Here is a 144179-nt window from a genome sequence, read left to right as displayed (position 1 = left end):
AGGAAGCACCGTGGTCTAGGGCCGTAGTACTTGGCGTACATAATTGGCCGGCGGCTATTCTGAAGCGCAAATTGTGAGTGCTAGTATTCGTTTGAAAAGGTATCGCAGATTTTCACGGATTCACGTATCACGATGGCGAAACTGTTCGAATGGGGAGTTGCGTGTTGCAGAAGCAGTAGCTCATTTTCGAGGCCTTGGGGTAGAAACGTATCTGTGTTTGCCATTACTTGTTACGGCGGCGCTATGTTATGATGCTCGCTTCCACGCGGACTTGGCGTCACACATCTTTCTACGGCAGTTACGGTGCGTGCTTTGAGGCATGTGATTTGCTGCTGTCCGGATGTTTGACACACCTGAAAATTTCCCCGCTGCTGTTTTATTACAAACTTCATGAAGTCGTTTACGTTTCGTTATGTTGCGTGAATGTTGCATTGACTCATATACACCGATGGGCGTACCTTTCGCAAGCAAACGAAGTAAACTCGCCTTAGCATCACCTCACATAGTCTTTGTCATGATGACTCGCCGACTGCACCCCTTCGTTTAGTTCCATGTCTCATACTGAAGTTTGTGTATCCGTTCGTGCAGATTCACAAGAATCGTGCGTTATGTCTGACTCCTCATTCGCCTTACCGAATCGCGGAGCTCGAATCGTTACTGTTGCGTGAATTTTGTGAAATGTATATTTCATATCTTCAGATCGCGAAAGGTAAGATACTCGCTGTTCGCGCTGTGCTGTTGTCATCGATCGTCATTTACCCTTACGCTTGTGAATTTGCCTGCCCACGTTGAAATTGGGACCTGGGCTCCCACATTTTGCTTTTTTCATTCTGCCCGTTCACGGTCGCACAACAGCTAGTTATGGAGGCGAAATTGCTTCTGTTGCTTTATTTTCGTATTTAGTACTGCGGTCAGCCCAAACACTGTAGTCCCCGTCATGCTTGCGGCGCTGATTCGCTGAAAAGGGCTTCGCAGTCTAGTGTTTCTCATATTTTGTGCCCTGTATGTAGATCGTCGTCCGCGTGCGGATGGCGTGCAGACTAGTGTTCTCGGCAGTCGGATAGCGTAATTTGCGGGTGGGTGAGTGAGTGAATGAGTGCGTGCGTGTGCGTGTTCACGTGAGTGCGTCTGCGTGCGTGCGTCGTACGTGCGTGCGAATTCTTATGAGTGTGGGTGCGTGCGCGTGTTCAAGTGCGTTGGTGTGTGTGTGCGTGCATGTGCGTTTGTGTGCGTGCGCGCGTGTATGTGTTTGTGTGTGTTGCGTGCGTGTTCGTGCTTGCGTGCATGCGTGCGTGCGTGCGCGTACCTGTGCGTGTGTGTGTCCGATGACTTATTCTCCAAGTTATTTCGTATAAACTTTAGACGTGAACTTGTCTCGGTGCCCGGTGCGGCCCATGACGGGGTAGTTTAGGATCAAGCTGCGGTTTTGCTCTGTGGCAGGTTCGGTGCCGTTTAGAAAGGGGCACGGGGAGGGAGGCGGGCGCCAGGCAACTCGTTTTCATGAGGACGCCTGCGCTAAAGTCAGGCGGGGCAGATTTGGCGCGACCACGCGGCGCTGCCTGTCTCCCTCGCCTTGTCTCTGCCAAGCGCTCAAGGCCAAGCGCTCCAGCAGCCTTCCTACACCTTTCTTGCCGTTTTCAATGATTTCGTGGGGGTGTTTTGCTAGACACTCTCGCTCTGCACCCTTTTCACCTGGGATTACTTTTGAAATAAACCGTTTGGAGGGTTGTCCAGAGCGAATTGACTGCGCAATTTTAGTGGCTCGGATAGCGCGCTAGCCAGTATTTTGACAGATGGCAACAGCTTTTCTTCCGAACTGTACTGTTTCTTTTATGTTTGCCACTGCTGTCAAAATTGTTTATTTTGTTTTGTAGAATCTGAGCGAAATAGCATAGACAATAAAATTACGCCCATCTTCCCGCGAGGGAACCCTGGTGTGATGCGACGCATCGGGAGTTCAATTGGTGTTTTCATTTGGTTGATTCTCTAAACCGGGTGAAACGTGTTGTGAACGCGTATGATGCATTCCATCACATGCGGGTGTTCTCATACGCGGGAAGATGGGCGTAATTTTACTTTTCATGAAGGGACCGTCGCTTCCATCACGTCTTCATCGGAAGAATCAAGTCAAGCACGCAGTCGTCAAGCACAGTGACGCGGAGTCGAACGAGAGCGAGCGCTGACTGAACCGCCGATGCGCGACACCCGCTTTATATTCACAGCGCCTCAAGGAGAGGAGACAACGGAAAAGAGTCGCGCATGCGCACACTTGCGCGACGGAAGCGGAGCGAAGCGCGCGCACACAGCTGTTGTTTATGATAATAGGCGGAGTGAGAGCGTTGCGCCGCACAGCTGTCGGGGAGAAGACGGGAGGAGAGTCGGGCATGCGCAGCTGGCGTGCGGACGCCGGACTACGCCGACGCAGGAGGGACATGCCTCAGAGCAAGAGATGCGTCGCATCTAATAAAAGGTTATGATGAATGGCTTCAGGCAAATTTGCGAGAATAACTTCATTTTGTAAAAGAGTCCAGCGATGATTACCGCTTTGAAAGTGACATATCAAGACATGTGCTTATAATGACCGAATACATATTTAGGAAAAAGTGAGACCCCATTCATGAGAAAGGTAAATTTTAGATCAAATCAGTAAGTATTTCATGCCGAAAAAATTTCTACTGCCGACATCGAAAACGGTGAAAGCCGCTCATAACAAAATCGACGCGTTAGTACTTCTAAAAATCAAACCTACTTTAACGTCGACACAATCAAAGTACAGAAAAATAAAATCACGGCCTATTGATGACCATGCAGATAGGACGTGACAGATAGGACGTGACGCATCTTTTGTTGACCAAATATCTACACAACCTATATAAGCTGCTAAACAGGCTAGATCAATGAAGGCTGTCTTACCCTCTTTGAATGTATTTAATATCTTTATTTCTGACGGCTAAAGTTTCATCGAACGGTGGGCATTTCAGAGAAAAGAGGTAAAAACGTATACAAAACATGAGCACACACATATAGATAATCCAATATCCAAGTGCCAAGGAGATTCCATCGTTATAACCGACAATTGTTATAAGCGGGTTGCGTAATAAAAAGACGAAACAGAGCTCAAAACATTTTATTCGTTTGCCAGCAAGGTGGTACTACTACTAATTTGCGGAAAAGAAGCCACAGTCGATCACCTTTCTTTTCCGCGTGTGAAGCTAGCGCAAATCTTTTCCAAGAGCATCTGCAGGTGCTTCACCTAGCTGATGTCCTTGGCGGAGACTAAGTCCCCGAGGGACTGTGTCACGCATTGGGCCTCCTACGAAGACACTACCTGAGTAGGCTGCGCAACCGCGTCATTAGAGTCGTCACTGTTGCACTTTTGGTGCACAATATCACCGGATGCAATCGTTATATCCGATATCGCGGCACTGGAGCATTGTAATAAGCGGTTTATTTTACCATAGAAAGAATACAATAGTTGATGGTGCCATAGCTGTTCATCGTTATATCCGATATATTGTTATAAACGGTATCGTTATAAGTGGACTTGACTGTACACACGAAACGTAATCCGGAACGCAAAGTTATTGCCCTCAAAACTCAACACGTTCATTTACTGATTTATTTATTTATTTACACTGTCCCTAAATGCCCTCGTGAAAGCGTATTTTGCATAATGGGGTCACATGTGAAACAACGCTCAAGCTACGCTAACAGCCTAATGCAGAAAGATAAACAAATTGGGACAGCTTCGCACTAGTGGCGCGAAGGCTTGGAAAGCAGAGAAGCTTGCGGCCCCATCTAGCTTATTCTTGGTTTGGCTAAGTATATGCCTGGTTATGAAGTCTCGGCCAAGTTTTTTGCGTGGTTATGCTTCTAGATAAGGTCAACAGCAATGAACCCTCGGTCTATAATGTACCGACAATTCACGTCCTAACTTCGGATCTTCTGCAACTCGCTGACGTTTCGCCGCCACTTCACCGGCGCGATATTCGGGATTGGACCAAAGTCGTCGCCTACGTTTTCAAGTAGCGGCGCAAGCGGCTTTCGCGCCGCGCTTCCTCTAATTCGGGAATGACACTCCTATTCTGTCGTCCCATCTTTTCCTTCGCTGGAGACCAGGCTTTTTAAACTTCGCATGGATTTCCGAACTTGCCGCTGAAAGTTCTCCATGACTGGCACGCGCGGACAGAGAGTTCTCCAAGGTCGAACGGTGTCGGCGGGAGCGATAACGTTATTGCTCGGCGAAGTTTTTCTACGCACGTTCGCCGGCTAGACCGCCGTCGGCTCGTCGGCGCGCCCAGATAATCTGCCCACTTCTCTGGAACGCTCTGCAGTCGGCGGCGAAAGCAGCGGCCGGAAACTCCCGCTATTCACAGCATATTGAAGAACCACATGCCAAATTTTTTCCACTGCTCCACTGTCTTTTCTTCACCTTTTTTTTGTACCATTTTCCAATCAGTGCACACACTATCATGTGTCAGGTCATGATTGCCCAAGTTATCTTTTCTTTTTGAGCTCAGCTTTCAAAGCTGCATACACACTAAAGCAATGATATTCATATTCAAACATAATTTATTCTATTTGCAGTTAGTTTTTCTATTTGTATGTGATTTGCAGTACCAGATTTTATTATTGTACACTTCTAAAAAAAGAATATTGCCGTAGTGCATCTAATTTCTCTGGAAGAGATAAAAGTTTTTTTTCCCAATGTGATGCAGCATGCACAGTCGGTGCTTCGTTTTCATTGTTTTCTGTAAGCTACATATCCTTCATTATAAAAAAGAGTTTGGAAGTCATTTGACTAAAGGAACTGCAAGTGGTAGCTTAAGTGGAAGAAAGCTTGGCTATCGTTATGATTTATTTTTTGTTTAGTACGGCGAGTGTGTGTGAAGCTTTGATATCAGTTGAAATAGTTGGCGCGTTCATTCGTCAGTCTATTTACCCCGTGGAGCCAATACACTGCACAAACGTGAGGCAATAAAGCCAAAAGGCCAAAAACCGGGATAAAGATACTGTAAGAAAATTTCGCCTGTCTAACAAAGCCACGTTCATTCTGGGTGTCATCTTTGCGGTAGTAGTAAATGGACCACCACTGGCCGTGCTGACATCTTTTTTCCCCAAAGCTTCACACCGCTACAAGTTATACAGTAGACTCCTGTTAAGACAACCTCCATGTGTCTTGATTAAGAGGAACCCTCGCTTTTAACGTCCACAACGCAAAAACCTCCGCTTAAGACGAATTTCTGGCAATACAAATTTTCACTATCCCCTCAGGTTTGTCCTAATGTGTATGTATGCATATATATATACAAGAGAAGAAAAAACTTCGAACAAGGTAAAAGCACGAATGTAAAAGCAATTGGGCGAGCCAACCAATTAGACCGTAACGAAATCTGTAAGAAAAAAGCCCAGAACGGTAACCTGCAAACTGACTTAGTTTTAACCCACTCATCCTCCCCTCCAAGAGTGTCAACCGTACTAAAAAAACAGCACAATATCCTAATGCAAAGTGACCGCTTAAAAAGCATATTCCCCGAACCACCACGCGTTGTCTGCCGGCGTAGTAAGAATTTAGGCGACTTTCTTACTAACTCTCGTATCAGCCGACCGGGAACTACTGGCTGCACGCCCTGTAATAAACCCCGATGTAAAGTATGCCCACACATGACCACTACACAGCGCGCCACCAGCACGGCTTCAGACTACTACGTAAATATAAAGGGTAACTTTAACTGTGACTCCGCTAATGTCGTAACCTTCTAGAGTGCACTGTCTGTAGGCAACAATATATCGGCCAAACTGAAACGCCCTTCCGAATACGGTTCAATAATCACCGCTCTCATGCAAAAAGCTACCCTTATTTGCCCCTGTCAAGACATGTGAACAGTCCCGCGCATGCATTTGAACATCTTAAAGCAACGATTTTAGAATCCGCCTTCAAAATGCACCATGACCGCGAGGTTCGGGAATCTTATCTCATTTAAATAACTTTTTATAGGGTATCTATTGCAACAACATGCAAGAATGTAAATCGGATGAAAGGTTGTGCCGATTATTTACTGTATAAATTTTGGATTCTCTTTTTTGCTTCTGTTCTCGTTTTTTTTTTTTTCCATTGTGTAATGTTTGTGTAATATTTGTTGCCATTGTTTAATGTTTTCCATTGTGTAATGTTTGTTTCCATTGTGTAATGTTGTTTCCATTGTGTAATTGTTTCCATTGTGTAATGATGTATCGCTGTCTCCGCTGCTGCACAGTCAACTTTGGTTGACTTTATAGGACTGTCAGCTTCCTGAGGGGGTGCGGACCCAGTCAAGCCGATCCTGCAAAGGCTTTTTGTCCGTGCTCCCAACATCTTGGTGAAAGATGTTGAGTAAATATGATTTGATTTGATTTGATTTGATTTATAAGTTTGGGTCAGCCACACTTGGGATTAATGAAAGTTACGGAAAACTAACGTGCTTATCCCTCGATTAAAATTGGCAGCCTCATAATTTTTATAACTACGTTCATTAATCCTACCCTTGAGTTTCCAATCAGAATTCGCAGAAACTCTCCAAATACAACAGCTTTATTAGCCTAATAAGGCTCAACAATGCCATTTGTCCTGGGGAAGGAGGCCTCGTTCCCACCACCACTTAAAAATGTTTAACCCTTTTTGATCTATAGACCCTACCTATTTCCTGTTCAGTTGCTAGCTTCTGTGAAATGCTCTTTTGTGCCCCGTATCTACTCTCTTCATCCGCGGGGGGCACACCCATCTTCGCTTTCGCACCAAACAGTCTCCCCAGCCACTGAATACCTTACTGTATACTCTTTCCTTTCTTTTGAAACCGCGATTGTCCAGTTTCCCGCATTTTCTGAACTTGCAGCCCACGCCGCATACGTTGCCCCGTCATGGTGCAACCTTGAACGCTGCTTTGTTAACACGACCCCTTTCTCTCTCTCGCTCCCCCCCCCCCCTTTTTTTTTTGGTTGTTGTTGTTGTAACATAGGCGTAGCCCGACTGCATGCGTACTCTCCGTTTCCGAAACATCTTCCGCTCCTTCTCACAGTTTTCTGCAAAGCTATATAAGAAATGTGTTCCAAATGTTTGTGAAAGCAAAATCATGTAACTGTACTCTGATGAAGGCAAGTCCCGTTGCCGCTACGTAAGTAAACCTTGTTTGTTATTGTTCTTGCTGTGTATCCGACTCTTCACTTATACTATATATATATATATATATATATATATATATATATATATATATATATATATATATAGCGATTCAGAATAGGAAATGAGGGGCTCGTTGAAAATAAGACAGAAATAAGAATTGGCAGTCAAGAAGACCTCGGAAAGCAAAGGGGAGGATGTAGTAGCTCAAGATAAAGAATGTGGAAAATAAGAAAGTGGAGAAAAAAATGCCCGCCAGGTGGGATCCGAACCCACGACCTCCAGAATACCGGTCTGGTGCGATAACCACTACGCTACCGGCGGGGCTACTTTATCCTCCACTTTCTGGGGTATTTATGTTCAGCTGTTTTTGTTTCCTGCGCTTGGGGGTGGTAGCCAGCGCCACTCGGACTACTCGGGGTGAAGGGGACCTTCTTTTTAACCCCCGGGCCGTGACTCGAGCGTCTACGACATGTCGAGAGTGGTCGACCAGCGTTGAACCCTCTCAAGCTCCCTATGGCACCAAGACTGCCAGAACAGAGGCCCTCGCTATGCATGTAGCGAATTTGTATCGTCGAAACCGAGGTGATATTATCTTTCTTTATAAACGTCTTCATGGTAACATTTTGTGTGACGATTTGCTTACATTCATCAGTGTCAACTTGCCGCACAAACTTTTCAGAAAATTTTCAGCTTTCAGACCAGTTGCTTTAAATAGCCGACGCTCGTCCATCTGCAGAATAAAATGTGCATATAATAATATTCTGCTCGTGTTGATATATTCCAGAGCTATTTTACTTTGTTCTCTAATGAGTTGAAAACTGTTGTAGCTTAAGTCCTTTATGTGATTCCAAATTTATGTACGGTATTTATTATATGCAAACAGTGTCCTTCCTTGTTTTTCACTTTTCCTTGTTTTGTATTGCTTGAATATCTGTACGTTTTAGTGTCAGTGGTGGTAATGCTGGAGCTTTCTTTTTTTCATTTTGGAACTTCCTAACATTTTGCTAGAAAACCTTGATTTTATACGTATACTTATGTCATGTTCATTCAATATTTGCTTGTATAGTTCCTATTTTTCACGTCTCTTGAACGTTTCGCTGGCCGAGTGTCATGGCTTGCAACACAAGGCCTGTCTTTTCTTATTTGACATTGTGTTCTTTTTTTCTTTTTTTGCTTTGTAAGATTTCTGTAACTATTTTTTACTTTATTGTTTCTGTCATACATATTGTTTTTGTGTGTTGTCTCGTCTCAATATTAGTGTTTTTTTGTTTTGTATGGTGCACCAACACCAAGACCCTAGGATTGTTCCTGGGCACAGAAAATAAAGGTTGATTGATTGATTGATTGATTATTATTATTATTGTTAATATTATTACTATTATTACCGTCGTCAGCTCTGTCCAGAAAAGGCCATCTGGCTGTCTTGGGAAAGCGAATGAGTGATTTCTTTATTGATTGTTCGCTGCAGTGTACTGTAGCCGTCTTAGCACATGCATGCATCGTACCATATGCCAGAAGTCCACCAGGTTCGAAAGAAAAGTGAAAGAGGAAATGGACCTTGCCTAACACCGCTTCTCGTCTCGCTTGACACGAAATAGGCAAGAGAGAGAGAAATTTTATTGAAATGAAATAAACACAGAAAGGTCGGCCTGACGGTAGTATATCTGGCCAGCTATTCTGTGTGTGGGAAGGGAAAGTGGAGGAAAGATTGTGGATAGAGGACGAGAGAGATGAAGATGGCGGAGAAATAAATGAAGGGCTATGTATAGAAGATGCCTATACCGATACGGTGTATGTGTTAAAGTTAAGTCGGACGGGCCTCAACTACAATATCTCTGAGAGGCCGCTGCTGCGCAGAAATGTCTGCACAGCTTTAAATGCACTGTAGGAATGCTTCGCGTCTGGCCAAGGTCCCAGCAGCACTTCCTCCGACACCACACGACAGTCCAAACGGGCCAATGTTCTCACTAATTGTTCTCGAGGTTGCGCATAGCGTGGACAGTGGCAGAGAACATGCGAAATAGTCTCTGGTACATGGCATGTCTCACAGTCGGGGTCACTCGTAAAGCCAATGAAGTGCTTGTAGCGACGGGTAAAGGCTACGCCAAGCCGTAGTCGGTGAAACAGCGTGGCGTAGTTTCGCTGAATACCAGGAGGTAACCGAAACTTGCAGTCGGGGTCCAGGCGGTGTAATCTTCTATGACGATTGTCAGGGTGGGACCAGTGATTCGCCGAGGCGTGGTGGAGAATGGTAAACAGAAGGGCGGTCGTGTCCGTCCTTGCGAAGGGCAGACGTACAACATCTGCATTTGCAGAAACCTTCTTCGCCTCCTGGTCAGCCCAGTCGTTACCAGCTAGCCCGCAGTGGCCTGGTACCCACTGAATGGTGAGGACATGTCCTTGTTGCAGTGCCAATGAGCATAATTCGAGTACTTCCGCAGCAAGGGCATAATAAGGTCCTTGCCTCATAACTCCGTTGAGGACCTGGAGTGCTGGCTTGGAATCACAAAACAGGGTCCAAGCTTGAGGTGATTCACGGGAGACTAAACGAATCGCCTCCCGTATGGCAACCAACTCAGTGGCAGTAGAAGTTGTCTTGTGGTCTAGTGTGAATCCTCGGGTAACGCATAAGCTTGGAATTACCACAGCCGCGGTGGACCGGGATGCAGTCACAGAGCCATCAGTATATACATGTACAGTTCCAGCGTACTTTTCTGTCAAGAACGCTAGAGTCAACTGTTTGAGGGCTATTGATGGCAAAGAGGACTTCTTCCCAATTCCCGGGATGGAAAGGTAAATTGATGGTTTTGATAGTACCCACAGAGGATTCTGGGAAACCACCATTGGGGCGAAACCTGATGGGATCTTATGTTGGTGTTGCAAAATGGCTGCCGCAAAACTACTTCTCGAACACGTAGTAGGAAGAGCCGATAATGGATGGTGTTCATGCCTTGTGAAGCATCTAAGGTAGACTCGAAGGGGTTCGCCCAAAAGAAGTGCATCCATTGGAAAAACACGTGCCTCGGCAATTGTGCCCACAGTAGAGGTACATCGTGGTAGCCCCAAGCATATTCTGAGGGCTTGTGCTTGCAAACCCTCCAATGTGCGCCGGGAAGAAGTTCGCAGGTTCGAAATGGCTGGCAGGCTGTAACGAAGATGCCCCAAAAACAGGCTCCGGTACAACTGGAGAAGAGCGCTCTCAGATGGACCCCATCTCATCCCCGCCACGAAGCGAAGAACATGTACTAGGCTTGCAAGTTTAGTCTTCAACGAGGCTATGTGTTTCGTCCACGACAGACCGCGGTCTACAGTCACTCCCAAAAATCTGTGGTGCGTGACGTAAGGTATCAGTGTCCCCTCAATAATGATAGGATACCGGAGCATCGACTTTCTGGTGAATGCAAGAACGGCGCATTTTTCTGGCGCTAAACTCAGGCCTTGACGGCACAAGTACCGAGACGTCGTTGTTGCGGCTCGCTGTAAACGGGCTCGCAGCTGCGGTCGAGTTACACCAGAAGTCCAGATGCAGATATCGTCAGCGTACATAGTGACTCTGACGACTTCAGGCATTTCGTCCACGAGACCGATTAGGGCAATATTAAAGAGGGTGGGGCTCAGTACTCCTCCTTGTGGAACACCACGATTAACCTGGTGGAGTCCTGTGTCGCCGGCAGACGTGGACATGAAGATTGTCCGACCAGTAAGGTAACTGGAAATCCACTCATAGAGTCGGCCGCCTACTCCCACAATCTCTAGAGCATCCATAATCGCACTGTGGAGCACGTTGTCATAGGCGCCTTTGATGTCGAAAAACAATGCGCCCGCGATTCGGCGACGGTTTCTTTCTTGCTCCACTGAAGACACCAGATCGATGACACTGTCTATAGAGGATCGTCCTCTTCGGAATCCTGTCATGACATCCGGGTAAATGTTGTTTTTCTCAAGGAACCATTCGAGTCGGGCCAGCACCATTCTCTCCATAACCTTTCCGATGCAGCTTGCCAGTGCGATGGGTCTGTATGAGGACAGCTCCAAGGGGGATTTTCCTGGCTTCAGTAGAGCAACCACACGACTGCATTTCCAGTGGTTGGGGACAGAGCTGGAGATCCACGTTGCATTGAACCATGATAAGAGAGCTTTCCGACCTTCGCTGCCAAGGTTTCGCAGTACGCAGTACCGTACACCATCAGGTCCTGGAGCAGATGAACGGCAGGAGGCTGAAAGAGCGGCATCCAGCTCTTGCATCGAGAACGGAACGTTGAGGCGGTCGTCTGTGGTCTGCGGTGTACGCCTTTGTGTACGGGGAAGCAGGGCGTGGGATCCATCAACAAGCATTTTGCAATATGCTTCAGCTACCTCTACTTCGCTTTTTCCTGTGCTTAGAGCCAAAGCACGAAAAGGGTACAGTTGCTTCGGGTGGTACTGGAGACTTCGCACCACTTGCCAAATTCTTGAAAGGGGCTTGCGCGGATCTAATGAAGAGCAAAATCGCCTCCACTGCTCTCTTCCAAGCTTCTCTAAATGGCGTCGTATTTTCCGTTGCACGCGGCGACATTCTGTTAGATCTGCTGCAGCCTGGGTTCTTCTATACCTCCTCTCTGCGCGGCGTCTTATGGCACGGAGTTCTTCGTACATGGCATCTATGGGTGTTCGATGTTTGGGAGTGCTAACGTACTTCGTGGTGCACTCCATAGCAGACAGTATGGCGCTTTCTACATCGGACTCCGACGTAATAGTTGCGCATGACTCCTCAACCATCAACGTAAACTTTCGCCAATCAGTACAACGGATCCTAGGGATGTCAGACGTGTGGAACCAGCGCAGTTGTACGTAGGTCGGAATGTGATCACTCCCATGTGACTCAACATCACAACACCAAGTTGCAGATGTTGACAGAGTCTGATACGATTGCAAGGTCCAAGCAACTACTGTACGAGAGCCCACGAAGAAAGGTAGGGGAACCGTCGTTAATAACCACAAAGCTTTTGTCGTGAATAAAGTCTGCCAGGTCATTTCCTTTCTTGTTAGTAGCCGCACTGCCCCACAGGGGGTGGTGGGCATTAAAATCACCGACGATGATGTGTGGACCGGAACAAGCGTGCACCACAGAGCTCAGGTACGTGAAGTCAAGGTCCGCGCGTGGAGGTATGTAAGCCCCGATGACCGAAATGACTCGACGCTTATGTGTTAACGTCACGCAAATATATTCATTTGAAGCATGAGCAGAAATCGCATGTCTGACGTAAGGTATGTCCTTTCGTACGCATAATAATACCTTGCTGGGTATTCCTTCCTTCTGTGACAACAGGAGAACGTAACCGGAGAGACGAAACGGGGCAGATATGTTTGGCTCACATATAACCACGACTGGGAACTTGTATTTAAACATGCGCTGCCGAAAATCTGACATCCGCCCTCGCAGTCCTCTTGCGTTCCATTGCATCACGAAAGAATTGTGAAGTCTCTCTTCTAGTAAAGTTATGCCGGTTTTTTGCGCCATAATAAATCACTGGAGTGCCTCAATGAGCGGCTCCAATGCATCTAGAACCTGCACCACAGTTTTCGCAGATTGACTTTTCAGACCTGCGATGAGTTTTCGCATAGTGTTTAGCAGCTGTTTAAGCATGCGTAACACCTTCTCATCGGCGATCCTCTCTTCATTGCTGTGCTTTTCATGTGGGCCTTTCACTACAATGGCTGACTTGTTTGCAGCAGAAACCGTTTGCGACAAGAGAGGCCAGTCGTCGGCGGATACAGTTCCAGACGCAATATTTGCTCGACGAGGAGGAACCGGAGGAGGTCGTGGTTCTTCCTGTGTCAACACCTGTGGGAGTGGCGCCAACGGTGGCGCCGCTGTGGTTTGCAAATCCCTTGGGCGAGATGTACTGCGTGACTGTCGACGTCTGCGACGGGAGCTTCGACGACGTCTCCGAACGGACGCTGCAGCCTCTCTGTGCGTAGAGTTATCTCTGACCATCGTGCGCAGAACTCGACGCTCATGCATCATTTTTGGGCATTCATTAGAGGTTGCCTCGTGAGGACCCGAACAATTTGCACATTTCAGCGTGCCTTTGCAGTTAACATGGTCATGAGCATCACCACACCGCTTGCATGCTACGGCATTCTTACAAGCAGCACTGACATGACCTAGCTTCTGACACTTATAGCATTGAAGGGGCCGTGGCACATACGGACGCACACGATGTCGCACGTAGCCTACTTTCACAGACGTTGGAAGCGAATCGCACTGAAATACTACCTTCACGCACCGCGAGCGACCGATGCGATGAATGTCCAGGATGCGGACCGTTGACGAAAGGAGCTGCACTAGGTCACTGTCGTTGATCTCCGGGTCTACATCAGAGATGACACCAGTCGTTGTTTCCTTTCCGTGAGCCAAGAACGAACGCACCTGGATGTTTCCTAACCCTGTGATGGCCTTCAAAGTGTCTATGATGCCGTCGGTGGTCACATCAACCATTAGCACGTTCAATCGGACTCGGACAGCGAATTCACCGTCGTCACAGGGCGTCGTTTGAAGAGGAAACTCCGCCGCACCTCAACGACAAGTGAGACGATGGCCGGAATGCCCACTGGTCCGAAGGTCTTCACGGTTGGTTATGTGCCCGTCAAGAAGACCGATAACCTAAATACGTTGAACCGTCAGAAACTAACAGAGTACTTTCGCCGGGTTGCGGTTAACCAGGTCAAGGAAATCCGAAATAGGCAAAGCTCATAAATTACTTACAACCACGCCGAAGAAAACAACCAAGTAGGCATGAAACAGTTCTTATCACTTTTTGCTGCGTTACCACGAAATGTATTCCTGAAAATTATTTATTGCAAACTTGCAAACCCTACTGCAAACCCAGAGTTTTTTATTAATGCTAATGATGCGTTAAAAAACTCGTTTTGGCAATCCCCCTTGCCTCCTTGTCGCATATCACAGAATCTTGTGACGCCAGTGTTGATTCTCATCGCCAGCAAATTGTCGAGAAAAACTCGTTCTTTATGCTTAAAATGCGTTATTTACATCATTTTCTATGTAACACCACAAATATGAAAATACATTACACTGGGTCACTCCGTAAAAACTTTAGCAGCACTTTTCGTGCTTTCGATGAAGCAAACTGTTCTATAATGTAATCAAAGCTATTTTTTTAGGTTGTCCTCTTTCCTCGCCCAGCAGAGAGAGTTTGAGAGTCCGCCCTGATCCATTGTGGCCCATAAATAGGGAAATTTCAGTTTCAGCTAGCTGAAGGACCTTTAGCAGCCAGCGATGGAAAATGCTGTTCTATATCTGAATGAAGATGGGAAATGCGCTTCATACTGAACGAAAATTGCAGAAGTTCTTCGGGTCTTAACACTTTCTGTGTCAACCCCACGGTCAGTGATCTAAAATCTGTTTATACAGGTACTGCGCGTCAACGTCAGTACGGTAAAACTAGTCAGAGTTGCAGCTATTTCTTTTTGGTTCATTCTTGTCGTCGCCGTAGCACAGCTGGTTGATGTCCAGGAGAAAGCCAAACTTGGCATCGGTGTCGTGCAGCCGAGTAAACTTATCGTCCATTTCAGATTGAAGACGGTCGAGTGTGGATTTTGTGACCCTTTGTATTTTTTGCTTAGCCGTGCTTATCCGGCATTTCGGCTTTTCACGAGGCATCTGACTATTTTTTTGTCTCGAACGCCTTTCAACATGGACACCCCACGCCCCACAGAGACCAAGCCCTCCACTGAGTGACTCACTAACCGGCGTTTCCCTTTCATCATGACAGTGATCTCTGAGCGCTTTTATGTTTATGCCAGCTTCGTGAAAGTTCATTCTTGAATGTTCATTCGTGAATGTTCATTATTTTCTGAAGAAGATCAATGCAAACCGGTATCTTGTTCTTAAAGCCGAGCAAAAAATCCTAACTGTACATCTGCTTGTGCGCATGGGCGTGCGCAGGGTTCTCGATTAGGGGGGTCGAAGTCTTACCGCAGCGCCCCCCCCTCCCCGCTAACTACCGACCTCTTCCCTCTGAAGACCTAATGGTCAGAATGTCAGAGCTAAAACGAGGAATGTTTATAACATTTTTATTTCAGTGATGGAATTGCAACCCATTGTTCTGAGCAGAAGCTTTTGCTTTCGTGTGTGAGCGGGTCCCACTGCAGATATAATTGTATATTCTAGACACTATAGTGCGGATGCGGCATCGATTTTACAACGCGCTGTCGAAAGAACTTCCATCCTCCCTAAATCACAGAAACATATGACACATCTGTCTTTTATAAATTTAAATTGTCTATTCTGAACCTCTCTTTACGCAGCTGTTTTGCTGGGTGCTACGCACGTTATTTACGAGGAAAAGTAGAAAGAGGACAAACCCCGGAATAGATGCAACAAAATTAAGTGATGACGTGTTTCTCACGATGGCCTGCTTTTGGTCCCCGCCTTTCAGCGGCGGAAAATAAACAGCTTTTGTAAGGTAACATATGATGGCTCTTCGGCTGCCATTGTCGTGAAAACACACGTGTGGTCATAACCCTACGGGACAGGTTCGATTCGGTAAAGGTACGGGGCAAATTTGGCGCCCCCCTAAGATGATTTGGGGGGGCGGCCGCCCCCCCCCCCCCTGCCCCCCCTGTGCGCACGCCTATGCTTGTGCGGCATAACTTCTCGTTTCGCTCGTTTTGTTCGCCGCTATTTGCTGTTCCTTGGAGAATTTCAAGTATCTCCTCAAGAGTGGCTTCATCGCTTCGACCCTCGCACTCCATCTTGTCTGCGACTCTGACCTGACAAAAACAGGCACAGTATCCTTTAGTTTCTCCTAATTTGCGGCCACAACGTACAGCTGCTAAGTTGTCGTTTTTTGTTCAATAGATTCCGGTATCAGCTCTACGGCGGCGTATTCAACTGCGTGGGCCGCATCGCACCTCATCCGCTTGGCTGCCTCGTGCCGCGAAGAGAGGGTGCGCGGACCTGACGTCACAAGTTGCGGCGCCACCGGAGCCTACTTAAGGCATCATCGCTGCTGTCAAGACGGGATTTGCGGCCACAACGTACAGCTGCTAAGTTGTCGTTTTTTGTTCAATAGATTCCGCTATCAGCTCTACGGCGGCGTATTCAACTGCGTGGGCCGCATCGCACCTCATCCGCTTGGCTGCCTCGTGCCGCGAAGAGAGGGTGCGCGGACCTGACGTCACAAGTTGCGGAGCCACCGGAGCCTACTTAAGGCATCATCGCTGCTGTCAAGACGGGATTTGCGGCCACAACGTACAGCTGCTAAGTTGTCGTTTTTTGTTCAATAGATTCCGGTATCAGCTCTACGGCGGCGTATTCAACTGCGTGGGCCGCATCGCACCTCATCCGCTTGGCTGCCTCGTGCCGCGAAGAGAGGGTGCGCGGACCTAACGTCACAAGTTGCGGCGCCACCGGAGCCTACTTAGGGCATCATCGCTGCTGTCAAGACCGGATTTGCGGCCACAACGTACAGCTGCTAAGTTGTCGTTTTTTGTTCAATAGGTAGGCATAGTTTTTAGCACTGTTTTTCGGCTCTGCTTATTTCTTGTGGCTGCTGATCCCAATTTCGTTTATTTTGAACCGATGTCTCAGGACTAAATGGGTGTAGACGTGTGTACATACCGAGCGCGCATCGGCTCGTTTCTAGCATTCCGTGTACTCGTGCATGGTGGTACCGAACGTTTTGTCGCCAGTGCCGGCCTTGTTCGCGGTCTGTGCCCTAGGGTCACCTCGGTGCTTTCCGCGTGCCTCGTGCTTCTTCTGCTATGTGCAGGAGATGTAGAGTCTAACCCTGGTCCTAAGATTGAAGACGTTCTTGTGCTTCTGAGAGAGTGTCACGCCGAAACCTCGGCCACTTTGTGCGAACTCAAACTAGAAGTTACTAAAATCATTGCTAAAGTCAACTCGATCGAAAAAGCAATCAGTGGTGTTCCCCAGTATCATGGCCAGTTTACTGCTGTCAATAATTCTGTTCAGCAGGTCAAACAAACCGTAGCAAAAACTAACGACGAGCTAGCCGAGGTTGTTGATGATATGAACAACAGGATGCGACGAAACAACTTAATCGTGAAGGGTTTAGACGAAGTAGAACGCGAGGGCTATAAGGAATCGGAAGAGATCGTGCGAGAGTTCTTCTCTACTCACCTCCAGCTCGAGGTCGGTGACATTGAACGCGCTCACCGAATAGGCCAGCGTCGACCAGACTCCCAGCGTCCTATCATAGTCAAATTTTTGAACTTTAAGGCTAAATCTGAAGTTTTACTTAGTGCGCCGAAACTCAAAAACCTCGAATGGCCCAAGGTTTGGCTGGAAGAGGATTTTTCGCCTAAAATTTAGTTAGCACGCAAAAATCTCCGTGATTTCGTGAAGTCAACCCGCACGGAAAATGAGAAATATATTCGCTTCAATAGCCCCCACTTTCGTGACAGTGTCTTTCGGTACAACCCTACTTCAGATTCTGTCATCAAAGTATCCCCACTGCACAATGACATTCCGATTCAATTCCTTCTCCAGTAGCCGTATCAGAAAAACTCTCGATAATACTAGCAAATTTCCGCAGCTTGCTCCCTAAAATAGATTTTTTGAAAACCTACATGCATACTTGCTCATCGGACATAATCATTGGAACAGAAACCTGGCTTTCTGATGCCATCACAGATAGTGAATTAAGATTTCCTCGCCCGTTTGTAGTTTTCCGCAAAGATAGAACTGTCTCTCGGGGAGGAGGTGTTATTGTCGTAATCAAACAGGACTACCAGCCATCACTAATAACAATCGACTCCCCTCTCGAACTAGTCTGGATTTCTGCCACCATTGGATCTATCAAATGTGTTATTGGGGCATGTTACCGCCCCCCGGATTGTCAGAATGACTTTGTTGAACTCCTAAATGAAACGCTTGAGGAAGTGTCTGCCAAGTTCTCGAATCGTATTATAATTTTAGCTGGTGACTTTAACTACCCCGATATTGAGTGGTCGAACTTGCATCTTAACAACCCTTACAACCGTGCAGAATATCTCCGTTTTCTTCATTTCACTCAAATTCACAACCTCAGTCAGCTTGTGCAAGAGCCCACGCGTGGAAACCACATCTTAGATTTAATTTTAACAAACCACCCCATCAACGCCTGCGTTCGTGTTTTGGAAGATATTAGTGACCATAAACTCGTTCATTGCTTGCTATCGCTGCCACGTCCAGATAAAACTATAAAAGAAAAACGCTTGCGGAGACGTCGATAAAATGAACAGCATGCTTGCTGTTCATTACGAAAAACTACGAGTGCGCAGACGTCGATAAAATGAACAGCATGCTTGCGGATTTCACCCTTCACTTTCACAGAAACTTCGAAAATAGATCTACTAACCAAAACTGGTGCTTGTTCCGCAACAAACTAAAAGAAATAGAAAATGCCTGCATTCCCACAATGACCGTTAAAACACAAAGCAATGATCCTTGGTTTACACGGGATGTTAAGCTATGCTTAAATAAGAAAAAAAAGAGCATACAGGAAGGCTTCGCGAACCAATGCAGTTGCTGACTGGCTACAGCACAAACAGCTCGCTAAACTGGCACAGACGGCGGTTGTTGAGGCCAAGGATAAATACTTTAACTCAACTTTACCTACTCTATTAAAAACCGATCCAAAGAAGTTCTAGCGCACGGTAAACCCTAAGCAAACTAACTCATTCCCTGCATTAAAAAGTGCTGATGGCAGCGCACTTTCACTCAGTGAGTGCGCTGAGACTCTAAATAACCACTTTAGTGAAGTATTTACTGAAGAACTACCAATAAATGAGTCATTAAACCTTGCTGAAATACCAATAAGTCATCCATTTCCTGAAATAGCCATCACCGCAAATGGTGTAGCCTGCGCTATCAATCGCCTTTCCCCTAGCACCAGTCCTGGACCCGATGGCATCATTGATTGATTGATTGTAGGATTTAACGCGCCGACGCAGCGCAGGCGATGAGGCGCGCCGTAGTGGAGGGCTCCGGATTAATTTTGACCACCTGGGGATCTTTAACGTGCGCCGAAATCTCGTACACACGGGCGTTTTTGCTTTTCGCCTCCATCAGAAAAGCGGCCGCCGCGGCCGAGAATCGAACCCGCGACCTTGTGCTCAGCAGCGCAACGCCTTAGCCACTGAGCCACCGCGGCGGGTACCCGATGGCATCACTACAAAACTACTGAAACTAACGATGGTTAAATCATCTTTTCTTCTAGCTCTAATTTTTCAGCAATCAATTAACTCAGGCTGTATCCCAGACGACTGGAGAATAGCAGAAGTAACTTCAATTTTCAAATCAGGTGATAGCTCTAGTCCTTGTAATTACAGGCCAATTTCTAATTCATCAGTTTGTTGTAAGATATTAGAACACATACTGTATTCCCAAATAATGACCCACTTGAACCTAAATAATCTTCTCCTGGAAACGCAGCATGGTTTCAGGCGCAATAAGTCCTGCCAGACACAACTATTTGAACTAATAACTGATCTCCACACTTCTTTGCATTCTTCTTCTTACATCGATGCCATTTTTATAGATATGTCTAAAGCTTTTGACCGCGTGCCCCCTAAGCGATTACTGCTTAAAATTCGCAATCTCCAGTTGGACCTAAACACTACTCGTTGGATTGAGGCATTCCTAAATAACCGCACTTAGTCAGTAAAAATAAATAATTTCTTATCTAAAAGCGTGCGCGTTAAATCTGGGGTACCACAAGGCTCTGTTTTGGGCCCCTTACTGTTCCTAATACATATAAACGATATAGCTAACAACATAGACTCCAACATACGCCTTTTCGCTGACGACTGTGTGGTTTACAGAACAATAGTTAATCTGGATGATGTTGTTACTTTACAATCTGATCTAACAAAGTTAACAAATTGGTGTCGTACATGGCAAATGAAAATGAATACGGATAAGACAAAATATGTAAAATTTTCTACAAGTACCGATCAATCCCCTAATAGTTACACAATTAATCATACGCAAGTTGAACCAGCTTCGTCATTTAAATATTTAGGAGTTATTCTTAATGCAAACCTGACTTGGAACTCTCACGTCGAATTTATCGTTACCAAAGCGCTGAAAAAACTTGGCCTCCTAAAGCATCGATTACGGCAGGCTAACTCTGACACCAGGCTTCACGCTACCTTTCGCTAATTAGACCTTCATTAGAGTACGCGTCAATAATATGGCACCCCCACCATCTTTATCTTACGAACTTACTAGAATCCGTTCAAAATAAAGCTGCAAGGTTCATTTTATCATCATACTCCCGACAGCAAAGTGTATCTTCCACGAAAAAAATCCCTTGCCCTTCCACCCCTTGCCACGCGCAGAAAATTTTCCAGGCTGTCATACTCCCACTCTCTGTATCACAGCGCCCACCCGTTTGCACGCACTCACATTCGTCCAGCCCCGCACGTTTCATCTCGCCTTGATCATGCGCATAAAGTCCACCCTATATTCGCCAGAACAAACGCTTATCAAAATTCCCCGCTTCTACTCAGCATCGCCGAATGGAATTCATTGCCATCCCACATAGCCATCTTGACGCAGACTTCATCGTTTCAATCTGCACTCTTAGCCTTCCTTGAAAATGAATATTTATGATGTTTTTTTTACGGCTTCACATCTGTATTTCCGCTGTACGGCGCTTCTTGTGCCTAAAATGTTTTTTTTTTCTTTTTAGTGTAGTAGTTCCTATTGTTCATGTGGTTTATTTATTGAACTGGGTTGCCAAGAACTGATTTTTATCTGTGTATAATTTAGTCCCCCCCCTATGTAATGCCCACGGGCCCTTAGGGTATGTATGTATGTATGTATGTATGTATGTATGTATGTATATATGTATGTATGTATGTATGTATGTATGTATGTATGTATGTATGTATGTATGTATGTATGTATGTATGTATGTAACAGCGAGACAAAAACACGTCAAGTGTGGTGGTCCCAAAAAAGGTCATCATTATGGTGCCTTGCTCTTGCTTTGCAGCATGTACTTCAACCAAGAAAATGCCTAGCGCGCGTGTGTGCGTGCCTCGCGACGACCGGCCAGCGTCCCCTGCGGACGTTTGTCAAGCCAAGCATGCCCACTTAGGGAGACTGGCTAAGATTGCGGCGACCACCCGGCAGTTGAGAAAACCAAAAAATGCAAAGCGCTCGTTTGTGCGTGCATCGCGGCGACCGCCCAACGTCATCGGCGCACGTCTGCAAGCTTAGCATACACCACTTGTAAGACCGGCCTACATTCGCAAAAAAAAAAAAATGGCCGCGTATCTGCTCCGTTCGTTGCAAATGCCGTCAAAAGACGATGTCTTTATCGGCTTTTGCGAAGTAAATGCCTCCCTTCGTTTTCCCGCTCACCTCTCATGTTGTTTCTCTTGCGTCGCGCTCCTCCCAATGTAAAGACGCCAAAGGTTTGCTTAAATCATTTTTAATTTCCCGCGTTCCACTGCTCCAAACCGGGTATCTCGATGCGAACGCTGCCGTACGGCGAAGACGCGCGTTAATCGAGGCGCCCTACTTCAACGTTTATAGAACCGCGTTTCCCTACTCCACGTGCGTTGCAAGCAGAACGTGGAACCTATCTAGTGGAACCTTGCGTAACTGTTGCCGGTTGATTTCTTAAAATGGCGCCAGAAGCTATAGTGGCGCGGGCGACAGCAGGCGACCGCGGAGTGAATTCTTTTTCTGCAGTTGATAAAGTATTTAATTTCACAAAAGTCAAGCATGTTTGATTTTTTTATAAAGGAACACTGCAAATATCACTTCTGTACTGATTCGTCTTGTTCTTCTTCAACAATGTTGACAAGTATGAACATTACACCGGACAACGACGGGTAGATTTAGCTGTGCACATGACTATATAAGACTATTGCGCAGACATTGTTTTGCTTTGGCCGGGTGGCTGTTTTGCACAGACAGACAGACGGACAGACAGACATACAGACAGACCAAAATTTCTGGGTTTAAGTAGCCCAAGAAAGACTATCGTCTTTAAAAAAAAAGTCCAGCGTTCGCCGTTTTTATAGTACCCTCTTGCTCGCAACGAGAAAGAGAGGTCGCAGCGCACGCCCCTCCGAGGGGATGTCCAATGATTATCCCTCCCAAAGAAATGAAGGAAGTTCACACTTACAGCAACAATGATGGAGTAAAAGTCGCTGCGGCAGCAGCGAAGAAGCAAATCGGCTGCAATCGTAGACTTAATCATCGTGATGGTCGTGAAGGTTGCGTGCAGCTTCGCTGCCTTCAAGTTTTACCAGTTATTGTCAGCTTCCTTCATTTTTTTCGCTATTCTTGGGCTGACACCACTTTTTTGTCCAGCCATCACGGCAGCGTTGTCGTAGCACTGCGACCGACACGTACCCCTGAAGGTCCATTTTGTCCTCTACTAGCTTGCGTAACATCACCTCGACAAAGCTCTCAGCATATTTCTTCCTGACCATATATAAAACCGAGGAAGGACTACTGAACATTAACTGATAAACCTTTGACATTTGTTCACGATGCGCCTGGTAGGGAGTCACGTCGAACCTAATGCCATAATACTTGTCTTTACTGATTGTTTGCAGCAAGGACTCGCGAACTGCGGCAGCCGTCATGTGGGTGAATTTGTTTTGGACAAGACGTGATAGGTACGATGTGGACACGAGATCACATTGAACGTATGCGAGTGTTGCTTCATGTCGGGGTCAAAAACAGCAACTAACTTGAAAAGACCAAAGAAACTTCCGGCATTGCTTCCGTGGCTGTTTGAAGACTATCGGTGCCCTCGCATTGCTGTTCTTAGAGCAAATAATTTCACCCAGTGGAGGATTCTCGTCAAACTTTCACGCCATTTGTGCTTCTCTTTCTCCATCTGCGATTGAAGGTCAGCACCAATTATTCCTGGGGTACCGATTAAATTTATTTTCGCTATGTAAAACACATTCGGTGATTCCTTGCATTTTCTTGAAGTGCAATCCTCTCGGATGCCTTCGACTTATTATATCCCTCTTTTTTCTTCAAAGATTATAGTTAATGTGAGCGGGAAAAAACGAGGCAAAAAATGCGAAAATCAAAATGCTGCCTGTTTGGAAGAAGATGGGCTAGCACAAGCGGGTCACTTCTTCACCACGACCGTCGCCTAAATTCTTAAAGCGGTCGTTGGTCATTGACCAGTTGTTTGTTTGGTGTTTCAGTGTTTCACCTTCATCAAAAAAATAACCGCTGCTGCTAGAATATGACGCAACCGCGAGCTCAGGCACGCAACGCCTTCCACTGAGCATTCGCGGCGGGTAGTTTTTGATGCTACATGGCCATAGTTGCTTCGCAGTGTCTAGAGTTACGTCCGACGGAACCCAGAATGGAAAACCCGACGGAACTTTAAGCAACCCAGAATTCAAAACTAAAGTTCCGTCCGACGGAGCTTTAAGCCAGTGATTAGAGTTACGTCCGGCTTAACCTGTAAATGATATTGAAGTTACGTCCGGGGGAAATGAAAATTAAAGGTACGCCGGACGTATCTCTACCCCAGCGGTTAAAGATACGTCGGACGTACGCCGACCCAGAAAATATTACGGTACGTCAATATGAAGTCCCTCCTCCGCTGTAGGGACTTTACGTCGGACATACTCAATGCCCAGAGGCTAAAGAAAGGTACGGCGGGCTGACAGTGCAAGCCCGTCCGACACACCCGCAGGTGTATTCTGAGGTTAACTTGCCTGTTCGTCGCGCGATCGCGCCTGGCTTCGTGGCGGCGAGGAACCGCCTCGCGCTCGTGGCAACAAGTCCCGGGGTCGAATCTCCCTGGTTTCCTTTCTTTTTAGATGCGACGCTCAGAGCATCTCTTGTCGGCGGCCCTGTCCTTCCTGCGTGCGTCCGTTGTCCGCAGCCACTCTCCCCCTCTCCTCCCGATAGCGAACACTCTCGCGAGGGGCATTGGATTGGATTCGCTTGAATTGGATTGGCTTGGCTTGGATTGGATTGGATTAAAGTGGATTGTGTTGGATTGTGTTGCGTGGTAGCCGCGGCAGACGCACTGGCGCCGGCGCGTGCCCAGGTGAGAGCGTGTGCGGCCCAGCGCGCTCTCACTACGCCGGTGGGCGGCGCTGCGCGCGGTGCTGCGCATGTGCAGTACTCTCCCTCTCTCCGCGGTCTCCTGTCCTTCGGGCGCGCTGCGCATATAACCGGTGTGCCCCTCTCCGGTGGCCTTTCGGTCGACGGTTGCTCTCCGCTTGCGCTTGAACCGCCCTCAGCGTCGCATCACACCAGGGTTCCCGCAAGGGGAGGTGGGCGTAATTTTTTTGAGACAATTGCCATTGCTATGCATTTTCCTGTCATTTTTATAAGATGAACCTTTCCTAGGTGCCACCCGCCACTCGTAAGTTCCCCCCCCCCCCCCACGCGGCGCGAAAAAAAGAGGAACCATCTGTAGCTTGTGATCTATGTTTGTCTTGCTTTAATCAAGTCTGTCCTTCCCTGACCAGCCGAAACAGTGTTTCATCAACAACCCATAACTGTGAAACATTCACTCTGCGCGCACTGTAACAAATTTAACTTGCGTTCCTCTTTTGTAACGAGTTTATGGTGAGCCTGTCCTAAGTTCCCGAAATTTAAACTGTGTTTTTTTACGCTGTGTGGACCGTAAGCTAGATGACACCGCTCCACATCAACTCCTAAAAATCGAGTGATCGGTGCAGTGCTTCGTGTAATGAAAGCAGTGCAATACGTACCACTGCCGTCCATCTTCTCAACATGATGCAAATTTGCATAGCAATGGTCATTGTCTCAAAAAATGAGAATAAATAAAGTACTGGGGCTGGGGGGATTCTGTTCTAGGACTTCTGTTCACGAGCGCGAGGTGGTACCTTGTCGCCACGAAACCAGACTGGATCGCATCTTGAACGGATGCTTAACAGGGCTAACACTTGAGCGACCAATATCCCAGCGGTAATCTCGTCCGATGTAAATCGTACGAGATCACCCGGAAAACTTTCCTCCGTGACACCGGATTTGAATTTCCCGAGGGAACCACACAGCACAACCTCAGGAAACACCTGCCGGCGCATCTTACGGACCTGTACAGTCCTCCACCGGTTAAGTCCGCCGTGTTTTTCTTTAGCCACTGGGCATCGGGCACGAACTTCAATCATTTACAGGTTAATCCGGGCGTAACTTAAGACACTGGCTTAAACTAGCTTAAAAGTCCGTCGGGCGCAACTTTAGTTTTCAACTTTGGGTTACGTCGGTCGTAACTGGCTTAAAGTTCCGTCGGACGTAACTTTAGTTTTCGATTTTGGGTTACGTCGGACGTAACTCTAGACACTGCGATAATGCTTTGGTGTGAAAATAAAATAGGATCCTTACAATCCACTGCACGTGGTTCACGTCGCTTTGTAAGAATACCTGCAAAGGGTTAATCGAAACGTGAGGGTGCAAAGAGCGCCCCCACACCCCACCGCCCGCTTTTGGAACACAAACGAAAAAAGATGAAACCACATGCGTGCGTGAAACACGCATGCACACTGGGTATTATCTGGGGTTGCCTCCTAGACCCCGTACCTAAGTATTCACGCACAGGTGGCGCCGCTTAGCGATAAAGACAGCGGTTTAACTGCTTGAACAGCGCTATTATAACAAAAGAAGAGCGCTGAGAAGGACAGGGACGAAGAGAGGGGCACATATACGGGGCGTTATGCCGGGGGATGGACAGGGCGTTAGCGCCCTGTCTGTGTTCCCCGACATTGCGCCCCATGTGTCAAACCCCCCCCCCCCCCCGCCCCCCTCGTCGTCCTTGTCTACCTCAGCACTCTTCTTTTTCTACGATGTCGTGCCAACAAGCCCAAACTAGCGCTCTCTTCAACACTTTGCCGCCGCGCTGCGGTGACATACGCAAACCCGCTGCCGCTTTTTTTCCTTCGGGCACATGTTGGGAGGACTCGGCTCTGCGCCCCCTCCCAAATAGCGCCTGGGGCACTTGTACCTCCGGCCCCCCCGCTCCCCCCTAGTTGTGCCACTGGCTGTGCATATTGGGCGACCCATTTTGTTTTAGTCTTGCGATTAAAGCTTTCAGAGTTATTTTTTCTCCAATACTAATTCCAGCATTTTTTAAATCTTCACTAACTCTGTTTGGCTCTCAGTTTCGCTGATGGTATGTTGTGTGGAGCATTGGGAGACGGCGCTTGCCCAGCTCACCTTGTTTTGGTGGTTGTCTTCGTCCCTACGGTCGTCTCCGTGAGATGCCACGTTGGTCTCGTTCCGTGCTTGGGACTTGGACTCATCTGGACCTGGATTCATCTCGGAGTCGTGAAGTCGATCTTGAGGTTCGTTTGGCGGATGATGGGGTGTCCGGGGCGCGGTTGCTCGTTTCTCTTTGTTTCTCTTCTTCCTTTGTTTTGTCGCTTACAACTTCTAGTTGAGTTAGGCGGGGGAGGGAGCCTGATCTGTATCTTTGTATTGTGAGAATGCCCGTTCTGTTTTTTTTTTTTTTCAAGGTTGTGTTGCCCTTGGTTCTGTATGCCGTTGCCGTTCGTTTGAAGTTCCTGTGCTCTTTTCCTTTTCAATCGACGTTTCTTCAGAAGATATGGCACATCGTATCGCTGACGACATTTCTTGTCTCCTGTTGGATGATCTCTGCTACATAGGGCACACTTGGGATCACATGTGTGATCTTCTGGCGGTTTCTTTGTGGCACAGCCTTCGTATGCTTTGACTTCTGGTGTAGGGCAGACATCAGTCTGCCCTACACGCACGTTTGACATATTTCATGGCGTTTTTCCTGCATGTAGGCGCGATATTCAACTCCTCTGCATAGAAGAAGTCACCCTCGAAAACTATGACGGATGAATTTGTTTTCCCCAACCGTCTTGCTTGCAGGATCCTTGGGTTCCTTCTGTAAGCTAGGCTGTGGGTGATGTCATCATTCCTGTTTTCTACCGGAAAATTGTGTATCACACCCTTAGTGCTGTCCTCAGGCGGCGTTGCATAGGCCGTGATCTCGTGCATTTGTCCGCCAATGGACAGTTCTGTGATCCTATTATACTTCGCTGAGCGTTCCATGATGGCGGTGCTCGCGACGATGCTGCTTTTAAAGTTGTTGGTGCGAAAAGTATCTTCCGTCGTCTCTTCGGCTTTCAATGCTGCACCCCGCAAAATCCCGTCCTTCAGGGGCGCTTGGATGATCCTGGAGACGTTGAGCCGGTCTCTCGGTCGTAATACTATTTTGATATCTTCCTTCGGAAGATTCGGCTGGCGCGGTACCCCCACCTTCTTGCGACCCCTGAAGTGCCCATCTAGACTTCCTTGCGCAGCACCGGAGCCGCCGCCATCATTGCTGTTCTGTATTCGCATTAGGCTTAGCTCGTTCAGGGCTTTTGCGCCCCGCTGGTGGTGGCTCGTCATTCATTCCGCCATTCCAGTGATTTCGTCCAATGTAATTGGCTGACCTTCAACGTCCACGACTTCCATTTCGCTGTCGGAGCACCTGGGGCGAGCTCCGAGAAAGGTCGGGGCCGACGTCACTCAGGGCGAGTCTCGGCTCGCCTAGGTAGGATATCTCGCCGTAAATTGATGACCGTTGGTACAATCTTCACAAGATTGATGTCTGCGGGTAGCGCTCACCTTCGGACACACGAAACAGGTATGTTTTACATGTTGTTACGTGGCGGCAGGACAATGATGAGGCGAACCATGGGCGATGGTGAAGTGATGTATCTACAAGATGTTGCCGCAGAGCGAAGCGATCTGTTTACGAGCGCCCATGACCGCTCGACCAACGAGCCCGGGCTTGTGCTGTTTCGTCGTCGTCAGCGATGGGTCCCACTTGCGCTTCCCGTAACCATACAACACCACGAATTTCGCCACCGATGGTCGAAAATCACGGAGCCTGCGTAGACTGCTGCCACTCCGCGCGGCTTCCCTGCGGCGACCTTTCGGGCGAAGATGCCGAAGAAAGCTCTCACCAAAGCCTCCCTGACGTCCATTTGACTTCTGCTTACGCTCATATCGCTGGACATAGCCATGGTTCTCCCGTACTCTTTTCAGTGACATGGTGAAGCCAAAAAGGGGAGCCCAATTCGTAGTGACAACGAAAAATAAACAGAGCATTTGTAATGACGAAGACTGTTTTTCAAAGATTAAAGAGTTGTACGTGATGTGCGTGCAACTCCATGCCTGCGTGCGTAGTTGCGTCCACGCAGTTCTCTATGTTAGCAAAAATAATTTTTCGCAACAAACTCGAGCCATTGACACTCGTTCCCGTGAACCCGACTAATCCTGACACCGAAGATTATTTGGGGAACTACAAATATCTGCAAGATGCTAGTCGCTGTGTTGTTTTGTTGGATACACAGGCCTTTTATTTTGCAGCGGCCGCAAGCCAAATAGAATGCACGCACAAAAATGCACCTGTAGTTCTGGGCTTTTTATCTCTTTTCGGGGCGGTATGTGCTTTTTTGCACGGCGGCGTCACGAGCCATGGTTCGTGTACTGTCACTGGCTTTTATTAGCGAACTTCAGGTAGAGCGAGATGGCTAAAAAGGCGTTGTTGTAATAATACAATAAAACACGCATTCGCGCATGTAAGCTCAGTTTCGATGCCTTTGCAATGGAGTCTTATTGGAAATTTCAGCACATTTTTTTATTTGCATCAGGGTGATAATGTCGCCGCCACTGATGGGTGGCGCCGCGTGTCACCTCCAATCTGCAGTTCACGAGGCCACACAAAAAGCTTCTCTTAAAAAGCGGAAGGTTCAAGACGCCGGAAGCACAATCGGCATAGCCTGCTGATTATTGAATACAACCATTTGATGAGCATAAAAACGGATGACCTTCTGGCACCCAGAAAGTCGCGAATCACAGCGGCGGCCCTGCACGAGCGATGAGGAGTCCCGGACCCACGCAAAGTGAGCTCAGCTGCTGTTGCCACTGTTGAGTAGTTGTAGCAGTGGCCCTTTTTTGTAGGAGGGAGGCCACAGACTGATCGGGTCAAGGTTGGCAGAGGCAAGGAACTTTGCACTGTTCCGTCTTCGTATGATATTTGGGATTAATGTCGATCTCCATTACACTGCTAGTGCGAGGCCCCTCTTGATATAATAAATATTTCTTATGAAATGCAGAAAGTTTTTGTGTCTAATTAGGGGCAACTAGTTGTGCATGAATTAGGTCGTTGCGCGGTGGCTAGATCCAATGTTCGTGATTAGTTTAAACTCGAGCAGCTCCAAAAGATATGGTGGAAGTCTGAATTTATTTCCGGGTTTATTCCCGGACTAGCGGGTGCGTGGTATTCGAGAGTGAAACAGGGGCAGTTGTGTGGGTTAATGAATCATGGGGGAGATATCGTGGAGTATCGTGGTGTCCTGGTAGCGATATTCCGTGTCCAGATGGGTGCAAGACCAGCATTTCCGGTTATATGCAGAACGGAATTCAAACGCGTTGGTATGAGCGACCTGTCCCTAAACCAGCGTAACGATTCCAAACCACCCTTATTTGCGGAAAGAATACGTAGAACTGAGCTAATAGAACAGTTAAGAGAATTACGGGTCGTGATAAAGTTCGGTACCGCTGGGGCTCGACTTGAGCCCGTTTGCGTCGAAACCCACGATTCTATCCCTAATCCACTGAGAGCGAAGTTAGTTAGCAGTGAAAACCATAGAAAAGTTCCTAGTTAACGAGTACATGGCGCCGGGGGCGTCCAGCAAGTGCCGGGCGGAATGTCGAGTCATAGTAAGCAGGGGTCAGCAATCGGAGCAGCCAAAAGCAGCTGAGTGGCGGTTGAAGAGGAGGACATTACTCGGGTTGGCGATGCTGACACAGCCTGCGTGCCGATTGTACTCCGTAGCTCAAAGCTCAAGGACTTCCACTCTAGTCCCCATGTATGTTCAACAAGCGTAAAATATCCAGGTGTATACTTTCATAGCGACGTGACATTTCACTTCCATTTGTAACGATTTCTAGGGAGTATCTTGTGTTATAATGCACATTTCTTTACGCCCGTTTCAACAAGCAAAGGAATTGTGCACTCACTTTGGGACACCATTCTAAACGATGGGATTCCTTTGTTTTACCATTTCTGCTTCACCGGACGTTCGCAAGAAGACTGCATTTGAAACACACACTGTTCTCAACGATACATTGTAAAGATCCCCGCTAATGTTAATTCGTTTACGCACTTAAAGGAGCCATGAAGACAAAATACAAGTTGGGTTTATTAGAAAGAGTGCTTAGTCCCGATAACAATTATACCAATATCATCGCAATCTTCGAACAAATAACGGAGATATTAAACGTGTGAAGCAGTCGCGACCCCCTAGCCAATTTCCCGCAACTTTTCTATGACGTCACAGAACCTTGTTTGTGCGATTGGCGGCCGCCTAACTGACGTGTCGCGACGACACATGACTGGACGTCTGTAATGGGGCCTCTAGTTCCATTTGACCGCATCACTTGGATGCTCACGTGCAGTTAACGCACTGAAAATTATGTTTTATTGTTGGCCCGTATGACGTCATTCTTGCTCATCACACGTCACTGTGGCGTAAAATTTGAAAGTTTTTAAATACTTCTTGCTTTTTTTTTCGTTAAAAAACATCTTTTGTGGCTGTAATGGAGCTGAGTGAGATACTGAATCCTAGTTCTTTCAAATTAAACGAAGTTGTATTTTCTCTTCATGGCTCCTTTAAATGTGCTTGCGTCTGATCCCCCCTTTCGTCAGACGGTGGCGTTGAAAACACTGTGGAGCACCTTTTTCTTGCCTTTTGAGTGCGAGTATTCTGACACAAACCAAGCGCAGTTGTACCACGTAGCTACACACATCACCAGGTTCACACAATTTGCACCCCGATGCCCGACGAGACATTTTCTGTTTTCTCAATACGTGGCCGAAGAAATTACTCGCGGAAGAACCTTTCTGTTTTATGTACCTCTCACTCACTTGTAGACAATTTTATTTTATTGGTCCTGGAAGCTTCCATTCTATCAGTGGGCTGTGCTAGCAGCCCTACCATTGGCCCAATCGACAGGAAGATGTAACTGCGCATGCGCAACACAGCCGAGAACATGGTCTGATCTCTTTAAATATTAACGGACGAAACGGTTTATAATATTTAATGCGTCTGCCGACCTCGTCGGGCTTGGACTGGCCCGATGCTGACATTTATATCTCAGAAAATTAAATAAAGCATATTGCCAACAATGTAAACAATTAAATTGCCGACGAATAAAAAAAGCCCGCGCCCGGCACAGCGAAATGGCTGCTGAACCCACGTGACTGCGAGGCGCTCCATTGCGCGCTCCTCGCATCAATATCACCGAAATCAGCGCGCGCAGTTGCTACACGCACGTGCGCGACGGCGCGTGCGTGTAGTGTGTACTAGTCCGTATCGTACCCCACGGAGTCCGAAGCATCCACAGGGTCGGCGGCTGCAACCTAGGCAGCAGCGAAAATCACACCACCACGCAGAAGATACATTGCTGCAAAACTCGAAAACACACGAGCACACAGCGGAGTTCAATTGGACGATCAATAATTTCGCATTCACAACACATCGGAGGTTGTCAGGTGTCCTTGGCAGCAGTCTTTGGCGACACAGTTCCCGTCGTCACTGGGGTCCACCACCCGATGAGGTTCACTTTGGACCGCTCGAGAGGCCGGCAGGATCCCGCCACGGAGCACCGGACGAGTCGGTGCTCCTCTTGGGCCGCTCCCTGCAAAACGAACAAGCCGGCCATTTGTGCGCGTGCAGGAGGTGATGCGGCAGCGCGGGGCATGTGCCCGCGTAGCATTTATTTTTCATGCATGCCTTTCTGTCCGAACACCTGCCGACGTTCAGGACAAAAACGTTGCGCTGGAATAAGAGGCATTGAGAAGGATGCAGTAGCGCACAACTCACTGCATACTCTTCAGCAGCAGTGAGCCATTGCGCCTACTTAAAGGGACACTGAAGTGAATTTGCCAAGGTCCCGTTTTTGCTTGCACTGCGTAGACTGGCTCAAATTAGCACACTTTTCACCGTTTATCCGGTTGACAAGACGGTAAATATTTTTCAAAGTCCGAAAGAAGCATAGGTCGGCCAAACAGAAAGAACTCACTCGAACTCAATCACAATTTTTTTCATTCACGCTGTACTCTATCAAACTCAGACTAAAAAAGCTCGTCTGTTCACAAAATCACTCGTACTCACTCATGAAATACTCATTTGTAATTATACTGACTTGTACTCAAACTCATTTGTCCTCACGAGTATTCGTACTCAATCTGTACTCATTTGTACTCAATCTTCTGTACTCATGAGTACTACTCATTCTGCAATCATGAGTACTACTCATTCTACAATCACGAGTACTACTCATCCTGCACTCATGAGTACTCAATTTGCATTACTCACGAATAATCAACTTATCTGCACTGTTAGCTAGGTCGTATCTCGAATGAAAGACTAAATAGAAAAAATAAAATGTTTAATTGATTAGAAAAACACAGGTTACATATAGATAAGGAAAGAGGAAGAAAACGTCTGACGCAGTGCACTGTCGTAGGGCGACTTACTGCGCGAAGGCACGTACATGTGAGAGAGCGAAACTGAATGTAAGCACTCGCTATGCGTCTGGCGTCGTTCTCAGGATTAAAAGAACGAAGTCTGGGCCGGGTCGGGCTCAGGGGAGCTCGGGGCTTCTCGGTGCGGCCGTGGCCGTAAACTGCGGTTTTCTGCGTGTCTTCGGCTAGCAGCTTTTGTCGTCCCTTTTCGTTTCCGGGCGCGCTGATACTTTCGTAATCGTGCTCCAAATCCGAATTGTGCCTGACCCCAGGCACAATGAAGCGTTTCCGTAGATTGACGTCCGTTCGTATCCAGATCACTGTCCGCTTATTCACAGATTCTCGATGCTGGCGTTTGTTTTTTGTTGTTCCGGATACTCGAAACTTCGTTAAGTTAGGAGGGTGTTCGTCTCGTTGAGTTTCGGTGAATTTCAAATCTGCTTTATTTTATTGTGTGTGTGCCGTGGCATTCACTTCGTCAGACCTGAACTCGAATGTGTTCACGGCGTTGCGTTAGTCGCGCCGCTTCCGTCGGCGATTGTGTTCCTGTAGCTCGTCGCCTGCTTGATGCATGTGGGGGCGTAGACGTCCGGTTTGTCCGGTGGCGAGCTGCGCTGTGTAGGGATGGCATAGTTCGCCGCGTTTAGGACGTTGCTTGAATTGACGTGTGCGTTGCGTATGGTGCGGGAGCCGTTTGGCTTTTCCTTTAGTGTGCGGTAGCGTGGCGTTTTCGTGGGGTGGCATGGCTGATCGGTCAAAGTCGTTGCGGCTCCGTGCTCGCTTCCGCCGTGGTTGCTTCGGAAGTGAAATCGTTGTGGTGGGGGAGCGGGCGTAGTTGGTCTCGTCCGTTCGGCCCACATTCCTTGGCGTCGTAAGCGTCACTTCATCGGTAGGGCGTTCGATGCCTCCGTCTGGATCGGGCTCATTCATTGCCGTTCTTGCCGTGCCCGTGCAGTCGCTCAAGCTCTCGTCTTTTGCCCGTTGTTTCGAAAATGCTCTCTCCCGTAAAAGCAGGCTCGAAAGCGTTCCGTTCGTCCCGAGCCCGCTTGCTCGCGGTTTGTCGTGTGAGTCTCGGTCGGAGCGCGGGTGCCGGGGATCTTGTTCGTTCTGGCTCGGACATGCCGGATGCACTGGCCGTGTCGTTGCTCGTTGACGCACCTACCTTCAAGAGTTTTATGTCGTTCGTCCGCTGGACTCGGGCTGGAGCACCGGGTGTCGGAGAGCTCGTACGTTCCGGTAGGGTTGAACCGTGTGCGCTGGGTCTTTTGTTGCTTGTGGCCAGGTGATTTCTGCGGTTGTAACATTCGCTGGCCAAGTCCGGATAGCAACAGCGGGGGCGGAGGATGTCGCGAATAGCAGTTTCCTCCGTGTGTGCTGGCTTAGCGGCGTTCCGTGCGCTGTGCATTTCGTTCGCCGTGGTCAGCTCCACTGGTTCAAGTTGGATGTCGTTCGTCACCTCTGGTGCGTTTCGTGCGCTGTGCATCTCGTTTTATTTAGGAAACTCCCCTATAATTGGTGTGCGGTCGCTCGCCACGTATGGTGCATTTCGGGCGCCGTGCGTCTTGCTCGCTTGTCGTGGCCATATCCACCAATCCGGATGCGATGTCGTTGGCTGCGTGGACCGGCGCCGGGAGTGCACGTGCGGGAAATGTACGTACTGGCTCCGTTGCGTTCCGTGCTCTCAGCGTTCCGTTCGCGTACGTCTGTACCGGAACAGCGGGTGCCAGGAATGTGGTGCCTTCTGGCTCGTGGGCACTGCGTACGTTGCGCGTCTCGTTGCTCGTTGCTAGAATGGCCTGCGCGTGGGCGATGTAGCTCGTGGGCGATGTAGCAGAGCAACGTGTGTTCGTGATCTCGCCAGAAATGCACTGACGTTCGATGCGTTTCTGTAATCATCGCGATTACCTGGGAGAGGTCCGGTGAGCACGCAGTCACAATTTTGCATGCGTCGTCTCGTTCGTGTGCGTGCCGTCGTGCATTCTGCCTGTGTCCGGATCTCGTGAGTCCAGGCACAGTGGGAAACGAGCGGCCGACTCTCGCCAGTTGTCTCTGAAAACTTTCTCGTTCATCACGCAGCCTCCTGCTCTCAAACAGCGCCGCTTGCAGGGTACACATTAGAAGTACACATATATAGAAGCGCACATTTAGAAGTATGTATAGAAGTATATAGAAGTACACATTTCTGCAGGCAGCGGGCGTGTGATTTGGTGATTGTTTTGCGTCCTTTAATAGCGCTTAATTTGTTTATTTGACGCCATTGCCCCACCTACTCGCTAGAATACATAACCCTGCCGTTCGTAAATCGTGCGGCGTAAAATGCTACGCAGGGATCATTTAGTTTGCGAAAATACAAAACAAAATTTCCACTGGTTTTCGTGGCGGTGCCAGGCCAGCAGTGTCAGCTGAGTCGGCTGCGCAATTCTTGGGTTCGCTTGCATGCTCCCGCTGAAGCAACCTTTTGCAATTACCTCAGAATATAGGATGAGCAGCGGTTCGTGTTTTTGTGCTGCTTGTGAACTTTCCTTTGTCGACCGCACGCAAGAAGAAAGAACGGTAATATTCGTCAGGAAGTTAGACCACCCGACCTCGCGATACTGTCCCACGCCGCGACGACCTCGACAGCTCGCTCAAAAGAAAGCCGATAAAGCGGCTTGCTTGAGCGGATATTATTTTGTTTAGCCTCTAAAACTACTTTAAGGACTATTTCATACAGTATGCAGTCATTTAAACGCGCCACAAAGCGATTAAACTAAGTACAGTCGCTTGCGCTTTGCAGGCAATCGCGCGAGCGTCGACCGACCACGACGATAACGCCCCCGCGCGGCTTCTATTACTGCCCCTGGTTCCGTGTTTAAGGATTCTCCTCTCCCTCGGTCGCTGTTTATTCAAGCGGCCATCACTCCCGTGGCAAAACCAGTAACCCCTTCCTCTTTCTTTTATCGCGCTCCCGGCGACGACATGCCACTTGTCGTACCTTACAGCAGTTGTCGAAAAGGTGCGCACAAACACATTTTCGGCAAGTACCGGACATTTATAGTATGGGTACTATCACTGCTCACGATAATTAGGAAGAAAGCCCACGCGTGATTCCAACCACACAAACAAACCACAAAGTGAAAAGGGTGGTTTACTAGCCGCAGGAGTGATGACTGCTTGAAGGAACAGCGACCAAGGGAGAGGAGGATGCATAAATTAGGTCCCAGGTGCACCGGAAAATGCCGCGCGGGGGTGTTATTGTCTTTATTGGCCTCGAGGACATACCGTGGCGCCACCTAGGAGTGACGTCACTTGTAGGACGCCGAATCGTGTTGTCGTCTGCTACAACACATTTCCCGTGCGTATGCGGAAGCGTGTTTCTTTGTTGTGGCCACCGTCTCGCCCTCCTTGTGGATTTGATGCAAATTACCAAAAAAGTTGTCTGTAAACCAAATAATTCGAGCAAGCAATCAGCAACTCGCTTGTTCCCGGCGACACCGCCGCGTTTAGGTACCATCGCGACCCACAGCTACGCAGCCAGCTAACGCCAAGGACGATGCAACTGATGCCGAGAAAAGTACGCTGTAAATTCATTATGAAATACTTGTGTCGGTACATGTGTGTGCAAGGAAACACCTTGTAACAGTGACGGAAACGCGTCGCTCAATTATGATCTCGCCACGCGAACTTCTCGTATTGCCTGGTAAATGAATGACTACGCGAGAACGGTGATCGGATTGCTTCGCCGCACATGCTTAAAAGTATTGTTATGGTATGTAGTTTGGCTTAATTAGTGCCTATTTCCCCTACGATGTTTTTATAGTCATGCCCGGATTTGATTAACGATTACTGCCGTAGCGTGTACTCTGCACGGCTGATGTTTACTTTCGCGACTTGTCCGCAATGTATGAACGGTATGAACTCGAGTTTTTAACGCCTTCGCGCGGGTCTGAACAAGGCTATATTTAGTTTTCGTTAGGTGTTCGGCGTGGTAATTTATAATTGCAGCGTGTTTTGTATGTTTAAACTGAGCCGGCCTTTCTCAAGCATAAATTTCGAAACTCACGACTGCTCACAGAAGGCGCGCCTGCGTACGAGGCGAAACACGTCGTTCATGATTTCGGGTAATTGGGGAGATTTAGAATGGAGAACCGAGCGTTGGGGGCCCCCAAGAAGTTAGAGGAACCCAAACGCAACACGCGCGTGCGCGACGGGAGGGCCTTCTCCAACAGCTCGCAGCCGGCTTCGGATGCACGTAATCGGATGTTGAGAACTTTAGAGCTGCGAGTGACAGCCCCTAACAAAACGTTTCACCGCGCTGGAAACTCTGTAAGCGCGGGGATTTCCGTTGAAGCGATCGACGATCAAGATACCTGCACGTCCTCGGCCGATTCTTGCGCGCAAGCATAGCCATCCTTCGGCCGCTCGCCTCACCGGCGTGAACGGGCCGGCGCTGCCGGGACCGACCTCCGCGGCCGGTCGGCGTAAATCGCGGCAGATATTTGAGCATCGCTTTGAAAACCACAGCTGATGACACTACCTATCAGAATTTTTCATCACACTAACATCCACTTTCACCAATCTGTAACTTCTTTGTTGCTGTTGCTGCCGCGAGCTGCGTCGGTTCGAGCCGCACCGTCGGCCGTGCGGGCAGGCACGGCGGGAGCGTGTGCTTCTGCGAGCAGTTAACGCTTCACGATTTCCTGCTTTATACATTTCTTGCAAAGAAGAGAAATCTAGAAACTTCACTCGGCGATCGCCGTAGTCCACATTGTTGATCGGGGAAACAAGCCGCTGCTTACGCTTCGGTCGCATACGTAGTACACCACCACGCTCATGGTGGTTGCGGATAATCTACCACAGTTGATGCGGTTATAAAGTCCCCATGAGGTCGAACTGCGCTTGACGCACTGAGAATTAACTTCAAACGAAGGAAATTAACACGAAAATACTTTTAGAACGCGCTTCCTAAGCGAAGTGGCGAAGTGTCTCGCGCTGCAAGCCAAGTACGCAGCAAGATAGGAACGGTGATCCCGGTGATCCTACAAGTGACGTCAAAACGATCGCAGCGCCGGCCTCTCCAGTGGTGGGCCTCGCGGCCAATAGGTCGAAGCTCGAGCGATTACCTTCAAATCGCACGCGACTATACAACCAACATCATCAGAGTGGTTTCTTGGGCGAGTTGGTCATTCATCGTGTAAGTAAGCGCAAAATGAACAAGGACGAACGAAGTGAACAGGACACGGCGCTGTGGGCACCGTGTGGGCACGCTCTTTGCCTTTTAGTGCCGACCGGAGTTCACTCGAGAGCCAGAAAGGATACTTCGAAGATTTAAATTTCTTTAGTGGTTTAGCGAAGATTTAAATTTCTTTAGCGCCGTGTCCCGTTCATTTCGTTCGTCCTTGTTCATTTTGCGCTTACTTACACGATATACAACCAAGTTACCCTCTGCCTAGTAATTGAAAACGCATGGAGAGCGGCGAGGGTCGTCTGCTTTCGTACTATCCAGAGGCGTCGGCCACTAGGGGCACTGCATGTCGCCAAAACTCCAGCGCAGGAGGCCTATTGGACCGCGTACTGGGTCCGTCGTGTGTATCGGGGCGCAGGGAAAGGCGTCAGGGTGGCGCGCCGCTTCTTTCTCTCAAAAAAGCGGATTTTTCGCCGCCTTGTGCCGTTGGTTGCACACCCTTTCTTTTTACTTTCAGGTTCGCGCTCCCGGTGCCGGCGCGCCAGCGAGGACACTCAGCGAAGAGGGAAAAAAATCGCCCTTCTGATGCATTTCTGACGCTGCACTCTGGTGTTTTTTTTTTGTTACTTTCATGACGTACGATTCCCGTAATAGCTCGAAAGCGCGGCAACGTTTTAATCGTTGTGTGCTCCACTGTACATATAAATAATGCACTGTCGACGCCGGTAGCGTCAGAACGCGCACGGCTGTTAGCCAAGCTTGTATGGCTACGGTTCCGTGTATAATTCACGTCTGTAAATAAGAACTCCCGAGACTCCATGTGCCTTCGAAGCGCACGGGGTTCTGTAGCCTGAGACTTTCACTTTCATATAACTTTCGTTTTTATGTTTGGGTTCAAATATCCCTAATGTTTTATTTTTGTTGAACGACGCTCATAAATAGGAAGCATGGTACCAGCTTCAGTAGCGAGGGAATATTTTGCCAATATGAAGCTCTCGATCAAGGATTATTTTAACTTTTGGCCAAGCGGCTGAATCGTGGGGGAGTTGGCCAGTTGTAGAGAGGGCACATTATGTACATAAAGCTACTTAATGGTGACTCAGTAGCTCCCATGTATACAGCGGGGCGTGATATTAAGTTGCAATAATAAATTATCTTTATGACGGACACAGACAGACAGACTGACAGGCCAACATTGTCGCGCTCAAGTGGCCAAAGAAAGGCTATCGTCTATAAAACCATCTGGAAAGGGACGCTGCCACCTCGGTGACTTTAACTCGCCGGGAATAGAATGGGGTGACCTTAGTATTTCTCATTACAATAACTACGTTCTTCAACAGGCCTCAGCCTTACTGGACTTCATTTCATTTACTGGTCCTGAACAGTACACCCAAGTTGGGAACTCTGCTGGGAGCTTACCGTAAAAACCCGCGTATAATACGAACCCGCGTATAATACGAGGTGTAATTCGGGGACATCAAAATCAGAAAAAAAGTTTTCATCCGCATATAATGCGAGGTAAAGAGCACATAAAACATTTATTTGCACTGCAGTTACCGTTCAGTCTTTGTCAGTTTTCGCTGGCACCGTCTCCCGACGTCCGTTTAGTCATCGTCAGGGTCGCTGCCGCTGTCTGCTGAAGTCCCCTTGTCGGAAATGTCTTCCCACAGAAAGTGGTCCTCAGTGCTATCAAGGGCGTTCGAGATGCCGCATTTCTTAAAAGAGCGACTGACGAGCTCCTCTGGAATGCTGGCCCACGCATCCGCGATCCAGCCACAAAGCTCCGCTGGAGAAACCCGCGTCAGCCATTCGGTAGCTGTCACTTACGGGTATCCTGTCCTCATCCACTCTTGGTAGCAGGACCCGATGCAGTCTTTGAGAGGCTTGTTGATGCAAATGTCTAGCGGTTGCAGCTGCTGGGATGTCATTCCTCCTGGCATGACAATGAGTTCGGTGCGGGGTTCGTGCAACAACTTCTTCACGGAATCGGCCAGGTGGCAGCGAAAGGCGTCCAACACGAGCACTGACGGGGATCCCCAACAGTGCTCCAGGCCGCCGACACCACACAAACTTTATCCAGTCAAGCACCAGTTGCTTTCTCCACCCACGAATGCTGCCTTCGGTAACGCCGAACTGCCGTCCTGCAGCGCAATTTCTGATGGTCTCGGCACATAAAATAACTTTTCTTTTAATTACAGCCGAATACTGTTTTAGTGCACCCGACATCTTGATAGACTTGCGGTGAACGTGCCGAGATCCTTCGCGTAGTCAAAACAATCAAAATGGCGCCGGCTGAGAGAAGCAGCAGCCAGCTAATGCCACAGCAAGATGGCGCTCCCTCCGCTGAAACCGAAAGTGCAAATTCTCGGGGGAAAACTTTGGGATCCACATATAATACGAGGCACAAATTTAACAGAGTAAAATTTGGAAAAAAACCTCGTATTATACGCGGGTTTTTACGGTATTTGACCTTTGTTTTTCAAACATCGAAAACTTCAGTGTCAACCTAAGCCCTACTGGTTTGGTTTTGCGCTGCTGAGCACGAGGTCGCGGGTTCGATTCCCGGCTGCGGCGGCCGCTTTTCTGATGGAGGCGAAAAGCAAAAACGCCCGTGTGTACGAGATTTCGGCGCACGATAAAGGTCCCCAGGTGGTCAAAATTAATCCGGAGCCCTCCACTACGGCGCGCCTCATCGCCTGCGTTGCGTCGGCGCGTTAAACCCCACAATCAATCAATCAACTGGTTTGGTTGCCCCGGACAATTACCATCCACCCTTATCCATAGTACGTACTTCCTATTCAAAGTGATGTGCAAAAGGACAAGCCACGTGTTTCCGAATTCCCCCGCTATAATTTTGCTGCAGGTGACTACATCAGTTTTTACCATTACTTGTCGAATTTTGATTGGTCGGCAATCCTCGCGTCAAATGGCCAAAATTTTCAGGCCAGCGAATTAACCAAAGTACTTCAAGAATGTATGCGCAGATATATACCACTAAAGAAATTTAAATCTTAGAAGTATCCTTTCTGGTTCTCGAGTGAACTCCGGTCGGCACTAAAATGCAAAGAGCGTGCCCACAGGAGCTCAAAAGAGTGGGGAGACAAAATGGAAGTTAGAGTTTAAAGAATACCGGTCACTCTGTAAAAAACTGTATGATCGTGATCAGGCTGCATACATTACGTCCATAGAAAGCAATCTTAAAAGGAGCCCCAAAGATTTATGGAAATATATCCGCAGTAGGTCACCCCAGCATAACACTGAATGCATTGATCTTCTTAACTCCGATGGAGTAATCATTGATGACGTCCCTGCCGCGTTCGCTCAGCTGTTTAAAATGGTGTATAGAGATACCTGCGACGTTCCGTCAGCTCCGATGTCCAATTGTCGCGGTATACGGCACCGAGCACGGCATTTGTAGGGGAGGAAATTGTGATGAAAAGCCTACGGGACGCGAAGCCCTCGCTAGCCTGTGGCCCAGATGGCATTCCCATGGCTCTACTCAAGGCTTTCAGTCCTATCCTTGCTCCAGTGCTTGCATGTGTGTTTAACAACTGTATTAGTACTGGCACGTTTCCTAACTGTTGGAAAATGGCTAAAGTTGTACCTGTGCACAAATGCGGGTCAAAAACAGATGCAAAAAATTATAGACCGATTTCCCTCCTGTGCAGTGCCTCTAAAATTTTTGAATCTATAATTCATTCCCTCAAATTATTCCAAATCAACATGGTTTTATACGTGGCCGCTCGACCACTACAAACTTAGTTTCTTTTATGGAACATGCGTCAAAGGCAGTGAAAGACCGAGGCCAACTTGACGTGGTATACTGTGACCTTAGCAAGGCGTTCGATGTGGTTTCCCATTCCTTGTTGTGTAAAAAACTTTCCCACCTTGACATTCCTCATCCGTTGCTAGATCTGCTGCGTGACTACCTTACCAGTCGTCACTGCTACGTTCACTGTAACGGGCTACACTCCAGAACGTACTGAGCCACCAGCGGGGTGCCTCAAGGCTGTCCTTGGACCTCTTTTGTTTTCCCTCTTTGTCAACGATGTTTCGACAGCAATTCAGTACTCATCCTTCTTGCTATACGCAGACAATATTAAAATATTCAAAGTTATTGGCAACATGTCAGACTGTGCACAACTGCAATGTGATATCGCCGCGTTTTCGGACTGGTGCAACCGAAATAACTTTATACTGAACAGTGCAAAAACCAAAGTGGTGTCGTATACCCGTAAAACAGATGATATCAATTTCACCTATCGTATAGGTGAAGAAGATCTGAATCGGGTATGTCAAATCAGAGACTTGGGAGTTTTGTTTGACTCTAAGCTCACATTTTCAGCCCATACTAATGAGATTACCCATCGTGCTTTGCGAACACTAGGTGCAATATGTCGTGTCTCCAGAGAATTCAACTATCCAGACACATTTCTTCAGCTCTATACCTCAATGTGTCGCCCTCTATTGGAATACGCATCGGTGGTCTGGGATGCAACGTGTCGGTCCAACGCGGCGACCACTGAGAGAGTGCAAACTAAATTTCTCTCAATACTAAAACATAGGTTCGCTACTGTGAAGGCTGAAGATTATCCTGGTGTTGATGCCGCCAGCTTGCTCGTAATGGACCCACTACACAGCCCGAGGGCCAAGGCTGACCTTTTATTCTTGTACAAACTGGTCCACAGCCTCATTGATTGTACAGAGTTGTTGGGTGCCATAAATTTGAGAACCCCGACAGGCAACACCAGGGCACCTAGACCGTTTCATGTCCCCGCCCGTGTCAAGAGTCCTGTGGGACGCATTCAGCACCTATACAATATGCACGCAGAAAGTTTGGACGTATTCCATCGTCCCTTTCCAGCTTTTTGTAAGGAACTGCGTAGCTGGGCAAACCAAGAGTAGTTTGCTTGCCCTAGTATGTAACTTCAACTCACACACTTTACGCTGCCGGGGTTAGGTTTATCTATGTATGTATGCTAATTGTTTCGATGATTCACTTGTGTATGTAAGTTTTATGCCTTCATTGTGGCGTGATTTTTAGCTAATATCTTTTTTCCGGTTTACATGTTTCAGAGTACAGAGTTTTAATCATGCCTTGTTGTCTTACAATTGCCTTGTTTGCATATGTGCACGGGTCATGTGCGTGTGTCGGCGTGTGTGTATCTCAAAGTGTCTCATTCTCGTTCAGACTAAACAATGCTATTTTCTATATTTTTCTGAGATATGCACTTTTCTTTCCGCACCAGCACATCGTTCCTGACAATTAAACAAATAACTGGTTGATTCATTCGTCATTTTTATTAACTCTACGATTTGTTGGTCTGATCATTAATGTCTATACTCCTACCATTGTTTTTTCGCTATTTTTCTGTCAAACGTATTGGTATGTTTGTTGTGTGTCTCGACAAGATGGGACATTGCAAAGGCATCGCTCGTTTTACGCTAATATTTTATTGCAGTGTAACTTTTCAGAAATCGAAACTCTCGTTTTATATGTACACTCTGTCTCTATCATATGCACTGTGTATTTTGTTGTATATTTCCTTTTCTCAAGTGCCTTGAACGTTTCGCTGGCCGAGGGCCATAGCTTGAAACACTGTTTTTTTTTTGCTTTTTTTCTGAATTTCTGTAAGTATTTTTACTTTATTTTTTCTGTCATATCGAGGATTTTGTGTGTTGTGCCAAGCTGTTCTACGTTTCTTTTATTAATGTTTTGTATATGGTGTGCCAGCACCAAGTCTTTACGGTTGTTCCTGGGCACCGAAAATAAAGGTTGATTGATTGATTGATTGATTGATTGATTGATTGATTGATTGATTGATTGATTGATTGATTGATTGATTGATTGATTGATTGATTGATTGATTGATTGATTGATCGATCGATCGATCGATTGATTGGTTGATTATTTTATTGTTCGCCACTCACCCACCTTTTTACTAGCTGTTTATGTGCCGCTGGTGTATTTCAATGCGGCCTTTTCCCCCCTCTCAGTGCGCCAGCACGAAGGCTTCGGTTGTTCCTAGGCACTTTAATAAAGGTCGATTGATTGATTGAGTGAATGATCGATTAATTGATTGTTTGTTTGATTATTATTCTTACTATTATTGTTTCTGTCATTTTCACTACTTCAATTTGTGTGTGTCTTGTCGCTTGTTTGTTTCTTGCTATATGTTTCTTGTATTTTGTTTTCATGCAACTACCTGTGCGCCAGCACTCAGGCCTCTGGCTGTTCCTGGGCACGTAAATAAACATGATTGATTGATTGATTGATTGTTACTTTTATTATTATTATTATTAGGGTAATAAAATAATAATATAAGAATATTAATACTTTTGTCTTCATCCAGTATGGTGATGTGTCGATCCTAGCTTCCCACCACTACCAGTAGTGTCGCTATTTAGAAGCCTCACTCAAACATCCGCGCTTGGTATTTCGTAGCGGGCACTATCTTTGCATTCGCAGCTGAAACAGTTTTTTGCCGTTCATTGAAATGATGAGTCCCACTGTCGCAGTTAAAGACAAACTTGCGCGAACTGAAGACACTGAAGACGAACAGTCGCCACTTCATTCTGCAGCCAGTCAGCTAAACGAGCCCGACGTCATTGCTAGGGAAGCCGCCATGACCAGCCTAGAGCGTCCGTTTTACGAACTGCGCAAGGATAATAATGCGCATGTTTAGAGGCGCCTAGTGTGGTTTTATACGTCGCCGCCAGCATGCGATTGCCAACACGGCGATGAGGCCGCTGGTCGGTCGCGTTCCGGTTGGATCGCGGGTGCATCGCGAGCTGTCTTGTGCCCTCCGGACGACCTGTGTGTTGCGGCACAATCATCAAAGTTACCAGCCAGCGTGATACCTAGCTAAGCGATAAAACACACCTGCAAGAACTCCGGGGAACAAGCTGATGCACACGAAAACGGTCTGCCGAAAGAGTTGACCGGCACTCTGTACCCGTAGATGGCACCGGCGCACGTACCGCTGCTGCGTGGAAAGCGGCCCGGCCCGTGTGCCTCTAGGCGTCGATTGCACCCACAACGGCCGAGGACACGACTCGGAGAATGCTGCATGCACGCGCAGAGGGCGGAATTGCACGTATAAATATGGCAACACCCGCATTTCCATAGTGCAGCAATAGATAGGCCACTTGCGCTGGGGTATACTAATAGACAATGTACGTATACAGATGTCGCGGAACATAACAAGTCATAAAGAATAAGGAAAGGCTAGGTTGACACATTAGGTAGAAGATTCCATTGCGAAGATTTTATTCCGATAGCCGAAGATGTGGGCGTTTCGAAACATGGAAAGAAGCCGGCCGGCGTCTTCATCCAAAGCAATTCGGTCCCCTGCGGCCACAGTTCCTACCGCTAAGCGAAAAGAAGCTGAACAAGTGTTGTCTTCTTTTGTGGTCTTTCTGGGACACGGCGATGGACAAAATCAGCTGACGCCTAAGAAATTTCTCTTCAGTGAAACAACTTCCCTCAATTAGTGGACAATCGCGAATAAACGACCTCAATAGCCTGTATTTTAAATGCGGAGCATTTCTTAGTCACACGATGTCGCGCTTCGGCGTCGGCGCCGTCCACACGCTCACTGCGCATGCGCGTCGCTTCGAGGCGCAGGTGCGCGTCTCTCCCCCGTACCCTCCTCGCTCTCAACAACAGGTGCGGCGGTGCGGGAGGAGCGCGTGTACCCCGTGCGCTCCGTCGCTCTCAACAACAGCTGCGGCGGTGCGGGGGGAGCGCGTCTGTGCGCGCATGCGTCGTAGCTACCCGTGTCGTAGCGTCGTAGCTACAAGGCATTGACTTCTCAGAATGACGCACTCAAAAAACAAGTCGCTGAGATGGAACTATACTCTAGAATAAACAATGTAGAGCTGAAGGGAATTCTGTGTACCCAAGGAGAGGACTGCACGGTAATTAAGGCCATTGGAACAAAGGTAAAATTTCAGACACTGACATAGACGTCATTCACCGCGTGCCTACGAAGGCTGGAACAAGCCAAAACATGGCCCGTTTATGTTCCCGCTCCAAAAAAACAGTAAATCGTAAGTAAAGCACGGAAAGTACTTAATACGAAAGACCTTCGTTTCCCTGGACCAGATAACTACCCCGTATGACCCCGTCTAACGACCGTCAGACCCCTGATAACAGGAGGTTGTTCGCAAAGGCTCTGGCAATCAAAGAAGAGAAAGGGTGGCTTCAGCTGTGGACCGACAATGGCCAAATTAAGGTAAGATAGACCCATGACAGCCGCGTGTTTCGAATCGCATCCGAGGCAGATTTCTCGGCGTTTCGCTAGCTGTGATTACCGTGTAGACAAGGTGATAACACTATCAATTTCCTTTCATCATGGCCAGATACTAGTCACCAGATACACCTAAAGTAACCCTTCTTTATCTGCAATACACTTTAATGCCCGAAGTTTAAACAAGCATTCTGACGAACTTTACGCTTTGCTGTGAACAATAGAGCACAATTTTTGTTTTATTTGCATGACAGAAACCTGGATTTCACCTGATGATACAAATTTACGCAGCCCTCTATCGCATTCATAAGAATACTACTATCGCTCGAACAGCAATCACGGGGCGCGGCTGTTTTCGCTTCACCATCCATAAAATACAAAAGACGACTTGATCTGGAACTTCCCGTGATAAATTGCGAATCGCTGTGGATAGAACTCGAAGATTGGCTTTTACAATTTCATGCTGGCAAAATTATCCTAGGTTGCATATATCGTTTACCATCATAATCGGTGTCGGACTTCTGTACCACCCTTAACGACCTTCTTAGCGCCATTTCATCTGAAAAGCATAAGGTTGTTATAATGGGTGATATTACCTTAGACGACGAAAGTTCTACATGCATTGATTACACCAACTGCTTTTTTTTGTATTTGGCTGCGAATCCTTAACCGCTCTACCCACTAGATGTGTCGCTGGCCATGCGGGCACTTTAATTGATTATATTGTTACGAAGTAAATCTGAATAAGCGATCTATTTACAGATAATTACAGCTCAATTCCAAGAGTCCAAAGCAAAGGCATCTAATGCAGCTCGCGCCAGTCTGGTTCTGGACGATCTCTTCCTCGTCACACCAGAGGGACTGCACCAATTTAAGGTCATGCCGTTTGGTCTCTGCAATGCGCCAGCCACATTCGAAAGAACAATGTACTCGCTTCTCCATGGATTTAAATGGACATGCTTATGCTATCTGGATGACGTTATCTTCTTTTCTCCCACGTTTGAGGCCCACCTACATCGTCTCTCTGACATCCTGGCAGTTTTTCGCAGAGCTAGACTTCATCTCAATTCGTCAAAATGCCACTTCGGCTTGCCGTGCGCGCCCACTTACGAGGCACGCACCCATAGATGAAGTGTACGATGAATTGACTACCAGGTGATCCAGTCCTATGCTATTTGAAATGTTCCGGGAATTACGTGGCAATATATTTTCAAACTTCATATCACCTCAACACTGAAGAGTCGTAGATGTTTGAATCGCTGATCATTATCTAATTGTCTTCGGTTATCCGTGTCACCTACCCACCTCTAATCGATTTAACAGAGGGATAACATAAAGATCAGTTCCTTACCCACGTAAGTAATGTAAATTGGTCTAATATTTAAACATCGAATGACGCTAATCAGGCTTACGATCAGTTTGCATTGATTATAAATGCCTAAACGAGTCTTCTGTGGCTACAAAGTGCCGAAAAAGTTCCCTGCTCCTCATAACCCATGGTTAACGACTAGTTTACTTACAAGCATGCACAAAAAGATCATTTGCATACAAATACTAAAAAGCAACTGTATAAAATCAAACTCAGAGCCCCGCTACAACAAATATTGCAATGTACTAAACAAACTTGAAAGAAGCAACACGAAAACATTATGAAGCGAAAATTGAGAAAGCCGGTTCGGATGTAAGGAAACAATGGAAAGTGATTAACTCATTTCTGAATCATAACCATGAGGCACCTATCTCTGAGCTTCAGTCATCAGGGTCTGTATTCAATCACCCCTTAGATATCGCCAACGTGCTTAATGAATTTTTTTGTTCTAATACGTCATGCTTGCCAGTAATTGGATGGGCGACTTAGCGCAAAAAATACGAGAACGGTGGCAGACGAGACAGGCGCTTCTCGTCTGCCGCCGTTCTCGTCTGCGACGAGCACGGCGGCAGACGTGGACCAGGACGGCGTGACGAGGACGATGTGACGAGAACGGCGGCAGACGGCGGCGGAGGCCGTTTTATTGAAGCGCCAGTAATTCTTAAGCAGCGCCACCAACGTTCCTTACAGTCATTTATTCTGTTTCCAGCTAGCCCGGATAAAGTCATCAATACCATAAAAGAGACTAAAATTACAAGTGCAGGCCTCGGCCAAATCAACCCTTGCAACATTGAATTGATAGTTCACCAGATAGGTGAACTTGCTCACATTATTAATCTTTTTTTCAAAACAGGCGTATTTCCTACCCAAATAAAAAGAGCCAAAGCAACAGCAGTATTTAAAAAGGAGACCGAACTTTATACTCGAATTATAAACCAATTTCCATTTTTCCGTTTTTGAGCAAAATTATCGAAAAAGGCATTGTTCGGCGTTTAAAAAAGTATTTATCAAAGTTCAACACCCTATCTAACCACCAGTTCGGCTTCCTCGCCGGTCACTCCGCCAATCGTCTTTCACTGACAAAAGGAAATATGCAATCGATGCGGGAAATTGCGCTGGAGCCGTCTTCATTGACCTAACAAAAGCTTCCGATTCGATAATTTACAGTATTCTCTTTTTTTTATTCAGATACCCTAAAGGCCCTTGCGGGCACTACATAGAGGTTGGGGATAACAACGAGATATTTGAGACATTTAAACACAATTCGCAGCTCAAGGCAACTTACAACATATAACAGGTTATGAAAGAATAAAAAAAGAATAATGAAAGGGAAGAAGCCGGAAAAATAAATGGATTCAAAACTTAAAATACTCAATACGAAACCTGTAAATTCACTTCATGTTGTGAAGTGAAACACAGGTGTGTTTTTACGAGACATGAGCGTTCAAATTACGCTTCAATTGGGCAACAAAGTCGTGATCAAAACTAGCAGCAATTTCTTTTAGAGCTTGCTCCAGTGATAAATGGCCAGAAAGAGCGGTGACTGTCGCAGGAGATTTGTGCGAGAAAACATGGGGCGGCCTTTGAAGGGATGGTCGAGGCGGGGAAAAATTTGGTGCGGCGGCGTGATATGAGATGGGGTGAAGGATGATGGGGTATGATACACTCTGTGGGAGTGAAAGAGCAGTGCCAGTAGACGTCATTTTTCTAGGGAGTGTAACGGGACGGAATATTTGATAGCCATGATGCTGGATGTTCTGGAGTAGTTCTTGGTAGTGAAACACGCTGCTTTGTTTTGTAACCACTCGAGCTTGTTTATTAGGTACATCTCAATCGGATTACATATAATAGGAGCATATTACATCTTTGAACGATCTAAAGCTGTGTAAGCTAATAGTGATTGGCTTAATACAAATCACGCCTCATGAATCCCAGTGTTTTATTTGCTTTCGGAATTATTTCACCAATTCCATCAATTCCATGTAAGGTTAGAACCTAAATGAACTCCTCAATATTTTAACGCAGTCACATTTTCTATACACAAGTTATTCATAACATACGAAGTAAACTGAATGTTACTAGATCTGGTAAATGTCATTGCTTTCGTTTTAAAAACATTTTCCATTTGCAATTTCTCGCACCAAAGGGAAATTTTGTTTAGGTCGGCCTGTAAAATATTATAATCTTCAGAGGTATTTATTTATCTATAGAGAACGCGATCATCCGCAAATAATTGAAATGCTGAAGACATGTTTTTACTGATATCGTTAATGTAAATTAGGAATAAAAAATGACACCATCTTCCCGTAGGGGAACCCTGAGTAGTATGCAAAGCAGCCATGGGGTCGATTCAAGTGCCCATTAGTTTTCAGTTCGTCGTTTCCGGTAGGTTGAGGTACGTAGCTACCGTTATATTTACAGTTTGGTTTCCATGGTAACTACCACACTTTTCACTTACCGGAACTACGATATGGGAAATTGCGTTGAGCCCATGGCTGTTTCGCATACTACTCAGGGTTTCCCTACGGGAAGATGGTGTAATTTTATTAGATGCGACGGGGCTATGTCCCTCCACTGTCGTTGCTGCGCCGTCCACACCCCCACTACGCATGCTCGGCTTGCTGAACGACCGGTAGTGTCGCACCCTTTAATGGCTCCTGGAGCGACAGTATTACCGGTGTCTTCCTGGGCCGGCCCGAGATCAGCCGAGCATGCGCAGTGGGTGGGCATAGCCCCGACCATGAGATGCTGGAGCGACAGTGTTGCGGGTGTCTTCCAGGGCCGGCACGAGACGAGCACGCTTCCCCTTAAAGGGCTCTTGGAGCGGCAGTGTTGTCGGTGTCTTTCTGGGCTGGAGGATGGACGGACGACGGACGACGGAGCCGAGAGCAAGAGATGCTTTGCATCTAAAATTGGTCCAAGTAGGGAGCCTTGAGGGACGCCCGATGCAACTTTTGCTAAAGCAGAAGACTGATCGCTTACTGAAGCAAACTAGTAACGATGGAAAAACATGTAATTCAATTTATGATTGTACTACGCATATTAAGCCGGCTAAGCTTCATCAATAGACGAGCATGAGGAACTTTATCACATTTTTGTATAACGTTTTGATAAATTTTTCTGAACTTTTTATAAACTTTCTGCAATAGCTGTTGTAGGACCTGCTCTGTCACTTATTCAAAGCTACGCATCACAGCAGACTGTGTTTCACAAAACTTTTCAAACTTTAAAACAACAAACAAAGGCATGCCGCAGGTAACTATACTTGGTCCTCTCCTCTACTTGATATACATCAATGACCTGCCTAATTGTGTTTCCCTCTCCGAACCCTCCTTGTACGCCGCCGATACTACAATATTAGCTACTTACAAATGTCTTAACTGCCTGAACGAAATAATTTTAACATTAACCACATTTTGCTATGGTGCCGCCAAAACTGTTTGCATATTAACGCATCTAAAACAATGTTCATGATCTTCAATTCGAGTCGGCGGCACCTTACACATGAACCAATAATAAGTATTAGCAATCATACCGTTCAAGTAGTCAACCAATGCATGTTTCTTCGAATTGTTCTTGACAGCCATTTCAAATATGCTCAGCATATCCCATATTTAAAGACGAAAGCTGCTCATGGCATCAGTATATTACTCAAATCACGCCTTTTAGAGTGGGCTTGGTGGCACCGCCCGGAGCACAATGCTTACGCCAGTACTCCTCCTTGTACAGGTTCTGCTGGGTGCTCAGGAAAACGGCCATGGCGAATTCTCGGCGCCTGCTGGTCACGTGGCATCGGTTACCAGTGTGACACCGCATCGTCGATGGCCTCGTGCTATTCTGGTGTTGCCTACGTCATCGCAGCTATCGCGGCCACACGTGGACACCGTATCTACTGCCTGCCTATCGGAACAACCCTTCGGCCATCCAGCGACATCTGCAACGTCCACGGAGCAGCATAAAAGGCAGCACATGTCACGCGCGCACTTCAGTGGGCTTGGTGGCACCGCCCGGAGCACAATGCTTACGCCAGTACTCCTCCTTGTACAGGTTCTGCTGGGTGCTCAGGAAAACGGCCATGGCGAATTCTCGGCGCCTGCTGGTCACGTGGCATCGGTTACCAGTGTGAAACCGCATCGTCGATGGCCTCGTGCTATTCTGGTGTTGCCTACGTCATCGCAGCTATCGCGGCCACACGTGGACACCGTATCTACTGCCTGCCTATCGGAACAACCCTTCGGCCATCCAGCGACATCTGCAACGTCCACGGAGCAGCATAAAAGGCAGCACATGTCCCGCGCGCACTTCAGTGGGCTTGGTGGCACCGCCCGGAGCACAATGCTTACGCCAGTACTCCTCCTTGTACAGGTTGGTAAAAAGTCGCAGCACGGTTGCTCTGTTAAAAGCAACTGCTTGTGTTTTGTGGTGCTGCCGAGCCCCCGGTGTGTTAGTGCTTCTTGTCTTGAGTGCTTAAGGGTGATTTGTTTATTGCTGAAACTTAGTGGTGATGTTGAAGAAAATCCTGGTCCTCTGGACCAGGATTCTGGTTCTCTGGACTCTGGTCCTCTGGACAAACTGACCAAAGCGATATCAGCAATTCAAGAGACGCAGCTCTCATTCAATGCAGCATTGAAAGACCTGCAGAAGAGGCTCTCAGAGGTTGAAACTGGGCTATCGGCACTTAAGAACTCGAACGACAAAGTAAGGAAATGTGAAGAATCCGTTAACGCAGAATGTAAAGAAGTCGCCCAACTGAATAAGAAGGTAGATGACCTAGAGAACAGAAGCCGTAGAAATAACATCGTAATTTTTGGCCTAGATGAGTCCGTAGACGAAAAAAATGCCGATCTAGAGCAGCGCGTCACGAAAAATATATTGCATGATATGCTAGGTGTTCAAGTAAAATCCATAGAACGTGTCCACCGCATTGGAAAGAAACATAACGAAAAACAGCGACCTGTAATTCTTCGATTCTACGACTTCACAGAAAAAATGAGTGTCCTTCGAAACTGCTCTAACTTAAAAGGAAAGAAGTCGAGTATATCTATTTCTGAGGACTTCTCAAGGCCAGTTAGATTACTGCGCAGTAAATTATGGCAATCCGCTAAAACTAATCGCGATAAAGGCGACAAGGTGACACTTGTCTTCGACAAGCTGAAAGTGAACGACGACTTGTTCATATGGAATTCCGCCGAAAATAAGAGGGTATTGTTGACCCAAGCACGGCCCTATGAAGCTATTTCTACCGCCAGACCGAATGCATGACAGAACCAAGCAAAAGTGCCGCTGTGTGTACTATCGTTCAATGCTAGAAGCATAGTTAATAAGACGGATAAGCTGGAAGCAGTTTTGCTGATGTACAACCCTGATATAGTCGTAATCACAGAGACATGGTTGCACGCAGGTATTCATGACTCGGAAATTGTGCCTGCAACGTATGCCCTTCTGCGTTCAGATCGGGATGGCCGTGGTGGTGGTGTGGCTATAGCGATAAAACATGGAATACACTTTCATAAAGAAATAGGTATACCGAATCATGAAAGCATCTGGTGCACGCTTAAAATAAACGATTCATCTGTGTTGATAGGTGGCATTTACCGGCGTCCTAACGCCTCTGTTGATTACCTTACCCAACTTCACGACTTCCTAAATACCATTATAACTGATAGAACAAAATTATTACTCACGGGTGATTTCAATCTACCAGGTATTAACTGGACAAACTTTTCAACGAGTACTAAGGAGGCAGCTAGCTGCCAATTACTACTAAACACAGTATTTAGTTTTTCATTATCGCAGTTAGTCCAACAGCCGACACGTATCCAGGGAAGTTCTTCTTCAGTTCTCGACTTGGCGCTTGTATCGCAATCTGTGAACTCCGAAATTAGCCTGGAAGAGGGAATATCTGACCACAAAATGCTACTGATAAAGTTATATTTTCAAGGTCCTAGATTAAGAAGTAATAGTTGTAACTCAAAAACAGTGGTTAAAATATATAATCGAGCTGATGATGCAAGCATAGTTGATTATTTCGAAAAAATTTGGGACTGTTTTCCTACCAATAGTTGTGACAACGTAAATGCTTTGTGGCAGAAATTGAAACATGCAATACTATACTGTGAAGAGCATTTCATTCCTTCCAAAATGAAGAGAACGAAGCGTGAAACACCCTGGATAACGCGTGAAATAATTCATCTTAAACGAAAAATACAACGAATGCGCAACCGCAAAGATAACTCCGCAACCATCCGTCAGCTCTCTAGTGAATTGCTCACTAAGCTCAAAAACGCTAGAACATACTTTTTTTCAACTACCCTAATAAGCTTCATGAATAATGAGCCTCAAAAATTTTGGCGCTATTTGTCAAAACGCGATCACACTGTCGATAAAATGGAGGTGAATGGAACTGTTGTTCAGGATGCCCGTGTTATTGCCAACTCTTTTAACGCATTTTTTCAGTCAGTATTCTCGCGAACGCCAGTGCCAAACCGCAACATATGTTATCAGGAGCCAGCGATGCCGGACATCGTGATTACAGAACCAGGCATTCTTAACTTATTACTGAACATTGACACCAAAAAATCTGTGGGCGCTGATAATATTCCGAACTCATTCTTACGACGATATGCAGAACAGTTAGCACCGTTTATATGCTTCATCTTTAGAACGTCGCTGTTAACTGCGTCGCTTCCGCTCGATTGGCTCTGCGCTAAAATAAAACCCACTCTTAAGGACGGGAATAAGCTTCTAATAGAAAACTACAGGCCGATATCATTAACAAGCTGCTGCTGCAAACTCTTAGAACACATCATTAATAAAGCGATTATGGAATATCTAGAAACAAACAATCTACTTTACCAAAGACAGCATGGTTTCCGGAGAGGGCTCTCGACGGTAACGCAGCTGCTTGAAATTACGCATGACTTTTCATCGGCAATTAATTCCAATCTACAAACAGATGCAATACTAATTGATTTATCGAAGGCATTCGACCGCGTGCCCCATTGCAAATTAATTGGTAAACTGAAAGCAATCGGCATTAATTCCCAAATAGTCTCATGGATATCAGCTTACCTCCATGGACGAAGCCAATATGTAGAAATCAAAAATATCAAATCAGACCATCTTGATGTTTTCTCAGGTGTACCTCAAGGATCCGTTCTAGGACCTATACTCTTTCTTGTTTATGTCAACGATATACATGAGTGCATTGAACCGGGAGTAACACTTAGGTTGTTCGCAGACGACTGTATAATCTACACGACTGTGCGGACTACTGAAGATCAAACTAAACTAGATTCCTCTCTAGCTAATATTTCTGCCTGGTGCACAAAATGGGGGATGCAAATTAATGTAACCAAAACTAAATGTATCACTATAACACAGAAAAGACAGCATCTATGCTTTAATTACAATCTATCAGGCCATACCTTAGTTCAAACGGACAGTGTCAAATACCTAGGAGTAACATTTACTAAGAACTTAAAATGGAATGTACATGTAGAAAACATATCAGCTAAGGCATTTCGGCAGTTGGGATTTTTGCGGCGAAAACTTAAAGCGGCTCCCCCTAAAGCAAAACTCGCAGCATATTTGACGCTTGTACGTCCAATCCTTGAATATGCCAGTGTCGTATGGAATCCTCACCAAGCCTACCTCATCGATAAATTAGAACACATACAAAATATGGCCCTCCGCTTCATTTACTCAAAATACTCACGGCACGAAAGCGTAACGGCACTCCGCAATCAAGCGAGCATACCCACCTTAATAAACCGTCGACGAGTTGCATCGTTAAAGTTCATCTATCTCCTTTATCACGGCAAAGTAAACATAGATAAAGAAGTCTACCTCCGACCACCTTTTCACCACTCGCGAAGAACCAACCATAGCTGTCCAATCAGGCCTTTCCTCCCCCGTAATAATACTTTCAAGTTTTCTTACTTTCCACTGACCATAGAAACATGGAACACCTTGCCAAGTGAAGCCGTTGAAGCTGGTTCTGTAGATAACTTCGTTGCAAAAATCGAGTCACTGTGTAATTATGAGTGTCATTGAAAATCTGTGAACATGTGAAATTGTGAATCTGCCCTGTCCTTATTGTCTGTCCTGAATTACCTGTATCAATGTGTATTTCAAAGTGTCATATTTTTTTTTTATATTTGCAATGTACCACTCCTGTATGAGCCTTTAATTAGGCTTACAGTATGTATAAATAAATAAATAAATAAATATACTTTACTTTCCATTTACTATGCATTTATTCATAGCAATTTTACGTACTGCTTATCTTCATGGGGTAAGACGTACTACATTTGATGCCATTGCAACATATCCAAAATCAGGACATTCTCATATTAACTTTTAGTGCATTCCGCCCCCATGATTCTTCAGTGCTTCGGTGGTTGAGTATATTATCTATCAATGAATTATTCAAATATAACCTGATAATCTTGTTTAAAGGAGCAATGACACGAAAAGTTTATGTTACACTTTTATTGCTTTATCGATGCTTAATGGTCTGGCGAACCTGAAACAGCACTTCAAATATATCAGCGCGCGATGGTTAATTACATTGAATGGCCTGAAAATCGTTTGTTTCAAATTCCCGCGCTTTCATCCCGAACGGCGCATATGACAGAATCCCGGCCTGACCTCACCGCTATGCGCGGACGTCACGGCACCCGCTTGAGAGGGTGTTGCTCCCGCTCGCCGCTTGTGGGGCAACGCGCGTGAAGTGACGTCACGAGTTTTTGACGAGCGCTTTCGCGTCACTTCTTTTGCCTTTACGGGGTCATGTCTAGCTGATGTCCATTAGCTGAGTGCCGCTCCGCGCGCTGCTCCATCAGCGCAATAATTGAGATCCAATTAAACTATGTTCTTCGCGTGGCAGGCCGCTCATATTTCAGCCAGGGTATTCTGTTGAGTGAAGGAAGCGAACTGTGCAATAATATTAACGCCGAAAATTGGTGTCGATGCTCCTTTAAAGGAGCCATGAAGGCAAAATGCAAGTTTGTGTTATTCGAAAGATTTCGTGTTTTATAGTGCCCCTAGCGCTTGTCCGAATGCAAACGATGCTTTATTCACTTCGAAATTAATCAAATTAGGTAAAAATTTTGATTTTCCCGCTCAAAAGTGCGTTTTCGTGGTCCCAAATGACATCACAGGAACCGACCGCTCTGCAGCCTAGGTTCCCTTGATTCACGCATCCGCCGTACAGGGTGGAGACACGTATGCGCTGGCGCCGCCATTTTGGTCCACTCGCTCGCTGCAGAAACAAGTCATTGTATCAAAACCGCGCTAAAATTATCGCCGCAACGGGGTTAACTGGCGAAGTTTGAATCATCTTATCTGTTTTGTGTTGCTGGGTCTCGTGGGAAAGAGAACAACGCGTTGTGCACATTGACCCAACTGCAGCTGCACGGGACCGTTAAAAGGGTGTCCCACCCTGTACGTTGGCGCTGGCACTGAGGTACTCGCGCGTTTGTTAACGTTACTGAACCTAGGTGGCGCCACCATACCGTGGCGTGTTGTTTTCTGCCTTTTTTTCGTTCTGGGAGAAAATGGTTTCGTGAAACATAGTGCTCGCTCGGCAAATATGTTCACGTAAGACACCGTCGCGTCAATCAATCGGCCAGCGTCGTCTGAGACAACCCCAAAGCCCCGCAGTTCTGTGCAGCTAAACAAGCATAGTGCGCGCAGTACCAACAACAGCAGTACGAAGCGGTGCTTATATGTTTACATGTGCTTTCGTAACTTACACTTACCACCATTCCTACGCCTTTAAAAAGAATGTGCCCTAAATTTAAGCGCAAATAGCTCGTTCGGCAAGCTTGTAAGCTCTGCCTAATTTGCGTTTACTTTCGCCGGCCTCCGCCAATCGTAGAACTGGCTCGAATGACGTCATAGGTTCTGTTGCGGGAAATGAGCTAGTGGGTCTCATGGCCATTCCCTTTTTTCCTAATTATGTAGCTTATTTGAGCGAAGTTTACGTTAAAAGTGGTGTCAGTATGATTCTAACGAGGTAATCTTTTGAATGAACGAAACTTGTATTTTCTCTTATGGCTCCTTTAAATCATTACATATCATGGTGCCACTGAATTTTTTCACTCGGTCAAGTCTTGTTAACTTAAATTCCAATAGGTTTGCCTCCAATCATAATTTGCTCTTACCTATTTCACACTATAGTTATAGAAAACAAACTGCCCACTTCGCCGTTCTCGTGTTTTGGAATTCCCTGCCAACTAACGTTAAAGTGCCGTCGTCGTTGCATGTATTTAAAAGAGGTCTTCTTGAATTTTTCTACAGTCGTAACCACATTGGCACCTATTATAGTCAATATCCAACTGCCTGTCTCCTGTTACCCTCGAATATGTGTTAATTTTGTTGATTTATTTGATCTACTGCAATTTTTTATGTACCATTGACTATGCGCTTACTCACAGGAGGTCCCCTTCTAGCCCTTGCCACTAGGACCTCCTTCTGTATTGTCACTCATGCATAGATATCGTCATATTAGAGTGCAAGCACAACCCCAGCCTCCCCCCTCTTCCATCCCCCCTTCCCACCCCTGAGCTGTGGGAGAACCTGGTTGCCAGCAGTGATCTGGACGTCCAGACACTTTTGGCCTCCAGAGCGATGGCTGCCGGCTCATCACATGGCTTCCTGGAATAAGGAACCACTCTCACTTCACCGCCTGAATAAAATGTTTTTCACTCACTCACTTATCGATGAACAAATAAAATCTGTTTCTGATTCTGATCGATTTACCAAAGGGCGACCTTACGTGGAATAAACAAATGATGAGCAGTCAAGCCATCGTCGTGAATGCGAAAACAGGCGCCTTCTCTTGCTGCGGTTCCTGTTGATGGTTAGGACGATGATGGGCGGTGCACCTCCGTTTTCGCGGATATTTCCCAGCACTACACCTAGTGCAAACACCACCAAGAACTACATTGTCGTACACTACTGCTTTCCTTGTATGTCGTGTCTACACCAACGGACCTGTACTCAGTGTTAAGAATAATCTGTCTATGCGCGTGAACGTGTGAACACGGTGCGCGGGCTTCGACAACGCGCCGAAATACTTTCCTACATAGCATCGATGCTGGGACGGGAGAACCTAGATCTTGTAACATGAAAAGTACGGCGCGGCCAGAACCCCTTCGATTGGCCGTTTCCGGCGGCTGACTCATCGCTCTGTAAGAGTTGTTGTTTGTGTGCGCCCGTGGACCCCTCCTTTCCATCCCGATCTCCTGTACTCCTCTCACGGGACCCGTGAAAAACGTGTGCATCTGTACTTCTTTGTGCAGTGCGCAAAGCGCTGGATGGCCATGAACCGTTGGCACTTTTGTGTATGAATTCTCGTGTCCTTCGGTGAGTCGAGCTAGTCCGCTCCGGGCTCTCGTCAAGAGCGTTGACATGCTGTAAGCTCACCGGCGGCCTGCTGTTCATGTACTATCGCTACTGTCGAGTCGCGATGAATTGAACAAGTAAAGTTATGCTCTTGGCCCTTTGTCGTCAGCACCGAGGCAGCTCTCCTGCTCGGCGCTTGTCAATCACGCAACCACTACATGACGCAGGCGACGTAGGTCGGTTCTGTGATGCCTTCGCCAATGTAACAAAAGTCTCTTCATGCGGCGAAATGGCTGAATAAAAAAATTGGCCGCGTATCTACTCCTTAGGCTGAACCACAGCCCTGGTCCAGCCTAGGCTGTCCCAGCGCGTATCTCGACCGGCTGTCCTGGCTGGCTGTAGAAAAAAGCGCAGGGCCGGCCGTAATGTCACTTGCGCTGCATGGCTGTTTGCGCGATCCGCCGGCAAGCGCACTGTCATTTGCGGCGGAGCTATTTTAAACGCTTATAACTAGTTAGAAGCGCGTTTCATAGGGCCACCATGCAGTCACGTCCCAGTTGGTTGGGTGGTACCTCTACTGCACGTTCAAAGTGAATTTGGTCGAGGTGAAATTTCAGTGCAGTGGGCCTTTGTAGATTTTCGTTCTACCTACCAGCCAGGTGGCGACAGAAAGCGCAGTTCACAAGGAGCGCGAGAGACATGCCAAAACAGGCAGCTTGGACCGCGATCGACGTGCTGGCGGTCAGACAGGACCGGCTTCGGCATTGTGCCATCGCCTGGCAGGGCTCACGACGTGCGATCTACCACGCAGATAATTTTACCGCCGTAGGGTCGCACACAATTAGAGCCCCAGTGGAAAAAACAAAGTAACTGCAAAAGCTCCTCGGAACGCCTCAAGGAAGCGCTGCTGAGAAATATTGAGTGGGCGTGTCGTAGCATTTGGCCCCAGCAAAACGGCAATATCTACGCATTAATCCTGTTCAGACATGGGGCGCTGTCATCGCACCTGGAGCACTCGACGTCATGTCCCATGCACGAGGTCCCTCCTAACTTTTCAGCCCTGTTCCTCCTGCCTCTTCTCTCATAAATGTCGCACTACGAGGAGTGGTGTTCCTGGGTGTGCCAACAGGACTAGCAATACCCGTTTCCGCTAATAGCGACAAGTTCGATTGGCCGAGCTTCTCACCCGCAGTAACGAAGAGAAGAAGCAGAAGGCACAGAGGGCCAAAAATGGCGATAACAATGACATCGCGGTACAACCACGGTCCGCATGGGGCGATATGAATAAGGTGGCGCCACCAGCGACTGTAGGGGCCATCTCGTGACGGTGCGTGAAATGAGCGCACTACCTTCCACACGAGACTTCTTCGAATGTCATCGGTGCACTCTTAAAAAAAAGGTCGGCGCACTTACTAACAGAACACTAATCAGTTACTTGTCCCAGTATTGACTAGGTACGTAGTTGCTTTTACTAACTGGTCATGCATGACCTAGTAAAAAGAAACGGCCCATCTCCCCGCGAGGGGGACTCGAGTAAATGCGTCGCATAGGGGGTGGGTGTATTGCGTTAACGTTTAGTGTTTTGGGGAGTTGGTGGTAGTGAATGCGTTGTATCAGCAGCTTCTTGACGTAGTTTGAATGAGTCAAGGATATAAGGCGCGTTCGTAGCCTTTCATTGTGTGTCGGTTTTGTGGCACAGTGGGAAGACCACCATGTACCTCGCGTTCCGCCCACAGGTAGTGAATGCGTTGTATCAGCAGCTTCTTGACGTAGTTTGAATGAGTCAAGGATATAAGGCGCGTTCGTAGCCTTCCATTCTGTGTCGGCTTTGTGGCGCAGTGGGTAGAGCACCATGTACCTTGCGTTCCGTCCGCAGGGTCGTGGGATCGAAACCAGGCGCCGGCGGTAAGTATTATTTTTTTATATAGTGTAGGGGGAGGGGTGTGGACCTGTTGTTGAGAGCGAGGAGGGTAGCGTGATGCGGGAAAGGAGGAGTGGGGGAGAGGGCGCACCTGGAACGGCTGTTGCGGACGCCGAGGCACGCCGACAACGCCGGGTGACATCGTGAGTTAAAGAAATGCTCTGCATTTAAAAGATACGCGTAACAATGTGCATCTGCTGAGTGCTCAGCGCGACATAGACACATTCAACACGCACATATCCCACGTGAACAATGTACAAATGAATTGAGCGAGAAAGCGAGCGAGTATTACTTAGTTACCCTAGAAATACATCTGCTCTTCTTGCTTTTATTGCCAGCAGCGGAAAGTCCCCTGAGGGAGTCGGTGGGCCTGTCGTCAAAATCAAATATTTTAGCGATAATTTTAGAATTATGCATTTTAATGTGATTTTAATGCATTTTAACAAGGCAGCATGTGGATTTGCAAAAACTTTTGAATCGTGATTTGGTGTGGAAAAAGAGCTGTAGTTATTATGTTCAGTATTTCATAGAATTTGTTACTTCAGTGCATGTTAGTATCAAACCAGCAGCAGTTACTAAGTGCATGGTCTCGGTTCCACACCACACTTAGTGGTAGGACCTACCTACCGTTCAGGGGGGTAGTAAACTCCATAAGGAGTTAGTAAATACAGCCGTTACTACCCTTTTACGAGCTTTTTGTTAAGAGTGTGTGGTTTACACGGCAACTGCCTTTCTGCCGTCTGCATCAACAGCAGCAGCCTTGCCGCCCACAGCCTTGCGGCGCAGCAGGCGAGAGAGATCCGGAGGAACGGGATGGAACGAGCCAAGCCAACGCAGCTCTGAGGGACGCAAAGAGCCAGTTGGTCTGACAGCCGAGAAGCTGGAGCTGCGATGCTTCACGCGGCCTGTTTTTCAAGAGCAGTTGAGGAATAAGTGCAGTCGTATAACGCGCAAATTGTACCACGTAAAAAGTGAGTGAAGCTCGTCACGACGCCATTCCTAACACAACGTGCATGAGCAAGCAATACCGTCACACCGAAAGCACGCGCAAGGCGTGACGGCCCAGGCAAATTTGGACACTACACGAAACACGCTTCACGAACTCCCGCGGAACAGGCCGACGTAGGCCAGCAGCGCCTTCCCACAGCGAGAGGAGTATGAGGGCGAAATCCTTATATGTATGTTCCAAGCGTTGCGAGGTGCACATAATCGTTCAGTTCCAAAAATACCAAAAAAGAGCACGGCGGCGCGCCCAGACAGGAAAACAGCAGCAGTGGAAGAGGGTACATCGCTGCTGCTTGTGCGTTTGTAAGACTAAAGTTTATCAGAAAAAATTCACCCGCATTTCCCCGAAGGGGAGCATGGGGAAGTGCGAATGCACGGGTGATGCGAAGGAACTTTGGCCAATCGCCCTAAGTGGGTATGTGGTGGGGTCGCTTTCGCACTTAAAAACTCTTCTTGGCCAATTGCCCTAAGTGGGTATGTGGTGCGGACGGACGGACGGCGGTGGACGCGTGATTCAGGGTCGCTTAAGAAGTGCATTCGCACTTAAAAACTTCATCCGCTATTATCAACGGCTCAACATATAGTATTAGGGGGTTTGAAAAAATACCCAGTTTAATAGAAACGTTCCGAGGCAACAGAGATTTCTCGTACGATGTCAGAATGCGTGTCCTTCGCTTCTGTTCGGTTTAAAAATATCTGCAGCGCGAAAAGAAACAAGGACACAGAAAGACGACGGGACGAGCACTGATTTCCAACTGAATTTAATATGAGAACTTTTACACCTTTTATACGCACTATTCATGTTAACACCACTAAAAAATAATACAAGATAGAACAACAACAGCAACAAAAAACAAACGTATAATATCTGATAGAACACCACCACATCAACACGCCTTCACGCACTTGGCCCAATCTACACAGACACCAAGTTATGTCATAACCGATGTACACCGCGTGTTGGAAAGGAAATTAATCTGTCTTTGGACAAGATGATCGACGCCCGGCTCACATATTTACTACCCTGCCTTTCAATTTCGTCGGCTTTATTTATTTCTGCCGTAGTTTCTTTCTCGGTGTCCTCGTTTCTTTTCGAACTGTAGCTATTTTAAAATGAACTACCAACTCGCCCAATGTCTTGCGTCGCATTAACACACCGCCAGCAACCTGAAAAATCAGCAATACTATGCCGCTCATAAAGAATACTTTAATAATTGCACTCGCGACAAGGCAGGTATCCGAACGTTCGTGGCTTACACAAACCCAAAAGCAGCGGATTCGGCCACTGCTACCGGCTGCGACCGGCAACGTAACCAACGCGCCGTGTAGTCCAACACTGCCCTTTGGAAGCTGTTACGCCCGGCCTGCCGCGCCAGCACAGCGGCGATGAAGCATATCAGATAGGGCGGTGGGGGCAATGCGAACGCGCCCGCTGAACACCTCTCTTTGGTTCCCACCTAAGGCCCGTGTAGTTACAGTGGCCTTATTCCCACCGGTGCTCGTACGCGGCACAGCGTTGCAGCTCGGCCACCGATCCCGTGCTCCGTTTGCTTCTCCACGGACCTGTACATCCTGTTGCAGCAGTTTTTTGTATCGTGCAGCGGAACATAACATTTGGCTTCGCTTAAGCACACATATTATTTCACTTGGGCTTGTGACTCTGCTGAAGCCTTAGAATTATGGCGAATTCCATTGGGCGAACAGGAGCAAGTGGAGCGAGCAGCCAGAGCAGCACACGGGAGTAACGGGGACGTGTGCTTTCGTTCCGCGAATGAAACATTCGCGCTGCTCCGGGAGCAGTGAAAAGAGGGGGAGGGCGAGATGTCAAGAGTTATGTGACCAAACGTTTCCCGCGCTCGCTTCCCGGAGCATTTCGCGCGCTCGTGATGTCCGCACGAAGTTATTCCTCGCCAGTTTTGCCAGATACGTGCCGATGGTTTTGTGTCTGCCTTCCGCATGGCGACGAATGAAGAAGCCGAGCGGATGTTCATGTTCATGATAAAGGGGTCACCATCGTGTTCCCCAAAAATTAGCTGCGGACGATAACAGCGTCCGCCGTCTTTTCCAGATACGACTCTAGACCTTCGGTCGCTGCTCCGGCGGGGTGAACAGGTGCTCGAACATAAACTCATGCAATGTCAAATCGTTGTCGTCGTCGCTGCTGCTGCTGTCCGATGATGAGCTTGCGCTTGAATATGTGGTGCTTTCATCATCTAAAAGTAGCAGCAATTCCTCGTCCAGACGGCCGCGCTTAGCTGCTGCCGTAGGCAATGAGCGACTACCGCGGCTGCTGGATTCCGCCATTTTTCCTCCGCCACCCGGGGATAAAACCAGAAGTGACGCAAAAGAAGTCATACGACTTCCTCGGCGTTCCCTGTTACTCCGCCGCTGGCGACGGAGCACCTAGAACTGCTCTCGGCTGCTCTCGGCGCCAAAAAAGTGCTCCTAATCGACCAATGAAACACAACGCCCCTGCTCCTGCCCGACCACTGGAAGACGCCAGAACTCGCGAGAGCACTTTGGGTGCAGTTAGAAGTGCTCCTGTTCGCCCAATGGAAAGCGCTATTAGAAACCCGCAAATTGGAGCCTCGCAGCGAAACCTGCGGCAGTGCCGTTCCCGCAAGTTATATGCAATCCTGCCGTCTAGGCCTCCGCAGTTCGCCGCGGCTTCAGAACAGAAAATAAAAGCTGTGTATTTTCCGTGTTTATCGAAGTCAACTTGAGTACTGCATAAAACTTGGGCGAAATTTCAAAGAAGGAAGGACGAAGCTTTCGTCACGTGAATGCAGGCTGATTTCTAAAATGGAACCCTGTCCAACTTCAAGCTGTGTTGATTTCCATGCATGCAACTTCAACGGGGTAATGTTACGCAGGCACTACAGGAGCGTTTCTCCTAATAATGCACACTCCATATTCCCAATGCGTGACCTTCTGGGGAAAATCCTACCACCACTTGGGTACGCTTGCAATGCGTAGTGCAATGCAGGCAGCAGTGGGGACACCTGATCGACTGAAACAAACCCGTGTTTTATGTACCTCAGCTAAAAAAACGAACAAATGAGAACGTGCGTTTATGAGCATATTGATGCTGCACCTCCTATTTATTCAGTAGACTACTTAACATTGACCCAAATCTTGTCAAGTTGGGGATACATTTCCATGCTCTTAGGAACGGAGCTGGGCCGCAGCTTGGGAATTTTCACGTTTTAAAGACAACACGTCTTCTTTTACGACGAAATCGCCACTTCGAACATCGCCTGTGGCTTTAAAATGTTTTTCACAGACAGCGACGCGTTTAGAACTTCCTGCTTCCTGTCGCGGTATTGCACCCATGCCCTTCCGCTGGTCGGCCTGTACAAAACGACGAGAACGCATCGCTCGTACGTCTAGCCGAAGCGACATACCGGCGCGCAGCAAGTTTTTGCCATTTTCGCCCACTGTTTCTGCACATATAATCAAAAACGTCGCATCTGGAAATCATTTGGAAGTAGCAAAAGAAACTTCCCATGCCGCCGCACCCTATAGGACGCACAGCGCCACGCAGGCCCATCGCTTCCAGCTGCAGCGCCACCGCGCGGCCGCTGCGGCAACGTATGAACCCCTCCCGTTGCGTTACGCCTGAGTTTCGTGAACAGAAAAACACTGAATTCAAGAGTCTGGTGTTTTCTCCAGCATGTCTGCTGAGGGAGTTTCTCCTAGCAATGCAGCATCGGAACTCCCTTTCGCCTTGGTAGCGCCCATGGGCGGGCTTTTAACGGCCGTAACCCTATAATAGCCTAGCTACCGAATTCTACATTGCATTCTCAGACTGACCTACGCCTTATATCTTCACTACTGTCTTTTCGCGCAAAAACTAGACCCTTGTCAACACAAATCTCAAGGACCGTGAGATCTGCGTCAGTCCTCTTGTACATGTGGCGTTTCAGTGCGCGTTAGAAACATAGGAGCCATGACTGTGGGGGATTCATGTGTGGGCCGGCGGTGGGTGTGCGCACTTCATCGGCGCTTTCTGCAGCGTTGTCCCCGAAGCCACACTCACCGGAGCACGGCCGAGACGGCGAAGGCGGTGCGTATCATGCGCATGGGCTGCAACCTCATGACAGCGTTGAGAGCCGCCTGCGCTGCAGGTCTCATCAGCTGCGACGCGGATGACGCAGGAGGCCGCGACGCCGCTGCCCGACGGCCGCGAGGGCGGCGGTGCAACAGCTTCTCCAGGTTCACGTACTGCCTCGTCTCGATCAGGCTGCGAGGAGAAAGAGGGGCCGAGAACATGCGGTCCCCGGGAAGGGTTGTCTAGACGAAACCTATAGCCCTCTCGCTATGGGCCCCCGCTTTCAAACTCTGCTTCCACCTGATCACAAACATCAGCGGGTGCGTCACTGAGGCGGCGACACCCACAGTTGGCGGTTTGTACCCTTGAGTTACCCAGGTGCAAGGTGTCACCCATGGAAGTAAAGAGGCCCCAGTGGTCACAAACATATTGGGAAATGTGTGCAGGATGCCACGCGGCTTTTTCGCGCTCTCAGGACAGCACTGGCAACGGTGTCGTAGCAATGACGTGCAACGCCGGTCCACCGGCTCTTACGTCACGGCGCTGCCCAGACACTATCCAGCGGAGGGCAGGCGTATACGACGGTGGTGGCAACCAAAGGCGGAAGATGGGGCGAGTGAGTTCGAAATACACGCAAAAAAAAAAAAAATTAGCGTCTTTCCACTCTGTGAAGGAGGATGACCTGCAAAGCTCGACGCAGTCCAAGGAGTGCACAAAACAAAACACGTTTATCGTAATTTGCGATAGAGAATACTTCCTAGCCCATTGGCTGTATGAACCCTTGAAAGATCCGAGCTTTGTTCTTGCAGATAAACATGGAACTGCCTGTGGCCCTCCCGCGTCGTAAATATCTGACTGTGTAGGGCCGGGTTCAGACTGTTGCCGCAACTGTCGTAATAACTTTAAAGAAAGACGTCATTTCACGTCTGCAGCCAACCGAACTACGTTACATGCCACTTTTTTACGTGCATAGATTACTTTTTGCGTCAGTAGTCTGAACATAGCCTAACACACAAACCCAATCTGCTTCACCACTGACTCCGGACATGTCCCATTGGGCCGTTTGACGTCCGCGTTTAAATCTCGTACCAGCACAACGGACATGCCATCCATCAGTACGGACATGAAACCTATAGCTGCGCGTGCGCGCCCCACGTCCTCCCTCCCACTATTCTCCACTACAAACGTGCGCACGCATAAACCGGCAACCGGTCAGGTGCGAGTGCTTTGAAGTGAAATACGCCGTTGAAAATATCCCCTGAAACCCCTTTGAAGAAGTGATATTGGCTCACGCCGGTGTTCCAAGCGGGCAAGTTGCTCTTCATCCGGGAGGGATTCGCCGCTACTCGACGAGCTGAACTTCAGGCGTTAACGGCGGCGCCAGCAGCTTACCGTTGTTTTTGCGCAAATTCGCGTTTTTGTTCGGGCCAACGCTTCAATTTTTTGCTCTTCTTCCTCCAGACGAACGGCATGCATCAGTCCCATAAATATTTAGAACTTGGAATCCCTTGAGCTCCATTCTCGCGTAAAAACATGTGGCTGTCCGTTTTCCTTCCCCCCTCGTATGCATCTTACTATGTGTGTAGGATGTCTGTGTAGCACATCAATCCACAGCCGAACCACTCGATTAAGGAGGACAGCCGACTAACCGCGTTGAGCCGTGTAATTTGGGCATCTACATCTTCTACCAGCACAACCGGCATTTCATCGCTAGCGGAATGTAGCCTAGCTGTGCGTGCACGCCCCCCTCTTTCTACCCGCAAACCATGCACGCCTAAACCAGCAACCGGTGATGGTGCATACTAAGGCGTGAAAGACACCGGCGCAAATATCGCTCGCAAGGCTTTCTAAGCTGAAAAAGAAATATAGGCTCAAGCCGGCGTTCCATCTGGGGAAGTTTCTCTTCTAAGGGGAGGAAATCGCAGCTACTTGGAGAAGTGAATTTGCCCGGAAACGGCAACGGCGGGTTTCGGTCGTTTTAGGGAGAAGCCAAAGAGATTCCCCCTAAAAGGGCTTCCCCCAGGCATCCGTTACCTATGCTTCACGGGAGCGGCGTTTTATGTCCGCACAACCCAGTGAGCGAACGCAGCAGCGACGAAAGAAAGAAAGGAGGAGCGTCTAGCGAAGTGTGAAGTAGAGTACGACACGAGCGGCTAGGGCGTCATCTCTCTCACTGCCTATCCCTTACACATGTCTCATGCGTCGCCACCAAGGAGCGCCCTCCCCCTGACACTTTCCCCAGACGCTGTTCCATCCTCTGATAATCCGAACCATGCGACGTTTGCGCGGCGTGGGAGGGTCAAACACGATATGCAATAACACGCTCGCCTCTGTCTTGTCCGGGGCTAATCCGAACCACGTGACATTTGCGCGAGAGGTTCGAACACGATTTGCAGAATGCTGGCCGCATGCGGCGACGCACTGTGAGGTAGCAGCAGAGTAGCACACGCCGCCGTACGTTCGCTGATCACGCGAACACTTCCTGGGACGCAGCATAAATGCGCCATGACCGAGAAGACTGCAGCTCGTGCTGCGCACAAATTTCTTCTCAGGCAGTGTGGTAATCGTCAGTGCATTGTTTACGCCCATCCGTGCTTCTGGTTATTTTCCGCAATCATCTGATAACCTCACTACAGCCGTTAGCTGGCGACTGCGCAACTTGAAAAAGAGGCATCGGTGGAAGCGAGGGTGAAAATAGTTGTGGAAGATGTGTCAGCGGGGGTGAGGAGGAACACGGGTGCGGTGCCGAGTAAATCGATGACACCGGAATGAAAACTGGGGGGGGGGTTAGACATATACTGCTTTGCAGTAAAAAGAAGGCCCCCTCACAAAAATGGATTACGAATTTCTGAAGAGTTTTCATAGAGATCTTATGGAGTCACAAGAAACACGGCAGAAACTCATCATGAACTCTGAGCTTATGGTGTTGCCACTATAAAAAATCTACAAAATTTTTATAGCTACTTCTCCACATAAATTCATTAAGAGCAAACTCTTCAACACCTCTATAAATATTCTGTAGAATTTCCACAGTCACTTTTCCATAAAATGTCTGTGAACTTAAACAACTCAAGGCCTCTATAAAGACTCTGTAGAATTCTTGTTGTGACTTCACCATAAAAGTTCATTAAGAGCGAACTCATCGATATCTCTATGAATATTCTGTAGAATTTCTACCGTCACTTCTCCATAGAAGCTCTGTGAACTTAACCAACTCAAGGCCTCTATAAAGACTCTGTAGAATTTTTGTCGTGACTTCCCCATAAAAGTTCATTAAGAGCGAACTCTTCAACATCTCTACGAATATTCTGTAGAATTTCTGCCGTCACTTCTCCATAGAAGCTCTGTGAACTTAAACAACTCAAGGCCTCAATGAAGACTCTAGACTTTTTGTTGTGACTTCACCATAAAAGTTCATTATGCTTCCACTCATCAAAGCCCAATTTTCCACTCATCCACTCATCAAAAGACTATTGATTTCTACAGTTAGTTCTCCATAGAAACTCTCTAAACTTTAACTCAATTATAAGCCAGCTCCCCAGAACTTGTATTGTTTGCCATCATAACTCATGTGTCCCAGCGGCCGCCCTCCCATTTAGGCAAAACGATACACGCGCGCACAGACACATACACGCGATTCACGCGTCGCGCGAGCGTCGGCGTTGTCGGTGGCGCCGCAACATCACGCAGGAGCGCTGCGAGAAGCCGAAACCACATGCAAACGCATGGAACCGGCGAAGCCACACCTAAGCCGATGCGTCGACGAACGTTGCTGGGCACGTTTCAATGGACTCGATCTGCACCATTTGTAAGCTATTTTTGATCGTTTATGGACAATTATTTTCGATTGTTTAAATGCAGTAATTAGCACTTTTATTTCGTTTTTTTTTACCATTGACCACCAGTAGGCAGAGGTTGGCATGCCTCTCTGCCATCCAGAGGCTTTTCGTTCAGGCTTTCGAGCTTCGACTCTCCAAATTTATGTATCTTCTTCTCTCTCTACGCAGCACGCCGTTTTTTCTGTAGGCGCACATTTTCTATAGACGCACATTGGTTGTTGTTGTCTGTCTATCAATGCCGCAACTGTGCCTCCTTCCCATTTACAACCTTCCTCTCTCCCTTCCTCTTTTCCTACCTTCTGTAGTATAGTTACATGTTTTTGTTACTCTCTCGCTTTTTTACTCTTTCCGAGAGTTCTCATTTTCGAGGGTGAGGAGAAAGGGAAGCCCTTGGATCCAAAATGTGTATAAGCGTTTTTCTGTCTATTCTAAGACAACCCCCGAAGAAGAAAGGTCCTCCTTTCGAAACTGTTGGGTATTAAATAATCTAAGAAACTGGACAAACGCTATCGTCTCCCTCCCACTGTGCTATATATATATATATATATATATATATATATATATATATATATATATATATATATATATATATATATATATATATATATATATATATATATATATATATATACAGAAACATAGGTCGGCAGTCTACAACGCCAAAGGAGGCATAGGGGTGTGGTTTGGCTCTATTTTTTACTATGGTTAATGAAGTTCATATTTTTTTTATTATTTTTTATTTTTAATATAAGGAAGAAAGAAAGAAAGAAAAACACGCGCCCAGAGTGGGGACCGAACCCACGCCTTTCGATTAGATCTCGAATGCCTTACCAATTCGGCTATCTGGGCGACTGTGTTCTCCTTCACTTTCCGGGCTATTTATATTTACTAGAAGTGTATCTGACGCTTGAGGGTGGTAGCCAGCGCCGCCCTGACTACACGGGGAGAAGGGGACCTTCTTATTAACCCCCGGGGCGTGACTCAAACGTCTACAGCCTGTCACGAGCGGGTAACTGGCGGGAAGCCCTCTTATATATATATATATATATATATATATATATATATATATATATATATATATATATATATATATATATATATATATATATATATATATATATATATATATATATATATATATATATATATATATATATATATATATATATAGCGAATCGGGCTCCGTGAAATAAGACAGAAAATAAGGGTTGGCAGTCAAGAAAACCTCGGAAAGCATATGGGAGGGGTCATAGAAAGAGATGAAGAATTTTTTTAGTCGAAAAGAAAGTGGTGAAAAAAATGCCTGCCGGGTGGGATCCGAACCCACGACCTCCAGAATACCGGTCTGGTGCGATAACCACTACGCTACCGGCAGGGCTGTTTCCCCAGCACTTTCTCGGGTATTTATGTTAAGGTATTTTTGTTTCCTGCACTTGGGGGTGGTAGCCAGCGCCACTCAGACTACTCGGGGTTAAGGGGACCTTCTTTTTAACCGCCGGGTCCTGACTCGAGTGTCTACGACATGTCGAGAGTGGTCGACCAGCGTTGAACCCTCTTAAGCTCCCTTTGGCACCAAGACTGCCAGAACAGAGGCCCTCGCTAAGCATGTAGCGAATCAGAAAATCCCTCATTTCCCATTTTCTGATTCGCTACATGTTAGCGAGGGCCTCTGTTCTGGCAGTCTTGGTGCCTAAGGGAGCTTAAGAGGGTTCAACGCTGGTCGACCACTCTCGACATGTCGTAGACACTCGAGTCACGGCCCGGCGGTTAAAAAGAAGGTCCCCTTCACCCCGAGTAGTCCGAGCGGTGCTGGCTACCACCCCCAAGTGCAGGAAACAAAAATACCTTAACATAAATACCCGAGAAAGTGCTGGGGAAACAGCCCCGCCGGTAGCGTAGTGGTTATCGCACCAGACCGGTATTCTGGAGGTCGTGGGTTCGGATCCCACCCGGCGGGCATTTTTTCACTACTTTCTTCTCGACTAAAAAATTCTTCATCTCTTTCTATGACCCACCACAACCTCCCCTTTGCTTTCCTAATTTTTCTTGACTGTCAACCCTTATTTTCTGTCTATATATATATATATATATATATATATATATATATATATATATATATATATATATATATATATATATATATATATATATATAACGGCTTCATGACGGACTTTGGTCGTTGCGCAGTGCAGCAATCTTGCAGCCTAAATGCGCCGATGCAGCCGCAACGAAGGAAGTGCAATGGTGCTGTTTCAAAGCACTTGCAGTATGCCCAAAGGTGTCATTTTTTGCTGAGCTTTGCACTCTGCCCGCGCGAACAGCATCAAAATAAAATTATCACATTGGGCGCATGCCTTCCCCATGTTCAGACCACGTAAAGAGCGTTGTTAGCGTTGTGGTTGCCAAAGAAGCCTTATCGATTAAACAATTACCATTAATACGATGGGTATACCTAAGCTTCTTAACGAACGGGATCGATAGATTCAAAAAATTAAATATGCTCTCTTGAGGCTGCCGCTCTTGAGGAGGCCCAGGCGTTTTGTTACAGACCTTTCCTCTTCAGATGGGTGAGCAACTACATCCAGCGTGTCACTACGTCCAACGAGCAGCTACATCCAAAAGATGCGTTGGATTAAGGCTAGAAATGTAGTTATGTTAGGCAACAGGGCATTAACTGGTGGAAGCAATGAAACGTTGGATGTAGTGGCGCATTGGATGTACTTGCCGAAATTGGATGTAGTGACACAGCTTTGGACGGAGTTCCTCGATGGGTGTAACGGCACGCTGTATGTAATGGCACGTTGGGCGTAATGGCGCGTCGGATGAAATGGCACTTTGGATGCAGTGGCCAAAATTCGATGTTTCTGCTCGTTGGATGTAATGGCACGGTGGATGTGTTGACCCCAAGCGCTCGACCCCTCCCGCATTTATATGGACCCCGTGCAAAGAAGCGAGGTGAGGGTAGTGGCGGGGTTCCAGGAAAAGGAGACGTGGTATTTGCACGAATCTGACGCACATTTTTTTTTCTTTTTTGCTGAAAGGTAGCCTTAAAATTTGTGTGAAGGTTACAATCTGACACAAAACCGAAACAGGCTTTAAAGCGGCCAGCAGCATTGCCATTGACACGAAGTCCCCCAAAATCCGACTCAATCCAGTAAAAACAACCCGTCAACACCACGTGAGTCAATTTCGGCGCACTCATTCCTCAATGGCGTACCTTGGTCAGCTGTTGCGTATTTTTTGTTGCTGCAATGAGCCCGTCACGCCTAGAGTTATGAAAGTCAATACACTTATAACTGCAAACAGGTTCATTGTTCTCCGCTATAACTTTATTTCCAGCAGGAGCTGGATAAAGAAGTTTATGAAGCACAAGTCATATTTCGCTTCCACATTTAAATGCGACCAATAAATGCTCCTCCTTACATGTAGCCGGTGTCAAGTTTACTGCATCTTCGCGGAAGAGACGGTGTCAAAGTATTTTTTCGAATTTTCGTGCGCAAATACGGTATTCAGCTTCTCGCGGCCTTTCGACTAAAGCGCGAGACATATGGACGATTGGTGCATGCGAATCGCAAGCGACTGTTCGTTACGACTGTCGCCACGACTAGTCGTACGCGTGAATTTGAGACACATGGCCCGATGCGCGTGTGCGATGCGTTGTCGGCACCGCCGCGCCGCCTACTGTTTTTGCTCCAAGGTTTGCCTCCCTGTTTAGGCGCACTCAGGCCGATTTAGATATGTGCAAGAAAAATCCGAGCAGGAAAAGAAAGCATTTATCAACTTTACGTTATACTGAATAGTGGTATTAAGTTACACATTGCATTTTTATATGTTCGGTACAGCTGTGTGGGAACATTTAGCACCCATGAATCAGCCCGTCCTTGCTGTAGGTACCGCTGGCAGCATGTGTCTGCCATTTTGCCGAAATAGCGGGTGCCCCAAAGCTGCAGTTTGCGTTCGTGCGTCGTTCTCGTAGCCAGCGAGAGTGCGCGTGACCATGGCTGAAGCGAAACCTACGGCTCGTTCCTCAACTCACCCGATCAACTACGACGATCGCTGAGCTGAATTTGTAGATTCCGCGTGTCGTTCGCAAGAAATGGATAATGCCGGCAATCTTGAAGCGTTTTCTGCCTTCGGAAACAATCCGCGCACACGCCGGCCGCGCCTGCCAGCTCGGCACATTCAGCAGCTCGAACCGACGAATACCACGGTAGCAACCGCTTGTCGCTGCTCTTCCGAATCAATCTCACCGCAAAAAAGAAGTTCCACATGCGAGAAAGTACGTGTTAGTGTGGTGAAAACTTGTGGTAGGGATCGTTATCATGGCTTATTTTAAAAGCGGCGATCAGATATGTGCCGCGATGCTGCTAAGCCTACGCTGACCGGCCGCGGAGTTTCGGCGGTCCGACCGGTCGCCACGCGCGCGGTGCGCCGAGCAGCCGAGAGATGGCGCTACCTGCGCGGAAGCATCGAAACAGGCTACGCAGATGTCTTGGTCATCGATCGCTCAAACGACAATTGTAGCTGAAATAAAGTGTTACGGATTGTTATTCGCAGTTGCACAGATAGCGGCGATCAAATATCCGCCAAGATGCTAAGCTTATAGTTCCCATCACCCGAGCCGACCCGAGCAACTCAAGCCGGTTGCGGGCTGTTGGGGCTCAGCGGGCTCTCATTGGCTGCGGCCTCACGACGATCGAAACGATGGCATGACTGCATCTGGCTTGCCAGTCGCACGTGGTGAGCCGCCTCCGACCAGTCAACGACGCCAAAACCAATCCTAACTATCAATCGTGACGATAAGTCGCATGCGAATCGCGTGCACCAGTCGTTCATGGTGCACGCGATGAGCGATGATCGTTAAGCCCGCGGTTCGTCGGGCTTAAAGGTGTTGTGCCACCAAATTTGTTGCTTGTGCATTCTTTGTTGCAAACGTTTTATAATTCGTTAGAAAGCATGATACATGCTCTCACACGCACATATTCTGAGCGAAAAATTTATTATCGCACGATTCATGTGAACAGGATTCGGTTTCGGTTTCTGGGCGCCGATTCAAGCAGTGACGTCACAGTGTTTCGAGGACGCTCTGCCACGGCGGCGCTGCGGTACGTTGCGACTTTACTGCGGCGTCTGCTCCCCCACATACGTGCTTCACCACGGAAGTAAACACGCCGACTCGTCACGTCAAGCCGCGACAGCTCCGACGCGGATTCTTTGTCTGCATCCTCGGATGCAGACAAATGAAAACCATGGATTTGCAAACCATAAAAATGCTAAAAAACGCTAAAAAAAAAAGCTGCCCCCGCCGCGAATCGAACCGGCAACGTTGACCGGATGGGCGGAACGCGCGAGACCACTGAGCCAGCGAACAAACGATTCCACTCCGCGATATAGCCGGTGTACTAGATGGAGGCCCATCCTTGGAGTCGTACGTCGGTGTTTACTAGCTAATTTACAGAATTCCTGGCTTGTAAACTCACATTTTTTTAAATAGCGCTTGCGCAGCAAGGTTCCGCGAAGCCCCCGCGACAGCTTATCGCCATCAACTCTGCTCTTCTGCGAAAGCGCTCGCAAAAATAAGTGTGCCCGGCTGCGACTGCGATTTTGCACTGAAGGGATAGTGCTTGCCGTACTTTGGTTTTACGTTTTACGTTAAAAACCTTTGCCGATACTGATCTCTTATTACCCAAATTAACCTACGTAACTGTTCTTCTGCACGAAACTGACCTTATATTTTCTACAGGCGAGCCGATCGCACACGCATTCCGGGGTAGCGGCGTCGCCGAAGAGCACGGCCGAAGCGTCGAACGCCAAAATACGGATCGCATTAGCGCTAGTGTTGAGTTGTATGGGCTTCATGGAACTTACTGAGTTTATTACCCTCCAGAAACTAACAAAATAGAGCCGCGTTCATTGCGGCACGAATGTTGTCGGGGCGCAGTTTTTGCTTCTCGGTCGATTGACGACGCGTCGTGCGACCAGTCAGGCGACCGGTTTTGTTGGCGTCTTCGGTCGGCGAGTCAGTCACACTACGGCGACTTTCCATCGGACGACGTGTTTGTGTCGCCGTCGGCGTGGTGTGACAACGCGGTCTGGCAGTTGGCCGATGTTTTAACGACTCGTCGGCGTCGCGTCGTCGTCGCCGTCGTATCGGTATAGTGTGTCGATACGACCAAGCGACCAAACAAACTGTGGTAACTGGAGTTCACGTTCACGTCGCTCGAGTCGCTAGCGTTGTATGACGTCACAAACTTTGCTGCGCTGGCAATTCACTGACGTCATGGTTAGTGGCGCTAGCGATGGGTCCCGATTTCCAGAAGAGCATTTAGGTAATTTTTAGAAGCGAATTAAAATATATATTAAGCGCTTGCTGTACCCAGCACTTCGTGTTGAGGGTCGTTGCATGCAGAGGAAGCCTACAGCAGGCTTTTTACAGACTTAAAATTTGGTGGCACAACACCTTTAAGCCCGACGGGCTTAAGCCCGACGGGCTTAAGCCCGACGAACCGGGCCGGTTCGTCGGGCCGGTTCGTCGGGCCGTTTTGTCGGGCTTAAGCCCGACGAACTGAACCGGGTTTGACCGGTTCGTCGGGCTTAAGCCCGACGAACCGGTCAAACCACCCCTGCCTGCGAGCCGAGCGGACTCGCCCCGACGGCTTTTCGACTCAACGCGTTGAGCCGAAACAACCCGTTTTTCCAAACTCAACTCTCCTTCGTCGGGGCAGTGTAAACGGGGCTACAGTGAAGTTGACAAAGCACCTGCTTGCTTCGCTGCAGATGTCGTCGAAAGGTGGTCGTCTTCTGCCTATGGTTACCAGATGTTCCAACCGAAAACCGCCCAATCATCCAGTCAAAGTCGCCCAAATATCACCAAACTGAGAAAAAATCCCGCCAGGTTTCGCCGAAAAGTCGCCGAATTTTTTTTAACACAAAAGCGTCATGCAATGTTTCAATAATGAAGGAAAACACCAGGCAGCTACGGAACAGGCGGCGATTCAGGAATCTAAAACAACTGGGGAGAGCTCGTTTAGACGGAAATTTTCATTTTCCGCCTCCTCGGGAACAGCAGCCGCTGCTGGGATCAGGCACACCTTCAACATGACTTTTTACAGAACACTATGGACACACAAGGGTAAAAGCAACGCAACGGCCAAAGTAAATAACAGCCCGATTGACGAAAGTGAACCACTTGCGGCAACACTCGATCTATACAGAACCCGAGATTTGAACCGGGAAAATTCTTTTCACTTGGTTCAAACCTTTTGCAACATTTTGCAACACGCTTGACTTGAAAAAACACGTTCTACGGTGGCATTTGATATTGGCACAGATAAAAGATAGATGCCAAGTTCCAAGACTTGGGACTGGGGGAAAAGTGGTTACCTCCTTTCGTGTATTGCCAGCTCAACAAAGCTCGTGCAAATAAATAGGCTTCATGCGTAAAGAGACCGCCATGCTGTGTTTTAAGCAGATTATCATCCTCAGTGGCAGCGCACCGAAATGTAAACTCGGAATCGGCCGGTGCATCAGTATGGACGCCTTGAAGAACAGAAATGAACCAACAAGCCGAAATTTGTACGCTGCCCTTATGAAACCTCGCTTGCGCATGAAATATTGCCTGGATTTGATATTGCCAGTACCTTAAAATACGCCCAAAACTGTACAAACCGCCGAGAAAAAAAATTCTACCCGAACGGGAACGAAAGTCGCCCGATAGATTTCGTGCAGTCTCGATCTCCTCCCATGCTCTTGAAACGGGCGTGAATGGAAGAGCAGAAATTGTAGTGACCTTTATCACTTGCTTCACGGGCCCCAAAATTGAAAGGCACGCTCGGTGACCATTTCGTGCCCTGCATTGCTCCCCCTAAACCGCACTTAGGGCAAAAACGGGATGATGAACACCAGTGCAGACGTCAGCTCCACGCCCGAGCTGAAGGCGCCGATTGCGAGCATGTTTTGTGTGGTGTGCACCCGTGTAGGCCGCTGTCGCTGCGCACTAAATTAAGGCACGTATGTGTTGGCAAACGTGCGGATCAGCGCCCATCGCGCGGACGGCCAGGAGTTTGCGTCTCTGAGGCGCGAGAACAAATTCGGGAGGAGTGGTGGCCGCTGCCCCTGGGATTACTTCTCTGAAAGATTCCTCATTGATGGCCTCAACGAACTTCGCATAAACTTTGGGCGCTTCCCGTTGCCCACTTGCCCGTGTGGGTGCTTCTCGCCTCGAACACTTCCAACGTTTGGGAACAAACTGACGCCGACTGGAGCGCACTTTCTTCGCCCACATGAAACATGCATGTTCTCAAAGTGTAGAGCACACTACAGAACCGTTTCTGTGCCACTGTTCTAGCCGAAAACAGTGTCGGCTATGTATGGCGCCGACTTTGACTTCTGTGCGGCCATGATCATCCGAAACCTCTAGGCAACTCCTCAACGGAGGGTGGATTGTAACGTTGCTTCAGAGCACAGCTTCGCATGTGTGCGAGAGGACTGACCTGCCCAGAGCCTGCGTCCTGGCGTACGGGATGGGTGGCCTCTGCTGCGTGCGGCGCTGGGCGTGGTGCACGTTTATTATGTGCACAGGCGCCGGCACCTGCGCGGAGAAATTGAACATGTGAACACTCAGGAAAAAAAAAACATCACCGCAGTCACAGCGCACCTCAAGATATCTGCAGGGCTGTTCTTCGTTTTTCGGAGGGTGCAACCGGAGAGAAACTAACTCAAATAAATGCTTAAAAATTGTCACAAACGTTTCACAGCGATGGATAGTGTCAGAGCTTAAAACCAACTGTGGTATTTTGTGAGCAATGCTGCGTGGAAGCTGTCCCGTTTTACAAAGTTTCAAATTTTTGCCTGACAGGAAGGTTCCTTTCTCGAAATTCAGCGGCTTGTGGTATCTTGTGCGGCTACGTTTTCCGGAAAACTTTGTTGTTTTCCATCAGAAGTAGAGCTCAACTGCAAGAAAACGCGGAAAAAATTGTAAAGGTCTGCTTTTTTGACGAGGTATGCATATGTTGATTTTTGTCTGTTTACAGAACAATTTCGGGGAAATTTTTCTGAAAAAACGTACCGGCCGACATTAATGGAGCTAACAAAGGACAGGACGAAAGCTTCACTCATATTTTATGGACAACGGCAAAAGTGGTGTTAAGTGGCGAACAACGGCAAAAGTGGTGTCCCGGTATTGATATCTTACGGGGAAAGGCTTATCCTCATATTTTTCCCCAAAATATGGCACAGAGTCACTGCATAAGAGGGTTTGTGCATCTCATAAAATATTTATTGACAAACATTACGCCAGCTTGTGAAAGCTGACAAAGACCAGTAGACACGAGATGTGTAGAGCAATGTTACCCAGTACAAGCAGGTGTACTTTTGTATTCTGCTGATTCAGAACCTGTCCTATTGAGGAGGCCGAGTTATCTAGCGTATATGGGTGTGCCTGTCCTCACTTCGCCTGTGTCCCCATTTTTTGCGCAATCAGTTTATTTAACATCACCAACGTGCCCAGGACGCTACCCTTATTAAATAAATAAGTCATTTCGTGTTCGTGTAGAGCTTTGAAGTTTTCCCTGGTATGGCGCGTATGTGAATCCATCCCATCAAGACATCGACGGAAGATTGCCGCTCGGCGAATGTGGATGGCGCAGCTGTCACTTAGCAACTACGGTCACGATGGCTTCGTTGTAGCTATCCGGATTGATCCTTGATCCGGATTGTCGCAACTGCAGGCAAATTTCTGGACAGTGCCAAATCGATGCACATATGTCGGTGAGTCGGCGGTAGGGCCGCATGGATGTGATATCCAAAGCCGAATGTGACGAACACAAAAGGCGTAATAAACTCCCATGTCGATACCGGCACATCCACATTAACACCACAGACTACGACCACAGACGTAGTGTCGCCACCGTTAACATGAGGAACCTGCGCACTTTTAGGATCTATGAATGTGTACGCGCTAAATGTCCAGTCGGAGGCCTGAGGCGCTTTGCTTCCGCCCCGTGTTCTGTCATCATTTCGCTGGGCAGGGTTCGCCTCGCAATCAACTTCCGCTCTCGAGTGACTTAAGAGAGAGAGAGAGAGAGAGTCAAAGCTTTTTTATTTAGGTGCGGATTATCCCTTATTTGAGGAATCCATGCGCCCTCTCGACCAGCAGAAGTTGAGGTGGGGAGCTGGACAGGAGTATCTCCCACTGCTCCGCTAGGGATGTGCAAAGGGGTTTCCTACCAGCTACGCCAGCGGTCGTCACCTTTCGCTACTTCCGCCTCATGGCGAGTGCTATGAGATGTTTCGCGCATCAACCTCGGGAGTGCAACCTCGTGCAACCTCGGGAGTTTTGATGCGAGGTCATCTGAAGATGCAGCTTCTCGGCCATAGCTGTGCGGCCAGGCGCCATTCAACGCCGCTGTCGCCACACTGACCCCATTTGTTTGCAATCTCAGGCCATTCGTGTGGACTGGCGTGCCTCCCGACGAGCGGCGCCCTTGTGGTGCTCGTGGGTACTCACCTTGAGCACGGACTGCGAGGGCGGGAAGCGTCCCACGGGCGCGTGCGGCAGCGGCGGCACGGGCAGCGGCGACAGCGGGGAGTGCGCCAGCACCACGGCCAGGAAGGCGGCTGTGCCGGCCACCCACAGCGGGATCATGTGCTTGGCCACCACCACCAGGGGAAGGCCCAGCTCTGCACCCAAGCGCGCAGAACTTGCAACTTTCACTCGCGAAGACGGCGTCGCAGCGAGCAGTGGACGCTCGGCCGTGACGGTTCAGTATATCACCGCCAAGACCACCGTCTGTCGGTTGGAGCAGGCACAATAAACAACAACGTAAGATAATTTGAGTGGAAGACGTGATCTAACGACGGTCGGCTGCTGCTCGTTGTCACTAGAAGCATTAGCAAAGGCCAAAGTTGCACTGCAGGCGCTTTGTCGGCCCTGGTTTTGGTTATGTGCGGACTCGGATCAAATAAAACTCCTCTTTTAAATCCCGCACTTTGAAATCACTTTTACGCTGCGATGACAGCCGCTAAGACGGAACGCCGTGTGGCTCTACTTGTACCCTAAAGTGCTCTGCACGTAAAATGGAGAGCCGTGTGGAATGCCATGTGTGGGAAGTAGTCTCACGACCACCAACCTGAGCCAAAATGGGGAGAGTCATAAAAATAGGAAGGAAGATACAGCGACCTTAGCGCAATGGAACTGTCGAGGAATGAAGGACAAGATGGGGGAATTGCAGCTGCACATAGATAATGCAGAACACAAGCCGGATATCCTTGCAATAGCAGAAACGAACTCCCGACAGAAACTCTCGGGGTACATCACACACACCGATCCCTGTAAGAAAAGCACCGCAATCCTAGTTCGAAGCAACAAAGCTGCGACGCAGCAGTTGAGCAGCCAGACAGGGTGTGAATAGGTTCTCTTGGAAATCCACAGGAGAAGCATAGCAAGCAAAGACAACATCTTTATACTAAACGCATAGTGCCGGCCCTCTAAGAAAGATCTAGACATCGGAGGCACGGTAATCGACAGAAACAGAGGTGCGCAGCCGACCTTTATTGATATGAGGAGACTTCAATGCGCCTCACTGAATATGGGGCCATACACTCTGCTCAAAGACAGGCAGGGTGCTGGCGATCCTCATGTATCAGCACAACCTACCCCTTTTCCACCAACCAGACACTCCCACGGGCATGGGCACAGGCACATTCCGAGACACCACTGTAGACCTTACGCTGCTGAGTAGATCCTTGGAAGTGTCGCTGCAGAACACGGGGGTGAACCTCGGGTCGCACCTTGATATACTCAATATCACGATCAGGGGGCCCACGTTCAAGACCCGAATGGGAACAGCAAAGCTAACAGACTGGGACAAGCTTCGACAAAGGCAAGCAGCCGAGGGAGACGAGGACACGAACAGCATCAGACCGTACGGGGAATGGGGCAACGAACAAAGGGAGCTGTTAGGGAAATACAGACAGAAAATTGCGACCACACTGCAGACACTCTTTGTGGGCGCAAGGCTTGCCCACTTCTGCGAAGCACGACACAGCCGGACCAGTCGCTGGAAGAAACAACGACACAACAGGAAACTTCGCAGACACATCAATGAACTCAACAAGCAAGCGCGACCCAGCTGGCTGAGCGTGTGTGACGGTCTGCACAGAACCCTATCAACCAGGTAGACGTGGTGTCTCCTCCGTCACCTGATCGACCCTCTCAGAAGCAAAAGCGCCACAAATCGGCGCCTCATGCGCATCCTCGACAACCACACTGGCGATGGCGATGAACTCATCAACGACCTGAAGGCCAGGTACCTAAACACTGAGACGGGCGACATCGCACCTCACGAAGACCAGGGCCTACCAACGAAGCAATAGGCAAGCCATTTATCGACACCGAATTGGTCACGGCAATCTCCGAGAGAAATAGGGCAGTGCGCCGGGATCCGATACCATTACCTACAGGCTACTCAACAACCTCGGAGATAAGGCCCGCAGAGAGCTGCTCGAGTACATCAACCGGGTATGGCAGTGTGGCAAACTTTCGCCGGTATGAAAAGAGGCAGAAGTCTGCTTCGTACCCAAACCTGAGAAGACGCCTCATATCGACAACATGCGACCGATTTCCCTCACATCCTGCGTGGTGAAGGTCATGGAACGTATGGTACTCAACAGGTTGCAGCGACATTTGGATTTAAACGACCAGATGCTGGAGACAATGCATGGCTTTAGGAAACACCTGGGAACCCAAGATGTTCTCGTACAATTTAACAAACTAGTAATCAAGCGGACAACGAAGCAGGCGCCGCGAGCGATACTATAGCGCTCGACTTCAGAGGTGCCCTTGATAACGTCACGCATGAAAGTGTCATCCGCAATCTACGCAACACGGGTTGCAGAGTGAGAATGTACAACTATATCCGAGACTTTCTTAGTAACCGAACGGCCAAGATCAGAATTGGAGAGGATACAACCCAAACGAACTTCCTGGTGCATAGAGGTACGCTGCAAGGTTCGTTGGATTTCCTCCTGAGAACAATAAAAACTCGCACCGACAAAGAATGTTTACGAAATCCAAATACGTTTATGCACCTGTTCGCCGAAACGACTTTTAGGGAATTTGTAAACAAGCGTGGTCGGTGCCAGTTTTTATTGTTGTCATGCGTTTTCCCCACCAGACGGGCTTCCGTCCAACTCTCTATTTCATACTATCCCCCTCCTGTTCAACATGGCTCTCCTACCGTTTCCCAAGCTTCTAGAATCAATAGGTGGCTGATCCATGCATTGTATGGTGACGACATGACTCTCTAGGCTGCGAGGGCTGGGTAGGATGGCTGGTTGGAAGGCACGCTCCAAAAAGCGGCTGACACGGTCAGCAGGTATGCGTGTTCGCCTCAAAAGTCGGAGCTAACTATTGTTCGACCCCGTTCATCAGGGAAACGAGCAGAAAAAATTTAAAATCACTCTTGAAAGGATCCGGATCCTCAGGATCCTGGGCCTCCTGATACAGGAAGGCGGCAAGGCAACGGCTATGACCAGAAAACCCAAGCTCACGTCCGACGAGATCTTGAACATGATGAGATGAGTGGCCAACAGGCGGATGGGTCCGAAGGAATCGAACAACTTGCGCCTCGCTCAGGCCTTTGTTATCACCGTACATGCACCGTACACGCAACTCCTGAAACATGACGTCATACAACTTGACACAATAATCAGGAAAGCCACGAAGCAGGTCCTGATAATTGCCATAAATTCACCCACGACAAAATTGCCACAAATGGCAATCTACAACACAGTAGCCGAGCTTATCACCTGTCCAATCAAAAGGTTCACATTAGCCAGACCACGGCGGGCATAAGCGTCCTTCGCAAGATCGGGTGGCAACAATGCAACTATACCCGCCGCGGCCAATTACCCGAAGAGCGGACTGAGAAGATGGGAGGCAAACCATTACAGCGCAACATGAACCCCACAAGGCACGCCAGATGACGCGAAGCCTGGGCGAGAGCCCTCTCTAGGACCCTGGAGGAAGACAGCACTGTCCTGTACACAGACGCATCTCTACCCAAACACTCCACAAGGGCAACAGTCGCGGTCACCGGGCCGGACTCCTGCGCTTCGATCAAAACTCCGTCTTCAGAGGAAGCAGAAGTGGCGACAGCCCTCGCACTCCTGCAACCTAACGTCACTAATATCATTACGAACTCACATGCTGCGTACAAGGACTACAGATCTGGCTGGATCTCCCTTGCGGCACTAAAACTCCTGGACAAAGCTACGCCTACCAAACAAAAATCGAACTCGTTTGGGTCCTGGCCCACTCCTTAGGCAGCGAATATGCTCACCAACAGGCCCAACTCCCGGGCCACCGATGAAGAGGGAAGAGACAACACCCATCCCCAGCTACACAGGTATAGTCAAGTATTACAGGGAAGACATTCCCACAGCCACGCCACTCATTGACTAGGCAAATCCAGGCAGGCCCCTTTCCGCACCCCTGTCTCCAGAACAGAATGTACCTACAAAGAAACGAGAACACATGCCCTCACTGCAATTCACTAGGCACCCTCCAGCACGTCATAGGAGAGTGAAATTTCTCCAAAGACCACCCCTACCCCCTATACCCATAAGTAACTACCCCCACCCTTGACGAGTGATGGGAGATCTTGCTATACAGCCCCACCCTGAAAGACCAGCTCCGACTGATCCACAGGGACCAGGCGGCCCTGGAAGCATATGGAACCCGTTAAGAGGCAGTCTTCACCCCATTGGGTGCTTAGCGCACTTCATTTCACTGTGAGACAATAAAAGTTGTTTCCTTCTTTCCATAACAAGTCCACAACGTCTCGGGCCTCCTCAGGGTGATGTTGATGATAATAATCGGTTCATTGGCAAAGTCGGCTGCGACTTCGCCAATCTGCTGCGCAACCCAAAATAGGCGCGAAGAGTTAAGGCCACGCGCAAGACGGGGAGCGTCAGACTTTACGGTAGCCTATGAACCCATGCAAACCAGCTAGCCTCTGTGCTTAGTGCACGTAAAACTTTGCGGTCTAGGGGAACAGATCACCAAACAAGAAGTACGACGTAACCGAATTCAGGCGAACACTAAGCTCTTTCAACCCTTTTTGTAAATACCGTTTTGTGTATACAGTTTTGCATATACAGTGCATACATACAGTTTTCTTTGTCTTCTCGTCTCGTCATCATCGCCGCTAATGACGAGTTCGAAGAGCAAGGAGTTGCTTCGCCGAAAGCGAACCACGAATCTTACCAACGAGGTTTTACTCGCACTATAAAGGGTTATATTCATTCCGCGGATTTTGCAATTACCTCTTTAATCAGGATGGATGGTTTATTGATTGATTGATTTATTTATTTATTTATTTATTTATTTATTTATTTATTTATTTATTTATTTATTTATTTATTTATTTATTTATTCATACTGTTAGCCCAGGGGCCGGTACAGGGTGGACGTACAACAGAGAACATGGTGGCAGTAACTGCCGCCTCATACACGAGTTCAACGCAGAATGTGTGCGACACAGTATGCGGTACAGTATGCTGCACAACTATAGTATTCAACTGCATTGTGCACAGGTTAAAAATGCAAAGCTACAAAGTGCAAGGGAACACAACAATAAGCAACTCTTACACAAGCGCAATTAAGCCAAAGTGGATATGACACATATCTTCCGTGTGGGCGCGGACCCCACTATAGGGCCAAATCATCAAGAAGAGACTGCACTATCGGCTTCTATGTAGTGTAACAAGGATTTTTCAAAGTGCGCTAAGGAGTCTGATTTAGTAATTTCTGGCGGCAAATTGTTCCAGTCTTCAATTGTATTGGGAAGGAAAGAGTGTTTAAATGTATTTAAAGGAGTCATAATAGGCATTAATTGGTTAGGGCGACTACTTCGAAGTGTACGAGACAGTCGAGGTTTCAAATATTGCCCAGTGTTAAATTTAAAGTAGTTACGGTGCATTAAGCAAAGAAACTTTAATCGCGCTACTCCGCGCCGTGTTGCGAGAGGTGGCAGGTTTAAATTATTTAGCATGGCAGTAACCGAATCTGATGACCTGTAGTTGGATAAAATAAACCTTGCGGCCCTCCTTTGAATTTTTCCAATTTTTTCATTTTGGTATTTCTTCGAGGGGTCCCATACGTTGTGCAGGCAGTCAATTTGGCTTTTGTAGTTGCTAGTTGGAGGTTCCTTTTCAAGAACCACAATTTCTGTTCAGCTGCACAACATAATTTATTTATATGCGTTTTCCAATTTAAATCTTCAGAGACCCCCGGATACTTGAAGTGAGTGACACGTTTTAAATCCTTTCGAACGTGCTCGTAATTGAAGGAGAGGACATTTGTAGTTTTGTTTGTTATTCTGGCGAATACTGTTTTGTCATAATTAATTTTCATATCCCATTTCGTGCCATTCATTATTGTGTGCAATGCTGAATTGAAAGTTAGTTTATCACTATGACTGGATATTTTAGAATAAATTAAGCAATCCGCAAACAGACGAACTGTGAGCTTTTTGTCAATACTATCTGCAAGATCATTGATATAGCACAAAAATAAAACAGGGCCAAGGACACTCCCCTGTGGTACCGTGGTACCCCGGACTTGACCTCTAAATGAGTTTATTTCACTCCCTTAATCTCGACATATTGCGATCTGTTCATGAGATATGAATTAATCCAGTTAACAAGGTTCTTATTAACTCCAAATTGAATGTTTAATTGCAAGTTTAGCGTGCGGTATGAGATCAAATGCCTTCGATAAATCCAAACAAACTGCGTCTATTTGACCTGAATCGTTTAATGCGCTAGCGGAATCATGAATTGTCTGGTATAGCTGCGTTACTGTTGACAGTTTCAACTATGTCAATTTCCCTTACCTTTCACGGCTTGCCTTTTCATAAAGAGGATTTATTAAAAACAAGTTACAGCTAGGACCCGCTGTAGTTAGCTACTACACGGGTCGACAGGGCACAGGATTTACGCAATGTGCTACAGAGGAAAGGAAGTGAACATCACACAAGTTCACAAAACAACTGGTACACCGCAGCGAAGGTCCTTTACAATGTTGTCCGTGGCACGAGACTCAGACACCATAGTTCACGCGTGGGAGTGAACATAAAAACTACAACAGTTCCCACACATCAGTTCTATGTCCGTACAGAGTCCTATGTCCGTACCAACCTATGGAAAAATTAACTTAGAACTAGGTTGGTATGGATAGATTATAAAAGAAGGCGCGAGAAAAAGACGGCGACGCAGAATAGAAGGCACACAGGACGACGCGCTGTCTAGGCTGCGTAGCCGTCTTTTTTTCGCGCGCCTTCTTTTACAATGTACCTCTTCATGGCATAGATATCCTCTCTACTTTAGAAACATATCCGAAGGACCGCCCGCTCTCTTCGTAGCTGCAAGACCAAGCGGTCGTTTAAGTGGCTGGGTGTCACAGCTATAAGTAATTTGTGTACGGCCAGTGAGCTGAAGAACCTGTGATCCCTAAGACGCCATTCTTGTGGGTAAGAGTGACGACGCCGTGAGCACTGTGGTCCAAGACGTCGTCCCCGCAACACACGACTTAATTTTCTTGTCTGTGGCTGCTGGTGTACACAGCTTAGGTACACACTGCGTTGAAATTCCGGAGGCGACCGGCAGCCCACAGCCAAAGCGTCCGCGTACACTGAGAAACCGGCGTGCGTGCCGTGGTTGGGAGGGAGCGCCTCGTCGGAGCCACCGCGAGTGACGCCAGAGAAAGCATTGCTCCACCAGCGGGGCTCTTAAAAGAAGGTCGCCACTTTCGTCGGCGCGCGTTCTCCGGCTTCCGCGACATGTCAGAGCAGCCCGTCCCACGCCGATCCATCACTCGCGTGGCAGGAGCGCGCGAAAGGAAAGCGTCGAACACGACGACCGGGCCCCGCGCGCCGGCACCCTGGGGCGCGAGACTTGTGGCTACCGCCGGGATGCCAGCGGGAAAAGGCTTGTCGCATGGCCACCCAAGCACCCGCTGCGTTCGATGAGAGTGACCAACCTAGCCGGACATTCCCTTTAAGAGAATGACATGGCACAAGTATAATTTCAGACGTCCCATGTTACGCGCCCAGCTGCGTAACTCGCTATTCCTCGAGATGCGGCGAGATATCCGAGCCGGCCACATTTTCCTCTTCGAGTAAGTGGGTCGGAAACCTGTCGATGGAGGAATGATGTCAGTGGCACAAGGGTCCTCCGTTACGCGCGCCTCCCCGACACAGGAAAGTGTGTGCGGCCCACAGCCGCGAAACCGGCAGCGAACGGAGCGAACACTTTGACTTCAACTTGGTGGTAGAAAGGTACATAACGTCTTCGGTTTTGGAAGACAAAAATCTGCAGACAGGTAAAAGTACTGCACCTACGCCGCATTGCCACTTGACAAGACCAGCATATTTTAGAGCTCGGCAAAACGACATTCGCAAAACGACGAAGTCATTAAAGCAGGTTATACAACATGTGTTTCTGTGTGCTTCGTCTGCGTCACGCTGTGACCGTGAAAAGCAACTATGTCAATTTCCCTTACCTTTCACGGCTTGCCTTTTCATAAAGAGGATTTATTAAAAACAAGTTACAGCTAGGACCCGCTGTAGTTAGCTACTACACGGGTCGACAGGGCACAGGATTTACGCAATGTGCTACAGAGGAAAGGAAGTGAACATCACACAAGTTCACAAAACAACTGGTACACCGCAGCGAAGGTCCTTTACAATGTTGTCCGTGGCACGAGACTCAGACACCATAGTTCACGCGTGGGAGTGAACATAAAAACCACAACAGTTCCCACACATCAGTTCTATGTCCGTACAGAGATGCATGCTCAGCCAGGCTGCCTAAACTGCGTCTTGGCCTCGGACATACAACTCCCTTCAGCACGCTAGTTTCACCTTATTAATAAGGCACGATACACCATTGCACGGTGTTATTGGTAACCTTGATAAAGCGAGTAGACCAATGCATGAGGAAGGATTCTTCACCCAGCGCCACCAGCTCATGCTGCAGATGCTCTATGGCCATTTTCGGAACACTCCACAACAGGGGATACATGGCACTCTGTGGTCGTGCCTGCAAGGCGGCTACACCTCGCTGGCGTCACAAAACAAAGCCACCCACACACAGTAGAAAGCTGACAAATGGGTCTTTCGATTTCGTACACACAAAACATAAGTTAGCCTGAATGGGAGTTTCTTGGCTGGAATACGTCTTTTAAACTCCTCACGGCAGGCGGCCTGCTCCCACGTGTGGTAGTAGGATGGTGGAAAAACTGCCAGTTTACACCGGGGGCCACAAGCCGTCGTAAATAAGCGCATTTACCACGGTTGTACCTCTTCACAAAACGCAGTATCTGGCTGTGATTACTGCGTTTGTCCTAATGGGAGTATTAAAAACTCCCACGCCACCTCCATTTCCTTCTCCTCCTTCTTCACCCCTTCCTCCTCTACGCGTCCTTACAAAATGGCTGCCAGTTGGTGTCGCGTGTCGTGTGAGCTCCAGGCTCCAGCGTCCCAGAAAATTTATTGCCAGTGTGAACTTGCGGCCGGACGAACGGATGTGAAGTGCTTCCCAACAACCGAAGCTCGTTGCGAACATTGTGGAACCAGCCTCGACTGACGTGCGACGGACTGCAACGTCGCCTCCGTGTCTCCGACCTTCGAGCCGACGGAATACGCCAGCGAGCCGACGCGAGGCCTAAATGCAGTGATCGCGGAGAGTGGCTGGTTAAAAACAACGCGGTTGTGCCTCTGCGAGGTGGTTGAAGGTAAGATTTTCATGTTTTTTATTGACGCAACAGCGTCAAATAAACTCAACGTGTTTGCCGCGCCACTGCACGGGCGATTCTCCGCCACTGGAGGTGAGCGTTGTGCGTGAAAGACGGCACCATGCCCGGAACGTCATTGGGGAGGCCGAACGGTGTGAAAGCAATGCGTATTTCCGCGGGTCTCGAGCAGAACACTCACTGGTTCACACTCGCAAGCAGAATGAAAACTGTCCGAACTCTGGACGGCTGTTAGGTGTCATTGGGGAGGCCGAACGGTGTGAAAGCAATGCGTATTTCCGCGGGTCTCGAGCAGAACACTCACTGGTTCACACTCGCAAGCAGAATGAAAACTGTCCGAACTCTGGACGGCTGTTAGGTGTTTTTGTTAGGCTGTGTCTGTGGCTTACTGGCAAGCGAGGGTGAAGTTGGCCGGTCAAACGTCCCAGGGCGGCCGCTTTTCTTGAGAAGTAGGTGTGGTGCCAGCCGCGCCTGCTACGAGGAGGGTGACTGCCGCGTGCTGCCGGTGATTAATGCTTTCACTGAAAAAAGAGAAGGTCAGGGCCCCGTGGCAGCTCTCCGTACGCTAGGCGCGTGTAACTATAACCAGCAAACGCCCACGGCCGCTGGATGAGAGCGCGCCTTTCATCCAGCGGCCGTGAAACGCCATTCGAGGGAGCATTCTGTAGAGTCGACAGACGACTGCTTATTTTATTTTATTTTTTTTTGAAGGGGGGCACGCGCAGGCGTCACACCGACTGAAATTTCTCCTTAACTTTCGGTGAGGGGAGAGAGGGGCAATGCGGGGGGTAAAACCTGAAGCTCGTTCTCAGAACACTACACGCAAGGAAAAGGGGGAAAGGAAGCATTTTGAGAAGTTGGTCGCCACAAGGGTCGCGCACCTTTTTGAACAGCAGAACACTTCGTTTTGACGAACTAGTGAGCGCAGGTGTCTCGGACAGAAGTGCAATTTTGCGTAGCTTTAAACAAACATTCAGACATTAACGAAAGTTGGACACAAGAGTGACAATTTCAGCGTCTTTACAGTGCCGTTTCTTTTTTTCAGATAAGATGCCCAATATGCCTATGTATTTGTTACCGCAGATTTAAAGCGTTTTGCTATCCCTCTAATGAATGTGCTGCTGTGGCTTCCAGAAGAACGTGCCAGGGGGTGCGGCAACGTCAGCGTTTGGGAGGCAGGTGCAAGCAAACAGCGCACTGACGACATGCTGACCTCATTGTTTGCAAATGGCTTAAGTTTTTTTCGTTGAGGAGTGTTGTAGTAGATAAAGTTCTTACCAAGATACCTTGTGTTCTCGATGTAGGTGTTTTGTTGATTCAGTGTTTTTATTGTCTTATTAACGTGTTCACACGTATATCGTATTCATGTAATTTTTATGCAATAAATTGACTGTGCAGAAAACAAACTTTTCACATTTCGCCATTCAACGTTTGAAGCGGAAAAAGACTAGAAATTACGTGATCCCCAACGAAAAATAAAAATGCGGCCTGTGCCCTTATTAAGAACTCCCAAATGCAGTAATAAATTCCACTGCAGCGCATATATATGAAGCGCACAAAAACACACACACAAAAAAAAAACCTCGAATGCAGGTCAACACTGCTCCCAATGCACCAACCGAAAACTCCCAGTTGGAGGAAACAATACACTCCCAATGGTACCCCTGGAAACTCCCATTGTAGTGGCAGTAAATGAAACTCCCATATGCTACTGAAAAAACTGCCGAAATAATGGGAGTAAGGCGAAACTCCCATTGGAAGGAGTTTTGAAAACTCCGAATTGGTACTGAATTATGACACAAGCCATTTATTCCCATTCCGGCTTATTTGTGTTCTGTGTGTATGGGCTCCCAGCCTAAGCTCAAACATTCTGCTGAGTAAAACCCAGAATGTGGCGTCCACACGACACTCAAAAAGAGCATGCTCTACTACGGGCACCGGGCAGAGCGAACCACACCAAATGCTGCAAGGCGGTCACACGTCGGCACGGCCCTCCAGCCCCGCAGCCACCCGAAATCACGAACGTCTGCAGAAAGCACCGCTGTGGTTAACTGTTGCCACCGGGCCCCGCGAGACTTCTCTTTTTTGCCGATCATTCAGTTGCCCAATAGCCAATTTCTTCAATTAGTGGGTTTCACTTTCGTGGGTGCGATTCCCGAGGGGTTTCATTTAGGCGTCTTGATCTGGGCAGAAGCCCCGTGTACAGTGGAAGCAGTGGGGCTCTTCGATTTACAGTCTCGGACTCACCGCGGACTCCCCGAGAAGCAGTCCAGCATTCGATTTTCCGATGTATCCCTATGGCTTCGGGGAATCCTCGGACTACCCACGGACTATCCGCGGTGAGTCCGAGAGTGTAAATCGAAGAGCCCCAGTGTCGGCAGCAGTGCGACACCATTCATTATGCACATAACGAACGGGAGTGCCCAAAACTCTTTTTTAGGACAATACTCGACGCTGCGCACAAAATATTGAAACCATACACAAACACAGGCGTGGTATTGAGCATCAACGTGAGAAATCGGAAGTGCTAAATATAAACCGAGTTTTACTTAAGGCTTTAAGTTGGGCTAGTTGGTGTTGTCTTAAGACCATTTTACCAGCGACAAACGGACAGGGACCTAGACAGAAGTAGATGGGACAACCCCTAGACTTCAACTGAACATCTTTTACTTGAGACATGTAATATATGTAAACGCTAACAGACAGGGCTAAAAAGATAAGACTTAAAATGATAAAAAGACACTCTACCGTCATAGATGCGTACCACCCACACGACCACACTACGTCCCATGCATGCGCCCTTCCAAGAAGCTTAGCTCTTTTGCTGTAAGAGCGATGGAAGGCACTCTGATACAGTTATCGGCCTCCATATATTCAGGGTTGTTCGTTTTCGGGTTTTATGTTTTTTTTTAAACGGGGTGTAAAAATCGGGTGCTATTTTTCAAACTGATAATCGGGGAGAAATCGGGTTTTTTTTTTTAAACCATTCCGAAATTCCGGATTTTGCCGGTTGAATCTACAGGTGTACTAAGTAATTAACTCAGTTTATATTATCAGTGGGTATCACGAGCCTCCTTACTCTATTGCGTCAAAATTCGTGTTTGTTTGAAGCTGGTAATCGGGGTGATATCAGGTTTTCCAGCGAGTACTCTGCGAGTTCGACGTTCGTTTGGAAGTGAATGAGTAATGATGACAGTAAAGAGCATAGATAACTTATAAAAAATGGAGCATTCATTCGACAAAAAGCTGGCCAACGATTTCTTACACATCCCTGCTTAGTACATTGTGATCTGCATGCGCAACATGTCACTGTCCACTCGGGATCTGTCCGATCGTTGAACGTATCTCAGCAGGGAGACAGCTCTCCCGACATTACAGCTTTTATTAGCTCGGCACAAAAATATTAGTGTAGCATTGGTCTGCCAGGGGTAGCGAGCGGTTGGTTCATGCATGCCAATACTCAATGAGTTCGAAAGCGGTGTTTGCGGGGCGGGCTACCAGCCCACGATCGTGCACAGCGCCTGTTCGGAAAGGCCCATTCGGGTAAAAATCGGGTTTAACTCGATTCTCCGGAAACATGTTCCGGGTGTTCAAACATGGTAAAACGGGGTTTCATTCGGAAACGAACCGCAACCCCTCAGTAGACGGCCATGCTTTGACAGCAGACAGTGCTTCTGTGTGCAACTTGGCTGTGACGTGACTAATTAGGTCAAGTAGATGAAAATCGGCCAGCTGTCATATCATTTCCATAACGCCAGAGTTGGAGCCGTTTTCTGTGGTCATACTCCTTCCGCGGGTGTACAACAGGCAGTGCGGGAAAGCCAGCTTGCAAAGACCAAGCTTACACCGATCCCCCTGAAGCCGGCTTCACTTATAAACACAAATGCATTGCTGGAAAGACGCCTTTTCCAGGTCCGTGTTAAAATGTGAAGGCCCCAGACAGTCTCCAAATTTCCTAGTGAATTTTTCCGCACTGACGCATCGGGTTTTTCGGGGCAGGGAAACCCGCCGCGGAGGGAGCGCGACGCAGTGCTGCAGGGCCGACTGTGGGCAGAGCCGAAGAGCTTCGTAGTTAAAAGGCCGTGAGTTGCGTAGGTGCTACACGATTGCCCGCAATACAACATACTATACGAGGTGGGATGGCAAGCTACATAAACATTTTCTCAGCTGAACTCGTTATGCAGGGCCGGAAAACTGCAGGTTAATGATTGGGAGTCGTAAGTGGTGGGTCGTCTCTGGTGGCGCGTAGAAGCAAGGCTTCCTGCCGGCTTCCACACCCCTGGAAGCCTGCAGGCAATGTGAAACATCGATTTTGTGCTTCCATGCGCAGGGCTCGGTGCGGCTATACAAGCGTTTCACGCCAACACATTGTGAGCGCTAAAATAACGAGATATGAATTTTAAACTTCGCGTAGCTTGAAAATCAAAAGTTTAGTAACCAATTTTTTTAACCCGTTATACGTTGGTGGTATGGGAGGAATTCTTTTTTTTTCATCCCGTTTAATAAAAGAGTGCAGGGCAGGCAGGTCGCAAGAATGCTGCACCGGGCACCGGCCACGTACCCCCTAAAAGTGTCTGCTGCTGCATTTTATATTTCATAATAATGCATATGGATGCATGGTGCTTGATAAAAGCTGCTTATAATTCCCCTGGAAAACTGTCTTGCCAGCAAGTGAGGCCGGGTTTAACCTTCCGCCAGCAATTAACGGCCCTGGTCAACCGAGCCTGTTTAAGGAGCCCCGCACCTGACCCAGTCGGGGCACACTACTGCAGAATTGGCAGTCATGAAACTGTTTCTTTTGGAGCAGGTTTGTCAACTACAGCACGCCGCTTATTGCGTTCATTCCAATCATTTTTCTTGCTTGCGGCGTCGCGCTCCTCCGACATGCTCCAGTCCTGCGGCAAATTTTTGTTCATATTGCTGTGCTCTATCACTGTAAATGCTCTCCATGCACATTTTTTGCTTGCTCTCTCAGGAGACGATGGATTAAACCCGGACCCGCACCTCTCGCGGACGCCATTTCACGCGTAGAGCAGTTCAGAACAATATGCATTCTGATATCGCAGGCATTCGTTCTTGTCCAATCAAACTGAGAACAGGTTGTACTGCGTTTTGCGATCCATGTGGGCGCACCCGAAAGAAAATTTTGTGCTGACTAGTTTTGTGGTCGCCACGTTTTCTCGCAGCTTATGACACCATTTCCAACCTAAAATTACAACTTAAGGTTCTGACTGAAAAATGCGACGACTCGGAAGCCCGTCTTCGTCGGTAGAACCTGATATTTTTTTACAGCGGGGCTGTTGTTACTGGCCGTAAGTTCGGGGTCCGTCCGCTCAGAAAACTCCCCGCGAGGAACGCTATCGCGCAGGGATCGCGCAGCTGTCGCAACACCCACTAGACAACGGCAGGACATGTGATGGCGGCCGCCGCAGCACTGGGGAAGAGCATTTCGCCCTAATCGTCCCAAAACTTGCTAGGAACGAGAAAGAAATGTCATAGCGTGTGCTCTAAGGTTCGTTCCGCTACTCCTGCTGTCGTGCGCATGCGCTCGATGTCGTAGAAGAACCCTAGGTGCGGAGCTCGAGTCGTCGTGCGCATGCGGTCAGTATCGTGCCCTCGCGCGCAGCGCCTTCGCAGTTGTCAGCATAGCCCGGCCACGGATCGTTCGCATGGCCGAGGAAGAAGCCGCGCTCCGAGAGGCTTGCCGTCATGAAGCTTCGTCCGTCAATGCTCACCTACAACAGCTTGCGTGAGTGCACGCTTCCCTCGACTTTTTTTGATTACCGGACACCGATGGCGAAACGTGGTACGAGTCCAAAAAATGAATAATATAATTTTGCTCCAATACCACTTCATTACCATTAGTAGCACTGACATTGAAGGCGCGCACAGGCTAGGCCGCCTTTCGCCACGATAAACACCGACCCATCATAATTAAATTAGCTCACGCTTTTTTAAAGAGCGTTTATGTTGCCGCAGGGCACAGATAAGGGGACATGAGTTGATGACGAAATGTGATTAGTGTGCAGTATGTTTGTGTTTGCGGGCGCAAGGGTATCTAAGACCAAACAGCGCCAAAACTATGTTACGTGGTCTTTCAATACTCGGGTTTGTGCTTTAAATATGTATGCAGTGAGTATGACATATCCTAAAATACTGTATAATTGGTGTAGATGACCCGTAGACTAAAACATGAAGATTTTTATGATGGCGGATGAAGGGTATTATGGATGGAACGTGACTATAGCTCGTGCCCAACAGCATGCTACGTGAGCGGTTCCCTCGTGCGAACAATGAAAACATCAAAGCCGTGCTCAATGCTTGCAGGCTCTGAGGTCACGCACTGTACGAGACGAGCTTTAAAAACTTGATGTCTGCAAGATAACTTAAAAGAGATTTGTTCGTGAACATAGGTTCATCTCCTAAAAACAGTGAAGGGTGTAGCGGAATGTTGAAGGTATAGATTTCAGGAAAATGCTGCATTAGCACGCTGCTGCTCTAGGCACCAGTGGCCACTTTCAACATAGAGACTTTGAATTGGACTTGTCCTGAAGGCTCCTTAGGCAAGGCGAAGGCCCAAATGTAGCACTGGGTCCAACATTTTTAGGGCAGTTTTAGATGCAGACCCGTACGTTACGCTCCCGTAGTCTATACGTGACCTAACTAAACTGATAAAGAGGTGTAGAAGGTACTCTTTATCAGTACCGTAAGACTTATGCGACAAACTTAAAATGTTCATGGCGTTTAAGCATTTTTGTTTGAGTTTCTCTATATGCCGTATGAATGTTGGCTTTTCGTCAAAAAAAAGTATAACACCTAAAAACTTATGTTCTTTCTTGACGGTAATCCGTTCTCTGTTCAGTGTGATGTCGGGTTCAGGATGAATTCCACGCTGCATTGTGAGTAAAACACGTGTACGTCTTGGAGGATTCACTTTAAAACCACTTTCTTCTGCCCATTTCACAAGCCTGTATCTGCCTTTCTGTATCTGCCTTTCACATATGGACAGGTTGCATTACCTAAAGCTAATATGAACATCGCCAACATACATTGACTAGGAGGTTGTGGGTGGCAGAGATTCCCCAAGGGAATTCATTTTAACGACAGAGTGTAGCTTAATACTCAACTTTGAGGAATACCATTTTCTTGTATGTATGTTCTGGATACCACTGTCCCTACTCTTACCCTTGTAGGGACCCTGGCGTCCGCTGCCATTGCGCGAACGCTCCTTTGGCGCCGTCATCGCCGCGCTTTTCCCCTCTCTTCCCGAAGGGCCAGCTCGGATCGGCGCCACGGCGTAGGGCCGAGCGAAAGGTTTCAAATTCCTTGACGAGGTGAAGGCGCTGGCGACCGTTGCGCGATAAAACACTGTCAGCTCGATGGCCCCTCCGGCCACGTTTTTGGTTAACCTCATCTTACTGGCCCTCTTGAACGATTCCTGAAACCCCCTTCCCCCTCTGGCCGGGACGCGAACCCGCACCCTGCGCGGGAGTCTGTTCGGGGAGACGCTTCAAGGACGCCGAAGGCGTTGGCCTAAGGTATGGGACGCTTTCTTTACCATCCGGCTGCAACTCTGTTGCGCCGGCGAAAGCCTGCCAGCCCTTCAGGCTGCCGGCCTGTGCCTTAGGCTGCTCCTGTTGACCCTACGCTCACATATTGTAAGTCCGTACCTAATACCCCTGTCACACGGGCACTTTCAATCGCGATTTAGTCGATCCGGATCGAGTAAAATCCAATCGGGCACTGCTACACGGCAGTTTCAATCGCGATCGAGCTCGATCCCGCTCGAACTCAATCCCGGTTTCTCAAGCGCGATCGAACGAAAGCGGCGATACTCTCGTCCCCGCTCAGTAATGGCACAAAAGGTGACAACTTCAACAAATGCCACAAATTGTGTCAAATAACTTGACCCAAATAAGCGTGCGGTAACGTTTACATAGTTACGTATACCTACGACCGCGTGAAGTTACCAAACGCCGGCCGCAAGTACATTGTTAGCGCCATCTGGCGTACACGAGTGGACGTACGTAACTGTACTGTCACCTAAATGGACGTACGTAACTGTATTGTAAGTCATGCAACTGGGACGTTGGTGTAAAAAACGTTTTCCCTCCGCACCCTGAGCGTATTCCTTTATCGCCCCTACTCCACCTTCCCAATAGAGGCGGTTTTGAGCTGGCGCGACGGCGTTTCAGTATCGTGAGTGTGCTCAGCTAGCTCGAACCCACAGTGGTTCCTTGCAGTGTACATGAGTGCCTGCCTTGGCAATGCTAGGGTTGTGCATACTGTGAGGTAGAGAGACCAAACACTATATGTTCGCTGTGACAAATAACTTTCAATAGCGTTTAACGTGTGCCCAGACATCGAAAGCCTTGAGATCAAAGCAGTAGGCAGTGGGGCCAAGTTGTGTCATATTCTTTTTCTAAGTAAAAGAAAACCGAAAGACAGTGCTGTTTTTGGGTGAAAGCATCTTTGACATACGACTCAAAGGCTACAAGCTGGTCAGTTAGGCTTCGACCCGGTCGAAAACACGCCTGACAACTGTCCAGAATGACTTTTTATTCAAGAAAATGCATTAGCCTCTTATTTATCATTTTTTCGTAAAGCTTTCCCAGGCAACTTGTCAGACCTATTGGTCTGTAACTGGGAGGTTGTGAGGCATCTTTCCCTTCTTTCAATACGGCAACAACAAGAGCTTCTCTCCAAGCCCTCGGAAAGTATCCTGCTGCCCAAATTTTATTGAATAAGTTAAAGAGTGTTTGAAGAGTTTCTGTGTGCAGATGTTGGATCATTGTTTATGATATCCTATCTACCCCTGGCGCTGAAGCCTTACATGTTCCCAAGGCGACCAAAAGCTCTTTTATAGAAAATTCGGTGTTGTATGGTTCGTCGCATCTTTTGTTATCCCGAATCGGTTTTTCCCCATAGATGTTTTGTGCCGTAAGAAAGCATTTGTGTAATGAGTAGAACTTGATACATATGAAAAGTGTTTGGCAAGTGCGTTTGCCTGGTCCTCTAGGGTGTCGCCTGTACTGTTGACCAAAGGTTGGCTGTGTGTTTTCCGTGTATTAAACTTTTTAATTCTGTTCCATACTTTGCCTGCATCTGTGTATGAATTGATAGAAGTTACCAAAGAGCGGCAGCTCTCCTTCTTGGCTTGCTGGCGAATGCGCCTTCCTTGTGGTTTCGCGCATTTGAAGGAAATCAAGTTTTGTGACGTTGGATACCTGCGAAGGACACGCCGTGCCTTCCTTTGAGCCTGCCGTGCATGCGTATACACTCCTCCTTCCACCGCGGCCTCCTAGCGTTATGTGTGGCGCAACAAATGTTTTCGGAATTGAGCCCTCGGCAGCATGAAGAATATGCGTTCAGAGGCTTCGTCAATGTCCAAATGGCTTAAAAATGTGTATGAAGCTTATGATAATTGTTTAAATTTTAACCAATCAGCACCAGATTCTTTAAACCTTTTATGAAAGATGCAACTGTTACGAGCTTTTTCAATGCCTTTCAGAATTGCAGGAAAGAAAGAGGACACAAGAGCCAATTGCCAAGTTTATGTGTTGTGTGTAGTGTTGTAGCATGTCGGCTTTTCTATTGAGTAGGCAAGCTCCGGAAGAGAATGAAAACTTTTATAGCAAGCGGCCCCGGGAATCTGTCATTCAGACCTCCATAGTTCACTGTGTGCATTAAGGTCGCCCACTAATAAGAAGGGTTCCGGAAGCTCATGTATCAGGTACTCGAATTCTGAACTCGATGAACGGTAATCAGGGTTAGGAGAAGACAGCGCGGTTTACACACGAACACAAGGAAGAGTACTTGACACACACGAGCGCTGTGTGTCAAGTACTCTTCTTTGTTCTTTGTTCTTTGTTCAGCCCTCGTGTGTGTCAAGTACTCTTCCTTGTGTCCGTGTGTAAACCGCGCTGTCTTCTCCTAATCATGTTAAACCAACACGCCCAAGATAGCCACGTTAGTGCATTTCAGGTAATCAGGGGGAATGTAAATAGAGCAAACTGTCATTAACCTATTAAAGAGGATTCCTCGAACGGCCACAGCATCAAGGGCAGTGAGCAATGAAGAGTTTGGCAGGGGACAGACTTTTGCAAGACAATCGCTACCCCACCAGAGGAGTGAGTGCAGCTGTCCCTGTCTCTCCTGAATACCGAGTATTGTTTGAGAAAGGTGGTTTTAATTGTGTCTCTTGTAGACATAAGATATTTGGATGGTACTTGTGGAGGATTTCGTAGATGTCGTCAAAGTTTCTAACTAGGCCCCCTGAATGCTATTGGACAATGCTTTCAACTGCCTCAAAGATTAGGACAAAGAGATGCTGAGTGCAGGTTCTTCTTGGACGGAGGTCCCTGTGTCACTGAGCCCGGATCAGGGCCAATTATTCGGGGAGCTGGTGGTTTTTTCCCGCGGCCAAGACTGCTGCGCTGTTCTTTGGATGACTCGATGCAGGCCGAGGTGGCCTGATATCCATGTCATCATCCGAGTTTTGGGGTGTTGACGGGATGGAGGTTTTACGGCGCCACACCCCGCACCGGGCTTTATGGGATGTCAGAGGACAGGCGCCGCTCCCTTTGCACCTCAGGTGGTGGAAGAGGCGGCATAACATCCATTGCTTCAAGGGTTGCCCATCGGGCAGCCGTTGAGTCGGGCTCTTTGAGGCGCGCACTCAGAGCATTGGCGCCTCGGCCGGCCGCACGCACTGGGGGTGTGAATCCATGCAGGTCAGGCGTGGCAGGGGGAGCCGGCCCTCCAGTATCCAAGCTCACCTCACACTCAAGAATATCAGAGAGCGGTGGTGGAGCAGGAGGCGCGGCATGGCTTCCGGTTGTGTTCGTGATTGCCACAACCGCGGCATTCGCGGACGTTGTGGCGACTGAGGCATCCAAAGGCAGGTCAGGATGAGGAGTGGCAGCCAGATCCTCTGCGGGCATTGCAGGAGTGACTGGTAGCCGTTCATCAAGGGGAAGTGATCGCGGCGCATTAGCAACGCTACAGTGCGTAGCTGTACTAACTAGACGCCGCCCCAACCTCCGGCGGGCGGCATCTGCATAGGAGGCTACCGAAAACAACCTATGTTTCTGGCGCGCGTCAACGAAGCTGATGTCTGAAATCATAGTCTGTATTATTTCCTTTTCTTTTTTGAAAGTTGGACAGGTCGCACGTATGCAGGGTGTGCACCACTGCAGTTCGGACACTTGGTTGTGGTGCTCTGGCAAGTATCGGAAGGGTGTTCACTGCCGCCACATTTGGCGCGTGTCAGCTTGCCCCGGCATGCTGGAGTGCCATGGTCGTACTTTCGGCATTTGAAACATCGTCTCGGACTCGGAATGTATGGTCGTACCTGGCACATGACGAAATCGGCTTTCACCCTCTCAGGCAGAATGTACCTTGCGAAATTTAAGGTGATGTTTTGTCGGGATTGTTTTGTGCGTATAGTTATTCATCTGTGCGTATAGTCTGTGCGTATAGTTATTCATCGAACAGCTACAACAACCTGGTTTTTCAGCCCCTCAAGGAGGTCAACTTCAGTTTCATTCAGTAGCTCTTTTTCAGATATAACACCTTGAATGGTGTGCAGCGCGTGCGGTGTGGGGTGACAGTGACTGGCAGTTCAGCGATTTGCTCCTGTTTAAGCGGATTCTCGCTTTGGTTTTTTCTGATTACCTCAACGAGGAGGTCACCGGATTCAAGCTTCTTGGCGTCACATTATTTGCCTGCAATGTTCTCTATGCTTTTCGCAGTGAGAAACACTGACTGTTTGTTCATTGGTTTGGTATCATGAGTAGAATGTACTACTGGAAATTTTGCGAAAGCAGTGCTTAGTCTTTGTAGTTGCATTACTTCCGTGCGGCCCCTTTTTCAGGGCAGATCAGTTCTTTGGGGGGAGGGGGGGGGGGGGGGGCAGGAGGACGAAGCCATCAAAAAAGAAAAATATTCGGTGGCAAGGCCAGTCCTCCACCACCGAGCCCAACACGAGATTGTGGCTTTTCAACACACGTTAACTGTACGTTGCCGCTAAAACCCTGTGCCTGAAATCTAGGGTGATATCTTCGCTCAGGATTAACCATCGCCGCCTGGACGAAAAACGGAGAAATGAGGAAGAGAGAAGATGACAGGACAGGACAGGGTTATGAAAGAAAATAGGAAAGGAAAATAACGGAGAAGAGACAGGAAAAGGCGACTGACTAATTGTCTCCCCCCCACGGTTGGGTCAGGCTGGGGGCACCGTCTACGGGAAGCGGGGGCCAAAGTGGCGTGTTGCCACTGCCAGGGGGACATGAAGGTCCAGAACAACCCTGGCTTTGGCTCAGCCACCACGTAGCCCTTTTCTCAGGACACGGCAAAGCCACGCACAGCGTGGGTGGGTCTAACCCACATTGGCTCGGGGTCCGCGGTGTCACCTCTACCGTCACCTTGAGTAGACGAGGTGCCCTGCGGGGGAAATGTGATTAGATGAACACGAACATCTTCGATCCGATGATGAGGTCTAGGAGTAAACGATGATGGCACCCATGCTGCCCATGCATCCATGAAGCGTATGCGGATGCGTCGTCTACGCGGAGGCCCGTCACCTCGGCAGGCCTCGGAGTCATCATGTCCCCCTATCATCAACTATGTCTTCCATGCTCACTAACGTATGCAGCTATTTGCCAAAAAAGGAGACTGAGGAGGCCCTTCCTTAGGATCACTGCACAGAGCTCGCTGTTTTTACCGAATCTTTGTTGACCCCCCATGTCGACAATCACGAACTTCTTCACTGCACTTCGTCGTTTACTGCGTAGCGTCATCACAAGAATGGTCGGAGAGGTGGTCGCGTATTGGTATTTGCGAAATCCAGCGTATAACATACCATCGAAGCATGGAACAGACTTCCATCAGAGATAACGCAGCTGAACTTCGTTGGTGCGTTTGATAGGGCCGTGTCGAGCTGTGGTATCGGCGCGCAATACTACCAAAGCGTGCAACTTTACGTGTTTTATTTTGACAATCTTGTGGCGAAAGATATCCCGCATCTTGATTTTTGGCAACTCTATAGGCCTGTGTTTGCGTGTATAGTATGTGCTATTTGTTTTTATGTAGCGCGTTTTCAGCGAGTTATACCGTGGAAATGAAAAATTGTTAAACCTATCCTGTAGAATGCACCATGCACCATTTCGACCAGCCATTTGGACCAGCACTTTGGACCAGCCATTTCGACCAGCACCATGCACCATTTCGAATGCACCATTTCGACCAGCAAGTTGTTCAAGTTTATTGCAGTAATTTACACGTTTCAGTGGCGTCGCAAATGGGGGGCCGGGGGGGGGGGGGGGGGGGCGAGCTGCCATTTGTGCCCCTACAATGCGTAATGCGGACGTTGAAAACTGGAAGACACCTGTAACGAGACCACCGCTTTGGTCTGTTCAATTTACGCCACCACCAGTCTATTCAAATTTGTTTCCTGGTACAATGGAAGAAAGCAAGTAGAATTTTGGCATCCAGGAATACCGCGGTAGTCGAGAATGGGCGTGGCTTGAGGAGTTAATTGGTTGCAGGGTGAGCGGAGGCGTACAAGGAACGATTCCTGGAGAGGGGGTGCCGTCAGTATGACTGCGACGCTCGGAGGGGTGTAGCCAGCGAGCTTGTTTTTCAATGGGACGACAGGGGGCTAACAAAGCCCCTTCATCACGTCCAGGACCACTGCTGGGGCAGCGGACGAGAGCAGTACGGAGGGGGGGGAGGGGTGAAAGGACCAGGCATCAGGGCTAACGAGATTTTGGTCATGTCGCCTCGGCGGCTTTCCACGAGGCTTTTTTGCGCACACGAGATGTTGTGTACGCGCTCATGGTGAATGTTTAGCATTTTCTGGAGTTTTCGCGGTGACGCGTCGGAGACCGTGTAGCCCTGTCCGCTTGTCATATTTTCAGAAGAAAACTACGGTGAAAATGACTTGAAAAAAATATGGGGAAGAATAAATCTTGAGGACGCGGGGAATTAATTAAAACGAAATGAAAGTAGGTGTGAAACATGCAATGAAGGTTGGTGCGGGGGACCTAACTGTACAAGTTAAGCCTGTGTTGGGAGGAGGGGTGCAAGTGGAGGGGGGGGGGGGGGGAGGGGAGCTCAGGTGTCCAGCAATGGGCGAGACAAATGGGTTGTCACGGTTTCCCTTGGTTGCACCAGATTCCTTCAGTGCTTGCACTAACAACCAATTCGCGATCCAAGCAATCGCGTAGGATCTGAAATCGGGGCGTTGATAGCTCATATTTTTTAAGTCGTCGACTTTCATTCATCATGCCCAGCAACGCAGCTAGCACATGGCGATTGCACGAAGATGGCGATATGTGGAAGTGGCGTATCCCATGCGGCCCGGTGTAATTAAACTAAAAGAAGAACGGGCGAGTAGCTTGTCGAAAAAATTATTCGAGAAATAGAACAGTTATGTCGGCATTTACTTTATTTACCTAATTGTTAATCAGGTAAATTTACGTTTTTTTATTTCATTCTCCTGAACGTTAAAACCAATACAAATGAGTATTTGCGTTGCACACATAAAGCGCATAGCCTTGTGTTCATTTTCTTTCTATTTTATCATGGTTTTCGTGTGGGCGTCCTACGGAGTTCTAAGTAAAGAAATATTTGAAGCTGATGACCTAAATATTTTGCTTTGGTAGGTTCATATTTCAAGGTGGAAGATGAGTAAAAAAAAAGGACAGGGCAACAAAATTAATTGCAAAACAAAAAGACGAACACCTGGTTCGTCACCCACTTTCTATCATTAGGCATTTCATCCATTGAGTGCTGCCATCCCGGAAGATGGTCGGGGGACCACACAATAATTGAGGTGGTCGAGAGGGGCAGTTTCCTTACTATAATAGTGAAAGCGTTCTGCTGAGTTCTTTGTGAACATTACTAGAAAAAAAAATGTCGGAGACTGTGCGCCAAAGGACAGGACGCCCGGTGTCGTATGGTACAAGATTTTTGAGCTGAGTGCCCCTCCCCGGGTGTAGGCCCCGTTCGTCACATGGCATTTCGTCATAGGCCGGTTCGCAATAGGCCGTTTGGTCACATAGGATCATTCCTCATAGGATATTTTGTTACTTAAGAAAGTTCGTCACAGGACCGGTAAAACAAAATTTGCAGTGTGTTTTTAGGCGTAAGTGGTAATAAGGAATCACTCATCTTTCGTACATGTTGCATAATGGTCGATGGGCAAGAAAGTGTAATTATAACTAATTTGCATCTGTTGTTTTCACAAATTACGTGATTCTCGCAATCCTTTTAGAGCAATGTGGAGTGAAGAAGTTTTGTGCTATTCGAACTTTCCAGCGAATGTAGGTGGCGCGAAGTGGTATCCAAAATTAAGGTCCCTGAAATTACTAAGGTAGCGCCATCTTTAGATCTCGCCGCCTTTCGCCCTCGCCCGCGCCCCTTTCCTCCTTCGTTTTTTGCCATTTTCTTTTTCGCCGGCGAACGCCGTGCGCCATTGGCCAACGGCCAGTGATGTAGTACCTCGTCCCCGCGTTGTTTGTTTTTTCTTCTCTTCGCCGCCACTGTCCATTTAAATTCGCCATTTTAGGCTCAGCTGCCTCGGAGCAGGCCTTATCGAAGCCGCCAGCGTGTAACAACCGATAACAACCGAACAGTCAGCTGCTCGTTTCAAACAAGTGTTGCGTCGGCGTCACTTTATGTAGCTTCGCGAGGCCGAGTTGTTGTGCCTTCGGCTGCTCGAATAAGGTCAGTGCAGTCACGGCCGGCTCGGCTGTAGCAAGCTGTAATTTATCAAAGCCCACACATGAATCAATGTTAGCTGTACAGCATAAAAAGGATTCACAATTGCGCTTGTTAGCACGCTTCTGGAGCGCGCTTCTGGCCTTGGAATACGGTAGTTATTATAGAACTGGGCACTACAGCTAATTGTAAGTTGAGCGCATTCTTTAACTGCGCGTTCTTTGTGCCAGCCTTTTCCAGATATGCCCGACAGGGCCTTACTCGAAGTAATTGTGAACGCCAATCGCACAAACATTGCTATGCCACGGACGCGCTGCCAAAAGTACAGTCGTCATGGGCGAAGCCAACGAGGAGACGCGAGAACTTTGACCCTGACAGCAGCCTATAACGACGTGAAGGTGACATATATTTTGCAACAGCGTCAAAGCACCTGAAAGTGCGCGGAATAAAGGTAGCATGAATATCAGTAGCTAATGCGTTACGCATACTGAGCGCTGCCTAATGATCTAGAACTAACGCAAAAAACGCGAACGCGAAAAAGACAGCGCAGCGCTCGAACTGCCGCGAACCAAGGTCACCGCGAACCATGCGCAAGCCCTCTGTGCAGCGCTTGCACAACCACAACTTAATCACGCAAATGCAAGAACGGAATTACTGTAACAGAGCAATTTGAAACGTCCACGTTCGATCTTTTCGCGTTCACGAACTATCCTGAGCATGCCGCACACGTAAACAAACACCGCGCTGTCCGTAAGGGCCAGCGGCATCCAACCCGCAAATATCCCCTACTAGACAGAAATATACAACCAAACAGCCTCACTTAATGCGTGTTGGTAAAACGGGGCTTTAGAAATACTATTAATGCTACCAAAGAGTGATTGCGGCGCGAAAACAAGAGCCAACTGCACGAAAAACTGCAGCGAGCGGCCCGAAGCGTTGCGAGGGCGTATGCTCTGAGGAAGCCAACAAAAATGGCGGCCTCACCGCGGAGTTAAAGGGACCGCGGCGCCGCGGGTGACGGGAGAGAAAAAAGAGGAGGGCAGCGGAGAAGGAGGGAGCAGTTGGCGCTACCTTAGTAATTTTAGGGACCTTATCCAAAATGGAGGAAGGGACGATGATCGGGACCTCGCGTAAGCGCGCGCGTCTGGAGGAAAAAGCCGACCCAGGCCCATTAGTGTCTCTTCAGGCCATCTTTTCCTTTGCCGATGAGACACTACGGTGCTTTGTCGAAGGCGAAGCAGTTTATAACGCCAGTCACACAGTGTTTTGCGGCATCAGGGAGGCCACCGATGACATGCTGAGCATCGAGGGATTGTGCCTTCAACCGAATGGCGTCACCAGCCAACCGCGCAGCGTGAACGTTTGTTGGCATTTCAGTTTCTATAAAGGGCGCTACACTTCCACCCATGCTCGTAAAATTGTTCAAGCACACTTTTCGAATATTTATTAGGCGCCAAGCAGAGCTCGGTAGACGCAACCGAGCACACCGTTTTGTTATTGCCATTTGCGCAATTGTGTCGGGTTAAGTGCGAATAATGCGAGTAATTATATAATTTTGTGAGCTGTTTTTTCGAGGAAAGATCCAACGGCGTTTATGCAGGTTACAGGTAATAATGAAAATACCGAAACTAATATCAAACAATGACGCCTCTACGGCAGGGCCTGTTACATCAGTTGTGCTGGGCTGTCGGAAACGACGATGCCGAAGTAACAAGTTCATTTATTTATTACAAATACCTACATCGTCAATTCCTGTGGGGGGTTTGAGAAAGGAAAAAAAAACCCAGCAAACTCAAAACAGACCCGCCGCGGTGGCTCAGTGGCTAAGGCGTTGCGCTGCTGAGCACGAGGTCGCGGGTTCGATTCCCGGCCGCGGCGGCCGCTTTTCTGATGGAGGCGAAAAGCAAAAACGCCCGTGTGTACGAGATTTCGGCGCTCGTTAAAGATCCCCAGGTGGTCAAAATTAATCCGGAGCCCTCCACTACGGCGCGCCTCATCGCCTGCGTTGCGTCGGCGCGTTAAACCCTACAATCAATCAATCAATCAAACTCAAAACAGTAATCCCACAATGATAAAAAGAGAACGAAGCACAAGCAAACCAACAAAGCACAAAATGCAACTGGAATGCAGCATTTATTAAAAGAAACCAACACGTTAATAAAAGAACAATGACGCTCTCCTTTCGGTTCTTGGCTTCAATTTCTTCTCCTGCGTGCGCATAGGAATGTTATGTGGCGGCACGGTGCCTTTCTTCAACCGCTGTCTCAGTGGCTGCAGACCATCTATTAATAAACGACCCACTCAACTTGCACGAAAAACACACCATCAAAACGAGAGCGAACTGAACTTACGCATATTGCGCCAGAAGAAGTTAGCTTTCGTGAAGCAGCTACTGCAAACCCCATTGTGTTGCTGACACCTTTTCCAATTTGGCGATAGTTATCAAAACCTTTCTGGCTTTTTTATCTCTAGGAAAGGTATGGACGCTGGCTTTTCCCGGCTCTGACCGATTTCTATACTGCCGTACACAGCACACTCGATTGCTTTTTGGTTTGCGTTCTAAATCCCCACATTTCCGAACACTCTGGCTGCTTTCGCCCGTGACGCCGATCATCTACAAACAGCCTCGGAAAAAAGGCGCGCGGCGGCACCTTGTTATTTTTGTAAGGGGAAGTAAGATAAGAAAGGGAGAGCGTGTTAAACCAAAAATATAATTTCAACGGCCTCCTCCAAAAAGCAAAAAGGCTAACCCAGGAACTGTGAAAGATCAACCTGGCACGAATTATCAGGGTTATACCCCTGTCAAACGTGCCTATTTTAGTGCACTTCTACCGAGTGCACTCGGCTGAAATGTCATTCGGCAAACGCGAATGACACTTTACAAAGAACGCAGTTCAAGCTGAGTGTGTTCCTCAAACACACTTTACCGGGGCCAGCTCGCCGAGTTAGTCACCTCGTGAACAGAAGTCCGAAAATCGGGAAACATAACGTAAACCACGAGGGTTTAGATGATAATCAGTAATGTTGAAAGTTAAGTATAGATGAATTGTTGATACACTTTTACAAAAAAGAAAAGCAGCGACGGAAAACAAGCAAATAACCTCTCTCTCAACGACGCGCCAGAGCCGCCTGGTGGGGTTTTGCGCCATGGCGGCCGTTCTCTCCGGCGTTCTCGAAGATGGTTTCTTGTGGCGCTGTGATTGAGTTCTCGCTTCAGCCTTCTCTGTTAAATGCCACCACGCTTTCAGATAATTTTTTTCAAAAGATAATGCTACTGATATTCGCTGTGCAGTGAATAACAGTGAAGACATCAGCGCCGCTGTTCAGTCGTTGTCCCGACTCCGTTGTTTGTGGACTTGTTCGAGGCGCCGATTGCGATTACAACATTGCAAACAGAATGAAATGTTTACATTGTTTTTGCCATGATCAAGAGGGGGAATGTCAAGCAGTTTTTCGCAATCTTTACGCCGGCTATCGTCACTGACATCACGGCCAAGTTCACTTTATTTCGTCGTTCAGCAGCGTGCAGCCAAAGTGTCATTCGGGGAGCCCGAGTGCACTTGGCCTAAGTGCACTTAAATAGGGACGTTTGACAGGGGTATTAAAGCAACTAACACCCCGCCCCCCTTCCCTCTTCTCGACATCCGCCCCAAACGAAGCTTCCAGACAAAATTTTCAAAAACGAGAAGGTCCCTATTACGGGACCACTTAGAACCAGATGCCTCTTTGACCAGTTTTCCCCCGACGAGTGGGCTGTGACGAGTGGGCCTGTTCCCATGGATGGTGCCCAAGCCGGCCGCAACACTGAAAATGGGGACGCGCGTTTTTGTAGCCCGTCTTCTAAGAACTTTATTAGGATACGCTCGAGCCCGACTTTTCTGTCTAGGGTTGTTGAACGCTATCCATATTATTGATCAACCCAGGTCACCCTACTTGCCCAATCTGGCTTGCATTCTTTGCTGAACTTTTGCAGATGTACGGCGTAAAAGAGAGAAAAAAAAACATGTATGCCTCGCTTCTCACTTCTGAAAAGAAAAGTCCTACCTACTTCGCTGAGACCCACATGTATACAAAAAAAGAACTTCAAGATTCGTCTTGTGCACCTATGACGAACTTTCCCATGTGTCGAACCGGCCTATGACGAATGACCCTATGTGACCAAACGGCCTATTACGAACCGGCCTATGACGAAAGGCCATGTGACGAATGGGCCGTATCCCGATTCATTTAGGAGTCGTCTTGAGCTAGTCGTCTGCACAACGAAGGCAATGAAATCGTTGTCACTAACATATCGGGATGGGTGCGCGACCATACGGTTGTGAGCCAGCGTGTGGGCCCGATACACTGAGGCCCGTACGAACCTGGTATTTTACTCAAGAGTTCTTCTTTATCCCTTCGTAACCTCCTTCGATTCGGATTTCCTCCTTTGGCTGGTGGCTGCTTCACTGGTAAGCCCGAACCTCACATTTTACACTGTGTTCGTTTTTCCAAGGCGCCAATTTTAATTAACTTATTTGCAAATAGGTGATGGAATATTTTTTACGACGTACAAAAGGAAACGACGGCATCGTTGCCGACAAGCATCCACACGACCAGCGATAAACTGGCCGGGTAGACGACTCGTGTACGGCCAGTCGTCTCTTTCCCCGCTAAATGTCCCCTTTCTATCTGCTTCCATTCTCAGTAACCAGATAGCAAAGAGAACCGACAATGTATCTATTTCAAACGTGCTGAAATGCTCGCCTAGAGAAATTCCCAGCATGCAGTTGCTGCCACAGAGGCTGACTTTAGTGACAAACCGGTGGGCGCAGGTAGTTTTTCCGACTTTCTGGGACGGTCATTTTCTTTGCCATTTTATACCACTTCTCCTGCACAATACTTGGAAATAGCTTTTTTGTTTAAGCCAGTCCTACTTCTTTTTATTTGCTGGGACAACTTCTATTTCTCCCCCAGCCTTCTTTCACCAGGCTCCACGGCTCCTACGCCCGAGGCTCCTACGCCCTACGCTGGCAACGTTTGTGCGACGACATGACCCCGGTGACTGTGGAGGGAGAATTCATATCTCCCGAAGAATTTGCTAACATGCCCGGCTGGTTGGAGAGCCATTGCTGAAAGTAGATACGAGTTATCGGAAGAGCTCAAGCTTCTCTGGAAAATTCTACACGCCAGGATGGCGGCGCAGTTATGTCTGGCCTCCCCGACTCAGATGCTGCGACACGAGCAAGTAAGTTGCGCGGCGAGCGACGCGCCGGCGACAGGGGCTCTGTGCGACGGCCACGACCACCGGAGCTACCGAAGGAACGTCTCAAGGGTGTTCTACGGCCGAGAAACCGCATGAAGCTTCAAATCAGCAGCCAATCCCTGATCAGAGACGTAATTATTCAGGCAGCAGGCTTCAGCCATGCGGTAACGACGGAGGACATTGTTCGTCTGAACGTGACCAAGGACCTCATTGTTATCAGCACGCCAAGCATGCAGCGAGCAGCCACCTATGAGAAGCTTACCTCACTGTGTGATGGTGAGAAGACCTACGGACTCTGCGCATACACCACTGCACCAGAAGACTGCGCCAAGGGGGTTATACATAACATTCCCCCTGCAGACGACGACGCTGCCATTATGGCGAGCCGTGTATGTAAACAGACCCAGCGTCTCGGCACTTCTAAATCAGCCATCATCGAATTTGAGGGAAACAAGGTACCTCACTTTCTGCACCGATGCTTTCTTCATAAAAAGCGCCATGACATATGGTCAAGCTGTGGCAAGCTTGGGCATAGTCAAGATGTGTGCCCCACTCCGATGAATCCCACGCGTATGCGTACTACTTGCGAGAGTTGCGGTGCCTTAAACCCACAGGAGGGGCATGCGTGTGAGCTGAAATGTGCTCTCTGCGGAAAGGGCCACAAGTCTGGGGACAAAAAGTGCCGGAAACGGTGCGAAGTTCCATATCTGCTCAAGAAACGGAAATGGGAAAGGCAACAAAAACCCAAGAACGAGCGCCACTCACGCTACCGCAGCTCCAGCCGGGAAAATCGCCACCAAAGAGCATCCTGAAGAACCCAAGTGATCGCTCTGCATCCTTTCCTCGGTTACCTCGATAAGCCTCGGGCGGATCCACAAACCGACAACAGAGTCGTTCTCCATCCAGTCCCAACTCGAGGTCCCAATAAAAAGGCCGAGGAGGCAAGCAAAGGCATCGGTCGAGATCGAAGACCCCCCGACGACAGCCCAAGGGCCCTAGATGATAAACCAAAGGAGCTCCGGGCCAGAACACCGACGTAACGGTAAGCTGGGCAAGTGCGGCCTTCTCCAACGCAAACACCACCATACGTAGGCCTAATAACACACACGCAGAAATAGCAAAACTTAAGAAAATGCTAGAAACGGTCATGTTAGAGAACCAAGCTCTTAAAGCTAAAATAGCCGAGACCAGCGGAGCCTCCTTGTTCCCATCGCCGGGGATTCTCAATAAGGAAGTATCAACCTCCATTAACTCGGTAGCTAGTGTCGAAACCGACTTCGGAACGCCTACAAATAGGAACCAACAGTTGATGGTACACGATGACTCTACATCTCAAGCTAAGCGGATTCCAAACCTCAAACGCACTGCAGGCCAGACAGAGAACACTGACTCGGTTACGTTGGCCAAGTTTGAAAAGCGGATCTCTGAAGTTCGTATTCGGCTCACGTCCTTTATGCACTCGGTCAACAAAAAACTAGCTGCACTCAATACTCTCATGTCGGCTATAGAAACCACATCTGTGGCCATTAAACAACACGTGGAGATGGGGATCGGAAACGTGCCTCCGGCAACCCCCCACCAACAACGGCCCCCAACTCCAAAAGGACCCTCCCGGCCTCTATTGAGGACCGCATTATTACAATCTCCTTACGGACCACGCGAACCTCTTGAATAATGGCTCGGACAAGGAGAAACCACACTTCAAAATGTTTGATATGGCAGTGCAACTGTAGGGGTTATAGATGAAAAAGAGCCAATCTACAGCAGGATTTGTTAAGAGTGGGACTGGAGGGGGCTCCAGATGTGATAGCCGTTCAGGAAACCAATGGCCAAGCCAAGCTACCAGGATTCCAATCATTCATACCAGTAGACGGCGCGCAAGGTGAAGAGTCCTCTATACTAGTCACGACCGTAGTCAAGCGAAACATGCCGGCCATACAACACTCCACTGGGATCCAAGGCGCGGATCATGTAGTTCTAGAGATCATATCGGCGTCGGCACTTAATCGAGGCAATCTCTTCATACTCAATGTTTATGGCAGCCCCAGGAAAAACCATCCTTATTCACAGCTACTTAGGAAAACAGCAAGTTTGGCAGGATCGAGAACACCACTCCTCGTGGTAGGGGACTTCAATGCCCCTCACTTTGCCTGGGTGTACGATCGCTGCACGTGAAATATACTCCGCCATTTGCTAAACAACACCACAAGTAAAACAGTCAACGACAGGACCTTCGTCTACTACACGGCTACGATGGAACCCCTGAAGAACTGTTGGTCGAGCTTCAAAATAGGTACCTTAACATCGGCCCTTACAACCCAGCGAAAGACTACGAAGGAGCTCCCAACTTAAAATTGGACGAACCTTTCACGGAGGCAGAGATGGGGGCAGCAATGTCTCAGGAAGATTTGTTGACGGGCTAGTTGGTCTGATACTTGAAACGCCATGAGGATTGGCGTTTCAAATGTCTCAGCTCAAAACCAAATCGGCTCCTGGCCCAGACGGTGTCACTAATAAGACGCTTAGCAACCTGGACGATGATTCCGTTACGGCCCTGACTAAATACTTTAATAAATGCTGGAGTGAAGGTACCCTTCCGAAGCAATGGAAAACGGCAGAGACAGTATTCATTCCCAAACCCGACAAGGCTTTGAAGATTTAAAACCTAAGACCCATCTCTCTGACGTCTTGCTTAGGCCAACTTTTGGAGCACATGGTCTTGAATAGACAAAACAACTACGTGGACGACAAACACCTACTCCCGGACTCAATATTCGGTTTCATACGAGGTCTCTCGACGCAGGACGTGCTCCTACAACTACAGCACCAAGTCATAGAGGGACGACACAACTCTTCCTATGATACCAGGGCCATCGTGGGGCTAGACTTTGACAGAGTCAAACACTCGGCCATGTTACAGAATTGCGAGCTGCTCGGAGTGGGCAAGTGCAAGTGGGAGACTTTTTAATGACGAGAACAGCCAGCCTCACGATAGGGGATATTCAGTCTAACCCCATACAATTGGGAGAACAGGGCACCCCCCAAGGATCAGTCCTGTCTCCTTTCTTATTCAACGTGGCTGCCCCCGTGGCTGCCTTTGGAGTGAGATACCCAAACTTGGTCATAGTATCTATGCAGACGACATTACACTCTGGGTAGCAGGAGGTAGCGATGGGATGATACAAGATACCCACAACAAGCGATGGAAGTGGTTGAGAGCTAGGTCATCCCTAGAGGTTTTTGCTGCTCCCCGAAAAAATCGGAACTACTTGTCATCTGTCCGAACGGCCGCGAGCCTCAAGGTCATCAAAGCATCTCAATCACAACCAAAGATGAGACTGGCATACCAAACGTAGACACCATTAGAATATTAAGCCTTCAGATCCAAGCTAATGGATACAACACAGCAACTCTCAAACAACTGGAGAAACATGCGATACAAGTTAGCCGCATGATATCGTCTCCAATAGATATCAAGGGATGTCTCAAAACAGCATCAGAAGACTCATTCAGGCTTTCATCATCAGTCGAATTGCATATGCCGCGCCGTTCTTACGACTCCGAAGAGTTGAAAAGGAGAAAATAAATACAATAATGCGCAAGATATACCAACAAGCTCTAGGCAACCCTATTTCTGCCCCGACACACAAACTACTCGAACTTGGTATCCATAACACCGTGGAAGAAATCATTGAGGCGCAACGCACGGCACAACTCGTACGTCTCTCATCTACACGGGCAGGACTAAAAGTTCTGAGCGATCTTAGAGTAGAGGTGAACACGGAGACCCCCGAACAAGTTGACCTTCCAACTGCTCTCAGATCGCATATAAATTCACTCCTCTCCCTAGAAACATGCGTCCCACCCAAGACACAGGACGCAGGCGAGCCAGAGTCCGAGCTTTGTCCAAGAAACTTTGAGCGGAGCCCAATGTGTGGTACACGAATGCAGCCGAATAACGGGAGAAGACTGCCATGTGTATAGCTGCGACCAACTATCCGGAAAATCACCATGTGGCTCGCACAATTGTAACTAGACACACGGTGGAAGCGGGGGAAGCGGCTATCGCCCTAGCGATCTCCAGCATCCAAACGTTTGGTGTGGTAGTCTCATACTCGCAGGTTGTTATTCGAAACTTCACTAGAGGACGTATATCGCCCAAGACACTTGCCATTCTCAGACATCTAACCAACATGGAGAACCTCCCCACAGTCACGCTACTGTGGGTCCCTGCACACGCTACCCTGGAAGGCAACGAGGAGGTTTGCGCTCTCACCAACCAAACCAACTTGCCAGTCGCATTCACGGACACTCCTGGGAACGGCGGCAGACTTCTCAAGTATTGGGAAATTCTCAACTACTATAGGGAGGGCCGACGATCATATCCCGGCCCCCACCAGTCCCTCGATAGAAAACAGGCTGTAGCATTACGACTATTGCAGACCAATTCGTTTCCAAACCCAGTCCTGTACCACCAGATGTATCCCGACTTATGTGACCCGAAATGTAAATTTTGTTGAGGGTGGGCTACCCTCTCACACATGATGTGGAAGTGCCCGAACATCGCTACGAACCCACAGGAACACAGCACATATTTGCTAAACTAACACAACGATGTGCATTGGGAGGCCGCGCTGCACAGCTGTACCGCTGAAAATCAACAGGCTTGCGCTGCTGAGCACGAGGTCGCGGGTTCGATTCCCGGCCGCGGTGGCCGCTTTTCTGATGGAGGCGAAAAGCAAAAACGCCCGTGTGTACGAGATTTCGGCGCACGATAAAGATCCCCAGGTGGTCAAATTTAATCCGGAGCCCTCCACTACGGCGCGCCTCATCGCCTGCGTTGCGTCGGCGCGTTAAACCCTTCAATCAATCAATCAATCAATCAATCAATCAATCAATCAATCAATCAATCAATCAATCAATCAATCAATCAATCAAAATCAATAGGCCCTGGTACGAATAGCAAGAGAGGCCGTTCACTCCCATGGGGTCGGCAGAACCCTTGCAGGGAAGAAGACATCTGACCAGTCTTCCTATTTGGGCCCAACAAAGTCTTGTCTCTCTCTCTCCGCCTGTGGTCGTTCAAGCTTCAATTTTTTAAGGTGTATTCCTAGACTCACGAAAATTGATCTGAATGAAGCGACTATTTCTTCGGCATGTGTTGCCTTTAAACAGCCCTCCTCCAGGCCCGCGTGTCGTCTGCACGATTTAGTCGGCACAGCGGCCTGCAAAGATTACCGAACGGCTATGGCGGCCACCTTAGTGTCATTTTCTCATGAGGCCTGAGACTCTCACACGTCCACATCTCTTGCAAGCTTCCATTCGCTTTGTATAGACTGTAAGATGTGGTACTTTCACGATGCCGCGTATCAGCCTTCACTTTTCTTCTACCCCGCTTTGGTTTAGCGCATTACAGCCTGTGCTGCCGCAAGTAGCTCTTGGCCACTTCTTTTTTGGCTGATAACGTTTTTTTTCAGGATCGCGAGCGACACACCACGATGCTCCTTACTGTTAGGATTTTTATCGATGCCTAATTCACTGAAAAGGTCGGTGTTGTGGAGATCTGCACCCGAGTCGGCGTCTGGGGTTCTCTAAACCAACCTCATGTAGCTATTATGGTTTAGTTTCCCTAAATAACACACGGCTTCTTATCTTACTGCTTACTCTTCTGATGTACTGCCAGTTCTTTACAAATAACTACACATTAATGTCTTCATTTCGCATCGCATGTTGCATATACATGCTTTCATTGACATTTCGAAGCCCATGCATTCAGTATTTGTGAAATCCCCAGCTGTGGGGATTTGAAGCTGTGGAAGCCCGTGAGGGTAGTGCTGAGGTCCAGCAGCTCAAACTTGAGGTGAATGACCTGGAATGGCGAAGCAGGCGCCACAACTTGGTCATACATGGTGTAGAGTTTTCAGAAAATGAAGACCTGCTTTCCAAAGTCAACGCAGTTGGACGCATGGTGGAACTTCCCAACGTGAGCATGAATGAATTAGAAGCTTTACATAGGCTACCGTCGAAACCAGAAAAAGTCCCGCGGATACTCATTCGTTTCGCTCAGCTGCAGCAGAAAGAAAACTGGCTCCAAGAATGCAAAAAGTTGAGAAACTTGCAATGCAATATGTCGGTCACTGAGAACCTTACTCAACGAAATAGGCTTCTGCTATTCACTGCCAAGAAATGGGCGAAAGAAAATGGGTTTGAGTACGCCTGGCACAGCAACGGAAAAGTGCTTGTGCGAAGGGCTAGTAAGGAAACCATACATGTCATCCGTGTGGAAAGTGACCTGGCAAAGCTTGTCTCGTAAATTCGTTTTAATGTAGAAATCAACCCAAAACCGATATGAACGGTTACTCTAAACCGAGTGATTTGAATGAGTTCGCTGCAAAAAACTCAGCCCTATCAGTTTTGCATATTAATATCCAATCTACTAGAGGCAAAGAAGCAGTTTTTGATGAGTTCCTAAATGAATTTCGTTTCAATTATACAGCAATTATGATCACCGAGACCTGGCTTCACGATCATGAATGTTTTGTTGTCAACAAGTACCAATCTTTCTACCTGAATCGAGCCGATCGACGAGGGGGAGGAGTCGGTTTATTAATACTCGAATGTATGCACTGTGAAAGAGAAAATCAAGCATGTGCGGTAACAGCCAACTATGAAATCCTTTCTGTGCGCACTGGAACTACCCTATTTGTTGTGGTTTATCGCCCTCCTGATGGAAACCTTGATGAATTTTTAGTCTATCTGGAGACCGTTATTGAATTTGCTGATTCTTGGGGTTATACTGTTTTTATGGGAGGTGATTTCAACATTAACATGGGTGAAAAGTCTTCTCGGCGCACGCGCATGCTGACGCTATTAGAATATCATTTTATGCAAAATGTAATCAACCTACCTACGCGTGTGACTCCCACGTCAGCAACAATACTTGACCTGTTAATTGTGAGCAAGTCAACCCTACTTTCCTTAGCAGGGGTTATTGATAGTTCCCTCAGTGACCACCTCCCTGTTTTTGCTATTTGCAGCAACGCTGCCCAGCGCGCGAACCGTAAAAAATTGACACAAAATAAAATTCAACAAATAAATAGCTATACGCTTGAAACATTCAGGAATGCTATAATCAGGGGTGACTGGGAGTCGGTGCGCAAATATACCAATGCTGACAATGCATTTCATTTCTTCTTAGAAAAGTTCCTGCTAATTTACAATAACTGTTTCCCATACAAGACGTTCACAACACCTAAACGAGCTCGTAAGCCATGGGTTACCTCTTATATCCTTAAAATGATATCTGAGAAAAACAAACTGAACCGGGTATTCCTTAGAAGTCGTAACACAGCTGATTTTAAGACTTTTAAACGACACCGTAACAAAATAAATGCTATGCTAAAGAAAGCGAAAAACAACTACTACATAAACCTGTTCAACGGCATCACAGATCAAAAAATTGTTTGGAATAGAGTAAACACACTACTCTGCAACAAACATTCCCGTGTACCCAGCAGTCTGGTTATTGATAACAAAAAAATCACTGGAAAACAACTAGCTGACAAATTCAACGATTACTTTGTTTCGCTTGTTGATAGTGAACATGACCCCACTGCTCTCGACTACATAGATAACCATGTGCCGAATTCCCTTTTCCTCACTTCGTGTGATGAAATGGAGGTTCAGTCAGCTTTCGACCGCATGAAAATCACTAAATGCGAAGACGCATTCGGTATCAAAATGAAACCAGTTATTTACGTCATAGACATTATTTGCCCTATCTTAACTTACATTTACAACTTGGCTCTCGAAACAGGTGTATTTCCTGTCGGAATGAAGAAGGCGAGAGTAGTTGTTCTGCACAAAGGAGGTCCTAAGGACGTCCTTAATAATTATAGGCCAATATCTATTTTGCCGGTATTTTCCAAGGGTTTGGAGCGTATTATTTTTGTACGGCTATCCGATTTTCTTAAAAAATACAATGTTTTAACAACTAAACAGTTTGGATTCAGGCAACATTCTTCTACCGAACTAGCACTGCTACGACAAAAAGAACTCATACTTACTAGCATCGAGAACAAATTGATCACATTAGGGATATTTGTAGACTTTTCTAAAGCATTTGACAGAATGAATCATCGCACTCTTCTTTTAAAACTTTCAGCTTATGGAATCAGAAATAATATGCTCAATCTAATTTGTAATTATCTCAGTGATCGCGTGCAGTGTGTCTCAATTGAGAGTTTTCAATCTGCCTTCAAATCTGTTAAACATGGGGTTCCTCAGGGAAGTTTGTTAGGTCCTTTACTCTTTAACATATATATTAACGATCTCATACGAATAGATAAAGAAGTTGAATACGTAATGTACGCGGATTATACAAGCTTATTTTTAACTGGAGAGGACGTAAATAGCTTAGTGGGAAAAGCCAACTTAGTCCTAGCTAAATTGCACACATGGTCTATCAAAAATGCTCTTTTGGTCAACTCTGCCAAAACAAAAGCCATATTCTTTAGAGCCAAAAACACCACTTATGACCTAAGAAGTACCCTCTCACTAGGGACTAATGAAATACAAATAACCAGTGTAGTTAAATCTCTGGGCGTTTACTTTAGCGAGTTTATGCTGTGGGATGCTCATTTCGAGCACCTGCAGACTAAACTATCTCGTACAGTCGGAATACTTAGGAAGTTGCGACACATGCTGCCGGTTAAAACAAAGCTTCTTTTGTACTTTGCATTATTTGAGTCAAATATAAGATACTGCAATTTAATCTGGGGTAGCTCCACTGCAACCAATATTAGTAAACTTTCGGTGTTACAGAACGGGGCATTGAAAGCAATAGCAAACGCACCAAGTATATCTTCTTCCCACAACTTGTACTCAAAATATAACATAATTAAACTTGCGTCTTTCTATGATTTCCGCTTGCTTGAACTGTATAAATCATTATCCGAACGTCGAGGGCCTTTTCTTGAGGAAACAATTATTTTACAAAAGAACACGCACTCCCATCAAACACGCCACCATGAACGCTGGTACGTGCCTCGCCCACGGACTAATTATGGATTTCAAACGCTAAATTATGCGCTGCCTACTCTGCTTAACCGATTTGGTCTCCCCAATTCTTGCGATCGTTTGCCGTCCTACCAACAGATAAAAACTTTCTTTTTATAAGATGCTTTCAGTGTATGTATTACTTTGGTTGCCTATTGTTTAGTAGTTCACGCGTCTTCTTGTTAACCCTGCCTCTGCCATTCTCTTTGCCATGTCTTTGATACCACTTGTGCTGGATATATTTCTGTTCAATTCTTATGCAAGAATATTTTTTAATGGTACAAGAGCTATGTATAAGTATTCAACTGTATTTGATTACACCAAAAACTGCATTGCTGTTTTGCTTCTTGTTTTGCTTCTTGCTACCTGCTGTTCGCTACCCTCGTTGCCGATGTAGCTCAGGGGAAGGGAGCATTGTCAAGCCGCTAAGCTGCGGCTTTTTTTCCCTCCTCCTCAGCCATGTAATTTACATGTCTGAAATAAACTTGAAACTTGAAACTTCTCGCTCAAAATTCCGAATTCTCATGAACCCAGCAGAACCACTGCAGGAAAATGATATTTCCCATGCAGCAGAGACTCGACTTGGGCATGAACACTGTGCCAGAACTTTCCGGAACTCTAAATAGTTTTTGCCTTACTCGCTGTCAGAGGTTAGCTTCCTTGGTTCTGGAACGTGATAGAATTAAGCGCAGAACTCCGCACAAATCACGCTGTCGCCCTCAGTATTAGCAGTGCCAAAATTTTCTAAATTACGCTAAATAACTGCAGTTATTACTTCAGAAAGAATTGCGATGAGCCGGAAAGCAGCACATGAAAGTTTCTTTCTTCATTGGTATCTAAATAAAGGATACAAAATTTGCCAAGACCAATCTCTCTTGTCGCGCGACGAGAGCGATGCGGAGCGACAGAAATCACTTTTGGTAGCTCCAGTCGCAAGCGTGAACCAGCCTTAATATGGTAACAATGGAAGACATTATTGTTATTGAGAATAACAATAACATTAGTTTTATTATTAATAATTGTTTTGTATATGTGAGGGGGTGACAACTTTTCTGGGCCCCGGGTGCAAGTTTACCCAGAAACGCCACTGACATGTTTACACTTGGGTTGTAGTACAGAGGAAGGTCCCAAGGCCGAAGCAGTACGCGGGACCATACGCACCTTACAATCACCAATTTGGCATGGCAACTGTACATCTATCAGGCACAAAATCACTAACCTCACTAACACCAGCCCCTCACAAAAACAAAAGTTCTAACATTCGCCTCCAAGGATACGCTTTCAGCAGAACAGAGTGCACCGCAGTTCACTCAACTGCACGAAATGACGGACACAAGCGTGCCTACACTTGTCGACATTTTACCTGAGAAATCCTTACTGAATTTTCTACATTCTTAGCGCCTAGAGTCCTCTGCCCGCAACCCCCCCCCCCCCCCCCCCCCCCCCTGAAGATCAGTTACTGGACTTTAAGCGCGAGTCCTTTTTGTATTTTTTATTAAAATATTGTTTCCAGAGCGTCTTTTTTATTTACATAAATTAAGTTGTTATTTATTGCACTAACGCAACTATCGCAAAAACCAAGCGGCTAGTTATTTTTAATTCGGGCAAAAGTTATTCCGATACATAAATGTGGTTCCAGAGTCGAAGCTAGCAACTACCGTCCGGTTTCACTAACCAGCACATGTTGCAAGATTTTGGAGCACATCATTTTTAAAGCTATCATAACACATTTAGAAAGGAATAACTTACTATACAGTCGGCAACATGGTTTTCGATCGGGCCTATCAACCGTAACCAAGCTTGCAGAGATAACTAATGATATTGCTAACGTGATTAATGATAGAGGGCAACTAGATGCAATCTTTATCGATTTTTCAAAAGCGTTTGATGTCGTTCCCCACCATGACCTAATTACAAAAATGCATGCAATAGGTATTGAGAGTAATATAATTTCATGGATAGAGTGCTATCTGCGAAACCGCAAGCAATTCGTTGCTTTGAACGATGAGGTATCAGGCAATTTAAGTGTTTTCTCTAGCGTGCCCCAAGGATCGGTTTTGGCACCAATTGTGTTCCTTATTTACATTAATGACATTCATTTCAGCATTAACTCACCCATTCAATTACGGCTATTCGCAGATGACTGCGTCATATACTCAACAATAAATACAACGGAAGACCAAGTTCAGCTGAATAATTCCTTACAATTAATTCATGCATAGTATAAAAAGTGGGGAATGGCACTCAACGCCAAAAAAACTGTGAGCATAACTTTTACAAATAAGAAAACTCCGCTAAACTTTGCCTACACTCTTGACAATAATGAAATTGGTAAAAGTAACCACGTGAAATATCTGGGCGTAACGCTTACGTCTAACCTAAGCTGGGAGACGCACATTGAGGCCTGTGTGTTCTAAAGCACAAGGAAAATTGGCCTTTTTAAGGAAAAAGCTTCGTAATGCACCTCGTGCAATGAAACTAACTGCCTATAAATCTCTTATAAGACCAGCCCTAGAATATGCAGATATCATTTGGGATCCATATCAAAAATATCTGGTTAAAAAAATAGAACGGATTCAAAACTTGGCAGTTCGGTTCATTTTTTCAGATTATTCTAGGCATACCAGCGTAACAAATCTGCCGAACAAAGCCCAGCTTCCCTCACTCGCACGCCGCAGAATAACTTCCAAACTAAAATTTTTGTATCTTCTTTATCATGGCCGTTTTAAAATTTCACGAGACGATTACCTCCTTGAACCTTTTAAACATTCCTCACGAACAAACCATAACAAAGTGCTTCGACAACCTATTAGTCACAACAATGCTCATAAATACTCTGTATTTACCTCCTCTATTTCTTACTGGAACCGATTACCGGCAAGTGCTGTAAACTGTGAGACCGTGCAATCATTTAATGATCATATTCAGGATTTGGAATTTGTATAAAATATAAAACTCATGTGGTATTTGTTTCTCGAAAAGAGAAATCCAGCTGTTAATTATTGTCTTTATTACCTTTGTTTCTTTATCTTAATAATTTCATGACTGTTCGTTTTCCTTTATATATTTGTGCCTCTCCGTGTGACCATGATGTATGTAATACTTCAGTGTATTTGTTCTACCACTCCTGCTTGGACCGCCAAGTGCTGCAGTATTTTCAAATAAATAAATAAATGAAATAATAAATATAGCCAATGTTTTCTTTTGGCTGAACAATATTGAGAAGTATGAAGTACTGTACTAGATTTAGTGGTTTGGAATGGTTTTGCCCATATCAACCACTCGTTCAAGTATTCTTTTAACCTTTGTATGGGTGGCAGAATCGAGGGCAGACCGACAGACAGACACAGAGACAGGAAGACGGACCATATTCTCAAATTTGAGTAGTCGAAGAAAGACTATTTTCTTTAAAATTAACTGTTTCGAGAGCAGCGCTATCGTGCCTCGGTTTTCGCCGTGTCCTTTGTCTACCGCCGCGGATCCAGTACGCTGCACATACAGCAGGATTGTCTGCCAGCATAAACTGACAACGCTTTCAATTTTGCCTGTGCAAGTAATTGAGAAGTCTGTTAAAAAGAAGTTCGAAGGTGATCGCTTTTGTTTTATGTCGCGCATATTTGTTCTCTGTCATGATTATGCGACGGCGCAACGCCCGCTCGCCGAAGAAACTTCACGCTGCTTCGCTCAGACTTTCCGATGGCTGCGACATGTACCGTTAAGCGCATCTCGGACTAGGACAGTTTCTTCCACATGTTTCCTCAAACTTAGCGCTAAGAAGAACCCAATCGAATGGGACGCGCGCACGTGCAGTGGCAATCTTCGGAAAATGGCAACTTTCTCGTTTAAGGAAAATCCCAGCGCCCTTCCACTCCCCGCCGAAGGAGCTGGGCGCAGTCACAGGAGTGCATGCAACTAAGCAGATTTGTTTGCAATTTGCGATCGAGCATAATGAATCGTGGAAGGACTAGGGCTTTATTGTAGCGGACAAACGTGGCGCTGTGCGCTTCCCTCCCGCGTCGTGGTCATCGTGCTGGCTGTGTAACACACCGACCCAAACGCCCCACCATGGAGGACCGCACAGAGGCCACATCGGGCCCCGAGACGTAGGCGTTATATATCCCACCAGCACAACCGCCATGTCATCGGTGAGCGCGTAAAGCCTATAGCTGCGCGTGCACGCAGTCCATCCCCGCGTAAAGCTACGTGCGCACAAGCGGCGAGCTTGCCGTGCCGCCTTGATGACGGCCGCCAGCGGCGCCACGCCGTTGGCGGCCGTCGTCAAGGCGGCATGGCAAGTTCGCCGCTAGTGCGCATGTAGCTTAAACGGCAACCGATGATGCGCGCTTGCTTATCCGCTAAAGACACCAGGAAAATTTTCGCTGCCCAAGCCCTTCAAACTGGGACGTCAAAATCAAACCCCATCAAAAATCTAACAGAACACCAGCTCTGGGTGCCAAAAACTTCTCGCACGCAGCGATTTTTTTCGTGCGGTGTGTGTGGAAGCTTAGCTGTAAAAACGGCTCCCTTCCCCCTATCTCTCTTCGGTTTCACATAATTTATTTTTGAGGCCTTTACGAAGGAACTTAGGAGAGGCTTAGAAGAAGAATGCGGCCAGTTTGTAGCACTCGGCGTGCGGAGTGCTCCCCGATGCCGAGAAAAGAATCCCCTTTTGGTGTCTCCTGAGTTCGCCGAAGGTAGTGTATGGATACCGAGCGCGACGAACAGCCTCTGGTGGCCAGTTACTTACTTTCGATGAGGTGGTGGTGCGTCTTCTTCCGCAGGAGCGCGTCGCTGCCGAGGTCGATTAGCTCGCGCACCCGGTCCTCGCGCATGCCGGCCTCGGAGAGCAGCCGCGACTTGAGGCTCGCGTCGACCCGGGCCTCTGCCACGGAGGCGAGCCACAGGACTATCAGGGCGGCTCCCAGCACACCCGCCGTCGAGAACCGCGCCGTTGGCGGCCGCATCGCCTCGCGCGGCGTTGCTCGCGCACTCGAAACAAGCAGCGGCGAAAGCGGCCTGTCACAGAGCGGCGCCCGGATGCAACTGGCTCTGGAGCCGTTCATTCATGCTGATTCGCCTCCTCCTCCTCCTCCCCGAATCTCAAGATCAGGGTCAGGGCTGCGCCGGGAAAGGCGGGTCGTTTACCTGCTGCAGGAAGCCCCCTCGGCGCGCCCCGCGAGCGCTTATCCGAGCCACGGACGCTTTCCTCCCGGGCCGCCGTTGCCGCCGGAGTAGCTGGCGGCGCATGGCACCGAACGAGAGCGGCACTTGGCTGCGCTGCTTCCGTGGCCAGCCTAAACGGCTCTTTCAAGGCGCCCCCTCGCCCGCCCCGGGGCCGTGTTCTCAGCGTTCCGGAACGCACCTGCCTCATTGGTCACCGGCGCCAAAGCAGTGCCGCACCTGTTTGCCCGCTCGCTCGCGTTAACGTCGCTCTCGAGGCTTGCCTGCGGAATTGCGCACTCATAGCCGTACGGCCAGCTTGCAATCAGACGAGACTGGCTCACCGCTTCTCCAGGGAATTCTTTCAATTACAACATGCACGGAAGACGCGCACGACGCGTTTTACGACGGCACAAGTACTTTTCTTTGTTCCGCTTTTGTGGCACCTCTGATTTTGCCAGACAGCTCACGGCCCTCCAACTCATTTTGCTGCCGCACAGCTGCGTCTGCACTTCCGGCGAAGGAAAGTCCTCCCACTTAAAACTGAAGAAAGCCTGTTCACTGCAACGGTTCAGAGTAAAGTTAGCACATCCAAAGAAAACAAAATTCACACATCTCTATTGAGTAAATCATGACGAATGGTCGAAGCACTGGGGATCGTTCTTACCGTAAATCGCCCGTCACATTTCCCACTCGCGCATGTAAATGAGTGACAACACGTATGTACAGTATATTTATATTTGTTTGTTTTCGAGGGGTGAAAGTGCATTCACACCTCAGTTGGCTGCGACATGGAGCCCCTGAAGTCCTAATCACGGACCGCGGAACTGCCTTCACTGCGGAACTTATGCAAGGGATCTTACGCTACAGCAACACGGTTCACCGAAGAACGACGGCGTACCACCCCCATACGAACGGACTAACGGAACGTCTGAACAAGACGATTGCGGATATGCTTTCCATGTACGTCGACGTTAAGCAGAAGACTTGGGACGAAGTCCTTCCGTATGTCACGTTTGCGTACAATACAGCGACGCAGGAAACTGCGCAGATGACACCGTTCGAGCTTGTCTACTGAAGACGGCCGACTACGATGCTCGACGCCATGCTTCTGCACGTAGAAGACGACGACCTCAACTCCGACGTCCAAGGATACCTTCAACGTGCGGAGGAGGCCCGCCAGCTCGCCCGAGTTCGTATAACGGACCAGCAGCTGGTGGATGCCGGACGCTATAATCTTCGACGCCGACACGCCAAGTACCACCCTGGGGATCGTGTGGGGGTTTGGACTCCCATCCGAAGACGTGGACTCAGTGAGAAGCTTCTGCGACGGCATTTCGGACCCTACCAGATTCTACAACGTGTTGGCCAACTTATCTACGAGGTGATCCCCGATGGTCATTCCGGAACATCACGACGACGCACGCGGCCCGAAGTCGTCCACGTGGTCCGCTTGAAACCTTACTATGCAAGCTCACGGACTTTTTTGTTGTTTGTTCAGGCTGTCTTTTGTTTCAGCATCAGGTTGATGCACTGTCAGAGGGGGGGGGGGGGGGTAATGCCACGAACCATAAATGCGTTTGTTTGTTTTTGCTGCTCGGCCACGCCCGGCCCAGTTATCTGTGTCAAGCGAAGTGCGTCCTGCATTCTTTATTTTTATGCCGCAGGTGCTATCTTATTCAGATAAGCAGACTGTTTCGTCTTCACGTCACTAGCCCACAATAATCTTCTCTGATCTACAATGTTCTGGATGTAAATCGACGGTTTCAGAAACACTCGCGCCGAAAGATAAAAGCCTGCAGAGCAGACTCCACGGCATTCCGATCGTCGACGCTCGCTCGCACACGTCACTTTGTTGACTGCTGCTTCGCCGCCTGTGTATTTGAGTTGTTAGGGGAGCACAAGTTCGGGGAGCACACGTGTTTTCCTTCAAGACAACTGCGTCGTCTCTCGCTTCGTGACAATGTTTTGGCTAGTTTCATAAAACACGTATTGGGCAGATTGCACCTGTTCAGTCGGAGCTGTGTGTGTTCTTGTCATGTTGTTCAGTCCATGGCCTCTGGGGGTCATCAGTACGACGCTCACTGCTGCTTGCCATGGTGCCCGCGCAGCGGCCAAATATACCTTCGACAGGTGCCCGTTCTCGGGATGCCTTTCTTTCGCGGGCCGTGGGGTAACAGGTGCGTTCGGGCTTTGTATTACGTTAATTTCTCTCTCGCTGTTCGTCCTGATTTTACAAAAAAGACAAAGGGAGTCAGGGTATGTGAGCAGCATTATCATTTTGTTAAACCAAACAATAGGTGAATTGCATTAAGAATGTGCCTAACAAGTGTTGCGAAATTACAAAGCCCCATATTTTTAGTGTTGTAATAGGGTGACCGCATGATTGCTGAATAGAATAAGAGAACTTATGTTGTAAATAGGTGGCATGCGCTGAAGGCAATACTGGAATACTAGTTGCAGTGAAATGTACAGACTGTTCGATGTCATCTGTCACTGCAAACAGTTTGTGTACTATATCCCCTATCACCTGTGCAGGTCTACAGGTGCCATCAAGACAGAGCCAACCATCCAGTTGCATTCATCATACCAGACATGGTGTAAGCACTTCACGGCACAGGAATTCATGGATCCTGCCCTCACACACTCTAAGAAATCGGGGGAGTAGTTGAAGAGTCCGACAGTCATTGTACTCTTGTAAGCGTTGGCGGACTCTCCTCGAAAGCAGCGAGGAGTTGGATGCTATGTTCGCTCTCAATGAGGAGGAGAGCAAAACTGACCGCGTACTCTTCTCCTGCGCGGCGGAGTGCAGCCCCAGTTCTGCTCCCACACCAGTGAAGAGTAAACCTGCGCATCGTCTCCCATTTCCAGTACGAAGAGTAAAATTGCACTTTCATTCTTGTCCAGTGCGGTAGTAAGCATGGAGATGCACTCCTACCCTCTACGCACACCAGCGATGTTTTATTTGCATACGAATATATTATATAAAACAGTTGTGCAAAAAGCGCCCGGTTACTTCTGTAGCGCATTTTAAACGTGCAATAATATGTATTCGTATACCGATTGCTCGCAGCGTTCAGTGGCGGCAGGCGGCAAACTGAAGGAACCAGGGGTTTCCCCAGACATCGAATCAAGGGGGGGTGTCTCAATGGCTCTGGGGCGGGGGTTCATAAACTAGAAAAGCTGTTTTTTCATCCTGTTTTTTATTTTTTTTTTGCTGTTTTTACTTCCATTTTTAAAAAAAAATGGCAGTAAGGCACACCCCCGAAAATATCTGGGTTTCGGAGAACTCGTGCACAAAATGTTCTCGTCCTGCAGTTGCTCCCGCACCCACCCGTCACCCGTACCATTCATATGAATGTCACGGTAGCAGGCGAAAGTTTCTGTGACTAATCTGCGGCCGTTGAAGCTCCCCTTTTCCTTTACTTTTTTTTTTTTTTTCATTTTCGCTACTCCCTGGCTGGTAGCAATGTGCTCGCAGCGTGGTCAGCCTCAAACCACTTTGCCCCTTTCCTTTGAAAGCCTTTTTTGTGTGCACATACGAACTTGCCACGAGCTGTCGAAAAAAAGGAAATAAATACGTGCAACGCTAACAGCAAGCTCGGGGGGCGCACTTTTGTTTATTTTGCCCGAGGCTACTGCCAAGAATAGCAGACGGGCAGCCCGCGCATGCGCAGATCGATACTGAAAAAGGTCCATACAAGGACTGACAAGAGTGAAATTTGGGGATTCAAGGGGGGGTGTCCAGAAAAACTAGGGGGGGTCTACACACCCCCTAGGGGGGGTGTAGGGAAATCACTGGAAGGAACCAATCTACGGTCCGCTGCAGACAGCCGCTTTGGAAGAGTTTGATAGACGTACGCTTGTCCCTCGCCTAGTCGAGCTAAAAAAACGGATTGTAAATCTGAGATCGATTGAGGAAAATGGTGTAGCAAAAAGTGAAGTCCGCGCTCTTCTGGTAGCTCAAGCCACAAGCGCGACACGGCTCCGACCCAACTACGTGGCTTGTGTCACCGAGATAGGCATGTACATAATAGCTTTTATTAGGTTAAATAAAGGAAATCCGGCTACATAGCTGGTATTAACAGCAATATGGGGCCCGTCTGCAAGATCGGCGTGTGAAGCACAGGCGATGTCACTGCGAGGGCATCTCAAATACACCGCCTACGGTGAAAACTGTCTCGTCAGCTGACGAGCCACGATAAAGGCGTGCACACCAATCGGTTGCTGGACCTCAAGCGCCTTTATTAAGCGAAGAGAAATGATGAAACCCCCCCAGTCCCCGATGGTGCGGCGGCGCAGGCGTTGAACACTATACGTAACGCGTCATACATCCGCCGGGTCAGGTAACGCGAACCGCCCGAGCAAGCGTGAGAAAGACACCTTCAGCAAGCCGTGAAGTGCGCGTCCACTACAAACATCTACACAGGCGGTGAACACGCCAAGAGCGGGCGGGCGACTTACTGACCGCGCCAGACCGTGATGCTGCGCTTTGTAAACGATGTGCTCCGGGAACGTAAACGAGAACGAGAAGCCGCAAAACGTTCCCCACTACTCGATAAATAAAGAACATATTTAATACGTTACTACTCCACGGCTTTTCATCCCCTCAGGGTTCCCACGTGGAAAGATGGTGTAATTGTTTTTCGTTTGTCGCTGTCGCCCACAGTGTTTGTACCCATTGCATTACTTTTTTCGCGTCGGTTGTCGCCGTCGCTGCATGTGGTTACCCCTTTAATGTTCGAGCGTTCTGATCGTTCAATAACGAGCCTATTGCTTCTCATCAAATGTTGCTATCTGCAGCGTGTATGCAACGAAGCATACTCCATAATGAAGAAAACAGTAGCTATATGACCCATTAGCAACTTTTCCACGCTGGACTTGTGAACGTACGTTGCAGTCGGCTGAAGACAAAATCCAATACAAATTAAACAGAAATTATAACCTTACAAAAAGAGTTATCAGCACTTAAATTTTGTGCAACGTTTTTATACCCGGACCGATAGCGGGGTAAACAATGGAAGCTACGGACACGTAACCACTAATGGGTTTGGGGCGCAGTGCGTAAGCAGACAGTTGTAGGGCGCGCTGTCTGACATGACATTGGCCAAGTGGCACAGTGAGCGTGGCTGCATCCAAGGTCACCGCACATTCGCGTGTACACTGGTGACTGCGCCAAGCAGTATTGCATTCCGATACAGGTTCAGTGAGTGCTCTCGGCGCAAAAACCATCACCAAATAAACTTCATTTAACGTTGTCAACCTCGAATTTTTTTTTCATTGTAAAACTTATCCTTGCTGTCCCCCTCTTTCTGCCGATTTAGGAACCACGGGAAGACGGTACTTGCCCGAATTTTTTTTTTTTTTTTTGAGAGAGAGAGAGAGAGAGAGAGAGAGAGAGAGAGAGAGAGAGAGAGAGGGAGAGAGACCCGAGGCGTCAGCAGGAGTGGCCGTCGCATTCAAGAGACTTCTCTTCACAGCCTTGGACATCGTGAATGGGTTCCCATTGCTGCTGTCTGTGTTTTGGCTGTTCAGTGTGTAATACTCTTCAAAGGCGACGCGCACCTTCTTGCTTCTGGAGACGTTACTTCGGCTGAAGCCCGGTGCCCTGCTCCGTACAGTTCTGAAGGCCGCCCCCAACATTATGAAGGAGTCAGCTCGAACGTGTTTGTTTTTAATACCAAGTTATGCCTTTGTAAAATCTTACTAGCGGATCCTCATTCGAGAACCACCCCGCCTAAAAAACCCAGTGGCAATGTTTTCTGCGGTTTCCTATTGTCCCACCAACATATATTTGTTGCAAAGTTCCTGTGTCAATGGCTTTGTATATTTGTGTTGATTGTACCTTGTAATGCGTTAATAGTAATCCACGCTGAATTGTTTTAGTGGCAGATTTTTTTTTCGCAAAATTTATTTGTAAGTGTTTTTAATGTGTCCTAAATAAGAGCTGGCTAAGGCCATTTTGTTTTATTTGAATACTGTTAACTAATCTCCCACTGCTCTATTTTTTCTGACGTTTTTCGTGCTAATGCCAGTACCTTTTTATTTGTGGGTGTTAATGTCATTTTTATTGTCTTAATTTAATGTTTGTATTTCAGTGTTTCCAGTTGCTTTGCTGCATTTTTATTCGTGAATTTTTTTTGATGTATCCTTAATAGGCGGTACGTATCCTGTGTGCATGTGGAGTAGGAACGGTTTTTATGCTGTGATATTTCAATTCCAAATAAATTGCTTTTTGTCTTAAATTGCAGAATGAACTGATTGTTGTGGTATTTTGTTGAACAATAAAGTCTGAGCTAGTTGTCTCTTATTTTCCATGAATCGAAATCGCTTTCCTGTTCTGTTTACTTGTAACTGTCTATAGTAAAATCGTGGGGAAGAGGGTGGGGGGCTAGTAGGGCTAGTAGCAGGCGGAGCGAAAACGCGCTGCCTCGAGGGGAATAGCAGAACGCTCTTGGGGTGTAACGGGATGCTTTCCAAGAGAGATTAGTAGTTCCCTTCTGCAGTATCCGGGAACGCCGCAGTCAATAGAGCGTATTCACGCCTAAAGCGAGTGACGGAACGCTGCCTAAGAGTTGGCATTGCAATTCCCACACAGGGTTCAAGTACTCCGCCTCGGAAGCAGCAAGTAAATCCCACGGGGAGTGTTTCGCCTCTCTTTTTGACCGCCACGCGCTACTCCTCGGAAAAGTAGCCCAATGCTTCCAAAAGGAGTGAAATATGGGACAAAAGTTTTTACTCCTAGACATAGTGCCCAGCACTGCTCGACTTCTGAGAGTGCACAACTCACAAAAATGGCCATGCCAACTGTTCTCCCAGAGTTATTCTGCTGCATTAATGACTGCCTGCAATGCTTCTTGCTGCCTTGTTGATGCTCCTGATGGGTACCGCAACTATATTCCATCTTTTGAACCTTGCCATTAGCACCAGAAAATCGAACGCAAGTCTCAGCAATCAGTAAGGCGTGACAACTGAAAAGCCTATCATTGACACAAGGAACAAACTGTTTTTCATCTCTGAAGTGCCTCATCTAATTAAAGCCACTCACAACAGCGCCAAGTCTCCAAACTGCACTCGCAAATTATTCTTGCTGCTAGCACCAATATTGTTAAACAGTACATCCACGAAAACCCTTTGACAATATGAAGACTTCGAGGGTAAGAGGTCATGCTAAATGTCGTTTGTCGCCGTACGTGTCGCGTGTTGTTCGAGCGACCTAGACGAAGAGAACCATGTAGGGAACTACGTTGTCAAATTCGCTCATAACGTCTTCAGCAACGATGCCGGTCTTAGCTGGGAAGAATTTCTTGCTGGGCCTGTTGGTGAATAGCTTTCAGCGCCTGTCTCGTCTACTCTGTTTCTTGTCCGTGTTTTTTGTTGCGTCCCAAATGATGGCTCTCTTACGGCGCCTTAAAAGTTCGTCGATATTTGTGTGACCCCTCAACAGGGAAAACTTTATTCGTTTTTTTTTTCTGGCGAATTGTGTACTCGCATTGTGGTAAATAGATGCACCTGTTGTAAGTGCAGTGTACGCCGACTGTGTAGTGTGGTGGCCCTTTTCCGGACTCTTTGTTTTCAGGTGAAGCACAGCGTGCAAATATATGCCGCGCTCCCACGATGTGCCTCGTAAATCAAAGTGCACTGTAATTCTTCTTGTAATCATGCAGATATAATGTCATGCTGAATGCACATGCACGCTGTAATCCGCGAACATATGTATAGGCGGCACAGACATTTTTAATCTCTGTCATAGCACATGGTGGATTACGAAACATGCCGGATGTAAAGTGTACTCTAATAGCATTCCTCACTGCCTGGTGCCTGGTTGTGAGATGCAAAGCATTGTAATGTCAAGTTCAGTTGTGCATTTGTGCACGGAACTTTTGAAATTGTGTTCGAGTGCGTGTTCGAAATGGCAAAAATGTGGCACGTGGTCACACAGATGTTGTCGCGTTACCTTATCGGACTCTGTAATGTGTCAGCATTGTCTCGTACACAAGAAGCATATACTGCTTCCCTGTTTCTTATATTAGACTGTTCGTATTGACAGCGGAAAACGTGAATTTGTGTGCCTTAATCGAGCCTGGAACCTGTCGTTTGACTACGTACACGTACCTACAATATCCCCGCCTGGCCCTTTGCCTTTACTGGGAAGGCGACGCTTTCGGAAGGTAATCCGGCTTCTTGGGAAAATGCACCCTTGCAAGGAACCAATAGGAAGTATATGTTTTTCCTCCTAACGTTTTTGCGTGTGCATATCCACGCAAATGTGATTTCTGTTCAATTACTGCTACTGGTTTGAAGTTTCCCAGACCCCGCACGGGGCACCTTGAGTAATCTTGGTGACGGTACTGGCGATACCGCGGACCCCGAGCCCCCCAACATAAGCTGTGACCTACCGTGGTGATGTGTTTTTAGGGTGAAGGGTAGAAACCTCAACAGGCGGCCGTCGGAGCCCAGGTCAAGCTCCGGCGGATGGGCTCCCTGTCTGTCTACCAGGCAAGGAGCTCCGGGACCTCTTTGACTACCAGGGTAAGGTCAAAGAAGAAAGTACCCCCGTCTCCCTGCTTTTTTCTATGCCGTATGAAAAAATCAAACCCCCCTCCTAAACGTGATCGGTCCCTGAAAAGGGGCCGCACCGAAGTCTTGTTTCCTTCACTTCCAAGCATGAGCTTCCCCAAGCCAGACAACTATTCTCGTTTCATTGTTATCGAATCTCTTGACGCAGCCCACCCACTTGCTTCACAATCGGTATTTTTGATTACAAAATACCCTCACGGAATAATTGGGAAAACCTACAATGCCAAAAAACAACGCACAGGTGAAGTGCTCGTTGAGGTAAAAAACAAGCAGCAGGCAACCACACTCCTTGGTCAGACAAAAATGGTCGATCTCGACATCAGGGTCACACCCCGCCGCAGCCTGAATAGCTCGCAGGGTGTGATCTCTGAGCCAGACCTCCTAAACGAGACAGATGACGACCTTCTTGAAGGTTTAAAGGATCAGGGCGTCACCGCCGTGTGCCGCATCACGATGCGCAGGGATGATAAGATAATCCCCACCAAACATATTATCCTGACCTTCAACCGCTCCTCACTTCCTGAACATATCAACGCAGGCTTCATTCGATGCTCCATACGTCCTTACATTCCGAACCCGCGCCGCTGCTTTAAGTGCCAGCGGTTCGGGCATGGAACCAACTCCTGCCGTGGCCGTCTGACCTGCGTAAAGTGCGCCCAGCATGATCACCCAAAGGACAATTGTCCATCATTAACCCTCACCTGCGCCAACTGCCAGGGACCCCATGCCGCCTACTCTCGAAAATGTGAAAAGTTTTAACTAGAAAAGAAAACATCAACATCAAAGTCACTCAAAACATCACCTTCCCAGAGGCGCGAAAGAGGTTCGCCTCTTTCCCCCTGGGCAGGTACGCCGACGCGGCTCGCCGGGGGGTGGAGCGGCGTCTGGTCTCGGCGGGGACCCAGTACCGCGAGTCGGACTTGGTACCGCCCCCGGACCGCCCCTGGGGTGCCTCAGGCAGCCCAGCCCGGGACCACTCTGCTCGCTGAGCCAGCAGCGGTTGTGGTGGCAACCTCTTCCGTCGGGACCGGTGCCGCTCCCGTCTCTGCCTCCCCGTCCTCCAGTGCGTTGGAGGGTGCCATGGACACCACGGGCTCCGCACCGGCTCCCACCGCCACCGCACCGCCCGTGCCACTTCTGGTGCCCCCGACACCAGCGGTGGTGGCGGCTCAAACGAAGGGCCCCCGAAGGGCGGCCTAGTCCGGGGGGCCCGGTTCCACGGGCACACCCAGGACATCGGACGACGAGATGGACGTCGTGCAGTTCTTGCCTGCAACGCAGGGCAAGGAGCGGCCTCCGACGTCCAAGCCTACAGATAGGCCGCCCAAAAAGCCCAATCCAAGAGTCACAGCCCCGAAAGACGACACATAAACATACACACTCCAGTAGCTCTCACACTAAATAATGGGAAGAGAAAATATTGTTCAATAGAACTGCAGAGGCCTTCTGAATAATCTTGACAACGTGTATGAGATTCTGCATACCAATCAGCCAAGTGTTATGTGTGTTCAGGAAACACATTTGAATTCTAAACACACAAATTTCTTGAATAGTTACCTGGTATACAGGAAAGACAGGGATGGCTGCACACACTCTTCTGGCGGTGTGGCCATAATCGTCCGGAAATCCTTAGCATGCCACCCTGTCACTTTAAACACTATCCTTGAGGCTGTAGCAATACGCTTAATGATATTTAATATGTTGATGACGGTATGCTCCATATACATTCCTCCTGATGTTACACTTTTGAGCTCTGACTTCGAGGCGCTGGTTCACCAGCTGCTCGAACCATACATTCTAACAGGCGACCTTAATGCTCACAATTCTCTTTGGGGCTCTTCTCGTACGGATGCCCGGGGTCGCCTGATAGAGAGGTTTCTTACATCCTCTGGAGCATGCCTTTTCAACAATAAACAGCCTACATACCATAACATAGGTCCCAACACATACTCACACCTTGACCTGGCTATTGGCTCTGCAATTCTCTTTCCATGTCTTGAGTGTGGTGTGGGCACGGACCCATATGGTAGTGACCATTTCTCTACTTCATTAACGTATATAGGTACACGCCCGAGCAGTCCATCTTCCCATAAAAGGTTTAATGAAGCAAGAGCTAACTGGAATACATTTAGAGACATCCAAACTACACCACACATTCATAGGACCCCTACACGTTGAAGAAGCTACCCAACTGCTCACGGCGCACATCCTCGACGCCGCCGAAAAGTCCATTCCCCACGCCTCTCGTGCCCCGCGCAACCAGCGGAGGCTGTGGTGGAATGAGGACTGTAGGCGGGCGCGAGAGGCCCAGAACAAGGCGTGGGGTGTCCTTCGTCGGTACCCCACGTCGGGTAACCTCATTTTGTTCAAACGGGCCAAGGCGTTAGGAAAACGTGTGCGCCATGAGGCAAAACGAGAGAGTTGGCGTTCCTTCATAACATCAATAAACTCCTACACAGACACGCGGAAAGAATGGACAAGAATACGCAAACTCAAAGGACAACAAACACACAGCCTGCCTCTGGTCCGCACAACAGGGGACACACTCGAAGACCAGGCTGACACCCTCGCACAACACTTCCAGCACGTGTCCAGTTCAGCACACTACACAAACACTTTCATGAAACACAAACAAGCGGCCGAAAAGAAGCCTATACTAGATAACAATAGGTCAACATCTTCTTATAACTCAGAGTTTTCACTGCATGAGCTGAGGGCTGCTTTGAGCACGTGTAAACCCTCAGCTCCAGGCCCAGACAACATCACATACACAATGATACAACACCTGCTCGCAGACACTCTTCTAACACTCTTACACCTATATAACAAGATGTGGCTTTCGGGGCGCATTCCAAACTCTTGGAAGGAGGCTATAGTTGTAGCTTTCCTGAAAGAGGGAAAGGGCCCGTCGTCCCCCTCAAGCTACCGTCCTATAGCCCTGACGAGCTGCCTGTGTAAGCTCTTCGAGAAGATGGTAAATCGCAGGCTCGTGTACTTCCTCGAGTACAACGGTCTTCTCGAGAGCTGCCAGGCAGGCTTTAGGGTGGGGCGATCGACAAACGATCAACTGGTAGCTCTTGAGTCGTACATCAAGGATGCCTTCGCGCATAAGCAGTACTGTTTAACTGTCTTTTTCGACCTTGAGAAGGCATACGACACCGCTTGGCGTTATGGGATCCTTAGTGACCTCAAGTCATTCGGTGTTTCGGGTAACATGTTGAACACTCTTGTTAGTTACTTGTCAGACAGAACGTTTCGAGTAAGAGTTGGTTATGCACTCTGAAAGGTTCACGTGCAAGAAAATGGCGTGCCACAGGGTGGCGTGTTGAGCTGCACTCTCTTCATAGTAAAAATGAACTCTCTTGGTAAGGCACTGCCACCTACAATCTCTTAATACGTGTATGTAGATGACGTGCAGATATCCTATAAATCATGCAATATGTCAATCTGCGAACGTCAAGCCCAGCTTGGTGTTAAGAAACTTGCCGGCTGGGCAGACAAGAATGGTTTTAAATTAAATCCTGTAAAAAGCTCCTGCGTTGTGTTCTCCAGGAAGCGCGGGGTCCATATGGACCCAGACATTACTCTTAATGGCGTGTCGCTTCCTGTGAACAAGGAGCACAAGTTCTTAGGTTGTGTTTGACCATAAACTCACATTCATTCCACACATCAAGGAACTTAAACATAAATGTCTGAAAACAATGAATATACTTAAGGTTCTCTCCCATCAATCGTATGGTTCCGACAAAGAACTCCTACTACGGCTCTATACTGCTTTGGTTGGGTCTCGTTTAGACTATGGCAGTGTGTTATATGGGTCGGCGACTAAAACAGCGTTGCGAATGCTTGACCCAGTGCTACATTGGGGCTTCGTCTCGCCTCGGGTGCTTTTCGCACTAGCCCTGTCGAGAGTCTGTATGTCGAGTGTGATAAGTGGAGCCTTGAGAACCAACGAACGTACATGGACTTGCTATATGCGTTTAAAATTTCATCACTGAATAATCATCCTTTTTATCCTGTCTTTAACTATACATCAACATCTGTGCTCTTTGTAAATCGCCCATCCGTTCCTCTGCCCTTTTCACTTAGAGTGAGAGAGCGAGCCTCGGATCTCAGTGCTTCGTTTTTAGATGTGTACAGGTCATCCTTTCCAAACAGTTTACCGCCTTGGCAAGCTCGCCCTGTGTCGTGCGACCTTTCTTTAATAAGACTTGACAAAAATCTGGTACCACGAGGTGCAATACTGCAGCACTTTCTGTCTTTGCAGTTTAAATATACATGTGCAGAATTTTATAGTGACGCTTCTAAAACCTCCCGTTTGGTGTCGTGCGCTGCTCATGGTCCTAATTTCAATACAGCCAGAACCATGAGCGTGCACACATCAATTATTTCAGCACAAGCGTATGGAATTTTACTGATTGTACGACACATTCTTGAAAATCAAATTTCCAATTCCATCATTTATACAGATTCTTTGAGTGTTGTTCGCGCACTGTCATCGCACAAGCCCCCCAAAAACCACATAGTTAATCTTGTATTAATCACTATCATGTCCGTGTATGCACAAAAGCATGAGCTGGTCCTCTGCTGGGTCCCAGGACACGCAGGGATCGCTGGGAACGAGTTGGCAGACGAGAGGGCCGCTGCTGCTGCACTCAGGAACACTGTGGACATTACAATGGTACCCTACACAGACCTCAAGCCACACATAAGACAACACCTGCGGAGAACATGGCAAACACACTGGGACGAACAGACAGACAACAAACTACATTTAATAAAGCCACACTTGGGACGGTACACAGCTGACTCACGCAACAGACACACGGAAGTCGCCCTGGGTAGGCTGCGGATAGGGCACACCCATGCAACGCACTCGTATCTGCTGACGGGATCTTCTATACCCCAGTCCAGCAGGTGCGGAGAGGCCCTATCCGTAGTGCACATGCTAATCACATGCAAGGCACTTCACACAACACGACACAAACACTTCAGAGAACTCTACAGACAACATATTCCCCTACATCCATCGTTTTTTCTAGGTGACGATGCCATTGTTTCCGTGAAACGTGTGTTTGAGTATTTGTCAGACGTCAAGTTTTAAACCTCATTTGCTATCACGCATAATGAAATCTGGCCCTATACACCAGCCATGCTCATTGTCGTTTTGTGATTTTACTTTTGTTTTTGCTGACTTTACTTACTGTTTAAGGTTTCACCCTTCATATATGACTATTGTGTTGGCGCACTCTGCCCCAGTTGGCCTTGCGCCATAAATATCCAACCATCATCATCATCATCAAGTTTCCCAGAGGCAATAGCCCTCATTGGAGTTCGTCAAATAAGCAAGGCCATCAAAGCCTTTTTGGAAAACGGGGCGCAAGTGTTTGCCTTCTTTCACAACCTAACTAGAGAAATTGCCAGACTAAAAAAATGATCTGCGGAAATTGTGGTTGTAAACAGTTGCAAGTATCCCCAGTGTGTAGATTATGTTATGGTTGATATTTTTGTATGACTGCAACAGCGCACAGAGTCTGAGGGTGTCGTATACTTAGCAGCAGCAGTTTGCGGCGCAAGGAAGCCCAATCTAAGCATCTATTTCCATCACACAGATTCCTGGCCTGGTTGGATCCGTCATTGGAGTTGTACACCTCTGCGCCTGCGCGCGGGAATAGCTGTCCAGATCACCACGACGCAGGAGATCCACTGCGCATCGAGACGGAAACCCACGAATCGACACTCGCTATAAAAGGAACAGCAGTACCATCGGCTCACCACTTAGCAGCAGCAGTTTGCGGCGCAAGGAAGCCCAATCTAAGCATCTATTTCCATCACACAGGTGCGAAATTTTTGTTTTATTTTTTTTCACTACGTAGCTTTTGCCACCGCCGCTTTTACTGCTGCTGCTGATCTGTGTTTGAATTTCTGTTATGCCTACTAACGCCGAGCTGTGTAAGCGAGTTGAGCTTCTTTAAAGGGCTGTTGAGGAAAAATTGATTGACGTTGTCGACAATGTGGCGTCAGCTGTTCGGGAGAGGATTGCCGGTGAAGCATGTTCGGAAGATGCAGGTATGAAAAAAGAAATTAGGAATTCCGTCGTAGCCTCTCTTTTATGAATGAAATGGTTGGAAAGCTGAAAAAAGAAAATGATGCCCTCAAAGCAACTAACCAATCCCTCACTTCACGAAACTCGGTACTAGAAAAACGACTCTCTGACACGGAGCAGTATTCGCGCAAGACAAATGTCGAGATAAAGGGTGTCCCGTCAACAAAGGGCGAAAGCTGCGTTGCCATAGTGTAAACTATTGGCGACAAGATCGAATGCCTCGTGAATGAGAGTGATCTCGATATTGTTCACCGCGTACCATCCAAGGCTGACACACCACATATCATTGTTCGATTCTGCTCACGTGCCAAAAAGGCAGATTTCCTGAGCAAGGCTCGAAAAGCTCGCCTTCAAACAAAAGACTTCGGTATGCATGAGGCTGACTCCCGCCCCGTCTATTTCAATGAGCACCTCACGCCTGGAAAGAAATGATTGTTCGCAAAAGCACGAAACTGAAAAAGGAAAAGGAATGGCAGTTCCTATGGACTGACGACCGCTTAATCAAGGCAAGAAAAAACGAAGACAGCAAAGTGCTGCGGATTCGAGATGAGGCAGACCTCGGAATATTCACTAACTGAAATTACATGCCCTGAAATCGGCAATGGCATACATCGAAACTAATCAGCTTCAATCATTGACTTCATCTATCAATTGGGCGGTTGTTCATTTCAACGCACTAAGTCTTCTAAAGCATCGTGACGAGTTTTGTTCTCTTTTAACATCCATTTCCCATCCATTCGTTGCTATCTGTGTTTCCGAAATGTGGCTGAATGCGTCCGACAAGAACTTGTTCTCATTTCCATCATATTGTCCTGAATACTATCACCACACTTGATCCAGTTACGGAGGATCAGCGATATTAGTTTTATCAAGCGTCAAGTACAAGCGAAGGGATGACTTGAATTTGAACGCAGTAGATTGTGAGTCCGTATGGGGAAGAATCGGTAGTTTTGTGGTAATGATAAACACACAATAATAGGTAGTATCTACCGCTCGCCAAGTTCTTCGGTTTCTAATTTTTGCTCCGAGCTAGAAAGGATTCTTCATTCAATATCTCTTGCAAACAAAAACGTGGTAATAATGGGCGATATTAACATTAATCTCTCAGATGACACATGTTCCCAAGTTAAAGAATACATAAACTGCTTTAACGGGTATGGGTTTGAACAACTGATTAAGCAGCCAACTCGTTGTGTAAACAATACAGAAACTATTATTGATCATGCCTTAACGAACATACTGTGCCCACCCCATGATTTCATTATACGCGCGGACATCAGCGACCACTACCGTATTGCACTCCGGTTTTATTGCCCTACCTCATATCGTAATAATAGATTCACCAAAAGCGTCTTCAACAAAGCGCAATTTTTGGCCCTAATAGGTAACTCTGACTGGTCACCTGTAATGTCAATCAAGGGCGCCGAAGTAGCGTACACCATGTTTTCCTCCATTCTTACCACAGGTTTATCCTCCTCTAAATCATGCCGAAAGAAATATTCCTCGCCACAGAACCCTTGGTTAACTCAATCTCTGCTAAAGAGCATGCGCAGGAAAGATAACCTGTATAGAAAAACGAAAAACAGCCATTTAATGTAACCCTTAAAGCTCGCTACAAAAATACTGCTACGTCCTTGGCGTACTGTTGAAAAAAGCCAAATTGGAGTACTACGACAAACAGATAGCGCAAACTGGCAATAATGTTGAGAAGCAATGGCACATAATAAATTCTTTCTTGAATAATAACACTAATAACAGCGCTATTACTAAGTACGCTACAGTGAAGATACTTTTACTAGCCCTGCCGATATTGCAAATGCCTTAAGCAGATTCTTTTCTGTTCATCCAAACCTATCCACAACCCGTCGCCTTGATAACAATGACATATTTGGCAGTCTTTATTTATCTTTCCCACGTCACCAAGCGAAGTGCGCAGCATTAATCCTAAATATCAAAAACACTAGTCCCGGTCTGGATAATATTTCATCGTTTCACATCAAAGAAATACTTCACTATATAGTCGATGCTTTTGCGCACATTATAAACTTAGTTTCCAAGACCGGATTCCTTCCAAAAAAGTTAAAAGGAAGTAAAATTGTTCGGGTTTTAAAAACGGCAATACGACAATAATAACCTACTACCGACCGATCTCCATTCTGCCTTTTTCCAGTAAAGTAGTAGAAAAATTAATAGAAAAGCGTATTTCCAGTTATCTTCAAAAATTTAACCTACTATCCCCGCGACAGTTTGGTTTCCGACCTGGATATTCAACTAACCTTGCTTTAATTGCTTTAACAGACATGATAAAGCCCAAAATTGACGAGGGGAAATTTGTTGGATCGGTTTTTATTGATTTCACAAAAGCATTTGATACCTCGCAGTTACTTACTTGATCGGGAACAGACAGTTAGTATATCGGGAGTGCTTTCACATGCAACAGTTTTAACATTGGCGTTCCACAAGGATCTATTCTAGGGCCAATTTTATTTCGTCTTTATATTTATTATCTTCCCAACTGTTAATCCTTCATCAATAATTGCCTCTTATATGCTGAAGACACCACTGTTTTCACTTCTGATATAAACCTAGATATACTAACCTCACAGCTCAATAATGACCTCAAAAATGTCATCGACTGGGGCGACGAAAACAAATTATGCATTAATCCACAGAAAACGTGTTATATGGTATTCAGGTCATCCCAACAGAGTTCAGCTCATCCTAACCATTTCTCCGGTTTACGTTAACACACATGCCATCACGACACTGCAGCTATTTAGGCGTTGAATTAGACCGTTCCTCAAATTCACTTTCACATTAACTCGCTAAAAAACACGACTGCATATGGTATCAGGGTCCTAATAAAAACCCGTCATTACTTTTCGCCACAAACTCTTATCACGCTGTACTACGCCTTCATCCACAGTCACTTGGTGTTTTGGGGATTAACTTACTGCTCTCATGTAACTCCTCTGCAGCATCTACAAAATCAAGCTGTCCGAATAATCACCCGCAGTTCCTACAATGCTCACGTTACACCACTTTTCTTGCAGGTAAATCTTTTACGCATAGACGAACTCATCAAGTACAACTTGGGAATCACCGCATATCGCTTAATTAGAACTCCTAGTTTCTTACATGTGATTGGCATCGATCATTTAACTAACCCAAATGTTACGCGGTTTTCACAACAGAATAACTTGCTGCCGAAAGCGCGCACAAATTACGGCTTACAGACTGTGCGATTCACTATCATAACATTTTGGAACACTTTGCCCCTCACGGTAAAAGCTGCAGTATCGCTCATACGTTTCAAAACATTACTGCGATCATACATATCTGAACAATCATACGCCATTTAACTTCCTGTCAGTACATTTTGAAGTGTTAGAATTTACATCGGTGTAGTATGTTTTGCATTGAAATGCCTTCCCACGTTATTCTTAATGTTTTGCCGTTTTTGTGTGAAATAAATGTAACTTTACCGCTAACTATTCTATAAAATATTTTACTGCGACTTTCTCTGTTATTTTTTCTTTGTATAATTTCTGTTGTATTACGTCACTGCGTTCTGAGAATGACACTGTTCATTGGTTTTGCTAGTTCTGAGAATTTTTTTTCTTTTTTACTCGTTAAATCACAAGGGGTCCAAATAGGGTGCTAAACTCTTGGACCCCTTTTTGTATAATATTTTTTCACACACTGTATATTTTGTTACGAATGATAAACTGAAACTGTACTGAACGGAACAAGTAAAACTGTGGACGGCTGATTCTTTTGGGTTTTCTGCGTTTTCAATTACCATGGAGAAAAATCCTTTGTGTGGTTGTGTTACATTTTTGTGGTACATGTGGTTGTGGTACTTGCGCATTTTTTTTCTCATTCCTGGAAACGTGTTTTCCTCTTACTTCAGTCCATTGTCTCTGTTGTGGGGGATTAACCAGTTTAATATTATGTGTGTATCGCAAAGAATGATGACAATTTGATTTTTTTTGTTCCGTGTAGTGTCATGCACTAAATATTTCTTCATTTATGAGGTCTTTTGTGTGGCTTGACAAGATGTGAACACACGACACAATTCTTAACCATCTGTAAATGTTACTGCAAATTGCAATTTCACACTTCAAAAAAATTTTTTAAATCATGCGGGCACCAAGCCTGAGAATGATAATTTCAAATAAACACTAATTAATGCATGAAAGCGTCCGAATACCGTACCGATGGCCATCGCCGTGAGCAGCGCTTTCCAGCCATTCAAACTACCCGCTAAAATTGGTGTTTGCAAAACCGAAAGTGAACTTAGTACTTTGTCTGCCCGCTCGGCGCGCTACACTACACTACAGTCAATTCGGCCGCAGGGCTTTATGGGAGCGTCCCCTCTTACTATGGCTGCGGCGCAGCGCCGCTGGCAGCCGGCGGCAGGGCGGCACGGCAAGTTCGACGCTCGTGGGCACGTAGCTTAAAGGGCTACTGGATCGCTTTTGACACCGGGCAAAGTTCTACTTTTTACATTACATTGGTCAGTTTATGCCTATAAGCCTTTTTTACGAATTTTTAGCTTGGGGACAGCGGTATTCGTCGATAATATGGACCCTAGCGCCCCGCCCGCTGCTCCCTCCCGCGTCGCCGGAAGAGGGAGAAACCGAGAGGCAGCGACCGGAAGTAGCGTCATGTCCGGAAGACGGCCAGCGACGTGCGCCGCCGCTTCGCTATGTACCAGTTTTCTGGACGAAGTTCCGAACTAAGCAGGCGTGTAATCTGCACTTTATTAATCTTTATTGTCTGCAGTTGCTTCCGTGTCCATTTTTAACCTTAATGCTACTGTGTTTTTGGAGATACCCTAAGGCGACTCCT

The 144179-nt window shown here is 47.7% G+C and overlaps 1 protein-coding gene and 1 non-coding gene across 4 annotated transcripts; one reads left to right on the top strand and one right to left on the bottom strand.

Moving 5' to 3' along the window:
• Window positions 1–28752: 28752 nt before the first annotated feature.
• LOC144168741 (uncharacterized) lies at window positions 28753–124878 on the bottom strand. Of its 3 annotated transcripts, XM_077697692.1 has the most exons (6): window positions 124227–124878; window positions 80149–80321; window positions 78134–78231; window positions 65791–65994; window positions 44834–44918; window positions 31728–31859 (listed from the first exon to the last, which is right to left on the bottom strand). In XM_077697692.1, exons 1-5 carry the CDS (start codon window positions 124540–124542, stop codon window positions 44870–44872), a joined length of 840 nt encoding a protein of 279 aa, XP_077553818.1. In that variant the 5' UTR covers window positions 124543–124878; the 3' UTR covers window positions 31728–31859; window positions 44834–44869. The 3 variants fall into 3 exon arrangements, with proteins under 3 accessions (XP_077553816.1, XP_077553818.1, XP_077553817.1); XM_077697690.1 differs by lacking the exon at window positions 44834–44918 and having other exon boundaries at window positions 28753–31859; window positions 124227–124874; XM_077697691.1 differs by lacking the exon at window positions 31728–31859 and having other exon boundaries at window positions 44741–44918; window positions 124227–124877.
• Window positions 71526–71598, top strand: Trnat-ggu (transfer RNA threonine (anticodon GGU)). The gene has a single exon. It is a non-coding gene; the product is annotated as a tRNA-Thr (tRNA).
• Window positions 124879–144179: the final 19301 nt, after the last annotated feature.

Source organism: Haemaphysalis longicornis, unplaced genomic scaffold (genome assembly GCF_048455015.1).
Source record: "Haemaphysalis longicornis isolate Haplotype H1 unplaced genomic scaffold, Haemaphysalis longicornis Haplotype H1 scaffold_2, whole genome shotgun sequence".
NCBI lineage: Eukaryota > Metazoa > Arthropoda > Arachnida > Ixodida > Ixodidae > Haemaphysalis > Haemaphysalis longicornis.
Note: the sequence above shows the minus strand (reverse complement) of the source record. Positions and strands in the feature narration are given on the sequence as shown.

Coding starts and splice junctions, on each gene's coding strand:
- LOC144168741 (XM_077697690.1), bottom strand. CDS start 124,542: ATGAACGGCTCCAGAGCCAGTTGCATCCGGGCGCCGCTCTGTGACAGG. Junction 80,322..124,226: donor GCACCACCACCTCATCGAAA/GTAAGTAACTGG, acceptor GCTTGGGTGCAG/AGCTGGGCCTTCCCCTGGTG. Junction 78,232..80,148: donor CCTCGCAGTCCGTGCTCAAG/GTGAGTACCCAC, acceptor TTCTCCGCGCAG/GTGCCGGCGCCTGTGCACAT.